At 49.7% G+C, this 144,179-nt stretch overlaps 1 protein-coding gene and 1 non-coding gene across 3 annotated transcripts; one reads left to right on the forward strand and one right to left on the reverse strand.

Moving 5' to 3' along the window:
* Nucleotides 1–2,332: 2,332 nt before the first annotated feature.
* lactb2 (lactamase, beta 2) lies at nucleotides 2,333–81,911 on the reverse strand. 2 transcript variants are annotated; one of them, XM_038809589.1, is made up of 7 exons: nucleotides 81,688–81,911; nucleotides 77,967–78,130; nucleotides 64,582–64,708; nucleotides 34,260–34,438; nucleotides 27,512–27,620; nucleotides 14,145–14,226; nucleotides 2,333–2,975 (listed from the first exon to the last, which is right to left on the reverse strand). In XM_038809589.1, the coding sequence occupies exons 1-6, from the start codon at nucleotides 81,807–81,809 to the stop codon at nucleotides 14,172–14,174; spliced, it is 756 nt and encodes a 251-aa protein (XP_038665517.1). In that variant the 5' UTR covers nucleotides 81,810–81,911; the 3' UTR covers nucleotides 2,333–2,975; nucleotides 14,145–14,171. The 2 variants fall into 2 exon arrangements, with proteins under 2 accessions (XP_038665517.1, XP_038665516.1); XM_038809588.1 differs by having other exon boundaries at nucleotides 27,472–27,620.
* Nucleotides 81,912–137,001: 55,090 nt separating this feature from the next.
* Nucleotides 137,002–137,090, forward strand: trnay-gua. Its single transcript is given in 2 exon segments — nucleotides 137,002–137,038; nucleotides 137,055–137,090. It is a non-coding gene; the product is annotated as a tRNA-Tyr (tRNA).
* The last annotated feature ends 7,089 nt before the right edge of the window (nucleotides 137,091–144,179 follow it).

The following is a 144,179-nucleotide window of genomic DNA, read 5'->3' on the forward strand; positions in this document are numbered from 1 at the left end:
TCTGTTTCTCTCTCTACATATGAGTATTTCCAGCATTCCCTGTGTTATTTCAGAATAAAAACTACCAAAAAAAAAGAAAACGTCAACTTTCAAAATAATGTAGATAAATAAGGGGACTTGATTCAAACTAAAATTGTAAAGGGCTTTTGGGTAAGATATAAATGATAACAGATGAGTCTAAGACAAAATAAGGAAAGAGGTTAACAGATAGCTAAAGGAAGCAAAGAGAACATATTAGGAGCAAATTTCAAAATATATTCTATAAGTATCAGTAAAAGGAGAATTGTGAAGTATGAGGTAGGAGCTCAGGCCAGGGAACACAGCCTTTTCCACCACAGGGCGCTCGAGTAGCAAGGTCCCAAGTAGGCCGAGTCTCAGGTAGCGTAAAGTGACAACTGCTGCCGAGGGCGGGATGTGGCTAAGACCTGGTTGGCTGGAATCTCCCTCTTCCTCCTCCCAGAGCCTGAAGTTGAGCAGCGGATTGTGTTTGGGTTGAGGCTGAGTTGCTCCATCAGTAACGGGGCCTAGGATGACAGCAGGTTGAGAAGGGCTGAGTGAAAGTTGACCTGGGCCAGGCAGAAGTTGGAATAAAATTAAAAGGGCACAATTCAGTGATCCAAAAGTTGGAATTCCGCTGAATGGCAGAAAGTTCCTATTTCTCAATAACAAAGAAGTGGCACTCTTCCAGTACTGGCAGTGTGGATACAATTGGAGACCAGACCTCCATTTCTCCAGCTGGTACAAATAATGTTTTCCTTCAATTTTCTTCTCGACTCCTCCCAGTCTCTTTCTCGTTTTTTTTTTCTGCTTCCATAAACTTCCTCTATCATGGTCTTCTCTCATTTTATTGTTTTTAAAAAAATAAGCTTAGAGTACCCAATTCTTTTTTTCCAATTAAGGGGCAATTTAGTGTGGCTGATCTACCTACCATGGACTCTTTGGGTTTTTTGGGAGCGAGACCCATACAGACATAGGGAGAATGTGCTAAATCCACATGGACAGTGACTTGACCCGGGACCAGGATCAAAGCCAGGTCCACATCGTCATGAGGTAGCAGTGCTAACCGCTGTACCACCATGCCACTCCCTTAATTTAATAGTTTATCTTTACCTTGTCTCCGTATCATATTTTTGTTGCACTGAATGATTTTTTTTCCATCCAGCAATCCAACTGGCTTCGGCCAGTGTGATATATATTTAGTCTTATTTTAGAGTTTAGGGTCTACAGCACAGAAAACGTCCTTTGGCCCTTCGCAGCTGCACCGGTCAAAAACTACCTCTGAAGTATTCTAATCTAATTTTCAAGGACTTGGCTCTATAGTCTTGTATGGCATCGGGAGTGCACATCTAAAAACTTCTAACATGTTATGAGGTTCTCTCGTCCACCTCCCTTTCAGACAGTGAGTTCCAGACTCCCACCAGCTTCTGGGTGAAAAGGTTTTCCTCACGTCCCCTCTAAACCTCCTGCCCCTTACCGTAAATCTATGCCCTGACGTCGCTGATCCATCCACCAAGAGGAAAAGTTTATTTCTGTCTACTTTATTTCTTCCATCTATACACCTCATAAATTTTATACATCTCAATCATGTCTCCCCTCAGTCTCCTCTTCCCCTCCTCAGTTTCCTCTGCTCCAAGTAAAGCAATCCCAGTTGATCCAATCTCGCTTCATAACCAAAAAATCCTGATGAATCTCCTTTGCACCCTTTCCCGTGCTATCACATCCCTCCTAGGATGTGAATTCCAGAACTGCACACAATCCTCTAAACTGTGGACTAACCAATGTTTTATGCAGTTCCAGCATAACCTCCGTGCTCTTAAACTCTGTGCCTCGGCTAATAAAGGCAAGTATACCATATGCCTTCTTAACCACTGTATCCACCTGCTCTGCTACCATAAGGGAGTGATGTACATGCACACCAAGGTCCCTCTGGTTCTCAGTGCTTCCCAGGGTCCTTCCATTCATCATATATTCCCTTGAATTGTTTGTCCTGCTCAAGTGCTTCACCTCTCACACTTATCAGATTGAATTCTATTTGCCACTGATCAGTCCGTCTGACCAACCTTCCTATCATAGTGCAAAGACCGTTTTGATTGTAATGCAATGAAAGACATTTTAAGTGTTGTATAAGTGCAAATTGATTGTTATTTTGATAATATATATTTGATACACATATATATCTCTTCAGCAAGGTCAGAAGTAAAATTACATTAATGTCTCTTTGAAATTTAAGTTCAATGCTTGACTGGTTGAACTTTGTACGAGTTTGACATTTCAGTAAGCCAGTACTCTAAATCGGTTAGCTGAGCAACTCAGAAATAAATGACATGTGATGTTATCTGCTACAGGTCCATTTAATGTGGCACCTACAGATTTAATGTATGTTGCATTATACAAAAGATTGTTAATTACACAGATGCTAGATTGAAAGTTTATAAGAATTATGTTCAATTAATATAATCACTTGTAAACAGGCATCTAATCAACTACAAAATTACAACATTGAAGGCATGACTAGAATTATCATTACAAAATCATGGTAGGGTGGAATTTCCAATTGGGTTCCCTTGATCCCCCAAATAACCCCTGTGAAAATCCTGAGAAACTAACAGTCATTTACTCTATTTCTATAGTTTAACTGCTAAAGCTTGGGTTGTTGATTGGCAGAATGCCTGTGGAAATTCTACATCAATGCTTTCTACGGTGTACTTATTTTCGATTCTCTGATACTAAACCCAGCAAACAGTATACAGTTTTGGCAAAAGGTCATTGATCTGAAATGTTAGCCCTGTTTTTCTCTCAACAGAGAGCACTTGCTGAGCATTTCCAGCACTTTGCTTTTAAACAAGAATATCATCTGTACTTCAAAATCTTTAAGAATTCACACTTTGGAAGATATACAAGTCCGCTTTACCCATTCAAAAGGATAGATAAACATTACAGATTGCTTTTCCATTTGTGTGTTGCACCATCTTGGACTGCAAGACAAAATAATTTGATTAGTGTTGTTTCCAAAACTGAAATGTACCCCAGTGAATCAATTTGAAAAGTACTGAATTTAATATTGTCAGTAGTTCCATGACAGCAAATCATTGCTTCATTAGAACATTAGAACAGTACAGCACAGAACAGGCCCTTCGGCCCTCGATGTTGTGCCGAGCAATGATCACCCTGCTCAAAACCACGTATCCACCCTATACCCGTAACCCAACAACCCCCCCTTAACCTTACTTTTTAAGACACTACGGGCAATTTAGCATGGCCAATCCACCTAACCCGCACATCTTTGGACTGTGGGAGGAAACCGGAGCACCCGGAGGAAACCCACGCACACACGGGGAGGACGTGCAGACTCCGCTCAGACAGTGACCCAGCCGGGAATCGAACCTGGGACCCTGGAGCTGTGAAGCATTTATGCTAACCACCATGCTACCGTTCTGCTTCCCTGCAGAATTTCTTGAAGCTGGTTACTGAGACCAGTCCACCAAAAGAGCAACCAATTCCTAAATTATTAATTGAAATTTTTTCTTTCTCTGCCAGTTTTCATTCCAGTCCCTTACCAAATCATTGACCCCTTTACTATGAAGAGCTCCATGGCAGCAGTCATGACTGTTCTTTATGAATAAGTTTACATAACAAGTCAATTTGATAATGTAGAGGCTAATCTAGCTTTCATCCGACATCTGTAGCACACACACCTGTAGCGGCAAATCAGAAGTGGGAACAATCCCAATTTTCTCCTCCCTTACAATGGCATAAAGATAAATTGTAGTAACAAAATTGCCATCCCAGCTCAGATCAGAGATTTAACATGGAATCAAATTAGTCTCTATGGGTCAGCTATTGTCTCAATCATAATCAACAAGACAAACTGTGATCCCAAAGAAAGTGATCAAGGTACTAACTATTAAATGAAAACAAAAATTGCCGAAAGTACTCAGCAGGTCAGGCAGCATTGTGGAGAGAAATAGAGTTAACCTTTTCAAGTTGGTGCCCTCTCATCAGAATTGTTCTGATAAAGGTCATCGACCTGAAATGTTGGCCGTGATTTAATGGCCGTGTTATGCTTAAGCAAGAGTGCAACAAGGCCATTAAATCACGGGAGAGGCCAAAATTGAGAATCACGCCAGGCTGTTTGTGATCTAACCGGCCCGCTCGTATTGGCAAAATCAGGATCCCGCCTTAGCGTGGTGAGAAACCAATAAACACCACTTAAGGCCAATCTCCATACAAATAACGGGAGCGACACCCTATCTAGCGGCCCCCTGTGATCTAATGGCCTCCCCAGCAAGTGGTCATGCAAGCGCAGATTAGTACTCCATTTTAAAAACTTGAAGCTGGTGAAAGGGCTGCTGCGGGGACCAGAGGAGGTGAATAATCTTCTTCGCTGCCATGCAATGAGCCCGGAGGCAATGGGATTGTTGCCCTGGTGCTCGACGGGGTGGGTGGAAAGCCCCCAGGGGGCCCACTTCGGTCGGGGTAGGCTGCCATCGGTGTGGGGGGGGGGGGGGGGGTGCGCATGGAGGAAGGGGGTGGCTGCCAATGGCCTGGACATGGGGGAGAGGTGGTGGTGGGAGATGGGTGTCTCATTGTTCGCGGGTCTGCCTTGCCAACCCCTGGATCGTGTGGTCCTGTTTTGAAGGCACCCCAGCTCCTGCCCCACGACCACCCGTAACTCAGTGGAGGCCTTTTGCCGTGCAGTTGAAGGCCATGGCTATTTGGCAATCGTAATTAAGTGAGTACTTCACACATCCCAAGTGGATCCCTGTGGGTAGGTGTGCCATGTAGCATGAGGGAGTTATTGCCCAGTATCCCAATCAGACCATGAATGCCTGGACACTGCGCCTGAACAGAGCAGGAGGGAATACCACGGACACAGTGAACAAGGACTTCTGCTGCAGCCAGAGGTATGTGGGTAGGGCTTGCTGGGGCGGGGGGAGCAATGGGGGGACTGGAGGGTCCCAGGGTGGAAGATACCACTGGTTGTCAGGCTCATGCCCTCTCCCAATTCCTTACAGATATTAAAAGGTATGGATGATATCGTGAACCCTATGGAAGCTGCCCTTGTGGTACTGTTGGCAGACCAGGTGGCCAGACGCCGGAGGAGACGGCAGTAGCGTAGATAGAGGCTAGAGATGGCAGCCCATGTGCAGGGCCTCACCACACACCCTGAGGAACTGGCTGCTCATCAGGCCAGAGAGGAACCCAAAGGGGGAGGCCTGCGACGGTCCAAGGAGTACAGGTATTGCTGATCTTTTGAACAGATGACGGAGTGTGCCGCAGGGTGAGCAAGGGTCAGTGCGGCACCTGTGCAATGTCCTTGTGGACTTGACACCATGTGGAGGAGGAGGAGGATACCCGCTCCAGATGGCTGTCAAGGTCAAAGCAGCCCTGAGCCTCTACGCCTCAGGATCATTCCAGGGCTCGAGCAGGGGCATATGTGGCATCTCACAAGCTACAGCCCGCAAGTGCATCTGTGAGGTCACAGATGCCCTGTATGCCCAAGCAGCAAACTATATAAACTTTAACATTACCCAAGCCCAACAAGATGCCCGGGCAGCAGGATTCTCCACAATCGACGGGATGCCCCAGGTCCAGGGACTATAGATGGCACGCGTGTAGCCTTGCGCTCACCGGGCTGTCTGGAAGTGCCCTACACTTCCTCCGGAACCTGGCACAGCAGTAGGGTGACGTGCTGGAGATGGAGGAACATGTGATCCCCTCTGACGAGGAGGAAGAGGACGAGGAGATGCCCTGAGAGGCCGAGTCTGGGGAGGACCTGCTGGAGAATGGAGGGCAGGCTGCCACAGCGAGGGTCCTGCAAGCTCGGAGGTCCAGGCAGGCCCTCATCCTCGCCCGCTTCACGTAGCACGTGACCACATCCGTCATTCCGCCTCTCCCCAACATCATATCTACTTCCTGCCACCCACCCAGGGTCTGTGTAACATCACTTTAGGATGCTGGCACTGACAGCTGGTCACTGTTGAGGTCATCACTGAGAGCTGAGCGCCAGTGTTCCTCATTCCATGCTAGAGTCTCACCCTGCCAGTTTGCTGAGTGCTCGTTTACACCCGTCACCTGTACCTGATGTGCCGGGGTGGGAAGGAGGGGGTGCGGGGAGATGGGGGATGGGATTGGTGCTCGGCTTGCATTGTGTAAGAAATTGCCAGAGGCGTCATATTGGTCGAGGTCAACGATTTTAAAATTAATTACCAAATGTGTCCCGAACTGCCCCAATTCCCTGATAGTGCTGCCCCTTTCCCCACCCCTCCCAGACCATCTCCCCAAAATGCACCCAACTCTCCTTTACTCCCTCCTCTCAGTGCCCTCTCAATGATCTGCGACTTACGTGCTCCAACACTGCGTCTAGGTGTGTCCCCAGGATGCACATCAGAGGCAGCCTGCTGCCTAACTTGTCCTGTGGCCTTCGATGCCCCTCGTGGGTGTTTTCTGGCCCCGATGCCCCACCAAGCCGACCTGTTCCAGGTGCTGACTCCGAAATGCGCCGTTGTCAGTGGGGTGGATCCCGGAGGAGTGGGTGGCCGTCGTCGCCACTCGTAGGTTGGCTTTGGGCTGGCATCCAGCATCCCCTCCTCCCAGTCGGTGCCCATAGGGCCCTGGGTTCACCTCAGGATGGAGGGGCAGCTGGTTCAAGCCCTGACTGCCCCACGTCATCTGGCTCTGCCAGCCCTGGCGGCAGCATGACGTTGACGCCCTTGGCCTTGCTCCTCAGTGACATGCTCTAGAGTTCCCCGGCAATGCCCACCCGCGACTGGGACACGTCCCTCAGCGACCAGGACATGTTCTGCAGTGCCTTGGCTATGCCCACCTGAGACTGGGAGCCCTCCCCTAGCGACTGGTATATGTTCTGGAGGGCCTCGGCAATGCCCAACTGAGACTAGGACATGCCCCACAGCGCTTCATCAAGGTCAGCCTGATACTGGGTTACATCCCTCAGCGAGGTGAACATTCTGTTGAGACACTCAGCCATGGCCATCACCGACTGAGCCACGTCTTGGGACACTTCCACTCATGCTGCCAATGTTGTGCACCAGGCTCTCCACTTCGGTCGCCACCCTAGCAGTGTTGGCCTCGGTCCCACGCATTGCTAGCGCCATCTCCTACACCCATAGCCTCTGGGATCCCTCCAATTGGATAGTCGCTGACATCCCCCTCTGAATATCACACCGGCACTCAGGTCTGGGTGCTAGGCATAGGCGGTGCCAGGCGCAAACTCGTCGGTGGGGGGGTGTCAGGTGCCAACTCACCCGTGAGGCCCGGTGGAGGTTGCTCATCTTCTTACGGCACACTCCCCGAGCTGATAGCTGCTCTTTCTCCCAGAGGGCACAGACTGCCTTGTGGCTGACCCTCCGAGATCCTCAGGGGTACAGGGCATCCCGTATGGCCTTGATCCCGTCCAATAATCTGCCCAGGTAGGCATCCCAGAATTGTGGGGTTAGTCTTCTCGGCGGCATGGCTGCGAGCTGTGTGGAGTTGACTGTGCAGGAGCGGTTTAAGTGCTGCTCTCTCACATTGGCATGATGTTGGTGAGCGTGGTCCTAGCGAATCAGTCAGCGGGACCATGATTTGCAGCCTGAAGCTCATGGGGCTTATGTGGACCAATTAACGTTTTATAGCGGTGACAGCCTCACCGGCCTGAGCGTCAGGAAAATCAAGGCAATTCCCGCTCGCTACCACACTTGGAAACCTTTTGGTTAAATTGTGCCCGTTAACTCTGTTTCCCTCCATCGTGCTACCTGACCTGCTGAGCACTTCCAGCACTTTTTGTTTCTGTTTAATATTTACAGAAACTGCAGTATTTTGCTTTTGTATTAGTAGTTAATACTAAATATTAACATTTTGTACTGTTTGGGACTGTGAACATTTAGTTTGGGATGATGATCGACTTGTTTTGGAATATTCAGAACTGTAAAACATAGATTATTGAGGTAAACATCTGGATGTCTCTTTAGATCAGCAAGTTCTATGCTGGTGAAGATTAAAGGGACAAATATACCAAATATTTTTTAGCAACATTGAATATTAGTAAACTGAAGAATCATTGTTTTCTCCAGTTCACTAGTGAAGGAGTGGTGGTGCTTTTTCATGGAAAGAACTTCAGTGACTAAGAGAGTAAAAATGGTAGGAAGTAGTAGGGAAGTTAGCATAAGTACAACCACTTCTTTGTTTTCGGGATGTAGGCTGTGCCACAGTCTGCATTTAGTTACTCTGTTAAGATGGAGGTGGGTCATGGGCAGCATGGTGTCGCAGTGGTTAGCACAGCTGCATCACGGCACCGAGGGTCGGGTTCGATCCCTGCCCCGGGTCACTGTGCGTGTGGAGTTTACACATTCTCCCTGTGTCTGCGTAGGTCTCATCCCCACAACCCAAAGATGTGCAGGGTAGGTGGATTGGTCACGCTAAATTGGCACTTAATTGGGGAAAAAAAGAATTGGAGACTTAAAAAAAAGGTGGAGGTGGGTCTTCTTGAATGGAACAATGATACTTTCACAACAGTATTAGGTATTGTGATTTAACCCAGTGACATTGAAGGAATGACAGTTTATACCTTGTCAGGATGTAAGTAGGTTGGAGGTTACGGTGTTGTCACAACATTGCTGCTCTCAGCTTTCTGAATGTGACATATCAATGGCTGGGAGGTGCTGTCAAAGTTTGGTGAGTTATTGCAGTGTATCATGCAAACATTGATTAATGCAACCAAGGTGTGCCAGTGGGAAGGTGAACAGATAACAAGTGCAGCTGCAGGGCTGATCAAGTGAACTGGTGTCCTACTTGTGGAAACTAAATGCTTCAAAATTAGCAATGACCTTAAAAGGGCAATCAAGTAAGAGTCAGCATGGGGCGGCACGGTGGTGCAGTGAGTAGGATTGCTGCCTCAGGGCGCTGAGGTCCCAGGTTCAATCCTGGCTCCGGGTCACTGTCTGTGTGGAGTTTGCACATTCTCCCTGTTTTTGCGTGGGTTTTTCCCCACAACCCAAAGATATGCAGGCTAGGTGTTTTGGCCACGCTAAATTGCCCCATAATTGTAAAAAATGAATTGGGCACTCTAAATTTATTTTTAAAAAGTATGAGTCAGCATCTTTTTTTATTACTTTATCAGTCACAAAGCCAGAGCTCAGAGTGTGGACAGGGGCAAACCCCTAAATCAGCTCCTTGCCTGCTCCAAAAACCAATTCAAATTGAATCCAATTCATGGTGGGGGCGGGGGAACATCACTGCTGCATCCTAAGGAGGGGGCCATCAGAGCCGGAGGCCCCATGACTTAGGGTGGGGGACCCCAGTAGCAAAATGTGTCTCTGTGGCCTCAACACCTGTGCAGGAGGGGCTACCCCTCTGATCACCGAGGTCTGCCTGACTGGCCCAGACATAGGGGTGAAAAACCTTCTTTCAAAGAACAGCAGTGACGAGACTACCCCGCTGTACACTATGGATTGTAAATAAAATTGTAGTTTTGTCTGCAGACCGTGGGCGGGATTCTCCAATTCCAAGGCTATGTCCCACGCCGGTGCGGGAATGGTGGCAGGCGTCAAACGGCCACTAGTCCTCCGTTTGGCTGGGGGCTAGCATCCCGGCAGTGGAGAGCACTCGGCTCTAGCTGCCGATACGGCCCGGAGAATTGCCGGTTCTATGGCAGCGCATGCGCACAGCGGCGGCCTGCAGTGGCCGCACTGTGCTACATGGAGGAGGCCGCTCGCGCCCCCTCCCCTTTGGCCGGCTCGAAATAGTGCCCCGGAACCCCCCCCCCCCCCCCCGCCCGCCACAACATTGCCCCCAGCCCCTGATAAAATCCCACCCTTCCCGCGGATTGGTCCCCTCCTCCTCCTCCTCCTCCTCCGACTGTGGCGGCGCTGGACTGAGTCCGCAACCACCACACCGAGTTCCCGATGGATGAGACCACACGCGACCAACGCCGTCGGGAACTCGGCCAGTCGGGGGCGGAACATCAGGAGGCGGCCATAGGACATTGCCTGAGGCCGTCGATATGTTGTGCGGCACATGCCGCTTTGGAGGGGGCAGAGCATCGCGAAAGTGGCCCCACTCCCGATTCGATTGGAAATTTTGATTCTCCGGCCAATGGCCGAACACGATTTCGGTATCGGCTACAGGAGAATCCAGCCCCTTGTATTTTGGCAAACATTTGAAGGTGGCAATGAATGCCACCTTCAAGCTTGCCATCCTCCCATTGACTCTGTAAACACCTCCCACTGACTCAGAAAGACAGACAGCATTATCAGAGACCCCTCACACCCAAGCTTTGCCCTCTTCCAGACCCTTCCATCAGGCAGAAGATACAGAAGTCTGAAGACTGCACATCTAGACATAGGAATAGCTTCTTTCCCCACAGCTGCCAGACTCGTCAAAGACTCTCCCTTGGACTGATCTGTTCCCTGTAAGAACACTATTCGCGATGCCCTATGCTGCTCTTGTTTGGCTCTTGTTTTGCACGGTAACCAATCACTATTTGTTGATGTGTCATTGTCAATGTACTCTGTTGATTGCTCTTTTGTCTACTATGTACGTACTGTGTATGTTCCCTTGGTTACAGGAAATTACTTTTCACTGTACTTCGGTCCATGTGACAATAAATATCAATCAATCAATCAATCGAATGGGAGGAACATGTACTGCTGCAGACAGAGAAGGGGAAGATGGAGACAGGACTATTACCAGTTGTGGAGCAGGTGTCCACTGGGACGTCAATTAAGCCATTTTTGTGTGCAATTAAAGGCCATTTCTTGCAATTTTGTCCTCTTTGGTTGGGATGGGAGGCATGGGGCTTGTTCCAGTGCGGGTAGACTGCTTCTTAACTTGGTGGTGTCTCAGTGAGCTTCTATCTGGCAGCAACAGTGGCACCACCAGTGCATCTCAAATGCCAGGGTTTGCCTGTCTGGTCCTAGTGTTCCCCCAATCTCCCTTCAAAGACAGTTGGCCATTGAAGTGCCCTCCCCATTGTGCTGTAGCCTCAGCACTAGTTGCTATCCTTAATTGTACATCTGCCTGTTGGTAGCCATTTAACTGGTCTTCCCGGGTCCCACTGCCGGCTACAGTTACCATAGTCGCCTCCTGCTTTCCCCATCAGCCCCGGCATTTGCACATCTGGTGGTTCAGGAAAATTGAGTCTACTGTCTCTTGCAGTTAGCAATGATTTGTCCTTTGAATCCTCTTCAGGCTGATTTGATTTTCAAATTATTCATGTGGAGGCATTTTTGTAAGGCAAAGTTATGCAGCAAGTAGCACTCAACCACAGTCTTCAGTCTATAATGCAGAGTAACTCTAAACTGACCGAAGCACCTGAGGAGAGTAGAAAAATGGTGCTCACTGCAAAGCTGCTTAACTGATGCGCTGGGATGCTATAAAGGTGGCATCAACCATGATAGAGGGTTAAGCCTGATCGCCCATGATCCATCCAGAGATTTGCCTTTCTGTGTAAAAGAGCAGGGCCGACTGCCTTAACATGAAGGCATCACTGCAAGTAAGACAAGCATTTACTTACAAGGCTGATCATAACTGAGCAGAACATTTAAAGAGTAGAATTTTTGGGGCAGCACGGTGGCAAAGTGGGTTAGCGCTGTGGTCTCGCGGCGCCAACGTCCCAGGTTCAATCCCGGCTCTGGGCCACTGTCTGTGTGGAGTTTTCACATTCTCCCCGTGTTTGCATGGGTTTCACCCCCACAACCCAAAGATGTGCAGGGTAGGTGGATTGGCCACGCTAAAATTACCCCTTAATTGAAAAAAAATGAATTGGGTATTCTAAATTTATGAAAAAAAAGGTAGAATTTTTTTCATTGATGCAGGTGGTGGCATTGGGCATGAGAAAACATGAATAATAATCTTCATTGTCACAATTAGGCTTAACACTGCAATTAAGTTACTGTGAAAAGCTCCTAGTCGTCAAATTCCGGCGCTTGTTCGGGTACACAGAGGGAGAATTCAGAATGCCCAAATTACCTAACAGCACATCTTTTGGGACTTGTGGGAGGAAACCGGAGCACCCAGAGGAAACTCATGCAGACACAGGGAGAATGTGCAGACAGCGACCCAAGCCGGGAATTGAGGTGTCGTCTCAGAATCCGTGGACATTGGAGAAATCTACCAACCTGCAAAACTGTACTGCCCTGCCATGATGCTATGGGCTGCTTATAGGAAAGTTAGGATACGTGATTTTATAGAAGGACTTTAAACAACTGTTTGAATAAATGACTGACCCTGGCAAGGTGCCAAAAAAAATAATTTAAGACCCCGGTGCACATTCTCCACTCTGTTTTCTGACAAACCCAGATCAAATGATATAATGAGATATTAAATTGACAAAGGTTACTGCTTCCACTGTTATTCCATCAAAGAACTATTAGATTTGTCAGACACAAATTGCCTTTTCTTCCACTGAATTAATATTAAATTATTGCCTGTGGCCACAAACTGAAATGTTTAATCCTGCTTGTGTCATATTAAAGCACTCAAGTGTATAGATGAGAACTACTAAGTTCAGCCAGCTCCTGTGATGGGAGGAAACTGATAAAATAATCCTGCCATTTAACATCTTACTGAAAGTTCTCCTGGTCTCCAAATGTACTGCATCATAATCCATTTGAGCAGCTCATTTTTCTTTTTACAAGGATTCGAAATATTCACTTAAAACTGCCTTTCATGTAACAGCTCTTTCTTCCCTTTACAGTTACCGTATCAGATTCTAGCCAGCCTTGGCACCAGTTTGTTTGTGATGTTACGAACCGGGATGGGAGAGTGCCCAGTCAATTCTAACCCACTTCTCCAAAGGCCGTAACAAAGGTTTAAACGCCTACCTCACCCACAAAACTGACCAACTGGTTACCTTTGATACTGTTTTCCCCAGCATAAACATACTTCAACCTGGCTTCTTTCAGTAAACACAAACAAATAAGTGAACCATTATAAAACAAACTATAAAACTGGTCAACATACAAGTTGTAGTTTAGAAGTGTAACACTTTCCCTTTTTTCTAAAAAACAGACATTCGAACACTCATACATATATGGGTTGTGGGGGTGAGACCCATGCAGGCACGGGGAGAATCTGCAAACTCCACATGGACAGTGTCCCGGAGCCGGGATTGAACGCAGGTCCTTGGCGATTGGACTGAATTCTGGCCACAATAGATTTGGTAGTTCTTTCAGATGGATCCTAGGTGAAACAGTCCTATAAGACTCTTACTTATAAGACTTTCAAAAATAAAGCTGAGTTATTCTGAAGAGATATTTCTGATGAAAGTTTCACTCGCTCTACACTGTATGTAACACAAAGGCGGGGCAGAGAGAATAGGCTTCTTTTTTGTAGCCTGCTTCTTAGGCACACACTTACATTCTCTCCCCCCGCGAGTTTCAAAGAAAGAAATGTTCAGAGAATACTTTTCTCAGATCCATTTCCATTTCCAGGTGTTTGTTAATCAACCATAAAACGTCTTTAGCATGGCAATAGCAGGGGCAGCATGGTGTCGCAGTGGTTAGCACTACAGCCTACGGCGCTGAGGACCCGGGTTCGATTTCGGCTCTGGGTCACTGTCTGTGTGGAGTTTGCACATTCTCCCCGTGGCTGCATGGGTTTCATCCCCACAACCCAAAGATATGCAGGTTAGGTGGATTGGCCACACTAAATTTCCCTTGAATTGGAATAAAAATAATTGGGTACTCTAAATTTTTTTTAAAACATGGCAATAGCAGCTATACAAAGTATCTCTTCCCTCTCCAGGTGTCCACTGCTGGACAACTATCTGTTGACATGTGGTTTCTTGAATAATGGCATATTCACAGCCCCAAATTAATCTTGCACACTTTTAAAAGGAGTAGAGGGAGATTGTCCAAAATTCAATGCCATTCACTTTTTTCAAACCGGTATCTCACAGTGACATTAACCAACTAAACAAAGTTCCTGACTTTTCATTTAGTTCACCCCAGCAGCCCTGACACAGATCTGCTGCTCCCAGGCTATATTTTGAATGAATGAGTGCCTTGGCCCAACTATCATTTGGCTTGGGAATAACCCTTTATCTTCATGGCTGAAATGTAAATGGGTCTCCATGCCCCACTCAAACATAGGTATTGCTATTACAAATTTCCAGTATTTTATTATTAATTGTTAAGAATACTCACTTAACTTTCCTTCCTTTCCCAACTTTTTCAAGTGGTGGGTAAGATTAACTTCAGCTGCTTGATGCAAGTTTGGTGGAGTATCCTATTGGAGAAGAAAACAATACATTATGCATTGCAGTCAGGGAAAAATAGACAACAATCTTGTTCAATTAAAAATATGGGTTAAAAATGATTCTGATTCTTGTATTTAATGTTTATGCAGAACTTATAAGGCTGACTTCAATTTGAAGTCATTGCCAACATTAATTAATTCATTCTAACTTGAAATGATCAGTCTGAGCAATCTCAACCCAGTTCCCCATAAAGGATGAATAAAAAAAGAGCTTGGGTGTGATTCATCGGCCTTGTTGCGCCTGACTTAGTGTCAGAACAAGGCCGCAGAATCTTGCGCGAGGCGTTCGTCGAGATTTGCGACGCTTGAAACGTCTTACAAGATTCAATGAGATTCTAATATCGCTGGCTCAATTCACCTGGGGCCCAGGGTTCACCGGCTTCGCCAGCGACACCTCAACCAGGCCTCATTTGGAACTGGTTCACCAGGTCGTAATGCCACCTTGCGGGAGGAGAGTCTCGCTGAGGATTTGAGGCCCCCGAGAGGTCGGGCACTGGGCAGGATGGTACCCTGGAACTTCCTCTGTCACTTGAGCACCGCTGGACTGGCACCACAGTACTGTCAAGCTATACAGCACTGCCAAGCTGGCAGTGCCAAGGTGCCCATGCCAGGAGTCTGGCCCGGGGCGTTGATGTCCATTGGAGATGGGTGGAAGGTTGTGGGGGAGGCTTGAGGAACCTGTAAGAGGTAAGTTGGGTGAAGTGGAGGTGCCGTCCCGAGGCCACAGAGGGGGGTCGAAAGATCGGGCCTGCCTTTACAAATGACGCCCCAAGTAGCATTCCTGCAATGATGCTCAGGATATGACATGGTAGCACAGTGGTTAGCACTGTTGCTTCAGAGCGCCAGGGTCCCAGATTCGTTTCCTGGCTTGGTTCACTGTCTGTGTGGAGTCAGCACATTCTCCCCATGTCTACGTGGGTTTCCTCCGGGTGCTCCGGTTTCCTCCCACAAGTCCCAAAAAATGTGATGTTAGATACTGTGGCCATTCTGAATTCTCCCTCTGTGCACCCGGACAGGCGATGGAATGTAGCACCTAGGGGCTTTTCGCAGTAACTTTGTTGCAGTGTTTTTTTTTTTATAAATTTAGATTACCCAATTATTTTTTCCAATTAAGGGGCAATTTAGCGTGGCCAATCCACCTACTCTGCACATTTTTGGGTTGTGGGGGCGAAACCCACGCAGACACGGGGAGAATGTACAAACTCCACACAGACAGTGACCCAGAGCCGGGATCGAACCTGGGACCTCAGCGCCGTGAGGCGGTTGTGCTAACCACTAGGCCACCGTGCTGCCCTCTTTGTTGCAGTGTTAATGTAAGCCTACTTGTGACAATAATGTGGTGATATGAGTGGGAGCACTGCCATTGGTGCAGAGCATTGGTTTCCCATTGGCTCTGGCTGGTCATGTGCCTCTCGTCTAATTGGCTGGGACTAGTCATGTGACTGCTCACCAATTGGTCGAGAGGCAAGTAGACCCCGCCTCCAAGGCGGGGTATAAGTACCCAGGTTTCCCGGGGTCTTTCCCTGCTTTAACTTTAGTCCGCTGAATCACACCCATTGCATTTAAAAAATAAATTTTTATTCACATTTATCAATTTTATACATAAGAATAAAAATAATAACAATGCCCCCCCCCCCAAAAGCTTCCCTCCTGAACAAAAGCCCCCAGCCCCCCTTTCCCTCTCCCCAGCAACTAATGGTGACCAGCTCTTTAAAGTAGAGAATAAACAGCTGCCATCTCCAGTAGAACCCCTCGATTACTCCCTCATTGTGTACTTAACTTTCTCGAAATATAAAAACTCCACACGTTTCCCCCCAGCTATACTGAGGCACTGGATAGAGAAGCTGAGCTCCATCCCATCAGCATCCGCCTTCGAGCAATCAGCTAGGTGAAGGTCAGAATATCGGCCCAGCCCCAGTCTGCTGCTCCATCAGGTCTAAAACCCCAAATATGGCCCCAAGGAGACAGGTCTGGAGTTCAATTTGTAGAATTGCTGACAAGGTGCTAATGGAGACCCAGAACCCCACAATCTTCGGACATGACCAGAACATGTGCACATGATTTGCCGGGCCCCTCCCACAATACTCATACTCATCTTCCACTCTCACAAATAAGATGCTCATCCTAGATTTGGTCAAATGGGCCCAATGCACAACCTTCAACTTTATCAACCCTAATCTTGCACGTGATGGCGTTTCATTGGCCCTACACAAAGCCTCGCACCACACCCCATCCTTCAGCTCCAACTACAACTCCTCCTCCCACTTAGCCTTAAACCCCTCCACAGACACTGCATCTTCTGCCATAATCCTGCCATAAATTCCGAAGGTACTCCACTCCTCCATCCCTGCCAGCGACAAAACCCTCACCAACAATGAGGATGGCAGCACTACAGGGAATGTCAGAAAGATATTTTTTGCGAAACTGCAAGCCTGTAGATACCTAAATGTATCCGCCTGTGAAAGCTCAAATTTCTTCGACACCTCCCCCAAGATCGTAAACCGCCCCTCCACAAACAAATCCCGAATCCCTTCTGCCCCCTTCTCCTCCCATCCCCCGAACCTGGCATCCAACCTCGCCAGCTCAAAGATATGGTTCACACAAATTGGAGCCAACTTCGATATTATCCCCAATTCAAAGTGCTGCCAAAATTGTCTCAGTATCTTCAGCGTGGAGACCACCACCAGATTCGCTGAATGGTTCCCTGGAGCAAATGGCAGTGAGGCTGTCACTAACACCCTTAATCCCGGCTCAAACCCAACTCCATCCACACCCATACTGCGTTAAGATACCCGCACAACCCTAGCACCTTCTCAGCATTCATCACCCAGTAATAATATATCAGGCTCGGCAACACCAAGCCCCCAGACTGCCGGTTCTTCTGAAGGACCGCCTTCCGAATACTAGTCACATTGCCCGTCCAAATAATGGACAAAATCAATCTCTTCACTCGTCAAAAAAAGTTTTGGCAGAAAGACCAGTAAACACTGGAACAGAAACTGTGGCAAAACATTCATCTTTACGACTGAATTCTGCCGGCCAAGGACAGGGCTAGACTATTCTGCTCTGTAAGTCCGCCTAAACCCTACTCACCAGGCAAGTAAAATTCAACTTCTGAAGTCTGGACCAATCCCGAGCTACCTGCACCCCCAGATATCTAAAATGTGAACCCATTAAATGGAACAGCAACATCCCCAAATTGACTCCCCTCCCTGGCGGAGTGACCGGGAAACACACTTTTTTCCCAATTCAACGTATAGCTGAAAAAGCCCCAGAATGCTTCAGCAGCACCATGATATCACCCATTGTGGGCATCGGATACTTCACGTACAAAAGAAGACTATCAGCGTGCAAGGACACCCTGTGTTCTAGCAACCCCCTGCCAAATTATGCCTCTCCACCTACTATCAGGACAATGGGCAAAGGATCAATCGCGAACGCAAACATAGGACACCCCTCCTTTATTCTCCTGTGCAGATGAATGTACCTCAAACTCACATTATTTGTAAAGACAAACAATAGCCTTAGGTACCTTGTCTAACAACAAACCCACAACACAAATTTAGGCCCTATCCCAAAGTGCTCCAACACCACAAACAAATACCCCCATTCTACCCCATTCTGGGCATCCAACGCCACAATAACCTCCTGCTCTCTACCATCTGCCAGGGACAATGCAACATTTAAAAGCCGCCTCACATTAGACACCAAACGCCTACCCTTCACAAACCTCGTCTGATTCTCCCCATCAACCTGAGGATGACACTCCTCCAATCTCAGTATTAAAACCTTGGCCAAAATCCTGGCATCCCCATTTAATAAGGAAATTGGACTCCACCTGCACTCTACCCCCTCCCCGTCCCAGAAACCCCCAGCAACTTCTTCTCGCACCACCTCTCTTCTCCATCCCTTTCCACAACCATTCACACTTTCTAGGCTCATGATAACCTGCCTAAACAGGTCTAGCATGCCGCAGCCCCTCCCCCCACCTCGCTCCCATTCACTAGTCAATCTCAGCCTGCTAGCAAGGTATCCACCCCCACCAGAGTCTGTATCATAAAATGATAATCATAATAATCTTTGCTGTCACAAGTAGGCTTACATTAACACTGCAATGAAGTTACTGTGAAAAGCCCCTAGTCGCCCATTCCAGCGTCTGTTCGGGTACACAGCGGGATAATTCAGAATGTCCAATTCACCTAACATCATGTCTTTCGGGACTTGTGAAAGTAAACCATCAAAGAAAAAAAAAGAACTCAAACCACCACACACAAGAACCAAAGCTCCCACACCCCCTCCGTCAACCCTGAATTTGTCCAACATCCTTCCCCTCCCCCAAGCCAAATATTCCCTCCAAACTACAAACACCCACTGAAAGAGAAAATACAAAAAAGAAAAAAACCCAAACAAAATGGGGGGAGTGCCTAATCCTCCTCCCATATCAACTTTGTAAACATCAACTCGAAATATTTAGTTGGCCTTGGATCCTCCCCCCCCTCAGCCAACCCCATGATCTTGAGGTTCTGCCACCTCAACCTATTCTCCATGTCATTGATCTCTCGACTCTCAGACCCTTATTCCTGTCCTCCGGGCAGCATGGCGCCGAGGTCCCAGGTTCGATCCCGGCTCTGGGTCACTGTCCGTGTGGAGTTTGCACATTCTCCCTGTGTTTGCGTGGGTTTCGCCCCACAACCCAAAAAGATGTGTAGGGTAGGTGGATTGGGTACGTTAAATTGCCCCTTAATTGGGAAAAAATTTGAATTGTATTCTTGTGGTGAATTCATACTGTATTGTAATTCACACTGTATTGCATTGCATTGTATTATGTCTTTGTGGGCTCTGTATGTGAGCCGTTGCGCGGCTCTTCCCATAGGGGGAGATGAGGAGCTTGTACAGGGCTCCACTCTTGGCTCCGCCCATGGCTCCTCCCACTACCAGAAGTATAAAGTGCTGCAGCCGTAAGCCTGCTCTCAGTTCCGCTGGTCGCAGGCAGGCTCAGTTGTAAGACTATTAAAACCACAGTTTACTTCCAATCGTGACTCTAGTGAATTGATGGTCACATCAATTTAATAGTCTTAGAAAAGTTGAAGAAAACTACTATGGAATCAGCCCTCAAACCTGATCGACTAGAACTCGACCCGCAGGCTGCAGAGGCGAAGGAAATCTTCCTACGCTGGCTTCGATGTTTCAAGGCCTACCTGGCTGAATCAAGCACATCCGAGACTACAGAGGAGCAGAAACCTCAGCCTACTGCACGCACGGGTTATCTCTACACAACTCAATTGTACCACCTCATATACTGAGGCCCTGGCTATGCTCGACCGATTGTACGTGCGGCCGATTAACGAGGTCTATGCGCGGCACATTTTTACGACCCGCTGCCAGCGCCCCACGGAGTCGCTGGAAGAATTCCTGCGCGATTTAAAAGCTTTAGCTCTGGACTGCAATTTTCAGGCTGTATCAGCTGCCCAACATATGGAGCTCGCTGTACGTGATGTATATGTTGCAGGGCTCAGATCTAACTATGTGCGCCAACGATTACTTGAAAAAGGGGCCCAGAACTTGGAGGACACGGTAGAGTTAGCTACGACCATGGAGGTCGCGTTCTGCAGTCTGAACTCATTCCCCACGGACCAAGCGACCCCATCGTGGGCCCCCGACCAGCGACTGCCCCAGGTCTGCGCCGCGTGGCCATCCACCCACTATGGAGCGCCAGCGTGCCATTTTTGTGGCCAGCCCCAACACCCACGGCAGCACTGCCCGGCCCGCAACGCGACCTGCAGCAGCTGCGGTCGCAAAGGACACTATGCCCGAGTATGCCTGGCAAAATCAAAACTTTCTAACTCCCCCGCAGTCCAGAGCACTCGCCTCCCAAACTCACAGGCCCGCAGACCCCGTAATGCTGCAGCGTGTCTGCCGACTCCGTCTCCACCCGACATGTGCGACTCATGGGGGCCGCCATCTTGGCAATCCTCCTCCATGTGGCCGGCCACGTGCGAGTCATGGGGGTGGCCATCTTGGACACCATCGTCCTCGCTGCCCGGCACGTGTGATCCACGGGGCAGCCATCTTGGACACCATCTTCTTCATCACCCGCCACGTGCGATCAACGGGGGCCGCCATCTTGGCCTTCAACACGGGGCCACTCCAGCACAGCTGATCGAGCCGCCGACTACCCGCAACTCAACGCAGCCACGTTGGACCAGTCGCATCCGAAGCAGGGACAGTCATCACGGGGCCACTCCAGCACAGCTGATCGAGCCGCCGACTACCCGCAACTCAACGCAGTCACGTTGGACCAGTCGCGTCCGAAGCACTTCCAGAGCTCGATGAGGTCCGTTAAAATCAACGGGTACAGGACACCGTGCCTCTTCGACTCCGGGAGCACCGAGAGCTTCGTACATCCTGACCTGGTAAGACGCTGTTCGCTCGCTATCGTCCCTGCACGGCAAACTATCTCCCTCGCCTCGGGCTCGCACTCAGTCCACGTACAAGGGCGCACCGTCGCGACCCTAACGATTCAGGGCGCCAGCTACTCTAATTTCCAGCTGTACGTACTCCCCGACCTCTGCGCCCCACTCTTACTCGGGCTCGATTTCCAATGTAATCTCGAGAGCCTCACAATCAGCTTCGGCAGACCCCTACCTCCACTCACTATCAGCAGTCTAGCGACACTAAAAATCAACCCCCCTCCACTCTTCGCTAATCTCACTGCTAACTGCAAACCCGTAGCCACTCGCAGCAGGCGGTATAGCCTCCAGGACAGGGTATTTATTTGAGCCGAAGTCCAGCGGCTCCTATGTGAGAGAGTCATAGAGGCCAGTAACAGCCCCTGGAGAGCTCAGGTGGTGGTCGTCAAGACCGGGGAAAAGTTCCGAATGGTGGTTGATTATAGCCAAACCATTAACCGGTTCACGCACCTCGATGCGTACCCCATCCCCAGAATTGCAAACATGGTTAATCAGATCGCCCAGTACCGCATATTCTCCACAGTGGATCTGAAGTCTGCATACCACCAGCTCCCAATCTGCCTGGAAGACCGCCACTACACGGCGTTCAAGGCAGGTGGCCGTCTCTTCCATTTCCTCCGGGTCCCCTTTGTCGTCACAAATGGGGTCTCGATGTTCCAACGAACAATGGACCGAATGGTGGACCAGTACAGGCTGCGGGCCACATTTCCGTACTTGGACAATGTCACCATCTGCGGCCATGATCAGCAGGACCACGACGCCAATCTCCACCGATTTCTCCAAACCGCCCAGAAACTCAACCTCACCTACAATACGGAGAAATGCGTTTTCCGCACTACCAGACTAGCCATCCTCGGCTATGTCATGGAAAACGGAGTCCTGGGCCCCGACCTCCCTCTCCCTCATTGTCCCAGGGCCCTCAAGAGGTGCCTGGGATTTTTCTCTTATTATGCCCAGTGGGTCCCCCAGTATGCGGACAAAGCCCGCCCACTATTTAAGACCACACTCTTCCCACTGTCAGCTGAGGCCTGCCAGGCCTTCAACTGCATTAAGGAGGACATCCCCAAAGCTGCCATGCGGGCGGTGGATGAATCCGTCCCCTTTCAAGGGGAGAGCGACGCCTCAAAGGTCGCTCTTGCCGCCACTCTGAATCAGGCAGGGAGACCAGTCGCCTTCTTTTCCCGAACCCTCTCCGCTTCGGAACTTCGACACTCCTCAGTCGAAAAGGAAGCTCAAGCCATTGTGGAAGCCTTGCGGCATTGGAGGCAGTACCTCGCAGGTAGGAGGTTTACCCTCATCACCGACCAAAGATCAGTTGCCTTCATGTTTGACAACTCGCAAAGGGGCAAAATTAAAAATGATAAAATCTTGCGGTGGAGGATCGAACTCTCCACCTATAATTATATCATATATCGACCGGGGAACCTCAAGGAACCCCCAGATGCCCTGTCCCGCGGCACGTGTGCCAGCGCGCAAGACGACCGCCTGAAGGCTATCCACAATGACCTCTGCCACCCGGGGGTCACCTAGCTCGCCCACTACGTCAAAGCCTGAAATCTGCCTTTCTCCACCGAGGAGGTAAAAGCCATCACCAGGGATTGCCCGATCTGCGCGGAGTGCAAATTGCACTTCTATAGACCAGACAAGGCCCACCTGGTAAAGGCTTCCCGGCCCTTTGAACGTCTGAGCATCGATTTCAAAGGGCCACTCCCCTCGACCAATCGAAATTTGTACTTTCTTAACGTCATCGATGAATTCTCCCGCTTCCCCTTTGCCATCCCGTGCCCCGATACGACCTCCCACACAGTCATCAGAGCCCTGCACAGTGTCTTCACTCTGTTCGGGTTCCCCAGCTACGTACACAGCGACAGGAGTTCGTCCTTCATGAGCGACGAGCTGCGTCAGTACCTGCTCGACAAGGGCATCACCTTGAGCAGGACTACCAACTACAACCCCAGGGGGAACAAGCAGGTGGAGAGGGAGAACGCGACGGTCTGGAAGACCGTCCTACTGACCTTCCGGTCCAGGAATCTCAAGACCTCCCCCATTGGCAGGAGGTCCTCCCCGACGCACTCCATGCAATTAGGTCCCTCCTGTGCACCGTAACCAACCAGACCCCTCACGAACGACTATTTGTTTTCTCTAGGGGCACTACCACGGGGGCTTCGCTCCCATCCTGGTTGAGGACACCGAGCCCGGTTCTCCTCCGGAAGCACGTCTGTACACACAAAACAGACCCGTTAATAGAGAGAGTGCTACTGCTTCATTCGAACCCCCAATTAGCCTTTATTGAATACCCCGACGGCCGTCAGGACACCGTTTCCCTCCGAGACCTGGCGCCTGCAGGATCCACCACCACCGAGGTACCCCTCACACTACACCCCACCCAATCCCCCACGCCTTGCGCCCCCGCGCCTCTAGGTTCCCTACCCACGCTCGGCGCCCCCGCGCCTATAGGTTTCCTGCGCCCCCCCGTCGCACCGGTCAGGAATGAAGCTTGGACTGAAACACCCCCGGAGTCCACCCTCATACCCACACCGATCGTCACCACCCAGCCACTCAAAGAGGCTGCAATCCAGGTGCTCCGCCGATCCCAAATGACGACTCGGCCACCAGACCGGCTCAACTTGTAGACCTGTCACCCCCGCCGGACTTGATTCTTTTTACAGGGGCTGAATGTGGTGAATTCATACTGTATTGTAATTCACACTGTATTGCATTGCATTGTATTATGTCCTTGTGGGCTTTGTATGTGAGCCGTTGCGCGGCTCTTCCCATAGGGGGAGATGAGGAGCTTGTACAGGGCTCCACCCTTGGCTCCGCCCATGGCCCCTCCCACTACCAGAAGTATAAAGTGCTGCAGCCGTAAACCTGTTCTCAGTTCCTCTGGTCGCAGGTAGGCTCAGTTGTAAGACTATTAAAACCACAGTTTACTTCCGATCGTATCTCTAGTGAATTGATGGTCACATCAGTTCTCTAAATTTATTTTAAAAAAATACAAATTCCTGTCCACCCTCTGTAGCTCAGCGACCAAAAAGGCCAACTGATCATTATGTCCGACACTGTCTCCTCCATCCCCTTCAACATCTCACCATGCCCCCGCACTGTCTCCGAGATCTTTTCCAATGTCACCTTTATCGGAACCAATGCGTCTTCCACCGACCTTTTGAGAGTCACCAGCATCTCCTTCCCTTGTCTTTCAAAATGCTTACCGAATTGCCGTTCAAGTTCGGCAGCCATTACCTCAAGCTTATCGACCCTAATATGTGCAGCCCCACCTGACGAGCTTGCCTCTACCATCTTCAATCCCACAAGACAGTGCACCTTACTCAACCCTTCAGAAGGGCCACTACTCATACCTTTTTCCCCAACATTCTTTCTTGTGCCTTTTGACATCCTTCACCAAAGGCTTTAAAATGGGATGAGTCCATCCACCAATCCCCCAGGAACTGGGTGAAAGGGACGAAAAACCAAGGACTCTAGCTGTAGCTACCTTACGTGCAACCTCCTTCTACATGTTGCCACCAGAAGTCTCCTCCTTGCATTTATATAGCACCTTCCACAACCTCCGGATGTCCCAAAGCACTTTACAGCCAATACATCCAATATGTGGTAATTGTAATGAAAGAACAATAGCAGCCAATTTGCGCATACAAGGCCCCACAAACAGCAATAACCAAATAATCCATTTTAATGGTATTGGTTGAGGTAAATATTGATAACCAGATAACGCATTTTAATGGTATTGGTTGAGGTAAATATTGACTAGGTCACTGTGGAGAATTTCCTGCATTTATAAGTGCAATAGGCTGCAATTAATTCTGCTTAATTTAACCTGGGATGAGTGCAAAGGTTGCAATTATTGCCCATTCTAATTTTACATGATTGAATCTGGAGATGTTGGCATCATTGACAAGGTTAATATTTACTGTCCACTCCAAGTTGCCTCTGAAAACTTGTTGGCGTATCTTCTTGAACTGTTGCAGATTGTGTGGTGAAGGTGCTTCAACAATTAACAATTCGGGAACTCCAGGATTCTGACCAAAGATGAAGAATGGACTTATTTCTCCATGTCAGGATGTTAAACAGCTTGGAGATGGTAGGCTTTCCATGTGGCTGCTGTCCTTATTCTTCTAGGCCGATTTGGAAAACGTAGTCAAAGATGCCTGAATGAGTTGCTTCTGGGTATACAATAGACAGTATATACTGCAAACCGTAAGATAAAGTGAGGGAATGGATGTTTAGCTTTGTGAATCAAGCGACAATTAAATAGACTCCTTTGCCTTGATGGAAACAAGCTTCCTGAGTATTACTGCAGCTGTACCCATCCAGCAAGTGGTGAGTATTCCATTACATTCCTGACTTGTACCTTGCAGGTGCTGGGTACACTTTAGGGAGTCCCTGTAGATTACCCAAGGGCAGCACGGTGGTGCAGTGGTTAGCACAGCTGCCTCATTGTGGTGAGGTCCCAGGTTCGATCCCAGCTCTGGATCACTGTCTGTGTGGAGTTCGCACATTCTCCCTGAGTTTGCGTGGGTTTCGCTCCCGTAACCCAAAGATGTGCAGGGAAGGTAGATTGGCCGCACTAAACTGAACTTTAATTGGAAAAAATTAATTGGGTACTCTGAAATTATAAAAATATAGATTACCCAGTGTCTGATGTGCTTTAGTAACCATAGCATTTGTGGCACTTCAACAAAAAGCTTTTCTCTTTCCTTCAGCTGTTAGGGAACACAATTCCCAACAACTCATGAATGTCAGTCTCCTGCCAGATCCTTCTCCCTTCCATTTCTCTCTGACCCCCATCCCTCCTTGAAACCCATCTCTTGCTGAGTATTCACACTATCCTCTGACCTTCCCCTCTCTAACATTGAATGATCTGCAATTAGCAAAGGACTTTGCTTTATCCCTTCACACCTCCACCTCAATGAATTTTGAGATTAGTATGACATTGACCTCATCTTCTGTCATCTTCACCTCCATGCTCACTTCTTTGGTGAGACGTCCTTACCACGCTCTGCCTCTCCCAACCGGTGAAGCCTTTCACACATCTCCAGTATTTTACCTCCAACTGGAGACCTCCCTTTGGCCTCTTACTTGCTCTTAATCTTTTCACTGAGAACTGACAGCATGACATCACCTGACATGCTCCCATCATTCTACCTGTTTACCTTACACTCTATTCTCTCAGGTCTAACCCCAACATTGTCTTTTTAAAATTTATTCTTTCTCATATTTGGACGTCATTAGCTGGACCAACATTTGTTTCCCATCCCTAATTGCCCTTGAGAAAGTGGTGGTGAGCCACAATTAGGTCAAGTCTAACCCTGACATTTAAAAAAAATCAAACCTGCTGACAAGGATGAAGCTATCATTGTCCGGGATACTGACCTCTAGCTTGCAGAGGTAGAGCGTCAACTCGGACACTTCTTCCTATCACCCTTGGACCATGATGCCACCACCGAACATCAAGCTATTATTTCCAGGACTGTCATTGACCTCATCTTCTCTGGAGTTATTTCCTCCACAGCTTCACACTTGGGTTCAACCCCAAACAGACCACTTCTAGCTCCTTCCCTAAATCCACAAATAGGTAGACCCATCATTTCAGCCGGTTCCTACTTCACTGAACTTATTTTTTTCCGACCTTGACTTTGTTGTTTTTCCCTCCCTTTCCAATCTCTTCTCACCTACACCTTTGACTTTTCTGACACCTTACATCATTTCAATAATTTCCAGTTTTCTGGCCCAAACTGACTCCTCTTTACAATGGATGCCCAATGTCTCCATCCCCCACCAGGATGGTCTAAGGGCTCTCTCCTCCTTCCTTGAAAAGAGGCCTAACCAGTCCCAATCCACCACCACCCTCCTTTGCCTGGCTGTTTTTCCGAGTGAACAATCTCTCCTTTAACATGTCCCACTTCCTCTAAATAAAAGTAGTTGGTATGGGGATCCATTTGCCTTCCTAATCACTTGTACCTGCATACTAACTTATGTGATTCATGTACCAGGACACCTAGACCCCCAACACAACCAAGTCCTGCAATGTTTATTCATTTAAGTAGTATACTGCTTTTCTATTCTTCCTGCCAAAGTGAACAAGTTCCCATTTACCCATGTTATACTTCAAATGCTAAATTTTATGCCCACACTTAACCTGTCTAAATTCCTTTGCAGACTCTCGAGCGCCTCTCTCAGGCGCCGGAATGTGGCGACTAGGGGCTTTTCACAGTAACTTCATTTGAAGCCTACTTGTGACAATAAGCTATTTTCATTTTTTTTTCATTTCTACCTCCTCTTGACAATTTACTTTCCCACATATCTTGGTCTCATTAGCAAATTTAGCGACCACATTCGCTTCCTTCATCCAAGTCATTGATGTAGATTGTAAATAGTTGAGAATTCAGCACCGATATCTGTGGCATTCCATCTGTTACAGCTCTCTAATCCAAAGAACTAAGCAGTTCTGGCAGCACCGTAACTAAGCAGGACATTGGTAAGTGCCACTTGATAGCACTGTTAACTTGGTTCAATGAATCACAGAACGGTTACAGCAGAGGAGGCCAGTCAGTCCATTGTATTAATGCCACTCAGCTAGTCCCCTTCCACTGCCTTTTTTTCCATAGTCGTGCAACTTTTCTCTCTTCAAGTGCTTATTCAATTCCCTTTTGAAAACCACAATTGAATCAGAGTTAACAACACTATCCTGTCATGATGTTCATTTATAAATAAAAATAAAGTTAACCTTATAAACACTTTTAACAAGTTCCATTGGGGTGAAATACTTCTCTGAATGCTCCTGAAAAACCTTCATAATCTGCTGTTCCCTCAAGTTTCGGTGTGCTACATACTCCCGAATTTTATCAGATGCATCTTGCACAACTGGGCCATGTCCTGGAATTCAAAAGAAATATATATATAGAAGATCAAGAGGGTAATTGTAAGGCAGCATTCTGATTGGTCATCCAGAAAACTTGAAGCCATTTTTGAAAGCCAGAATACCTGAGACTTGGATGACTAGTTATCTGTAACATTTAAACTGGTTGAGATTATTGTTCCACCTGGCTAGATATTGCAAGAGTCCTTTTTGTTATTTCCTTTGTTCCCATTTATTTTATTATTTTTGGGCCGTGGATCCATAATTGGAATGTGCCTTTAAGCAGGAGACTAAATTAAAACAGCCTGGCTGCCAGGACACTGTTTCCAGGTTTTGTATTTTGGAAAAGAGAAGCCAGACTCTTTGGTGCCGAGTGGATCTTAAGAACCAGTTTGGAGGGTCTTGGTTTGATTGGTTAACTGGTGGGTTGGCCAGGGACGCTGTTCTGTCTGACAACAGTCAGTAATTGGTTCCTGTAATGCTTTTTGAGAGAACTGAGTAGAAGCGTTTAGACCTTGGAAGGACGAGGAACACTCCCTTTCTCTCTCCTGAAGTGAAACAACTGCTCTATTGTTTTAAAACCAACGAGTGCTTGGCACATCTTTGCTGTGAACCTGATCCTAACCAAAGAAGAGACATCATTCCAAGTAAAATGGTCACCCGTGCATCTACAGAGCCTGAATGTCTAACCTACCACCGTTAAAGGAATTTCTTAATTCCCTGAAACCCTTCAAAACACCCCTGTAGAGAATGCAGAAACCAAGTGGGTCCACATTAGAGACGTCACCTATAACTCAGCAATGACTATCTTTCGCAGACGCGAGAAACATGGTTGGTTTCGAGCCCACTTTGAAGAGATGGAACCAGTCACCGTTGCCAAGTTCAGCAGTACTGCACTGCTGAACTACAAGCAAGCCCCCCGTGAGAAAACGGGTGTGATTCTCCATTAGCCGACGCCAAAATCAGGGCGTGTGATCAATGGAGAATAGCTTCCGAAGCCAAAATCGCAGCATGCGCCAGTTTGATGCCAAATTGAGATGTTCCGTCACCTCGAAAAAGGCGACAATGCGATTCACGCGACGCGTACTTTATTTTTTTTTTAAATTTAGAGTACCCAATTCATTTTTCCAATTAAGGGGCAATTTAGCGTGTTCAATCCACCTATCTTGCACATCTTTGGGTTGTGGGGGTGAAACACATGCAAACACAGGGAGAATGTACAAACTCCACACGGACAGTGACCCAGAGCCAGGATTGAACCTGGGACCTCGGCGCCGTGAGACTGCAGTGCTACCACTGCGCCACCGCGCTGCCCTCTGCGCGTACTTTAAACACCATTTAGAACATAGAACAGTACAGCACAGAACAGGCCCTTCGGCCCTCAATGTTGTGCCGAGCAATGATCACCCTACTCAAACCCACGTATCCACCCTATACCCGTAACCCAACAACCCCCCCCCCCTCCCTTAACCTTACTTTTTAGGACACTACGGGCAATTTAGCATGGCCAATCCACCTAACCCGCACATCTTTGGACTGTGGGAGGAAACCGGAGCACCCGGAGGAAACCCACGCACACATGGGGAGGACGTGCAGACTCCGCATATCATTCGTGGGCCCAGCTGCGATTCGTCGCCTCCGATGGTGCGGTCCATGTGTGCTCTCACAAATCGTGAACCTGGCGTGGTGGCTGATGAGAGATAGAGAGGCCGTACAGACAGTATCCAACACAGTCATACTTCGCCAACAGTCATGCCGCTGGCCGGGAGGCATCTGCCAGCGCCGGGGTTGTAGCGGGGGGGTGGTCAGGAAGTGGGCTGTTCGGTTGGCTGGACGGGTATGCAACACCATTACCGCAGCCGGCAAGGCAGCCATGCGGCTGCGCATGCTGCTGCCAGCCCGCTTTAAACCTGGTGACCTGGGTCGTATAAGTGACCCCCCCCCCCCCCCCCCCCCCCCCGGGGCACCCCCCTGGGTGCCCTCTGGTCCCAGTTGACCCATCAGCTGCAAGGGCACTCTAGCACAACCTGTCCCACCTTTTCGGCTTCGAGTGTGTATGTTTATGTGTGATTGTAGCTTGTCAGCCCTGTCAGTGTTCATTATGGACCCGGCGAAACCCACACCGTTTATCATGGGGTTCAATGGTATTCCATGCGGTGGCGGTGCCATCTCCTCACTGGTATTGGAATCGGTGCAGGTGCGGCACTGATTTTCCTGTCGTAGAAGTCCACGGATTCTCCGTTGGCATCAACCTTAGTCGCAGAAACAGAGAATCCAGCAAAACATGTTTAGCATTTAGAGCTGCCAGAAGCACCATGCAAAGAACAGCTAGGCACTGTGCAAATGACTACTGCAACATCTATGCAGTCCCATTCAGCTGGCCTCTGACACCGGAAACATTAGAGAAATGTATGACGGCATCATGAAAGCTTTTGGGCCAATCATTAAAAGGACAACCCCCGCATGTCCGGCTCTGGAGGGGTTTTGGAAGGGGGTGGCGGGGATTTTGTCGGAAGTGGTTGGGTCTAGGGTCAGGCCGGGCTGGGGGCTCGCAATCTTTGGGGTAGCTTCGGAGCCGGGAGTGCAGGAGGCGAGAGAGGCCGGCATTCTGGCCTTTGCGTCTCTAGTAGCCCGGCGCAGGATTCTGTTACAGTGGAGGGATACGCGGCCCCCGAGTTCGGAGACCTGGATCAACGGCATGGCTGGGTTTATCAAGTTGGAGAGGATGAAATTTGCCCTGAGGGGGTCGGTACAGGGGTTCCTCCGGCGGTGGCAGCCCTTTCTCGATTTCCTGGCGAAGGGGTAGAGAGTGGTCGGTCTCTGCAGCAACCCGGCGGGGGGGGGGGGGGTTTGGTGATGGTTAGGGGGTGTGTTTTTGCGGCGGTGGGTTTGTTATGTTACTTTCTTCTTTCTTGTATTGCTATTTGTTATTATTTATTTGGGGGGGGGAAGAGTTCTTTTCTTGTTTTGTTTTGGCGTGGAAACACGCCTTGTTTGTTTTAAATTGCGGGAAGAAAATTTGTTATTGCTATTATTAAAAAACTTGAATAAAAATTATTTAAAAAAAAAAGACAACCCCCCATACCCCCCTCAAGTTTAAATCAGATGAAACAATCACTGACCAAAGCAAGCAAATTAACCGTTGTGTGGAGCACTATGTACTCCAGGGCAAATGTTGTCATTGATGCTGCCCTTAATGGAGTCTGTCATGTCATGGACGAGCTAGATGAAGAGCCAACAGAACCTCAGCTCAGCAATGCCATTGATCCTCTAGCCAACAGAAAGGCACCTGGAAAGGACAGCACTACTCCTGAAATAATCAAGTGCACCAAGTCAGCTATATCTCAAAGCCCATAAACTGCTTTGCCAGTGCTAAGATAAGAGAGCAGTACCACTGGACATGTGCAATGCCAACATCATCAGCCTCTATAAGAACAAGGGTGTCTGTGGTGACTGCAACAGCTACCATGGAATCTCCCTGCTCAGCAGAGTAGGGAAAGCCTTGTCTCGAGTCATTTTAAAGACTTCAGTAGCTGGCTGATCGTGTCTAGCCTGAGGCACAGTGCGGCTTTCATGCAGAGAGGTCCACTATCGACATGTTGTTTTCCCTTCGCCAGCTACAGGAGAAATGCCGCGAACAACAGATGCTCTTCTACATCGCCTTCATAGATCTTACTAAAGCCTTTCGCCTTGTTAGTACACGTAATCTCTTGAATTTATTGGCAAAGATCGGATGTGCGCCAAAGCTACTAAACACGATTACTTTGTTCCATGAGAATATGAAAGGCGCAATCCTGTACAATGGTGCTGCATCAGCCCCCTTACCCACCTTGAGTGGTGTAAAAAAGGGGTCCTTGCACCCACGCTGTTTGGGATTTTCTTCTGACTGGTGTTCTCTCATACGTTTAAGTCTCCAGAAGAAGGAACTTTCCTTCACATAAGATCAGAGGCAGTCTGTTCAACTTGCCCGTTTTAGAGCGAAGACAAAAGTATGGAACGTTCTCATCGGGGAAACACCTTTATGCTGACGATGCTGCATTCACATCTCACATGGAAGAATGTCTGCAAAGACTCAGCGACAGGCTTACAGCTATTTCTAACAAATCTGGCTCAACCATTAGTCACAAGAAAATGAACATCATGACACAGGACGTTAGAAATGCTCCACCCGGCAAGGTGGCGCAGTGGTTAGCACTGCTGTCTTATGGCGCCAACGACCTGGGTTCGATCCTGACCCCGGGTCACTGTCCGTGGAGGTTGCACATTCTCCCCGTGGTCTTGTCCTCACAACCCAAAGATGTGCATGGTAGGTGGATTGGCCACGATAAATTTCCCCTTAATTGGAAAAAATAGAATTGGGTATTCTAAATTTATTTTAAAAAAGGAAAAAAAAGAAATGCTCCACCCGTCAACATTAGTGACCGCACTCTGCAAGTGGTCCAAGAGATTAACCACGCGGGCTCAACTGTTACCAACAACCTGTCTCTTGACGCAAAAATCAACAGGTGCATTGGAAAGGTGTCTGCTGCTATGTGCAGACTGACCTAGAGGGTGTAGGAAAATGGCACACTCACACAAAAATTAGAGTGTTTCAAGCTTACATCCTTAGTAAAATAAAAGCAAATTATTGCGGATACTAGGATCTGAAACAAAAATTGAAAATATAATGTTTTGAGTCCAGGTGACAAAGAGTTAGATAAAACATTAGCTCCCTTTTCTCTTCACAGATGCTGTCAGACCTGCTGAGATTGTCCAGTATTTTCTGTTTCCGTTTACATTCTTAATAACCTGCTTTATGGCAGTGAGGCCTGGACAATGTAAGCCAACTAAGAGCAATGCCTCAATACATTGCATCTTCGCTGCCTTTGACAAATCCTCTACATCAGGTGGCAGGGACGCATCTCCAACATCGAAGCCCTGCATGTACACCATACTGAGCCAGCGGCGCTTGAGATGGCTTGGACATGTGAGACACATGGATGAAGGATGGATCCCCAAGTACAGTGAGCTCGCCTCCGGCACCAGACCCACTTGCCGCCCATACCTTTGCTACAAAAACGTCTACCCGCCTGGTGGATTTCCCACTGTGGGGGTCAGAGTGGGAGGGGGAAATTGGGCTTCCAGCCGTTAATTGCATGCCGACACTCCATTCTCTACCCGATCGGGATTCCTGATCTTAGCGGCAGTGAATGGAGAATCCAGACCATTGTCTCTCATGACAGAGAGGCGAAGATACCGGCATGAATTGAGAATTGGTTAGCGGACAGGGAACAGAGAGTAGGAATATATGGGTCTTTTTTGGAGTGACAGGTGGTGTTCAGTGGGGTACCACAGGGATCTGTGCTTGGACCCCAGGTATTCACAATATATATCAATGGTTTGGATGAGGGAACCAAATGTAATATCTCCAAGTTTGCTCATGACAGGAAACTTGATGGGAATGTGAGTGGTGAGGAGGATGTTAAGAGGCTACAAGACAATATAGACAAGTTGAGTGAGTGGGTAAATACATTGTAGATGCAGTCTCTCCTGACAGGGAGAGAGATTGGCATGGATATTGGTAGGAAAAATAGAATGGCAGAATATTACTTAGATGGTGATAGATTGGGAAATGTGGATGTACAAAAGGACCTGGGTGTCCTTGTGCACCAATCACTGAAAGCTAGCATGCAGGTACAGCAAGCAATTAAGAAGGCAAATGGTACGTTGGCCTTCAATGAAAGAGTTCTTCAGTACAAGAGCAAGGATGTCTTACTGCAGCTGTACAAGTCCTTTGTGGAGCACTGTGTGCAGTTTTGGACCATTTACTTAAGAAAGGATATATTGCCATAGAGGGATTGCAGGTACAGCAAGCAATTAAGAAGGCAAATGGTACGTTGGCCATAGAGGGATTGCAGGTACAGCAAGCAATTAAGAAGGCAAATGGTACGTTGGCCTTCAATGAAAGAGTTCTTCAGTACAAGAGCAAGGATGTCTTACTGCAGCTGTACAAGTCCTTTGTGGAGCACTGTGTGCAGTTTTGGACCATTTACTTAAGAAAGGATATATTGCCATAGAGGGATTGCAGCAAAGGTTCACCAGACTGATTCCTGGGATCGCAGGATTGCCATATGAGGACAGACTAGCTTGAATTCACTGAAGTTTAGAAGAATGAGAGGGGATATTATTGATACGTATAACATTCTGACAGTGCTGGACAAACTAGATGCAAGGGGTGATGTTTCCTCTGTCTGAGGTGTCTAGAACAAGAGGTCACAGTCTCAGGATACAATGTAGGTCATTTAGGACTAAGACGAGGAGAAATTTCTGCACTCAGAGGTTGGTGAACCAGTAGACTTCTCTACCACAGGAGGCTGTGGAGGCCAAGTCACTGAATATATTTAAGAAGAAAATAAATGTCTAAACTCTAAAGGGCAAGGTGTATAGGGAGAGTGTAGGAGTGTGGCGTTGAGAGAGGATCAGCCATGGTCATATTAAACGACGGAGCAGGCTCGGAAGGCTGAATGACCTACTCCTGCTCCTGTTTTCTATGTTTCCAACTGGCAGTGTTAATTTACTTTGCAATGGAATTATAAACAAATATTCATAGATTGCTGTTCTATAATGAAAATAAAACAATTAATGATAAAGTTATGGATTAAACACCATGTACTTACCTGGATATATTAAGTCAGCTTTTAACGTCAGCAACTTTTCCAAGGAATGCATATAAGTATGCAAATCCTCAAAGACTGTTGTCCCTTCTCCCAGAATACAGTCTCCAGAAAAGATGACATTTTCCTCTTGCAGGAATAATGCCATATGATCAGTGGTGTGTCCTGGTGTGTAAATAACCCTAGAAGCAAAAGCAAAAATGGAATTCAGTACTTCATATTGAAGAGAACGTCATACACACTATTGTACAGAACATTGATTTGTCACAGGTACACTACATAATGCATGGATATATGATTACAAGGCAGAAACAGATTTGAAGTGACAACAAACCTTCATTTACAATAATAACTAATACTTAAGTAGCACCTTTAACATAATAAGACATTGCAAGGAACTTTACAGTAGCATTATGAAATAAGACATTGAGCCAGATAGGAGATATTACGTCAGACAAACAAAAACTTGGTCAAAGAAGTAGGTTATTAAAACAAAATTCAAATTAAGGGGCAATTTAGTGTGGCCAGTTCACCTACCCTGCACATCTTTGGGTTGAGGGGGCGAGGCCCACGCAGCCATGGGGAGAATGTACAAACTCCACATGGACAGTGACCCGGGGCCGGGGATCAAACCTGGGTCCTCTGCACCATGAGGCAGAAGTGCTAACCACTGCACCATTGTGCTGCCCCAAAGAAGTAGGTTTTCACGAGTATCTTAAAGGAGAGCGTGGTGAAGCTTAGGGTGGAGGCAAACTCAAGGTGCGGCCACCAATGCTGGATATCTTGGAGCTTTGTGGGGATGTTACATTACAGAGGCAGAAAGGAATGAGGCTATGGAGGGATTTGAACGCAAGGATGAGAATTTTAAAATCAAGATGCTCTTTCACTGGGAACCAATATAGGTAATATGTTTTGTGCAATCTGCAAATTTTGAGATTGTGTTCTCCACATCCAAGTTATTGATATATATCAAGAATAACGATGGTTCTAGTGTTGGGGGAATGGGACTTGGTGCAAGTTAACAGAATGGCAGTTAAATCTCGGATGACCTCAAGTTTACTTAAAGTTTCAAGTACATATATTTAATGTTAATCAGCCCTCACCTCCATCCAAACCCAAATTTTCTTTTTGACCTGAAGGCAATGGCCTAGAAATTTGATTTCGGTCAAAATGGGCACAGGAGCTGGGAATACACTCCTTACACATGTTGGTATTATTGTGGTGGCATGGCTCTCATTATAGGCCACCTCTGTGCCTGTATTTCTAATATGACTTAACACCATACCAGCGTGTCGAGTATGTATCGGTTCTCTACAAATTCAGCGAGTTTTATTCCACTGTCCTTTACTCCAACCTACATTTTCTTTTCTTCAGGTGGTTATCCAATTTCATTTTGAAAGCCACAATGGAATCTGCCTCCACCACTTCCTTTAAATTTTTTTCCCCCACGTCTCATGCATTGGTTCTTTAACAATCACCTTAAATCTATGTCCATTGGCTCCTAACCTCTGAAACAAAGGGAACAATTTCCCTCTATTTACTCTAACTACAGTCCCCATCAAATCTTCTCTCAAAACCTTTCCAATAGTAGCATGGTAGCTTCACAGCTCCAGGGTCCCAGGTTCGATTCCCGGCATGGGTCACTGTCTGTGCGGAGTCTGCACGTTCTCCCCTTTTCTGCATGGGGTTCCTCCCTCAGGAAACTAAGGAAATTTGGCATGTCTACATTAACCCTTACCAACTTTTACAGATGCACTATAGAGAGCATCCTCTCGGGCTGCATCACAGCCTGGTATGGCAACTGCTCGGCCCAGGACCGCAAGGAACTTCAGAGAGTCGTGAATACCGCCCAGTCCATCACACGAACCTGCCTCCCATCCATTGATTCCATCTACACCTCCCGCTGCCGGGGGAAAGCAGGCAGCATAATCAAGGATCCCTCCCACCCGGCTTACTCACTTTTCCAACTTCTTCCATCGGGCAGGAGATTCAGAAGTCTGAGAACACGGACGAACAGACTCAAAAACAGCTTCTTCCCCACTGTCACCAGACTCCTAAATGACCCTTTTATGGACTGTCCTCATTAACACTACACCCTGTCTGCTTCATCCGATGCCAATGCTTATGTAGTTACATTGTATATCTTGTGTTGCCCTATTATGTATTCTCATGTATTTTCTTGAATTCTGTTCAATTCCCTTTTCTTCCCATGTACTGAATGATCTGTTGAGCTGCTTGCAGAAAAATACTTTTCACTGTACCTCGGTACACGTGACAATAAACAAATCCAATCCAATCCAATCCACACTGTGTTGGAGGCTTATGCAGATGTTTAGTGTCGGATGGCATGGTTCATTGAATTACTAGGCTGATGATTTTTACTGTGGTGCAATTAACTTCATTCATGCAGGGGATATGGGCATCGCTAGCTGGGCCAGTATTTATTGCCCATCCCATGGAATGGGTGATTTGCTTGGCATTTCAGAGGGTGCTTAAGAGTCGACCGCATTGCTCTGGATCTGAAGATGCATGTAGGCCAGACCAGTTGAAGATGACAGATTTCTTTCCCTAAAGGACATTAGCAAGCCAAGTGGTTTTTACAACTATCGACAATGTAGCCCCACTGGCCATTCTAATTCTGCTATTGTACCTAATGTTTTGTATTTGTGTTGGTGCACAGTTAGTTTTGAATCGGTTTATAATTGAATGTGTAGTATTAGAGTTAGTCTAGTTTAATGCAGAAGTGAGGTGAGCGATAGAGTAATAAAATGAAAAGCAAGCGCAAGCTGTCCTAGACAGTAAATGCATACATACAGAAACAAGATAGTGAGTGACAAAATATATTTGGGCTAAAAATAGAAGCATACAGAATGATTGCCATCAAACACAGGGACGTCAAACCAAGACAAATTTTATCCTTGTCTGATTACCATTCACCACAATTTTCAATTAGAGTCAACAGTAATGATCAGAAGTGGGAATTGTTGGTGAATCGCCCCTCCTCAGGTCAGGCATTGAAACTATTGTCGCACATTTGGCAGCTACCTCAACTGAGGTTAATTCAACCAGAATTTTAATGTTCAAATATGTAGTGCATATACCATAGATCATTACAGAAGGTATGAATTAATGATTTCAGTTGCCTGTGACAGTAATTTCCAAGTTCACAATATAACCTTTGTAGTGTTGGAAAATGTATGCTTCTATTTTTAGCCCAAATATATTTTGTCACTCACTATCTTGTTTCTGTATGTATGCATTTACTGTCTAGGACAGCTTGCGCTTGCTTTTCATTTTATTACTCTATCGCTCACCTCACTTCTGCATTAAACTAGACTAACTCTAATACTACACATTCAATTATAAACCGATTCAAAACTAACTGTGCACCAACACAAATACAAAACATTAGGTACAATAGCAGAATTAGTGGGATGGAATTAATATGAAAAATTGTGTGCGTCAAGTTAAATATTTCCAGATATGCATTCCCAACAGACTCCACAACAGAATTCAGAAAACTGGCTCTTAGTATATCTTTGAATGCTCCTCCACGCACTAATTCTCTCCGCAGCAGCCGCTGGACCTCCAACCTGATGAAGGTCCTGTCCTGGGCGCTGTACCGACTGCTCCTGGTGGCGACAGGTTTGCAATCCGGGGTGAGGTTTGCAAACAGGGAAGGTGGGTCGACCTTAAGGGTCGTGAGGCCACATACAGTGAGGGATTGTAGGGGTCCGCCGAATTTTAGAGTTAGACTTTGGAGGTTGCACTGGAAGTCCAGGCCGAGCAGCGCAGAGGTTCGGGAGGACGTAGAGCTGGAAGTTGCTGAACTCTACGCCCTGGACGGTGAGGGTGGCGATGCATTACCACGGAATGGGATCCGGAGACCAGGGAGATTCTCTGGGTAACGGGGTGTACCGCGAGGGAGCAGCGCCTTACCGTAGAGGGGTGGATGAAGCTTTCCGTGCTCCCGGAGTCAAGAAGGCAGGATGTCTTGTGCCCATCGACTTTCACCGTCGTCGTTGCGGTTGCGAGGTTGTGCGGCCGGGACTGGTCGAGCGTGATGGGGGCGAGCTGCGGCTGGTGTTGGTAGGCCCCGGGCTGGCCGGCGACGGTGGCAGGCAATGAACGGCCAGATGATGTCCCCAACGAGCAGCAGTCCTGAGGCGCCACCCAAAATGGCGCCAGAGATGGCGGCACCCATGGCGGGCGGTGTTAAAGATGGCGGCGCCCACGGGTCGCACGTGCTCTGCTCGGAGGAAGATGGCGGCGCCCACGGGCCGCACGTAGTCTGCGGGACGAAAATGGCAGTGCCCACGGGTTGCACTTGGGTTGTGCAGGAAAACTGGGCCTATGTACAGCAGCGATCGACCGGGCCTGGCACACAGCGGCAAAATGTCCCTTCTTTCCGCAGGTCTTGCAGGTTGCACTTCGCGCCGGGCAGCGCTGCTGGGGGTGCTTTGTCTGCCCGCATAAATAGCATTTGGGCCCCCCGGGGTTGGCTGGCTGCCGCGCAGCGCCAGGATGTGCAGGGCACACCAGAAATCGTCTAATGGCTAACCGGGGAGTTGCTGCCTCGTGGACAGGAGGTGCCTGGCGTAGAGTTTGTTGATCGGCCTTCATAGCTTCAGGGTAAGTCGGCGCATCCCGGATAAGGGGAAAAATCTTGGAGCTCACCTGTCAGTATAGGATCTGGAGCTTCTAAGCTCCGAGGGCTGTTCAGTCGCTGATCCAAGGTAGCTTTCGAAGCAAGCTAGTCAGTGGTCGAAGGCCGACGTGGCGTTGGCTGCTTGAGGGTGCAGCTGCAGGCGATCTGGCTTGATGTGTAGTTCCATCGCTGTAATAACTCTGCTTAATAAATTGATGCACTATCAATTACGACGAGACGAGAGTAGAGGGTAATCGAGGCTTTATTAAGCAGAGATGTGTGGCCTCCTGCAGCTGCTAACAGAATGGGAGCAGCTCGGTGTGCACACATATTTATACTCCGCCTACTGGGCGGAGCCAGCAGGCAGGGATCTACCCCCGTACCTGTAGTACAGGAGCCTTACCGTATTACCTCTATTGTACAATCAGTGGTGACTACCACACCTCTCCCCCCCACAAAATAAAATGGATAAAAGGTATCAAAAGACCTTGCTGGGAGCCATTTCTTTGTGCATCTTTTTACATGACATCACCAAAAGTCTCCCCAAGGGCAATTATAACAACGACTTTCCTGTTTGACCAGTTTGTTATTTTCTCACCTTGAGATGACAGTAATTAGCAAATATGAAACAAGAGTTTTATCATTACAAATTGCCAGACAAACTGTCTCTACCTTTTCTCCTTCCCTTTCAGCTATTATAGGTTATGTAGACCGATAACATTTGTAAACAAAGCATTTATATTTGCTGGAAAAGTAAACATGTGACGTTCAAAGTTAAAATGTCACCATAATGGAATTAGGTTCTCGTCACAAGGTTAAAGGTTCATATCCCACTTAAGCACAGAATTTAAGCTGACACTTCAGCGCAGTATTGAGCGAGTGCTTCAGCTTTGGAGGTACTGCCAAACAGAAGCCCATCTGCCCAATCAGAAGGATCTCATGATATTATTTAAAGTAGATAACATTTATCCCTTTCAATTGTGAGAGACTAAGACCTCACCCTGTATGTTTTAGTAACATATACAGAGATATGCTCATTGCTATCACTAAAACTTTCAAACTGGGCAGCACAGTAGCATAGTTGTTAACACAATTGCTTCACAGCTCCAGGGTCCCAGGTTCGATTCCCGGCTTGGGTCACTGTCTGTGTGGAGTCAGCACGTTCTCTCCGTGTGTGCGTGGGGTTTCTCCGAGTGTTCCGGTTTCCTCCCACAGTCCAAAGATGTGCAGGTTAGGTGGATTGGCCATGATAAATTGCCCTTAGTGTCCATAATTGCCCTTAGTATCCAAAATTGCACTTAGTGTTGGGTGGGTTACTGGATTACGGGGAAAGGGTGGAGGTGTGGGCTTTGGTAGGGTGCTCTTTCAAAGAGCCGGTGCAGACTCGATGGGCCGAATGGCCTCCTTCTGCACTGTAAATTCTATGAAATCTATGGAAAAAGACTAAATTGGCGGAATCTGTCTGTGATCCTTGAACAAAAGGAACTAACTTGCAGTATTCGAGAAATGTACTCGCATTATCTCTGAAGAGCCATTCAAGTCTGCGATTCTGTGACACATTATGGGCTACAGGAATGAAATTCAAAGATAGAATGCAAAGGCCCAGGCTGGTCAAAAGAGTCTGTTCATCTGCTAAGACAAAGGGCCATACTTAATGATGTGGAGATACCTGCGTTGGACTGGGGTGGGCACAGTAAGAAGTCTTACAACACCAGGTTAAAGTCCAACAGGTTTATTTGGAATCATGAACTTTCGGAGCATAGCTCCTTCATAGGCAACTTTAACCTGGTGTAAAACTCAATATTTAATGGTTGAGATATTGAACAATCTCTGGGGGAACCAGTTATATTGCATTGCTTTACTGCTCAGTCTGCCATTTTACCACCTAACTAGCAGAATCACAGATGAGGAGCTTTGGCCCAGGTTGGTCACCTGGCCCCATCTACACTGTTCCCACTGGAAATTCTGCACCATTTCCTAAAAGGTTGAGTCATCTCCACATGCCCATGAAGTCAAAATCACAGAAAAATAAAAAAAACCTGCATCAGTTTGCAACTCGCCAATCTCAGTGGACTTTGATTCTCGATTCTGAACCCACATGAAACTGAATGCGAAGGAGGCAATGTTGTTACCCTCCTCCTACCTTTTGAACTTGTGCAAATAAACAAACCCTTTGAGTTCATCTTATCTCGAGTTGGCTGTGGGTTTTTTATTGGTTTGCATTTATAGTAACATTTTACAGTAATGATGTGGAGATGTCGGCGTTGGACTGAGGAAGGAGCAGTGCTCCGAAGGCTAATGTTTGAAACAAACCTGTTGGACTTTAACCTGGTGTTGGAAGACTTCTTATTTTACAGTAAATAGAGATATCTACAGAATGCATATATATACAATAGCAAAGAAAGAAAAACACAAAGTCACATAGGAACACACACAGGTATGTATATAAGGGTAGCGTGTGTATAGATACAGATATGGAGAGCCCGGCTTCGGGTCTCCCATCGTCGGCCACCCTCTCCGTGTTGGACGTACCTTGTATGTGTCACCTCCTGATATTAAAACATACCAGAGGGTGTGTTTGGCACTTCTGGGGCGAAATTCTCCGACCCCACGCAGGGTCGGAGAATAGGCGGGAAGCGGCGTTATTTCCGCTCCCGCAGGTTTTTCAATTCTCCCGCCGGTCATAAACCGGCGTTGTGCAAATCCCGCCGGCAGCCTGTGAAAACAGCTGGTGCCGGCGGGATTTCATTTTTTTAAAAACTTACCTCAAATCTCGGGCCCGGATGGGCCGAAGTCCCGCCGCTGGGAGGCCTTCTCCCGCCGCCGAGGTTTAAACCACCTTGGTGGCGGCGGGCTCAGCGGCGCGAGCAGGCCCCCGGGGTCCTGGGGGGGCGTTCGGACCCGGGGGGGTGCCCCCACGGAGGCCTGGCCCGCGATTGGGGCCCCCCGCTCACTCTGCGGGGCAGTGCCGTGGGGGCACTCTTTCTCCTTCCGCTCCGCCACGGCCTCCGCCATGGCGGACGCGGAGGAGAACCCCGCATCGCGCATGCGCCGGCGGTGACGTCAGCGGCCAGCTGCCGCTGATGTCACTGCCGGCGCATGCGCCGACCGCCGAAAGCCTTTCGGCCAGCCCCGCTTCCGACGGCGCCGGGTGTTTGCGCCAGTCTTCTGGTGCAAACTGCTCCGGCGCGGGGCTGGCCCCCAAAGGTGGGGAGAATTCCCCACCTTTGGGGAGGCGCGACCCCTGAGTGGTTGGCGCCACTCCCCTACGCCGGCACCCTCCGTCACGCCGGGTAGGGGAGAATCCAGCCCCTGGTGTCACCGTCAGGAAAAAATTCACCTACTCACTACATTGGGCTTGGGCACGGAACACCCCCCCCCACCAAAACAAAATTGATAAAAGGGATCAAAGACCTTGCTGGGAGCCTTTGGCACACTGGTCGCACCAATGTATCTCCTCGTCTTTGGTCCCCTCTGGCTCCTCTGCCTTGCTCACCCTGCATCCTGGTTGGTGTCTCTCCCAGCCCCCTTCTCCTGGATCCCCCAGTATCGGAATTTGGTTTGGACCTGCTTGAACGGCTCTGATTTTCCCGTCCCCGTCCCCTCCCCTGCCATGGGTTCGTGGGGAATATTTTGTTCCTGCTCAGGTTGAGTTTGTAACGTGAGAAGGCTCCAAACTCCCCTGGGGGTTCCATTATTCCTCCCATCTGGCTCGGGGGTTCGAGAAGTAGAGGAGCAGGTCATCCACACAAAGTGAGACTGTGCTCTCATTCTCCCCGCTGGATGTCTCTCCACCCCTTCGCTGATCTGAGATGGCCAGTGGCTTGATTGCCAGGGCAAATAACAGCAGGAACAAGGGCATCCCTGCCTTGTGCGCCTGTCCAGTTGGAAGTATTCAGAACTGATGGCGTTCGTCCGTACGCTCGCCATGGGAGCACTGTATAGTACCACAAGAGGAACACTGTTCCAAACCCAAACTGTTCCAGTACCTCCATGAGGTACCTCCATTGGCTGTTGGGTTATTAATTTAAAAAAGTGGATTATACCAAAACATTACTCCAGGATGATGGGACTGTGTCTGCACTGTCAGCGGGTCACTGTTGAAGGCAGGGGGCTGATGATAACCTGCTGAGAGCTGGTGCTCCTCAATCTATGTCATAGTCTGACTCCTTCCTGTCTGCTGAGTGCTCGCTCACACCCATCACCTGCACAAGGGGTGCCGGGAAATTCACGATCTCTATCCTGGGAAGTGGGGGGGTGCTGGGTCATGGGATGGGTGGCCGGCTTGCATTGCGGAAGAAAGTGCCAGAGGTGTCATATTTCTTGGGTGCAACATTTTTTAATACTGTACCTATGTGTCGCCAACTGCCCCTAGCCCTCGAGGGAGCTGCCCCATCTTCCCCACCCACCCCTCTTCTCTCCCTCAGCCCCCCCTCCCCCCTTACCCCCAGTGCCCTCTCAGTGATCCTCAACCTGAGGTAGAAGTAGAGCCTTGCGTGCTCTACTGCTGCATCTAGGTGTGTCCCCAGGATGCACATCAGAGGTGGAGCAGCCTGCTGCTGCTTACCGTATACCGTGGCCTTCAATGCACCTGGCGGGCTTCCTCTAGGGACCCTGGAGCTGGAGAACCCTGGCCCACTTGCCAGCAGCACATGCCCTGCCGTGCCACCCTGTTCCGGGTGCTGACTCAGACGTGCTGTAGTCAGTGGGGTGGAATTAGGGGGAGCTGGTGGCTGCAGTCGCCACTCTGTAGGGTGGCTCCGGGTTGGCACCCAGAACTCCCTTCTTCTGGGTGGTGCCCATAGGGCCCTGGGGTTCACCTCAGGATGGAGGGGCAGCTGGATCGAACCGTAGCTGCCCATCCATCATGGCTCAGCCAGCTTTGGAGCATGGTGTCAACGCCGTTGGCGATGCTCCTCAGTGAGTCTTGGCAGTGACTGCTCAGGGTGGCATTGCCAAAGGTCTCCATACAATTAACTGGAGCGACCCCCAATGTAACGGCCTTCCCGTCAAGTGGTCATGCGGACGTCGATTACTATACTTCTTAAAAACATGAAGCTGGTGGAAGGGCCGCTGTGGGGATTCACGGAGGTGAATAGCCACCCATAACTCCCACTGACCATGGAGACCTCTGAATGCTATTGCTAATCGGAAATTGGCAGTTAAGTGAGCACTTCACAGCTCCCAAGGGGATTCCCGTGGGTAGTCAGGCCATGGAGCAAGTGGGAGTTATTGCCTAGCATCCCAATTAGACCTTCGAAGGCGTGGGGGGGGGGGGGGGGGGGGGGGTGATAATAACCTGCTGAGAGCTGAGCACTGGTGCTCCTCAATCAATGCCATTGTCTGACTTCTGTCCACTGAGCGCTCGATCACAGCCATTGCCAGCACGTGCATGGGGGGATGCATCCAGACCTTCATGGCAGGGGATGTGGGGCAGGGGATTGGCGTCGGCCTACATTGCGGAAAAATTTGCCAGAGACACATTTTGAACAAAGAACAAGAACAAAGAAAAGTACAGCACAGGAACAGGCCCTTCAGCCCTCCAGCCTGTGCTGAACATTTTGCCCGTCTAAACTAAAATCTTCTACACTTCCTGGGTCCGTATCCATCTATTCCCACCCTATTCATGTAAATGTCACTATCGTCCCTGCTTCCACCACATCCTCCGGCAGCGAGTTCCAGACGCCCACTACCCTCTGTGTAAAAAATTTGCCTCGTACATCTCCTCTGAACTTTGCCCCTCGCACCTTAAACCTATGCCCCCTAGTAATTGACCCCTCTACCCTGGGAAAAAGCCTCTGACTATCCACTCTGTCTATGCCCCTCATAATTTTGTAGACCTCTATCAGGTCGCCCCTCAACCTCCGTCGATCCAGTGAGAACAAACCGAGTTTGAGTGCAACTTTTTTTTAACGCTTAGATGTGTGTCCCCAACTGTCCCAATCCCTGATGGTGCCGAACCACCCTCCTCACGTCTACCAATCCCTTCCCCGACCCCGCCCCCTCCTCATCGCAACCCTCCCCCTTACCTCGAACCTTCTCCCCTGCCAAGCCCTCAGTGCTCCTCAACCGTCTTAGCCTTCCATGCTCTACCGCTGCGCCTAGGTGTGTCCCCAGGATGCACATCAGAAGTAGAGGCAGGCTGCTGGAGGCCCTGGGGCCCTAGCTCATTTGCCAGCAGCATATGCCTTGCCATGCCACGCTGTTCCAGTTGCTGACTCCGAGATACGCTGTTGTCAGAGGGTAGAACCCGGGGGAGCTGGTCACCATTCCGTAGGGTGGATCCAGGTTGGCACCCAGCCCTATGGTTTACCTCGGAACGGAAGGGCAGCTGGATCGTGCCCGGCTGCCCATGCGTCATCTGTCTCAGCCAACTCTGTGGCTCTCCAATGCCTGCAGCATGGTGCCGACGCCCTCGGCGATGATCCTCAGTGACTGGGACATGCTCTGAAACACCCCGGCTATGTCCACCTGAGACTGTGACATGCTCCGCAGCACTTTGGCTATGCCCACCCGAGACTGCGACATGCTCCGCTGCGCCTCATCAAAGTCCACGTGGGACAGAGACAGGTATCCCAGCAACTGGGACATGACGTCGAGGCGCTCAGCCATGGCCATCAACTACTGAGCCACGTCTTGGACCAGGCTCTCCACTGCGGTCGCCACTCTAGCAGTTTTGGCCTCTGTGCCACGCATTGACAGCAATATCTCTTGTGCATGTATACTCTGAGACTCCCCGAATCAGCTATGGATGTGCAGGAGTGTAGCCGACATCCCCCTCTAAATATCACGACCGCACCGTAGCTTCTGCATCAGGTTCGGGTAATCCTGGTCCAGAAGCTCAAGCATCTGACTGCGATCCAGCTGGGTCCTGGGGTCCAGCAGGGAGGTGGGGGTGGGGCGGGCGGGGTCGGTGCGAACCCATCTGTGCGAACCCATCTGTGCAGCCCAGTGGAAGGCGTTAATCTTCTTACGGCACTGGATGCTGGTCTCCTGGTGGCTCTCCTTGAGCTGACGGCCGCTGTCACTTCCTCTCAGGCGGCACTGGCTACCCTGTCGCTGACCCTCCGAGACCCGCGAAGGAACAGGGCATCCCGTCTGATTTCAACCGCATCCAACAGTCTGGCTAGGTCAGCATCCCCGAATCATGGGGCTGGTTTCCTCGATGGCATGGCTGCGCGCTGTGTGGGGCTGACTGTGCAGGATTGAAGTGCTGCTCTCCCTGGTTAGCGGGGGTGCTGGTGAGAGCTGTCCTGGAAAATCAGATGGCCGGACTGTCATTTGCGGTGTGAAGCCCATGGGGTCTCGTTAAGTGGACCAATTAACATTTTATAGTGGAGATGGCATCACTGGGCCGAGCCTCGGGAAGCTCATGGCAGTTTCCACTTGCTACCACACTTACAAACTTTCCATTAAATCACGCACTACATGTCAGAAATATTTAATTGGGTGTGTAATGTTTGAGATGAAATGACTTTATGAAATATTCTACATAAATGCAGGTTTATTCTTTCTTTCTAAGACTACTGAGAATGTAAATGTATGCTATTTGCTAAATGGTTAAGGCTCTCAGGCAGCACCTATCAGATATAATTTTAAAATCTATACACTTTCTTGACAGTATTTAGACTCAATATTTGGCTGTCTTTGTTCCATCTGTTTTTCAAAGAAAATTATGTCAAATGATATTCCACCACAATGCTATCATATAGTCGTAATAATTATTGTGGCAATGAATTTTCACCCCCCATCATGAAAAGATATGAATATCACAATCTGCCACACTGCCTTAATCACAGTTTAGTTTTATTCATACTTCCTGACTTCCAAGCTACCTGTTAGCATAAAGTAAAACTATATCAAGGACCAGGCAACACGGTGGCTCAGTGGTTAGCACTGCTGTGTCACAGCTCCAGGATCCCAGGTTCAATTCCAGGGTGACTGTCTGTGTGGAGTTTGCATTTTTTCCCTTGTCTGCGTGGGTTTCCTCCGGGTGCTCCGGTTTCCTCCCACAGTCCAAGGATGTGAAGGTTAGGTGGATTGGCCATGATAAATTGCCCCTTAGCGTCTAAAAGGTTAGGTCGGGTTACTGGGATAGGGTGGAAGCCTGGGCTTAAGTAGGGTGTTCTTTCCAAGGGCCGGTGCAGACTCGATGGGACGAATGGCCTCCTTCTGTACTGTAAATTTTATGATTTCTCTGACCTTTTGTTTTAATGAATTTAGAGCACACAATTACTTTTTCCAATTAAGGAGCAATTTAGCATGGCCAATCCATCTAACCCGCACATCTTTGGGTCGTTGGGGTGAAACTCACGCAGACACGAGGAGAATGTGGAAACTCCACACGGACAGTGACCCGGGGCCGGGATTGAATATATCAAGGGCCTTAACACAACACCTGTATATGCTCTAATGGGTCAGGTTATACATGTGTAATTAAGCAACCTTGGTCATGGATAGAGATCAGAGGCAGTACAGAACTAAAAGAAAAAACCTACACAATGCAAAGAATAGTGGCGATGTCACGTCTGAGAGAGAACAGAACAGCAAAGGGATATTAAGATGGTAGTAAAGGAAAAGCAAATGAGAAAAAACTTGACAAGATATTAAGGATAGTTCTATAGCCTTTAGAGAAAGAGGGTGGCGAAGGTAATATAGACCCTTAATGACACTGGAAGGAAAAACGTAATTGAAAATAAGCAAGGAGCAGATTTGTTAACTGATTACATTCTAGCAGTTTTTCAGGAGAGGAAGAAGACAAACTACCAGAGATAACAACCATTGATTTAATAAAAGCTAACATGAAAAAAGGTAATGGAAAATATAATGAGACTGACGATATACAGTTGTCTAGGACCAGATGGCTATAATACATTAAAAAAGTAAATTATAGCTGCTCGAGTTATGAGCTTCCCTCTTATTTCAGGAATCGTACTCTCGTACCCAAACTACCAATGTCACTCCATTGTTTCAGGAGGGTGGGATAGTAAAGACAGGAAATTATAGACCTATTCAGTTTAACATCTGTTGTGGGAAAGTTACTGTGATATGGATTTAAGCAGGGAACGATCGAGCATTTGGACAAATATGAACTGGTCAGCATACCAGCTGGTAACAAAGGTAACGGTCAAACCAAATAAAACAAAAAAAATAATCGGAACAAAAGTAGGAAGGCAGTTAAAGAGTGAAATGGAACCAGGAACCCCTATTACTAATCTACCCCCGACTAACTCATCCCTCCGAACCCTTTAATGTGTCCAGATCCTTAAGGAAAAAATGAATGGCCGCTGTCTCTGGTGGAACCTCCCTACCCAGCCTGATGGTACACTTGACTTTCTCCAGATCTAAAAACGCTATCAAATCTTCCATCCAGGCCGATGCCTTGGGTGGTGAGGGAGATCTCCAGTTGAGTAATATTCACTTCCAAGAACATCCGCCTTCACTCTCGAGTAGAAAGACGGGGAGTCTGAAACACCAAATATTTCAACCAGCAGGCAAGGTTCTACGGTTGTCAGCAAAATCTTGGATATTGTGTCAAAAAAAAGGAGGCCAATATCCAGCAAGCTTAGGACAAGACCAAAAAGCATGTGTGTGGTTAGCCAGTGTAAATGAACAGCAGTCACCGTTGTTCTCCACACCTTGAAAGAATCCACTCATCCATGTCTTAGACTTAGTTTTGTGTAGCACATTAAACTGAACCAAACTCAGTCTGGACCGGGATGAAGTGGAGTTCACCCTATAGAGGGTTTCTCTCCAAACCTCCTCAGTAAGAAGAGAGCCGAGTTTCTCCATTCATTTCTCATATACTCGATCCAAAGGAGCAGAATCTGGAGATAGAATGAAGCTTTACAGATTTGAAATTGACCCTCTCTCCTGCTGTGCCAAGGCCAATACCTTTTCTAGCAGGGAAGGAGGGGCCCAGGGGAAGAGAAAATAACCTACTTGAGAAATCTCAAATTTGAAAAAAAGAAAAAGGTTGGGACCAGTCAGATTGTATCTGTCTGAAAGTTTTTCAAGGCTGGCTAGGAATAAATCTCCAAAGTGGACCAGACCTCCCGTTCTCCAGGACCTGAACGATGGGTCCAAGCTCGAAGACCACGAAGATGTGGTTGTCAGATACTCAAGCAAGTGAGAGAGACTGAAGTGTTGCTGAAAATGCTTCCGAATCCTGAGGGAGAAAATCACCACTGGGCTCGAGGAAGGGGAAAAAGGCAGCAGTGCAGTAATTATGGTGTGTAGGGAGGAGGCTGCAGTACAAGACCATGCCTCCAATCTGCTCCTGTTAGCCATTGTGGGATTTTCTATATATTGGCAGCCCAGTACATTTGGGAAGGTTAAACCTCCTGATCCTCTGTCTCTCTGAAGCAGAGCGCTGCGGACTCTGGGACTCTTACCTGCCCAGATGAACACTGATATTAATTAGTTGACTGTAACAAAAAATGCTTTGGGTAAAAAAATGGGATACATTTAAATAAGAATCAAAACCTTGGTGACACATTCATCTTAACATTTTGGATGCTAGAGTCAGGAGGAGATCATTCTACCTCTGCAAGTCCATCTTAATTTTACCGATGAGGCTTGAAAAGGTCAGTTTGTGGAGTAAGGCCCAGTTATGGGCCACGCGGATCCCCAGATATCGGAAATTAGAGGAGAAGCGAAACGGCAGCAAACCAAGCTGAGTCCCTCTGGCTGTCTAGTTCACTGGAAACCACTCACTTTTATTCACATTTAATTTATAACCTGAAAATGTGCCACGTTTTGTGAGTATCTTCATGATGCTTTCTATTGAGGAGACTGGATCCGTAATATATGAGTAGGTCATCTGCCTATAGTAAGCTCTCGGTGTATTCCCCTCCATCCCTCTTACACCTTCAACTCCATCACGAGAGGTTCAATGGCTATTGCAAAGAACAATGGAGAAAGGGGGCAACCCTGTCTAGTGCCCCTGCCTGGTGGAAAGTATTCAGAGGACGTCATATTTGTGCGGATGTTGGCTTTCGGAGAATTGTACATTAAATGAACCCACGTGGAGAATTTGGGGTAAAATCAAATCTATCCAAAATCTCAAAAAGGTAGTTCCACTCCACTTTATCAAATGCGTTTTCTGCATCCAAAGATACCATAACTGCAGGCGCCAGAGCAGATGAGAAGGATAGGACAACGTTCAAGAGACGTCAAACATTGGCCGATAACTGTCTATCTTTGATAAAGCCTGCCTGATCCTCCGATATTATATCTGGAAGATAGAGCTCCAGCCAGGTTGCTAGGATGTTTGCCAGTATCTTAACATCATTGTTAAGGAGTATGAAATGGGTCAGTAAGACCCACACTACACTGAGTACTTACCCTCAGGAGCACCGAGATTGCGGCTTGGTCCTGGGATTATCATAGAATTTACAGTGAAGGAGGCCAATCGGCCCATCGAGTCTGCATCGGCTCTTGGAAAGAGCACCCTAACCGAGGTCAACACCTCCACCCTATCCCAGTAACCCCACCCGACACGAAGGGCAATTTTGGACCCTAAGGGCAATTTAGCATGGCCAATCCACCTCACCTGCACATCTTTGGACTGTGGGAGGAACCGGAGCACCCGGAGGAAACCCACGCACACACAGGGAGGATGTGCAGACTCCGCACAGACAGTGACCCAAGCCGGGAATCGAACCTGGGACCCTGGAGCTGTGAAGCAATTGTGCTATCCACAATGCTACCGTGCTGCCCTGGGTTGGGGCTAGTCATCCCACAGATATTGGGCACGATCTTCCGGCCTCGTTACGCTCTCGCTCAAGCAAAACAAGGCCGCTAAATAGCGGGACAGGCCAAAAACGAGAACCGCGCCAGGCGCCAAACAGATAACGATGTAACTGGCCCGCTCCTGTAGGCAAAATCTGGATCTCGCTGTAGTGAGGCGAGAAACCAATTATCCACTTAAGCCCCATTTCCATATATTTAACGAGAGCCACCCCATATCCAATGGCTTCCTATCATTCAGCGGCCTCCCCAGTAAGTGCGCTCGCTGGCATGGATTAGTGCTCCTTTTGAAAAATGTGAATCTGACGGAAGGGTTCTGTGGGGAACCGGGGAGGGAAGTAGCCATCTTTGCCCACAGCCAAAGAGCCCAGGGGTGCTGGACTTGCCGCCCCAGTGCTTAGCGAGGGGGGGGGGGGGGTCTCTCAGCTGGGGGTGGGGGACCCTCTGCAGTGGTGGGCCTCCAGAGGAGGTTGTGGGAGGAGCCACTCGGGAGGCAACCGCATGCGGCACCCCCATGCCAACCCGTGGATCATTTACCCATTTTGGGGCAACCCTTGTCCCTGCCAGTCTGCCCCACCGATCACCCATAACCCCCAACAAATGCCGAGGCCTCTGGCGATGTGGCTGAAGGCTATTGCTGATGGGGAATTGGCAATCGCGGTTAAGTGAGCACTTCACACATCCCAAGTGGATTCCCGTGGGTGGGAGGGCCATGTAGCATGTGGGATCATTGCCTAACATCCGAATCACACCTTGATGCCTGGACACTGTGCTTGGACACGGCAGGAGGCAACACCACATACGCAGCAGCCAACATCCGAACACCCAGGGAATAGGACACAGCTCTGGGGACATGTCTATGGCCAGAGGGTGGGTGGGTGCCACGGGGAGGGGGAGATGCCTGGAGAGATGGGCCAAGGGTTCAGATTATGGAGGAAAGTGACAGAGGCATCATATGGGTTGTGCACAAATCTGATTAATGTGTTTTACAATTCTCCACTCTCCTGATGGTGCCGACCCTCACTCCCCCCCCCCCTCCCCCATCCATACCCACCTTCCCTGGTGCCCTCAATGATCCTCAACGTGCTTTGCCCTCCTAGCTCTACTGCTACGTCTAAAACATGATGGCACAGTAGCACAGTGGTTGGCACTGTTGCTTCACAGCTCCAGGGTCCTAGGTTCAATTCCTGGTTTGGGTCACTCCGGGTGCTCCGGTTTCCTTCCACAAGTGCCAAAAGAAGTGGTGTTAGGTAATTTGGGCATTCTGAATTCTCCCTCTGTGTACACGAACAGGCGCTGGAATGTGGTGACTGGGGGATTTTCACAGTAACTTCATTGTAGTGCTAATGTAAGCCTACTTGTGACAATAAAGGTTATTATTATTAAGTGGTTCCCCAGGGTGCCCTTTAAGAGGTGGAGGCAGCCAACTGCCTATCTCGTCCCGTGGCCTTCGATGCCCCTTGTGGGAGTCCTCTGGGGGCTCGGAGGCCGGAGGGCACCAACTCACTTGTCGATGGCACATGTACAGCTGTGCTGCACTGTCCCGTGTGCTGACTTTGAGACGTGGCCTCATCAGAAGGGTGGAACTCGGGGGAGTTGGTTGCCACCATCCCCATTCCATTGGATGGTCTGGGTTGACACCCAGCCCCCCCCCCCCCCCCCCCCTCCCGCTTGGTGCCCATCGTGCCCTGGGGTTCACTTTAGGATGGAAGGACAGCTCGTTCAAGCCGCGGCTGCCCCTGCATCATTCGGTTCTGCCAGCCCTGGCGGTTCTCCATGGTCTGCACCATTGTGTCGACGCCCTCGGCAATGCTCCTCAGTGACTGGGACATGCTCTCTAGTGCCTCGGCAATGCCCACCTGCGAATGGGACAAGCTCTGCAGCGCCTCACCATTCCCATTTGAGAGCGGAACTTGTCCTGCAGAACCTCGTCAAGGTCAGCCTGGTACTGGGTCACATCCCCCAATGAGGCGGACATTCTGTTGAGACCCTCAGCCATTACTGTCACCGACTGAGCCACGCCTTGGACACCTTCACTAATGGTGTCGACGTCGTGCACCGGGCTCTCCACTGCAGTCGTGACCCGAACAATTTTGGCCTCGGTGCCATGATCGGCGCTGGAGACATATCCTGCGCCTGTAACCTCTGGGATTCTTCCAGTCGGCTTTAGATCTGCTGGAATGACGCAAACATCACCCTCTGAATGTCCTGGCTACACCCTATCATCTCAATCAGCTCCGGGTACCTCTGTACCACAGGCTAAGCATTAGGTCCTGGGATCCAGCTGACCTTCGACTGCTGTCCCGCCTGGGGATCCTGCCTCCACCTGATGTGCATCAGCAGCAGTGTGGTGCTCACCAGATGGTGCTCCCGAAGCCTGACCACTAACATGTCCCACTGAGGTGGATGATCTGCTCTGGTGCAGGGTGGGGATGACAGATGTGCCACGACTATAACGGTTGCATCCTCGGAGCTGTCCTCCAAGGTATTCTCCCGGGAGTCAGGACACCCCCCCCCCCCCCCCCAAAACTCGGGATGGACAGGCACTGTCGGTGGACCTGCGGGAGAATGGACATGTGGTTAGTGTCAGGCTGGGTTAGTCAGCAAGACAACAACTCACGTTTGACAGGTCCTCTGGATGGAACCCAGTGGTTCCTCACCTCTGCGGCATCCACCAGCCTCTGCGTGGGTGACCGTTCTGTCCTTGGCCACCCCTGTCACCTCCAGGACTCACGCCTCAAATGATCTGCTCTTTTGTTTTAAAGTTATGGAACTTCAAGTTCATCGCTCGAGGGGGTTCCTCTGCACGAGGTCTTGGTTGCAATGTGTGATGAGCACGATCTAGCTCCGGGGAGGATTTGAGCACCTTCTCGGCCAACATTTTAAATAACATGCCGGCTATTTTTCTGATGTGAGTGCTGCCTTCCATTCCCTCTGGCAGACCCATGAGGCAACAGTTTTGCCTTTGAGACCTGTTTTCCAGGTCACTTCCTTCATTTTTCAAAAATGTTTACTTTTATTTTTATAAATTTAGAGCACCCAATTATTATTATTATTATTCCAATTAAGGAGCAATTTAGCATGACCAATCCACCTAATCTGCACATCTTTGGGTTGTGGGAGTGAAACCCATGCAGACACGGGGAGAATGTGCAAACTCCACACAAGACAGTGACCCGGGGCCAGAATCGAACCTGGAACCTCGGCGCCATAGGCAGAAGTGCTAACCACTGCACCACGTGCCGCCCTCAAAAAGTATTGAAAACCAGGACTGCAGACAATTTTTTTTTTCCAAGCGCCGTGATCCACTCACTGTGATAAGAGAGGACTACCTCCATCTTTTTGACCATGTCACCCCACACTTCCATTTATTTGTCCATCCCTTCCAATTGGCTTGGAATTTGGCTTAGGGGCTCATCCAATGACCTTTTTACTTCTCTGGCCAGCCTCCGTTGGTATTTTCTCAGCCCAGCCACCACGATGCAGCTAATGTCCTCAGCTGATGGCCATGCAGTCGCCTGGGGAGAGGAGTACATGCCACCGCCATTTTGTCTCCTGCCAACTCCATGGAAGCTTCTGAATCGGAGGAGCACACTTGGCTCGCCACCTCTTTTGTTTCTGTTGCTTTCTGGAATTTTTTAACAGTTATGTTGTCCCCTCAGTATTTGCTTTGGTTTTTAGCGCTTTACAGGTCAGGTTCAGATTGGAGCGCCTCCCGGTGCGTGCCATCCACTCACATCCGGCGCTGGAAGTCAACTTTTAGCAAAAATATATGTGTCTGGAATTGGACACAATCTATTGAGACAATAGGAAGTTGGCCAGGTGTAGGGTTGGAATAATAGATATGTACTCCAATTGGTGTGGTCCCATCCAACCACCACCACTACGGCCAGCTCCCTCTGCTCCCCCCATCCAGCCCCAGATCTGTATTGGAGCCTTAGCGTTCACTATATCTATCAATGACTCAAATTAAACAGTAGAAGTAGATAGGAGCAGAAAGTATCAAGGGACATTGATAGATTAAATGAGGAAAATTGTGGCAGGTGAGGTTCAGTGTGGGGAAACTTAAGTTCTTGATTTTTTTGGAAAAATTGTCTTGAGTGTCTACCCTACTGAACCCCTTCATAATTAAAAAATTTTTTTTTTTTTTTTAGAGTACCCAATTCATTTTTTTCCAATTAAGGGGCACTTTTACGTGACCAATTCACCTAGCCTGCACATCTTTGGGTTGTGGGGGCGAAACCCACGCAGACACGGGAAGAATGTGCAAACTCCACACAGACGGTGACCCAGAGCTAGGATCAAACCTGGGACCTTGGCGCCGTGAGGCAGCAGTGCTAACCACTGCGCCACCGTGCTGCCCATCTCCTTCATAATTTCAAAGACCTCTTTCAGGCTATATTTTCTGGAGAAGAAAAAGATTCAGCCTAATCAGTATTTCCTCAGTTCAGGTACCACCCTTGTGCTTTTGTTGCACTTTCTCCAGTGCCTTTATATCCTCTTTGTAAATGGAGGGTTTGTAAATGGACGGCAGAACTGTGACCTGTACTTCTTGCTTTTTGAATTCTATTGAAAACTTTTTTTTTGTATTTGTCATAGCGTCATTAATCTGCATAACTATTTTAAAAATGATTTATGTATCTCCAACTGTATATTTTTGTTAAAAAACGGTATTAATCAAGGGAACTGAGGCAGGTAAAACAAATTAAGATACACATCAGTCATGATCTAATTGAACAGGACAAAAGGGTCAGAGGACTGAATAAGACCATAAGATTTAGGAGCAGAATTAGGTCACTCGGCCCATCGAGTCTGCTCTGCCATTCAATCATGGCTGATATTTTTCTCATCCCCATTCTCCTGCCTTCTCCCCATAACCCCTGATCCCCTTATTGATCAAAAAACGAACTATCTCTGTTTTAAAGACACTCTGATTTGGCCTCCACAGCCTTCTGTGAGAAAGAGTTGCACAGATTCACCACCCTCTGGCTGAAGAAATTCCTCCTCATCTCTGTTTTAAAGGATCGTCCCTTTAGTCTGAGATGGTGTCCTTTGGTTCTAGTTTCTCCTACAAGTGGAAACATCCTCTCCACGTCCATTCTATCCAGGCCTCGCAGTATCCTGTAAGTTTCAATAAGATCCCCCCTCAACCTTCTAAACTCCAGCGAGTACAGACCCAGCATCCTCAACTGTTCCTCATACGACAAGCTCTTCATTCCAGGGATCATTCTTGTGAACCTCCTCTGGACCCTTTCCAAGGCCAGCACATCCTTCCTTAGATACGGGGCCAAAAACTGCTCACAATACTACAAATGGGGTCTGACCAGAGCCTTATATAGCCTCAGAAGTACATCTCTGGTTTTGTATTCCAGCCCTCAACATGAATGCTAACATTGCATTTGCCTTCCTAACTGCCGATTGAACTTGCACGTTAACGTTAAGAGAATCGTGAACAAGGACTCCCAAGTCCCTTTGTGCTTCTGATTTCCTAAGCATCTTCCCATTTAGAAAATAGTCTATGCCTCCATTTCTCCTTCCAAAGTGCATAACCTCACACTTTTCCACATTGTATTCTGCCACTTCTTTGCCCACTCTCCTAGCCTGTCCAAGTTCTTCTGAAGCTCGCCTGCTTCCTTAATATGCCCTCTACAGATCTTTGTATCATCTGCAAACTTAGCAACCGTGCCTTCAGTTCCTTCCTCCAGATCATTAATGTATATTGTGAAAAGTCGTGGTCCCAGCACAGACCCCTGAGGCACACCACTAGTCACCGGCTGCCATCCTGAAAAGACCCCTTTATCCCCATTCTCTGCCTCCTGCCAGTCAGCCAATCCTCTATCCATGCCAGGATCTTACCCTGAACACTATGGGCTCTTAACTTATTTAACAGTCTCCTATGCGGCACCTATGAATGCCTATCTATGTTCCTATGGTGGGTAAAGTTGACCAATAGGTGGATTGATTATCAAAATGCAGCTCTCCAACAAAGAAAGGAACACCTGACATTCCCATTAAAATACCATACTATGCAATAGCAATCGCGGCAGATTCTCAAGTACAAGCAATAGCGGCAGTTGTACAGAACCTTAGTTAGGCCTTGTACTTGTCCAAAGTTACTGAGAAGCTATTGTAATATCTCAATCCCAATATTCTGCTATCTGATCATGAATTTGGCTCCCCAAAATAAATTAATTTATGATCCATAACTGCAGCGATGTTTCAGTACATGACATACAAAGAACAGTGCAGCACAGGAACAGACCCTTCGGCCCTCCAAGCCTGCACCGATCATGATGCGAGTCTAAACTAAAACCTTCTACACTTCCGGGGTCCCTCTATTCCCATCCTATTCATGTATTTGTTAAGATGCCTCTTAAACGTCGCTATCGTACCTGCTTTCACCACCTCCCCCGGCAGCGAGTTCCAGGCACTCAACAAAAGTTTGCCTTACACATCTCTAAACTTTGCCCCTCGCACCTTAAACCTATTAATGACTAGTTAATTACTTTTTCACCCTGGGAAAAGCTTCTGACTATCCACTCTGTCCATGCCACTTTTATCAGGTTGCCCCTCAACCTCTGTCGTTCCTGTGAAAACAATCCGGGTTTATCCAACCGCTCCTCATAGCTAATACACTCCAGGCCAGGCAACACCCTGGTAAACCTCTTCTGTACTCTCTCTAAAGCCTGCACATCCTTCTGGTAGTGTGGCGACCAGAATTATACACAATGTTCCAAGTGTGACCCAACTAAGGTTCTGTACAACTGCCGCATGACTTGCCAATTTTTATACTCAATGCCCCGACCGATGAAAGCAAGCATGCCATGTGCTTCTCGACTACCTTATCCACTTGCATTGCCACTTTCATAGATCTGAGGACCTGCATGCCCAGCTCTCTGTCTGTCAATACTCATGAGGGTTCTGTATTTGCTGTATACTTCCCACCTGTATTAGACCTTCCAAGATGCATCACCTAACATTTGTCCGGATTAAACTTCATCTGCCATTTCTCCACCCGTTTCTTCAACCAATCCACTCGTGCTGTATCCTCTGGCAATCCTCATCACTTTCTGCAACTCCACCAACCTTTGTGTCATCCGCAAACTTATTAATCAGACCAAATTATTTATATGTACTACAAACAGCAACTGTTTGCATCAACAGCAAACCAGCACTGATCCCGACTGAATACCACTAGTCATAGCCCTCCATTCAGAAATGCACCCTTCCACTTCTACCCTCTGTCTTCCATGACCGAGCCAGTGCTGTATCCATCTTGCCAGCTCACCTCTGATCCAATGTGAATCACCTTTTGTACCAGTGTGCCATGAGGGACCTTGTCAAAAGCTTTACTGAAGTCCATGTAGACAATACCCACTGCCCTTCCTTCATCAATCATCTTCGTCACTTCCTCAAAAACATAATTAATTTAGTGAGACACGATCTCCCCTTCATAAAACCATGCTGTCTCTCGCTAATAGGTCCATTTGTTTCCAAATGAGAGTAAATCCTGACCAGAAGAATTCTCTCCAATAATTTCCCTGCCACTGATATAAGGCTACCGGACTGTAATTTCCTGGGCTATCCTTGCCACCCTTCTTCAACAAAGGAACAGCATTGGTTATTCTCCAGTCCTCTGGGCCCCCACCTGGAGCCAATTAGGATACAAAGATTTCTGTCAAGGCCCAAGCAATTTCCTCCCTTGTCTCCCTCAATATTCTGGGGTAGATCCCATCAGGCCCTGGGGACTTATCTCCCTTAATGTTTTTCAAGATGCCCTGCATTTCCTTCTTTTTGATATCGACATGACCCAGACTAACTACACACGCTTCCCTAGATTCATTGTCCACCAAGTCCTTCTCTTTGGTGAATACTGATGCAAATTACTCATTTGGTACCTTGCCTTACATCATATTTAAAAAGAAAAAAGGGGTCCATTATCACAGATAAACGCACAAGCAGAATTAGTTGATCACATTTGAGATGTTTCGAAGTTCACACATAATATGGGACCAACAAATATATCACAAATTGAAAAGAAAAGTTTGTTTTCTTTAAAAATAAAAAACTTTCTCTAAATTAATTGCATTTATAAATCAGATTAAATGTCAGGGAAAATGCTTTTCTTAAAAACATAAGAAATAGGGGCAGCACGGTGGCACAGTGGTTTACTGATTCCTCACAGCTCAGTCCCAGGTTCGATCCTGGCCCCGGGTCACTGTCCGACTGAAGTTTGAACATTCTCCCAGTGTCTGCGTGGGTCTCACCCCCACAACCCAAAGATGTGCAGGGTAGGTGGATTGATCACCCTAAATTGCTCCTTAATTGGAAAAAAAAATAATTGGGTACCCTAAATTATAAAAAAAACAAACATAAAAAATAGGAGAAGACCATATGACCCGTCAATCTGCTTTACTATGATCATGACTGGTCGTGGGCTTCAATGCCACCTTCCTGCCCGCTCCCCATAGAACCATAGAATAGAACCATAGAATTCCTGCAGTGCAGAAAGAGGCCAATCAGCCCATCGAGTCTGCACCAACCGTCTGAAAAAGGACCCGACCCATTCCACTCTCCCGCCCTATGCCTGTAACCCCACAACCCCACCTAACTTGCACATCTTTGGACACAAAGGGGCAATATAGCATGGCCAATCCATCTAACTTTGGACTGTGGGTGGAAACCAGGAAACCCGGAGGAAGCCCATGCAGACAGACGGAGAAAGTGCAAATTCCACACAGTCACCCAAGGCCAGAATTGAACCTGTGTCCTGGCACCGTGAGGCAGCAGGCCACCGTGCCGCCATATCCCTTGGTTCCCTGAGACACCAAAAGTCTAACAGTCTTAAATATATTGAATGATGGCTCATCCACAACTCTCTAGGGTAGAAAATTCCAAAGATTCACAACACTGGAGTGAAGCAATTTCTCCTCATCTCAGTCCTAACGATCAGTCCCATATCATTAAAGTGTGCCCCCTTGTTCAAGATTCCCCAGCCAGGTGAAACAACATTTCAGTATCAACCCTGTCAAGCCCCTTCATGACCGTGAATATTTCAATGAGATCTTGGTTCATTTTTCTGAACTCCAGAAAACATGGATGAAATGTCTTTCATTATAAGACGTACATGCTCACAAGATGATTACAGATGGGGAAAGGTCATTCAGTCTATCTTAAGTCCATCCATCCAGGCTGATCCTAAAGTCCTCCCACTGCACAATGCAATTAATTATAATTATTTCAAGGTTTTCATTTGTACTATGCTACAATTCATGTAGTGGTCACTCTTTATGTGAAGAATAGTTTCCTCATATCAGTCTTATATTCACTTTTTAACAGTTTGAACTCATGTCCACTTGCACTGCTCTAGCAATTTTGATTAATATTCCAGATTTAGTTGTATTACATTAAATATTTTATATGCTCTACAAGATCACCACGCAGCCAATTTCTTTCCCATCTTTGCTCACACCTTGTCACTTGCGTCAAGCTTTGTGGTTTCCTACACCTCTGCCAGGGCTTGAATGTCTCCCTGGTGTATTAGTGATCAGATCTGAATATGGGCGGTACGGTGGAATAGTGGTTAGCACTGCTGCATTACAGCACCAGGGGCCCGGGTTCAATTCCATCTGTGTGGAGTTTGCACTTTCTCCCAGTGTCTGCATGGGTTTCCCCCGAATGCTCCGGTTTCCTCCTACAGTCCAACGATGTGCAGGTTAGGTGGATTGGCCAAGATAAAATTGCCCCTCAAGTGTCCAGGGATTTGCAGGTTAGGTGGGGTTATGATGATAGGGCGAGAGAGTGGGGCTAGGTCATGCTCTGTTTCAGAAGGTCGGTCCAGACCCGATGGGCCAAATGGCCTCCTTCTATACTGTAAGAATTCTATGGTTCTATTGTATGGTATTTAAAGTGAGAAGTTTAATCATGATTTCCCAAAGCCGTGTTATTTTAAAGCTTGTATGGTTGCTGCTCTACATTGGTAAGTGTCAATTTTGACATTTTGGTGGTCAACTGAAAGAACACATCGGCTGGCCACCCATTTGATAGCGATGGGGCGGTTGTGATTTTGAGGTCCTAGTCTCATTTGAATTTAGCTATTGAGAGGCAAATGTCAAACTCTTGCAAATTGTTGCTCTTCAGTGTAAGGAATTTCAGCTGCCTAAAATACTGGGGCCCACAAGTAGGGCTTGGAAAGGATGAATGTGATATTAGTCTGGCAAAGGCCTGCATTTTTAAAAATAAAGCTTATTTGTGGGCTGTGGGTCTTGTTGGCAAGGAAAACATTTGCAGCCCATTCCTAATTGCCCTCGAGAAGGTGGTGCTCAGCCCCGTCTTCAATCACTGCAGTGAAGGTACTCCTACAGTGTTGCTAGGTAGAGATTTCCAGAACTTTGATCCTGTGTCTGTGATGAAGGAATAGTCAAGATAGTGCAGTTCTCTGCTGCCTACGGTGCTGAAGGCCTGGGTTCGATCCTGGCCCTGGGTCACTGTCTGTGCAAGTTTGCACATTCTCCCCGTGTATGCATGGGTTTCACTCCCACAACCCAAAGATGTGCAGGTTAGGTTGATTAGCCACACTAAATTGTCCCTTAATTGGAAAAGGAATAATTGGGTACTCTAAATTTATTTTTTAAAAGTGTGCTATTTGAAGGCAGTTGTGTTCTCAAACACCCGTTCACCTTCGTTCTTCTCAACGGGAGAGGTCATAGATTTGAGGGTGAGGGGTGCACTAACTACAGCATACCTAGCCTGTGATCCACTGTTGTACAGTAGTCCCCCTTTATAACGCGGGTGTTGGGGTCCAAGACCCCAACACCCGCGTTGTATCCGAGCCGTGGATATCCATGATGGGGGTTTAAATTTATTTAAAAATCTATGCTAGCGCTTCCCATTGTGAGTCTACGGGGGGGCGGGGGGAGAGGTCAGACCCCCGTAGACTCACAATGGGAAGCGCATGCATAGATTTTTAAATAAATTTAAAACCCCCATCGTGGATCCAATTAAGATTTCAGCGGCCGGCTCACTTTGATCCGGAGAAGGAAGCTGCTCTCACTGAAATCAGCCGGCCGCTGAAATTGACACTGCCCGCTGCTCTCTCCCTCCAATCCAACTTTTAAGTTTTAATGTTTCTGATTGGAGGGAGAGAGCAGCCGGCAGTGTCAATTTCTTTTTTTTTTTCCTCCGGCTCGCCCCCTCTCCCCCCACATCCTCCAACTAGACCCCTCTCCCCAACACCCTCCGACTCACCCCCTCTCCCCCCACACCCTCCGGCTCGCCCCCTCTCCCCCCCCAACACCCTCCGGCTCGCCCCCTCTCCCCCCACACCCTCCGGTTCGCCCCCTCTCCCCCCACATCCTCCAACTAGACCCCTCTCCCCCCCACACCCTCCGGCTTGCCCCCTCTCCCCCAACACCCACTGGGCTCTGTCTCCTCCTCTCCCCCAAAACCCCCTGGGTTCTGTCTCCTCCTTCCCCTCCCCCCCCCCCCCCCACCCCCCCCACCTCACACCCTCCGGTTCGCCCCCTCTCCCCCCACAATCTCCAACTAGCCCCCTCTCCCCCCACACCCTCCGGCTCGCCCCCTCTCCCCCCCCCCCCCACACCCTCCGGCTCGCCCCCTCTCCCCCCCCCCCCCACACCCTCCGGCTCGCCCCCTCTCCCCCACACCCTCCTGCTCTCCCCCACAGCGTCCAGCTCGCCCCCTCTCCCCCCACACCCTCCGGCTCGCCCCCTCCCCACACCCTCCGGCTCGCCCGCGTCCCCCCCCTCTCCTCCCCCGTCCCCCAACACCCGCAGGGCCCTCCTCTCTCCCCCAACACCCGCAGGGGGGTCTCCCCCAACACCCGCAGGGGGGTCTCCCCCACACCCGCAGGGGGGTCCCCCCCCCACCCGCCCACCCTACTCGCCCCCCTCCTCTCCCCCCACACCCGCCCCCCTCCTCTCCCACCCACACCCGCCCCCCCTCCTCTCCCCACCCCCGCCCCCCCTCCTCTCCCCCCCCACCCCCGCCCCCCCCCCTCTCCCCCCCCACACCCGCCCCCCCCCTCCTCTCCCCCCCACACCCGCCCCCCCTCCTCTCCCCCCCACACCCGCCCCCCCTCCTCTCCCCCCCCACACCCGCCCCCCCTCCTCTCCCCCACACCCGCCCCCCCTCCTCTCCCCCCCACACCCGCCCCCCTCCTCTCCCCCCCCACACCCGCCCCCCCGCCCCTCCCCCCCACACCCGCCCCCCCTCCTCTCCCCCCCAACACCCGCCCCCCCTCCTCTCCCCCCCCAACACCCCCCCGCTTCCCCCCCCAACAACCCCCCTCTTCTCCCCCCCAACACCCGCCCCCCCTCTTCTCCCCCAACACCCGCCCCCCCCCTCTTCTCCCCCCAACACCCGCCCCCCCCCTCTTCTCCCCCCAACCCCCGCCCCCCCCTCTTCTCCCCCCCAACACCCGCCCCCCCTCTTCTCCCCCCCAACACCCGCCCCCACTCTTCTCCCCCCAACACCCGCCCCCCTCTTCTCCCCCCCACCACCCCCCTCTTCTCCCCCCAACACCCCCCTCTTCTCCCCCCCACACCCGCCCCCCCTCCTCTCCCCCCACACCCGCCCTCCCTCTTCTCCCCCCAACACCCTCCCCCCTCTTCTCCCCCCCAACACCCGCCCCCCCTTCTCCCCCCCAACACCCGCCCCCCTCTTCTCCCCCCAACACCCGCCCCCCCTCTTCTCCCCCCCCAACACCCGCCCCCCCTCTTCTCCCCCCCAACACCCGCCCCCCCCCCCTCCTCCCCCCCCCCCCCCAACACCCGCCCCCCCCTCTTCTCCCCCCCCCCCCCAACACCCGCCCCCCCTCGGCAGTGTCAATTTCAGCGGCCAGCTGATTGTTTCAGTGAGAGCAGCTTCCCTCTCCGGATCAAAGTGAGCCGGCCGCTGAAATTGACACTGCCGGCTGCTCTCTCCCTCCAATCAGAAACATTAAAACTTAAAAGTTGGATTGGAGGGAGAGAGCAGCGGGCAGTGTCAATTTCAGCGGCCGGCTGATTTCAGTGAGAGCAGCTTCCTTCTCCGGATCAAAGTGAGCCGGCCGCTGAAATTGACACAACTGACAGTCGGGGTCCATAATCCCCCCCGCGGTATATCGCGAACCGCGGTATTGCGGAGCGCGGTATAACGGGGGACTACTGTAGTCACAATATTTGGGTGTTGGGTCCAATAGCAATCCCAGGATGTCGATGGTGGAGGATTCATTGATGGTAATGCCATTAAGTGTCAAGGGTAAGTGGTTAAGAGAAATTTACTGGAGTCAGTTTAATGTTCTCCAGGTCTTTCTGCAAATTGGCAAGGATTACTTCATTATCCAAGGGCCTGTGAATGGAATTGAACCTGATTCACCTGAGGAAGGAGCAGTGCTCCGAAAGCTAGTGTTTGAAACAAACATGTTGGACTTTAACCTGGTGTTGTAAGACTTCTTACTATGCTCACCCCAGTCCAAAGCCGGCATCTCCACATCATGGCTAGCATCGACACCTTTTGGTTCCAAAAGAAACATTCAATAGTTTTGAAAATGTCAGCCGTTTCCTGATTAGAATATTACTACGCATGGGCGGAATAATCTTGTTGCAAGTAGTCCTCTGTGCAAAGTTAGAGTGGGCCGATTGCCAAGATGAATGAGGCAATAATTGTAAGGAGCCTAGTTCAAGGCCCTGAATGCCCGTTAACTGATTTTTTTCCCGCCAGACCCTGCATAGCTTAGAGTTTATTAACACCCATAGGTTCTTTCAATTTCATCCTTTTAAGCAGTTCACCCATTATGCAGTTAATTCTGACTCAAATAGTTCCATTTGGTTTCTATCAGATGCAATTATACACACATTTACGAATATAGAACAAAAAAAATCACAAACTTGCTCACTGAAAAGGCAATATTCTATCCAAGAATACCTCAGTGTGGCTCCCTCAGTTTTTAACACATCTCCATCCTTTAGATACGTGTACTGATTGTCACCTTTTCCGATTGTCTCTTTCTGCGGTGGTTTGTGTGAAAGTTTGCTAATTTGAACGTCGCCACCTTATAAAATTCAAACAGACACATTTAAAAACAGCACTGGTCTAACTTATTTAGAATCTTAAGAGGATATCTTAGACCTAGTTAAGATAAATGTAGTTTACAAAGCTGGAAACACACAAGGAATTCAATCAATTACAGCAACACTGTAGGAGTATACAAATGATGGGTTCCGAAGAGTCATATTGGACTCAAAACTTTAACGCTGCTTCTCTCTCCACAGATGCTGCTAGACTTGCAGAGTGTTTCCAGCATTTTCCGTTTTTGTTTCAAATTTTCAGTAGCTGCAGTATTTTGTCTAATTTCTATGTATATAGAGAGAAAAGCAACATATTTATTGTTCTTTTGAGTAAAAGAGCATTATTTACTAAGATTCACTAATAGTACTTAAATAAAGTTTGGGCTTGTTTAAAAAATATATTTTTATTGGGATTTTTAACATATCGTAACAATTGACAGAGCCATTGGCAAAAACACAAAAGAAGGAATCAAGCACCAGCAACATCATAAACAAGTCTTCTTATACTCGTGCAACTAAACCTTGATTGCCCAGACAGAAACAAACATATTGGTAATTTACAGTTGGCTTGGGTTTCAATTACCAGTACTGTACAATTTGTTACCTCTACACTCTCAATCTTATTCTCGAATTAATATAGAAAACGCAACATCATTCACCTCTACTTGAAATGAATGAAATGAAAATCACTTATTGTCACGAGTAGGCTTCAGTGAAGTTACTGTGAAAAGCCCCTAGTCGCCACATTCCGGCGCCTGTCCGGGGAGGCTGGTACGGGAATCGAACCATGCTGCTGGCCTGCTTTAAAAGCCAGCGATTTAGCTGAGTGAGCTAAACCAGCCCCTATTGACACCACTTTTATTTAGATAGTAACTTTAATGGAAAAACATCCCAAGACATACACTGAGGCTTAATCCACAGATGGTGATGAACTAAAGGAGGAGGAAAGTTAGCTGGCACGAACTCAATGGGCGGAATTCTCCGCTCCTCACGCCAGGTGGGAGAATCACGGGAGGTCCGCTCTCGCACCTCCCGCGATTCTCCCACCCCACCCCCAAAATGGCGTGCTGCGTTTTGAGACACGCCGCTCGGAGAATCGCGGCCGCCCTTTTTCACGGCGACCCGCGATTCTCCGACCCGGATGGGCCAAGCGGCCGGCCGTTCGCGACGGTGGCAACCACACCTGGTCGCTGCTGTCGTGAACATGGCGCGAGATGCCCGTTTGGGGCTTGTGGAGGGCCTAGAGGGGACTGAGCACCACGACCGTGCTCGGGAGGGGACAGGCCCGCGATCGGTGCCACCGATCATCGGGTCGGCGTCTCAATGGGACGCACTCTTTCCCCTCCGCCGCCACGCAAGATCAAGCTGCCACGTCTTCCGGGGCGGCTGAGGGGAAGACGGCAACCGCGCATGCGCGGGTTGGCGCTGGCCAACCTGCGCATGCGCGGCTGACGTCATTAGGCGACCCAGCGGCAAGGCCCGGCAGCCGAGTTTCCCGGCACGGCTCTCCTAGCCCCCTAGCGGGGGGAGAATAGGGGGCCAGGAGAGGCCTCCGACGCCGTTGTGAACCTCTCCGGGTTTCACGACGGCGTCGGGCCTTTGGGAGAATTCCGGCCAATGGGTCAAATGGTCTCCTTCTGTGCCATAAATGACTCTATGGGTGAATTGGGGTCGAGGATGTATGGATTTGACTGGTGGGAAGGGAAATCAGCAAAGGCTGCTGGACAAAATGGTCTCAATCTGAGTAGTCCTGGAGATTCTCATACTTGATTTTGGACTAAAGGCAGATGGGGCCACCAAATTGGGATTAAGGAGCTGATTTGTGGTGGTGGAATGTGATGATTAATTTGACTTCAGCAGCAACTTGTCTTGAAGGAAGTGACTCAGGGCCGGGATTCGAACGCAGGTCCTCAGCGCCGCTGTCCCAGTGCTAAATACTGCGCCGCATGCCGCCCTTTGGCAACTGTAGTAATGTGAGCACTTCACAGCCCCCAATTGGCTTCCCGTGGGTACATTTGCCATGTCACAGGTGTGAGTTACTGCCTCGTACCCCAACCAGGTTGTGAGACCTGGACACTGCCTGAACACCGGTGGCATCAACACCACAGACGCAGAAGGCAACATCCAAAAACCCAAGAGCTGGCCCTCAGCACTGGGGACATGCCCACAACTAGAGGGTGGTGTGTGCACTGGAGAGGGAATTAGCACTTAATCCAGGTAACGTTACCAGGGGGTGCCTGTGCTAGTACCAGTGGAGAGGGTCCGCCATGTCCGGGGGGCCAAGAAGGCCCTCATCCTCACCCGCTTCACACAGGACGTGGTTAAGTCTGTCATTCCACATTCTTTCCCCCTTACCACCCACCCGCCACACCTTTCCCCCCACCTGGCTCACCTCACCTTCCTGCCACTCCCCACCCCAATTGCCCTGTTTCACCCTCCCAGGTTCTGTGTTACGTCACTCCAGGATGATGGACCTATGTCAGCACTGTCAGGCTCTGGTGCCCGGGGGGGTCCCGCTGCAGCTGGAGGTACGTGTGCAGGGTGTGTTAGACAGCACCCTGGGGAATGGCAGGTGATTTGAGTGTGGGGGGGAGGGGTGTCCAAGGGGGAACCAGTGTGTACCGGGCTGGAGGACACTGCTGGTTGACTGTCCCTCACCCTCATCAATTCCTTACAAATATTACACAGGATGAATTATATCGTGGACCCTCCGGGGGCTGCCTTCGCAGTGCTTCTGGCAGAGCAGGCAGCGGCAGCAGCGTCGACAGAAGTTCGAGCGACAGCTCATGTGCAGGACCCCGTCCCACACCCTGAGGACCCTGCTGCCCATCAGGCCAGGAGGTACCCAGAAGGGGTGGCCGGCGGTGGCCCAAACTGTACATACATTCCTGGCCGTTCAAACAGATGTAGGATAGCATGTGCCGCAGGAGGCTCTGCTTCAAGAAGGGAATGGTGCGGCACCTATGCCATGGCCTTGTGGACCTGGCACCACGTGGAGGATATCCACTCCCCGTGGCTGTCAAAGTCACACCAGTCCTGAACCTTCATGCCTCGGCAGCCCTGAAGCTTTACGCCTCTGGATCATTCCAGGGCTCAAGCGGGGACTTGAGCGACATATCCCAACCAACAACCCACAAGTGCATCTGTGAAGTCACAGATCCAATGTTTGCCCGGGCAGCAAACTATATAAATTTTGACATGGACAAAGCCCAACAGGACTCTGCCATCGCCAGGTTGCCCCAAATCCTGGGGGTAATAGATAGCGTGCATGTCGCCTTGAGTGCACAGGGCGTTAGGGAGCGACCTACATCAACAGGAAGGGGTTCCACTCCCCGAACGTCCAACTTGTGTGGGACCACCACAAGAAGATCATGCATGGGTGTGCACACTTCCCAGGGAATGTGCGTGGCAGCTACAGCCTGGGAAATCCTGAGATCCCTGGCATCTTCGAGGGACCCCCAAGATGGCCAGATGGAACCCAGGATGGTCGGACCTGGCTAATGAAACCAGTACGGAGGCCAGTGGCCGATGCAGAGACCCGATATAATGAGGCCACCCACTAAAAATATGGTTCACTGCAATACACCCCCAGAAGGCCTGCCTTGCCGTGGTGCTGTGCCCTCCATAACCTGGCACATCAGCGGGGCGACGTGCAGGAGGAGGCGGAACATACAGCCCCTCCGAGGAGGACAAGGAGGTGGTGCCGGACCAGGTGGGGCTGGAGAATGAGACTGGCGAGGACCTGCAGGACCAGCTGGAGGATGGAAGACAAGTACCAGTGGAGAGGGTCCGCCATGTCCGGGGGGCCAAGAAGGCCCTCATCCTCACCCGCTTCACACAGGACGTGGTTAAGTCTGTCATTCCACATTCTTTCCCCCTTACCACCCACCCGCCACACCTTTCCCCCCACCTGGCTCACCTCACCTTCCTGCCACTCCCCACCCCAATTGCCCTGTTTCACCCTCCCAGGTTCTGTGTTACGTCACTCCAGGATGATGGACCTATGTCAGCACTGTCAGCAGGTCCATGCCGAGGGCAAGTGGGTGATGATAACCCGCTGTAAGCGGAGCACCAGTTCTCCTCGCTATGCCATAGTCTGAGTCCTGTCTGTCTGCAAGTGTACATTCACGCCCCTCATCTATATGTGGTATGCCTGGGGAAGGGGGGCAGATCCAGGACCACCATGCTTGGGGGGGGGGGGGGGGGGGGGGGGGGGGGCTGGAGCAGGAGTTCGGCCTGCGTTGCGGATAACATGCAAGAGGCTTAATGTGTCTTGGGTGCAATGTGCTTATTATTGTACCATAGTGACCTCAACTGACTCCAGAGCCAGATGATGCTGCCCCCTTCCACCCCCTCCCCCTTCCGCTACCCCCCCCTCCCAACCCTTTCCCTCTCCTGTGCCGTCTCAGTGATCTTCTATCTGTTTAGCACGTCATGCTCTGCCACTACATCTCGGTGTTTCCAGAGTGCACATCAGCGGTGGAGTCAGCATGCTGCTTACCACAGTAGGGGGTGGTTCAGGGGTATTGGTGGCCGCCAACGCCACCCCATAGGGAGGCTGCAGTTGGTGCCCGTAGGGCCCTAGGGGTCACCTTGGGATGGAGGGGCAGCTGGACTGAGCTTTGGATGCCTCTGCGTCATCTGGCTCTGCCAGCCCTGGCAGCTCCACAATGTCTGCACCATGGTGTTGACGCCCTCAGCAATGCCACTCTGTAAGCGGGCCATGCTCTGGAGCGCCTTGCCTATGTTCACCTGCGTCTGGACATGCACCAGCACCTTGGAAAGGTCCACCTGCTTCATTGACACGGACCAGTGACTGGGACATGGGGCCGAGGTACTCAGCCATGGCTGTCACTAAATGGACAAGGCCTTGGACACCACCACTCATGGTGCTGATGTCATGCACCAGGCTCTCCAGTGCAGTGTTGGCTTTGGTACCACACATTGCAGGCGCTATCACCTGCGCCCTCTGCCTTTTGGATTCCTCAAATCGGCTGTGGACCTGCCAGAATGTTGCTGACATCCCCTCCCTGAATGTCTCGGACATACCCTATCGACTGCTTCAGCTCTGGTAAACCTGATCCAGAGGCTCAGTATTTGACTGGTATCCAGCAGACCTCTGACTGCTGTCTCGCCTGGGTGATTCTGCCTCCATCTGATGTGCATCAGCAACTGTGTGGTGCTCATCAGAATGTGCCCCAAAAGCTCCCCTATGGGCATGGGGGATGGTTCGAGACAACTCTGGATGGGCGGGCTCCATTGGATGGAGATCCTGTAGGAGAATGGATACGTGGTCAGGAGGGGACAGGATCAACATGCCGGCATATGCAACTCACATGTGACCAGTCCTCTGGTGGGACCAGTGGTTACACATCTCTTCAGCGCAGGCCTATCTCGGCATCGGTGACTGATCTGTCCACAGTGGCCACCCCCGGAACCTCCAGGATCTGTTCCTCATAGGGGGTTAGAGCTCTGATGACCGGCACCCTGCTATCTGTTTGGGCTCTGTCCTGTCTTTTATGGGCCAGCGTCTCCCGTGTGATACAGAGAAGGCATCGTGAGCCGCATGTTGGGGGGTGTCAGGCGGGACCAGCGCTAGGGGCCAATGTCAACTCACCCATGTGGTCCGATGGAGGTCATTTAGCTTTTTGCAGCACTGTGTGGCGGTCCTCCGAGTCGCACTCCCCGTGCTGACGGCTACTGCCACTTCGGCCCAGGAAGTACTGGCTGCCTTGTGGCTGACCCGCCAAGCCCCTCGGTATCCCGTTGTGACTCCACCACATCCAGCAGGCGGGCCAGGTCGGCATCCCGGAATCATGAAGCTGGTCTCCAGCACACAGCTGCATGCTGTGTGAGCTTACCTCTGCGGGATCGGTTAAAGTGCTACTCCTGATAACCGAATGACAAAAGGAGATTGTTGTCAGGAATAAATGGGTGAGTCTCACATTTGTTAGTTGGGCACTTCTGACACTCCAGAGGCTGAAATTCCAAACATGCTTGTATTGCAGGTGCAGCTGACAAATTTTATTTTGCAAAATCCATTTTGAATTTTGTGTATTGCTGGTTAAATATATCTTCCAATTCACCAGTTTGACTGAGGGCATCAAGGAGGTAGTGCAAAACACTTGGTGGGTAGGCAAAAAGAAAATGACTCGCATATTGCTGTTTTACAATGTGTTTTATACGACTCATTTTAAAAGGAGATTCTGAAAGTCCAAATATATCACTTCCACTGCATTTTCTTTTGTTGAGAAATTTAGTGCTCTCCTTGAAAAACATCATTAAGGGCACCATGGTAGCGCAGTGATTAGCATGGTTGCCTCATGGCACTGAGAACCTGAGCTCAATCCCGGCCCTGGTCACTGTCCCTGTAGCATTAGCACATTCTGCCGTGTCTGCATGGATCTCACCCCCAAGACCCAAAGATGTGCAGGGTAGATTGATTGCCATGGTAAATTACTCCTTAATTTGAGTAATTGGGTGCTCTAAATTTATTTTAAAAAAATACTTGAACAATCTACCCTTTAGAAACCAGTTTTAACAAATAAAAAAATGACTGTTGGCTTGTCCACACACTGCAAGCTGTACACAAAAAATGTTTTGCCATGTTATAATGGAACAAATCCAGACAGAAACATAGGTTAATTCACTAATAAACTATAATTTTGACTTTAAAATCAGCTTTCTGATTGACGATAGAAATGATTGAAGGTTTCTCATCATCATAAGCGTACCTAAATTTTGAAGTTTCATGATTAAAAGTTACCAATGATATTTGAGAATTGGGAATTTGAGAATTGGGAATTTGAGAATTGGGGAGAAGTTGGAGAAAATTTCTGAATTCAGAATTGTTTCACTTGAATCTCTTCCTAGTATATAGAAGATATTTCCGAAAACATAAAGTTTCATGGTAAAAATTAACACACTGGAGAATGCTGCTCCAATTTCTTCCTGCATTCAGCCTGCACACAACTTGTTTATACCATTTAGATCCAACCTTTGTGAAGGTGGTGGTGAGCACCCCCCACAGTTCAAATGGTGTAGGTACACCCACAGTATTGTTAAGGAGAGTGCACCAAGATTTTGTTTGATCCAGTGACAATGAAGAATTGTGTGACTTAGGGCAGTGTGACTGAGAGGGGAACTTGCAGATTGTGTTGTTTGCACACTTCTGCCACGTGTTTGGAAGGTGCTGTCGAAGGAGCCCTGGCTGCAATGCATCTTGTAGATGCTACTTACTGCTGCCACTGTGTGGTTCAGGGAGTGAATTTTTAAGATGATAATTGAGTACTCATTAAACAAGCTGCTTTGTCTTCAACTATGCGCTTCTTGAATGCTGTTGCACCTGGACTTCACCCAGGCAAGTGGAGGTATTCCTTCTCACTTCTAACTTGTTCCTTGCAGATGCTGAACAGGCTTTGAGGAGTCAGGAGGTGTTTTACTCACTGCAGATTTCCCAGCCTCTGACCTGTTCTTGTAGCCACTCTATTTATATGTCTGGTCGAGTTACTTTTCTGACCACGGCAAGCCCCCCAGATAGTGATGGTAATACCACTGGACATCAAGGGGGGACATTAATTGCCTGGTAAAAACAAATCTAAAACAAAAACAGAAAATACTGGACACTTTCAGCAGGTCTGACAGCATCTGTGGAGAAAAAAGGGAGTTAATGTTTCGAGTCTGGATGACTCTTTGTCCAAAGCTAGAGAGAACTGATGTCCATCCTTGACCTGTTGTAATGATCCAATGAAGCCCAGTGCAAACTGGAGGAACACCACCTCATCCTGCGATTAAGCATGTTACAGCCTTCCGGATTTAGCACGGAGTTCAACAACTTCAGACTGTGAAGTCTCTCCACCATCACCCCATTTTTATTTCGATCAATTTATTTTCATTTCTTCCATTGATCTGTTTTCTCCTCAACATTGTTCCACCCCGTCCCCACTCCATTTGGGTCAACTGTTCCTAGTTGCTCTCTACTTATTTTTTTTAGAAAATATTTTATTGAGGCATTTATAATTTTAACAATTTTAAACATCAAATTTCAACAAGAACAAAAACACAACAATATAACAAAAAACCAACAATAAACAAAAACACAACAATCTCTCTCTCTAAGGGGCAGCACGGTAGCATTGTGGATAGCACAATCACTTCACAGCTCCAGGGTCCCAGGTTTGATTCCGGCTTGGGTCACTGTCTGTGCGGAGTCTGCACATCCTCCCCGTGTGTGCGTGGGTTTCCTCCGGGTGCTCTGGTTTCCTCCCACAGTCCAAAGATGTGCAGGTTAGGTGGATTGGCCATGATAAATTGCCCCTAGTGTCCAAAATTGCCCTTAGTGTTGGGTGGGGTTACTGGGTTTGGGGATAGGGTGGAGGTGTTAACCTTGGGTAGGGTGCTCTTTCCAGGAGCCGGTGCAGACTCGATGGGCCGAATGGCCTCCTTCTGCACTGTAAATTCTATGTAAACAAAAATAACCAGCAAACCCACCGATAACAAACACATGGCTTACACAAACAGTGGCACCTTCCCAGCTCTTCATCCATAGGTTCTCCTGCCCTTACTCGTCTCCCCCATGTCTCCTCTTCCCCCCTCTCCCCTGCTGACAGCTTAATTTTTCTCGAAGAAGTCGATGAACGGCTGCCACCTCCGAGCAAACCCCTGCAACAAACCCCTCAAGGCGAATTTAATTTTCTTGAGACTGAGAAACCCCGCCATGTTGCTAACCCATACCCCCGACTTCGGGGGCTCCAAGTCCCTCCATCCTAATAGGATCCATCTCCGGGCCACCAGGGAGGCAAAGGCCAGGACATCGGCCTCTGTCACACCCTGGCTCCCGATCTTAAAACACGCCAAAGATTGTCACCTCTGGACTAGGCACCACCCGTACTTTTAATACCTTTGACAGGATGTCCGCAAACCTCTGCCAATATACCCTAAGCCTCGGACATGCCCAAAACATATAGACATGGTTCGCTGGACCCTCGCACAGGCCCACACCTATCCTCCACCCACTCAAAGTGAGAATGTGAAGCAAGGGTTAATAGCTAGAACAAGCCAGAATTAATGGGACACATTAGTGGAAAGTTACTAAGGAGGGAGTTATTATTGAATTTGTGAGCCGATTCATGACTGTAAGCCAAATAGCCTTGAGAAACAAGGAAGATGGCTGGATGACGGAATATGAAATGTAAGAGCCATTGATAAATCATGGCTAGACATCTGGTGTTTTGCTAAAATTGCTATACGCTCATGTGCCAATAGATAACCTCAATGTCTGTAAAATTATGTATTGAAAATATGACAATAACAAATTAATCATATACTAAACATTTGGTAAAAACAAGCTGTAACCTGTACTGGAGGCAAGTTCAAGTGAATGTAAGGGACAGCCCCTTAAAAAAATATATAAAGATAGGATGCTTTGGGCAAAACTTTGGCACACTCAGAGGTGTTTCTTTGGAATACCTAGAGGGCTGCCCAATAAAGAATATTCTAAAGTACGAACGTGTTCAAGACCGTTTCTTCCGGACTGAGAGACAAGTGAATTAGAGACACATTCACAAAAGAACCTCTCATCTGGGCCACTATCATATATGCCCTGTGGACCACCTTAAATTGTATCAGGCTGAGCCTGGCATACAACGCGGATGCATTAAATAGCCTCAGGGCCTACTCCCATAATCCAGCAGTTGCCCTTCTAACACACTGCTCATCTTTATTTTGCTCAACTTTGTTCTGCTATTCATACATACTAACCTCTTCATGTGCCACCATCAGCACCTTTCTTAACCTAAATCGCCCCCATTTACATTCCTTTTGTCTTCAATCCACGACATCTTTGTCAATCTCCACCTATCGCTGGCCCTTATCCAGTCCCACAGCTCCATGCGCACCCCACTACAGTATAAATCTGACCCCTTTTCCAGTTCTCCCTAGCTTTGAGAGATATCCAGGCCCGAAACATTAGCTGCCTTTTCTCTCCACAAATGTGGGGTAGCACGGTAGCATAGTGGTTAGCACTGTTGCTTAACAGCACCACGGTCCCAGGTTCGATTCCCTGCTGGGTCACTGTCTTTGCAGACGGAGTCTGCACATTCTCCCCATGTCTGCGTGGGTTTTCTCCGGGTACTCCGGTTTCCTCCCACAGTCCAAAGACGTGCAAGTTAGGTGGATTGGCCATGCTAAATTGCCCTTAGTGTCCAAAAAGATTAAGAGGGGTTATTGGGCTTAAGTGGGTCGGTGCAGACTCGATGGGCTGAATGGCCTCCTTCTGCACTGTATGTTCTATGTTCTATTACAGATACTGTCAGACTTGCTGAGATTGATCTGTGTTTTCTCTGTCAGTAATTGCCTCACACTTGTATGAGTGGTACTTATGAGCGTGAGCCTGAATATTGTCCAGTTCATGCTGCAAGTAGACTTGGATTACTTCAGCAACTGAGGAGTTGGGAATTGTATTAAACATTGTGTAATCATCAACAAACTTCTGACCTCAGGATGGAGGACTGACTGAAAGAGGTGGGCTTTAGGAGTGACTTAAATGAAGAAAGGGAAGTAGAGAGGTGACGAGGTTTAGGAAGGGAATTCCAGAGTTTAGAGCCTTGTCAGATCAAGGCACAGCCATCAATGACAAAGAAATTAATATAGGGGATGTTCAAAAGGCCAGCATTTGAGGAGTTCTGAAGACTTGACAGATTCTAAGGCTGACAGACTAAAAAGATAGTAAGGATGAGAGACAGTGGTGAATTTTGACAACAAGGATGAGAACTTTAAAATGGAGGCATTGCTTACAGAGAAGTCAATGTGGCCAGTGAGCACAGGGTGCCGGACTTGGTGCAAGATAGCTTGAGGATAGTTTTGGATGATTTCAAGTTTAAAAGAGGGTAAAAAGAGGGAGGCTGATCAGGCATGTATTTGAATAGTTAAATCTAGAGGTTAGTAAAGCATGGATGAAGGTTTCAGCCACAGATGAATTGAGACAGGGGAGGAATTGACAATGTTACGGGGTTTGAAAAAGATGGTCTCAATGATCACACAGATACGTACTTGGAAGCTCAACTCATAGTGGAATATGATACCAATGTTGTGAATGTGTAGTTCAGCATCAGACTTTTCCCAGGGAGAGAAATTTGTGATTATGGCAGGGCCCATGTTTAACGGACTCAGTCTTCCCAACATTTGTTGGAGGAAATTTCTATTTATCCAGTTCTGGATGTCAGTTGGACACATTAGAGACAGTAAGAAATTGAGAGGTGGTGGTGAGATTAGAACTGATATCTAAGATCACGTGGAAATTGACACTTGGATGGGATTTCAGGGGACCATGTAGAAAAGGGAAGGTGGAAGTGGGCCCTGATGGCTCCCTCGTTCCAACTACCGTTCCTGTGAAAGAAATGTGCCAGCAAGCCAATTACCAGCCAGAAGACTGAATATGTCAAGGTTAGAGGTGGCTTTGCAGGGGTACAGATGCATCTGACATCCGGAAGGAGGGGGTTACAGTATGTCATTGGTGCCTCAGGTGCTACTGGAGCTGAGGGAGCTATGTTCTGGTGCATGCCCAAATAATGGACGAGAAACTTATCCTGAACTCTCGTGGTCATTGTGAGCAATTGCTGCGTGAGAAAGTGTGCACCATTGTACCATGTTTTCATGGCTTTATCTTTCTCTCCCCTGATCTCTGGTGGTGTGTATAGAGGAACCAAATTGAGTCTAACGATTGCACTGTGCCAATTATATTGCTATTCTCCTGTTCCTCATTGTACCCATATATGTTGAGACTTTTATTTTGTGCTGAGCTGTACCATTCCTGTGGTTTTGTTGCATTATTTGTTAAAATAAAAACACTTAAAAAAAAAAACTGGAAGCAGGAGTAGGTCATTTGGCCTCTCGAGTTGCTCAACCATTAAATAAGATAATGCCTGATCTGATTGTGGCCAATGCCACTTTCCTGCCTGAGCCCATAAACCCTGGACTCCCTTGTAGATCACAAATCTGTCTAACTCAGCCTCAAATGTCTTCAATGCCCCAGCCTCCATTGCTTTCTGGGAAATTTCAAAGACTAACGAGCCTCTGAGAGAAAATAAACTTTCTCATCTCAGTCTTAAAATGGGAGAGCCCTTACTTTCAATTGTGTCTCCGTGTTCTAGATTCCCACAGGAAACAAAACACCTTCTCAGCATCGACAGAATCCTAGATGTTTCAATAAATCAACTCTCATTCTTCAAAACTCCAAAGAGTATAGGTCCAAACTGCTAAACGTTTCCTCATGTGACAACCCCTCCATCCTAAGAGTAACCTAGCAAATCTTTTCGGAGCTGTTTTCAAAGCAAGTAAGGAGTAGGTCATTTGGTAAGGAGACCATAACTGTATACAGTACTCCAGGTGTGTTCTCACCAATATCCTGTACAGTTGTAATAAGACTTCCCTACTTTTATACTTCACGCCCCTTGCAATAAGGGCAACATTCCAATTGTCTTCCTAATTACTTGCTGTATCTACATAGTAACCTTTTGTAGTCCATTTACAAAGATACCCTGATTCCTCTGTATGTCTTTTTTTTTAATTTAGAGGACCCAATTTTTTCCCCCCCCAATTAAGGGGCAATTTAGCACAGCCAATCCACCTAACTTTTTCTTCCCTATTGGTATGCCTAAAATGACACACACGTAAAGCAAGGGCATGTGAAGTGAGGTGCGTGCTGATTGCACACAACATTGACTGTAAGAGCTGTGTGCTCCCTCTGTGTCCAATTGAAATGTAAATATTTCTTTTGTTTTACCATTTGAAGGTGATAATTCTATTAATATATAAATGCTTAAGCATTTTCTATAACTCGTTATGAAATATTCAGCCTATATTAATAGTATGCAAACTTATTCATGGGGTCACAGTTAGGGAACATGCCCGGTCTCAATCTTGCAGCCCACTGAGATGACAGAGAGCCACTCATGTGGCCCACTCGCCAGTCAGGGTTGTATATCACTGACTTAACCTTATCTAAATCCCTTTGCAGACACATAGCGAGCTTCTCAGGAAGAAGTTAAGCACAATCTAGTACCACAGGCAAATGTTTAGTGGCACCATCTACCCTACCCATTAAAAGTACAAAGCAATATAGCTCCCATTTACAATTTGGCATTTATTTCAACATGAAAGGTCATATTGCACAAAGCTTTAAATACATATGACTATATTTTTAATTACTGGGGACTGTGAGATCATTTGCCTCAGCATACTCACCATCAACAACATTCTCCAATATATCTGGTATACCTCCAACATGATCGATATGCCAGTGGGTCACCAGAATTTCTTGAATACTGGCATTCAACTGGATCAAAGTTTCTTTTAAACAGCTGATGTATTCAGGCACACCTGGCTCACCAGTGTCAATCAAGAATCGTCTGTCAGAAAAATGTAAGGATATTCAGTATCAACGTAATCATTTTCAACAATATTACTTGGTTAACTTCCTCAACAGGACTATTTCCGAAAACAATGTTGCAATATAAACACAACACAAATAGTTAAAAAGTAGGACGGAATTATTAATTATATTATGCCTCAAGCTGCATCTTACACACATTGCTGGTGTTGAATCAGGACTGGATCACCTCCCAAGATACGCCTGTATCTTGACGTTTGTAAAAGATCGAAGATCTCACACTATGGGCTTGATTCTCTGGCCGCATTGCGATCGAGCGAGAGCATAACATGGCTGGTAAATCTCTGGCAGAGGCCTTCCGTGGGCCTCCCGGCAGCCTCCGCACCTCGCGGGACCCACCAAAGTCCCACGAGGCGTTGCAATCGGAACTCCGCCCAAAACGGGCAGGACCAAATGACGCTAGCTGAAGTAGAGCTAAAACCCACTCAAGGCCTACCTACCCGGGATCTACTGGCCTCCCTCGATTCACTGACCTCCCCAGGGTGGCTGTGGCTGGGCACCAATCAGTCCTGGCACACAAGAATGTGGACTAGGTGGAATGGCGCCCGGGGAGTCTCCGGGGTCATTAGATGCCCGAGTGGTTAAGGATAGTGCGGGCTGGCCCCCTGGCCCTCCCTCTGGAACGTGGACACCTTGCACTGCTACCCTGGCACTGCCAAGCTGGCTGGAGAGCAGCCTGAGTGCCAAGGTGGCAGTGCAAGGGTGCCTGGGTGGCACTGCCAAGGATCAGGGCCCAAGGGGTGCCATGCCCATGAAAGGAGTGTGGAGGGGGGGTTTGAAGGGTGGGATGTAGAGGGGAGGTAGGTAGGGCCTCTGGGAGTTTTGGGTGATGGATGGGGGTCCTGGAAGGGGGTTGCTATAAGGGGGCTTGGGGATGCTGGAAGAGGGGGGCCCCGAGGCACCCCAAAGCGAGCTGTCCTCACTTGGGGGGTTGTGGGGTTATGCCCATGTGTGTGGCGGGGACCCACATGCTCACTTGGGGCATCCTTTCAAAATGATCTGGCCCTATCTTAGAGTTCAGTTCCCCTGTGCTGAAAACAATTCTAAGGGTGGGCTAAACCGATGAGAAACTCCTCAGGGCCAAAAAATGTCACTAAGTGTCATTGGATAGCGGTGGAGAACTCTTTGGAAAACCTGCCACAAATGAACTTTGAAAATTTCTACTTCCCCTAATTCTTTTTTAAAATTGGACAAAGGTTGAAACTATACCTGCCTGTAACCCTGAACAAAAGGAACAGGCAATATCAGAGAAGCTGGCACTTAATTGTATGGGCAGCATGGTAGTACAGTGGTTAGCACTGTTGCTTCACGGTGCCAGGGACCCTGGTTCAATTCCCGGCTTGGGTCACTGTCTGTGCGGAGTCTGCATGTTTGCCCAGTGTCTGAGTGGGTTTCCTCCGGGTGCTCTGGTTTCCTCCCACAAGTCCCAAATGAAGTGTTTGTTCGGTGAATTGGACATTCTGAATTCTCCCTCAGTGTACTGAACAGGTGCATAGTGTGGCGACTAGGGAATTTTCACAGTAACTTCATTGCAGTGTTAATGTAAGCCAACTTGTGAGACAAATAAAGATTATTATCAATGGATCCTGTGGCTACAGAGATCAAATTCTACGAAGATCACTTATATTTCATAATCCGCCGCAGTAGAATCAAACAATAGAATCATAGAATCCCTACAGTGCAGAAGATCATTCGGCCCATCGAGTCTGCACCAACCCTCTCAATGAGCTACTCATTTACACTCCCCCTTCCACTCCACCCTAACTCTGTAACCCCCATAACCTAACCCACACATCTCTGGACACTAAGGGGCAATTTAGCATGGCCAATCCACCTAACCTAGTCTACCAGTTTGCTCAAAGGACCATGTCATCATCTTTGACCTTCTTAATGGTTAGAACAATTTCAAGAATCCAGACAAAGGAATATACATCCATTTGTCAAGGCCAAAGTGGACAAGTACGACTCATGTGACATCACCATCTAACTGTAATATTGCCTTGCGGAGCTGCAAAGCAGTCTGCCATCTTTCACCTAGCAAGCAGATGAACAATTCAGACCAAGGGCCCAGTTCAGGTGATTGCCTGCCCCCATCTACTCCATTTCTACTGGAACTTATGAAGTTCTATACCATCGCCTGCAAGACTAATTAATCTTTACGTGCCTATCCCATCATCCGCATCATTCTCCAGCCTGCCGGCTTCTGTGAAAGAAAAAACAATACTTTGCTTCTGGATTTGTTTGAAACAATAATTCTTTATTGTGGTCTCTGCCCTGTAACTTTTTTTCTCTCTTCCCCCCTCTTGTATTATGACTGAAAAAGGAGGCTATATTACAACCCTTGTCTGATATTTGAATGTGTGTGAGTAAACTAATTCTGAGTTAACCCTATCTTGATTTTGCTGTGGGGTAACAGAAATTGGGTCACAACAAAACTAAGGGATTGGGAAATATGCCACTGTTTACATTCCCTTAGTTAATGCTGGTTCTAACTTTCTTCAGTCATCCTTTTCACTGCCACCCACTCCTCTTTCTGCTCTCGGTACCTCCCATTTCCACGATGACTATATTATGCACTCTATATAATTTAGGCAATAAATGCGAGAACCTCAACCAACAGTTATGGATAGCAATCAACATGGCTTGAGGAACTGGGGGGGGGGGGGGGGGGGCATTTTCAAAAGGACTGGGCCACAGCCCAAACAGGCCACAGTGGGCCATTCTCTGAGCAGACTCTCAATTCAACTTGGAGAACAAGATGAACATCAAACAAACACAATTCATGTCCCAGAGTGCTGCAATGTATGTCACTGGGTTGAAAACTTTGGTTAGCAGTGAAAGCCACATGATTACAGAACGTGTATGAAAGATCAGCTTTAAAAGAAATGTGGAAAAATAGATAGATGGATTAAGGCATGACATGTGAAGTTCAATAAGGTTTAGTAGAGGAGGTTGCGAGGAGATTAAGTGAATAAAATTATGAGGGACCTGGACAGATTGGGTAGCAATGACCTATTTTCTTTGGCAGAATCAATAAACAGATGGTACATATTTAAAACAATTGACAGAAAAAATAGATGAGGGATTTTTTTCATGGCAGGGTAGTAGTATCTGGAGCTCAGCTTGAAAGTAGAGGCAGAAATCCTCACTGAATTTAAAGAACACTTGGATATGAAGCTAAGGTGTTGCAATTCACAGTGCGATGGGTCAAGAGTGGGGCTAGACTGGATCCCGATGGGCCGAATGGCCGCCAGTGCTGTTAAATTTTCTATGGACATCATCATTTTGCAGAGGCACATCGGGAGTAAAACAAAAACAGAAAATGCTGGACAATCTCAGCAGGCCGGACAGCATCTGTGGAGATAGAAGGGAGCTAACACTCCCGAGTCTGGGATGGATGACACTTTGTCAAAGGTGAGTCACATTAGGAGTTCCTGGATCAATCCCTCCTGGGAGATCCGGAGCAGGCCCCGCTTTCCGGCTCTGTCCCTCCGGGATTCCTCACTCTTTACTCACCGGGGCCCAGTCCCCACCAGGTAGGTGTTGGTTCCCTGCAGAGTCATCGGGCCCGGGTTACAGCCCAACACCCGCACCACCCGGGCCGACAAATGCTGCACTTTGGGCAGAACCGCTGCCATCCTGCTCCGCGCGCGTTACTGACGCGAGGCGCGTCCCCGACCGAGTGAGTGACGGAGAGCGCCGCGCGCCCTCGACCGAGCGAGCGGGTGCGCGTGCTGAGCGGCCCGCTCCCAGGGCAGCGAGAGCACAAGCGCTCACGCGGGGGCGCGTTCCCGCTGGCGGGTCCAGTGCTTGTCCAGAGATGGAGCCACGATATCAAATAACAGCATCAAAAACTGGGGCTTGGCCAGAATGGCAGCAGTTGTGGAGGTCGGGGTCTGGCCATAGCGGGACAATCTGAGTGTGGTTTTGAGATCATAGTTTAAGTGGCTTGAGTCGGACATCTAACAAGGGGGAAATGAAATGAGCAAATGTTTCTGATCAAAAACTATCAAGCTAGTTGACAAACATGTGGGAATTTTAACCCGGATACAAATTCACATCAGTAAGAATGAGATAATTTTAATTAAATAGGGTTGATTGGAATTTGGGATATATGAAATGATTATGATTTATCCCAAAGGTAGAGGAGTCTAGAACTAGAAGGCATAGGTTTAAGATGAGAGGAGAGAGATAGGAAAGAGACCAGAGGGGAAATTTCTTCACACAGAGGGTGGTGAGCATCTGGAATGGGCTGCCAAAGGCAGTGGGAGAGGCCGGCACAATTTTGTCCTTTAAAAAGCAGTTAGACAGTTACATGGACAGGATGGGTCTAAACGGATATGCAGGCAAGTGGGACGAGTGTAGTGATAGAAACTGGGCGGCATGGACCAACTGGGCCGATGTTTCCAAGCTGTAAACATCTACGACTCTAATCCTGGGTTGGATTGATCTTAAATTAACACATCTTGTCAGGTTCATAAAACATACAGTGCAGAAGGAGGCCATTCGGCCCATTGCGTCTGCATCAACCTACTTAAGCTCTCACTTCCACCCTATCCCCGTAACCCAATAACCCCTCCTAACCTTTTGGGACACTAAGGCAATTTAGCATGGCCAATCCACCTAACCTGCACGTCTTTGGACTGTGGGAGGAAACTGGAGCACCCGGAGGAAACCCACGCAGACACGGGGAGAACGTGCAGACTCCGCACAGACAGTGACCCAGCAGGGAATTGAACCTGGGACACTGGCGCTGTTAAGCCACAGTGCTAACCACTATACTACCCCAAATGATTATTCAAATGATTATTCCTGACGCAACTGACACAACGTGAAAAAAGGAAATAATTCTGAGATCTAGAGGTTAAAAACGGTGTAGAGGTTATTAAATAGTGTTCCTAGTTAGGTTGAAACAAAGAGGGGTGGTGACATAATGACGTCCAGTTGAAAACTTTTACTCCACCCTTTTCCAAACTCGCAGAGAATTAATCCTTGCCTGTTACCAGTTGAAGATTATATTTTTACAGGCATTGGGAATTACAAACATCTAGGTTTGCATTGTCAGATATGTTCAGATTAATTAACCCACTTTACCCCAGAATAGATCTATTGGGCGGGATTCTCCGTTGGCTGACGTCAAAATCACAAATCACGATTGGGCGAAGAATCGGTTCCAACGCCACAATTGCAGCAGATGCTGATTTGACGCCAAATTGCAATTCTCCGTCTCCTCAACAGCAGTGTCTATGCATTCTGGAACACAGACGTACAGTTAACACCATTTACATGTCATTAGTGGGCCTGACCTGATATTCTCCTTTTCCGATGGGCCGAGTTCCCGACGGCGCGGTTCACTTGTGCTTTTAAAAGTTGTGAAACCAACATTGTGGCTGATGAGGGAGAGAGAGACACAGAGAGGCGTGTCTGTGGGCTGCCAGGCCAGTCACTGGCCAGGCTGGCTGGAGTGGGAGTGGGGAAGGAGGGAGGGAAGGGCCTACTAGGGCCGGGGGAGAGGGGCGTGGTGAAGAGGGAGCGGGGTGAGTGGTGACCCACCACGGGCCAGGGTGAGTGTCGAGTCACGGACTGCCATTACCGTGGCCTGCAAGGCAGCCATTTTGCTGCGCACCCTACTGACTACCTGCCTTGGCCCTGGTTCTGCAGAGTGACACCAGCAGTATGGGTGCCCCCAACCTCCCCTCCGACATAACCCCACGCTCCAACTGGCTGCCGGCCCAAGGTAACGGCCATAGTAGCCCCAATGGGGGCACTAGGCGGGGACCATGAAGCGTACTGCTGGCAAGGGCAGTGCCAGCCGATGGTACCCCTGGAATCAGGGACAGGCAACAGGGCCAGAGGCCTCAACAGTGCCGGGCATTGACGGGGCCAGGGGTGCTGGGATGAGGTTAGGGGAACATGCGGACCGGGGGTACGCACCATTCTAACATGTCAGCCTTTCACCCCCTGCAGACAATGGATATTGGAATTCAACCAGCAATGGTGGCCTTCCTGCTAGTCTCCACAGCCCTGGGGCCAGCAGCAGAGCGTACAGCAGCTGAGTGTGCAGCAGCATGGCATGCCACAGAGGAACAGGTAGCAGCTGCCCAGTATGGAGAGCCGGCACCCAACAGGCCGAGGAAGAGGTGCCAAGGAGACGTTGCATGAGGCCTCATGTGTACCAACAGTGCGAGGACCTGCCGGACCAGGCATGCCGTTGAAGACTCCAGCTCAGCAGGGAGACAGCGCAATATATCTGCCAGATTATGGCACACCTGGCACTGCGGGGTTATGGGGAGGACACCTGCAGCCGGTGCCACCAGGGTGAAGGTCGCCCTGAACTTTAACGCAACGGGCTCCTTCCAGGCGCCAAGTGGGGACCTGTCCGGGATCTCACAGACCTCGGTGCAGAGATGCATCCACGCCGTCATAGAGGCCCAATTCCCGGGATGTGTGCACAACGCCTTCATCCTGGCACACTCAGCGATTCCTGATGCCCCCCCGGATAGAGGGTTGGCTCCTGGGTGCCAGGGGTTATCCACTGAGGTCATGGCTGATGACACCGATTCGGAGGCCACAGACCAACGCGGAGACCCGCTACAACGACGCCCATACAGCAACCAGGTCCATGATTGAGCGTTGCTTCAGCGTCCTGAAGATGCGGTTCAGTGCCTGGTCTGCTCTGGAGGGGCCCTCCAGTATGACGCTGAGAGGTCACCTGCATCGTAGTGGCCTGCTGCGTCCTCCGCAACATTGCGCAGCAGAGCTGGAGGAAGAGGAGAATGCGGGGAAAGTGAAAATGGACATGACATAGGGCCCAGGCAGGCAAGGGAGGCCGCACGGCGTGTGTGCCAAAGCCATCGCGCATGGGGCGCTCTGATCACCTCCAGGTTCACCAATTGAGGGTTAGGGGGGTGGAATCTGGCCAGGGGCATAGAAGCTGCATCCCAACCCCTCACTCCCCTCCCCTCCCCCCCTCTCCCAGTCCTGGCTACACCACCCCCCCCCCCCCCCAGCTTGCACCTCCCTCCGTGATACATGACTGCCGCTCTACCGGTGTGAGCCTTGGGTTGACAGTAACAGCGGGTATGTTCCATGGGATGGAGGATGATGACAACCCACTCTGCGATGAGCTTTGGTGCTTCGCATTGTGTGACGAAGTTTGACCCCTTTTCCACGGTAGCATTTTTCATCGTCCACCTGGGTGATCCCTGCATGCGAGTTCCATCGCACAGTCCCATCGAATCCTTGGGATGAATGGTGGCCCAGGTCACCCACACCGACCAACCATTCCCTCCCCAACTTAACTAGAGTCTAACGTTCTGCCGTTAAAAGCTCTAACACTACGTCAAGGTGGGTCCCCAGATGGTTAAGCAGGAGTGGAGGCGGCCTGCTGTGATTCCCGCCCTGCGACCGGGGTCTCCATTGGCTGGCATCTTATAGATCATAGAATTTACAGTGCAGAAGGAGGCCATTCGGCCCATCGGGTCTGCACCAGCTCAAAAGAGCACCCTACACAAGCCCACACCCTACCCAAGGCCACACCTCCACCTCATAACCCAGTAACCGCACCCAACACTGAGGGCAATTTTGGACACTAACTCCAATTTAGCATGGCCAATCCACCTAACCTGCACATCTTTGGACTGTGGGAGGAAACCGGAGCACCCGGAGGAAACACATGCATACACGGGGAGAACGTGCAGACTCCGCACAGATAGTGATCCAAGCTGGGAATCGAATCTGGGACACTGGAGCTGTGAAGCAAGTATGCTAACCACTATGCTGCCGCGCTGCCCCTTCTGGGGCAACCGGGCCTGGATGGGCCCAGCTGCTGCTCGGGTGTCCCAGGTGGCGTGCCACCTTGCTGCCTACCAGATTCCAGGGACAGGAGGTGTGGGGGGGGGGGGGGGAGAGAGTCCGGGGTGCTGCGGTGTTCCGGCATCTCCCCTGCGGGAGTCACAAGCACGATCTCCATCACTCCCTCCTTCCTCGGAGTGCCCGATGGCCCCCGGGCTACTCCATGGGATGGGGGTGTGATCGCAGCTCTCCCCCGTGACTCCCCTGCCACCTGGCACTGCCAGTCCTGGAGGCCCACCCTGATCTCCGCAGGGTCCACACGCTCGTGGCCAAGGAGCACAGGGAGTAGACCATCTCCGCCTGGGACTGTGTCACATCACGCTGTGACTGTGCCACCACCTTCTGGGTTTATGTCACATCAGCCAGTGACTGCGCCATCTCCCTCTGGGACTGGGCCACCTCCCTTTGTGCCTGCGTCATGTCGGCAGCACCTGGGCAATGCCGTCCACGTTCCCAGTCATGGGTGTTGTGACTGGGCCACGCTCAGGAACGCCGCTGCGATTTCCAGGTGGCTCTGGCACATGGTTGCCTGTGAGGCGGCAACCCTATTCTGGGCCTTGGCCAGTACCTGCACAGAATGCCCAGGCCTTAGACATGCTGATCCATAGCCAAAACCATCACCCTCCAATGGCTTCACCACGGACGCCACCCATGCAGAGTTGGCTTGGGTGGCACGCATGGTCGGCACCACCTTCTGCTGCACGCGTTTGGACTCTTCTAACTGCACCTGCAAGTTCTGGATGCTCGCCTCATAGTCCCTGGCTCTGTGACTGCATCTCCACTATAGATTGGACTGTCCGTTCCAGAAGCCCGAAACCCATCAGAATGGCAGCTAGTTGCTGGGGTTGACCTGCCCTCTGACTGCCACCCCTTCGGGAGTTCCTACCGCCACCTGCTGTACCGGGTCAGCTGTATGGCGCGCACTAGATAGTGTTCCAGGAGCTTCCTCACTAAAGTGCCCAACCAAGGTGAGTGTCTCTGCTCTAGTGGAGGGTGTTGGAGATAGCTGTGATGGGAAATCTATGTCATCCTCTGACTCAAGCTCAGGGGTATCCTGAGTCTCGGGGGGAGAGCTGCCATCTGAGCTGCTCTTGTAGCTCCTCGACTCACAGGGTGGGGGTGCGCCAGATGGACCCGCTCATCTCCAGCAGCTCCTGCAAGGCACATGATTAGGCCCCGGGCCGGGAGGTGGTGGGGGTGTTGAGGGTGGGGGGGATGGAGGTGGTGTAGGATGGTGTGATGTTGGGGTGGGGGTTGACATACATGTCACAGGGAACCACAACTAAGTGGGGTCGCACTTCCTTGACCATGGCCGACTTCAACCTCGGTGACCTCCCTTTCTTCGGGCCCTCTGCTCTGTGGCACCCGGAGGAAACCCACGCAGACACGTGGAGAACGTGCAGACTCCGCATAGACAGTGACCCAGTGGGGAATCGAACCTGGAACCCTGACGCTGTGAAGCCACAGTGCTATCCACTTGTACTACCATGCTGCCCCAGTGCTACCGTGCTGCCCCATGCTTCCTCGACATATTGGTTGAGAAAACCATCCCATATATATTCCAGGAAATCCTCTTCCATTGCATTGTTATCAGTTTGATTAGCCTAACCAGTATGCAGATTGAAGTCACCCATAATAACTGATGAACACTTACTGCACGCACCTCTAATTTCCTGTTTGATGCTATCCCCAACCTCACAACTACTGTTTGGTGGTCTGTACACAACTCCCACTAATATTTTTTGCCTTTTGATGTTCCGCAGCTCCACCCATACAGATTCCACATCGTCCAGGCTAATGTCCTTCCTTACTATTGCGTTAATCTCCTCTTTAACTAGCAACGCTACACCACCTCCCGTTCCTTCTATCTTTCCTGAATATTGAATATTCCTGTTGAGTTCCCATCCTTGGTCACCCTAGAGCCAAGTCTCCGTGATCCCTATCAACCTTATTACAAATGCTCCTTGCATTGAGACATAGAGCCTTCTGGTTTGTACTGGCCCCACCTCACCCAGAACTGAGGAAAACACTAATATTGTGTTCTGGGTGTTGAGACCATCAATTCACGTGACACGTGGTTAGAAGTGAACAGTGGTTTTAATTGTCTTACGCCAGAGCCTGCCTGTGACGAGATGAACTCAGGCTCACAGCAACTGATCTTTATACTTCCGGTTAGGAGGAGGAGCCATGGGCGGAGCCAAGGGCGGAGCCCAGTACAAACTCCTCATCTCCCCCTATGGGCAGGGCCGCGCGATTACACACAATCCAGTACAGAGTACAGGCTCAATACATGTGGTACAATATAGTGTGAATTACTGAGGTTCATAATTCACCACATTCACACCCTGTGAAAAAAATCAAGTCCGGCGGGGGTGATGGGTCTACAAATTGAGTCTGTCCGGTGGCCGAGTTGCCCTTTGTGATCGGTGGAGCACCGGAGTTGCAGCCTCTTCCGGTGGCTGGACTATGACGGTTCGTTGGGGTACGATGGCGGACTCCGGGGGTGATTCTGTCCGAGCTTCGTACCTGACTGGTTCGACTGGTGACGGGGAGCACTGGAAGCTTGTGGGCGCAGGTGCGCGGAACATGGGCAGCGAACCGGTAGGTGCGGGGGCGTAGGGCACGGCGGGTTGGGTGCGTGAGGGGTACCTCGACGGTGGTAGTGGTGGGATTAGATCCTGCAGGCGCTAGGTCCCGGAGGTATACAGTGTTCTGACGGCCGTCAAGGTACTCTATGAAGGCGTATTGGGGGTTTGAGTGGAGTAGGAGCACTCTTTCTATTAGTGGGTCAATTTTGTGTGCCCTGACGTGCTTCCGGAGGAGTACTGGGCCCGGTGTCTTCAACCATGCTGGGAGCGAAGCCCCCGTGGTATTACCCCTGGAAAAAACAAAGTCGCTCGTGAGGGGTCTGCTTGGTGGCCGTACATAGGAGGGACCTAATAGCATGGAGCGTGTTGGGGAGGACCTCCTGCCAATGGGAGACTGGGAGATTCCTGGACCGGAGGGTCAGTAGGACGGTCTTCCAGACCATCGCATTCTCCCTCTCCACCTGCCCGTTCCCTCTGGGCTTGTAGCTGGTAGTCCTGCTCGAGGCGATGCCCTTGTCGAGCAGGTACTGACGCAGCTCGTCGCTCATGAAGGACGAACCCCGGTCGCTGTGTACGTAGCTGGGGAAACCAAACAGGGTGAAGATACTATGCAGGGCCCTAATGACTGTGTGGGAGGTCATATCAGGGCACGGGATAGCAAAGGGGATGCGGGAGAACTCGTCTATAACGTTTAGGAAGTAAACGTTCCTGTTAGTTGAGGGGAGTGGCCCTTTGAAATCGATCACGAGGCGTTCAAAGGGCCTAGAAGCCTTGACCAGATGGGCCTTGTTTGGTCTATAGAATTGCGGTTTGCACTCCGCACAGATCGGGCAGTCTCTGGTGACAGCTTTTACCTCCTCAGTGGAGAAAGGCAGATTTCGGGCTTTGATGTAATGGGCGAGCTGGGTGACCCCCGGGTGGCAGAGGTCGCTGTGGATGACTTTTAGGCGGTCGCTCTGTGCGCTGGCGCACGTCCCGCAGGATAGGGCATCTGGGGGCTCGTTGAGCTTCCCCGGTCGATACTTAATATCGTAGCTTTAGGTGGAGAGTTTGATCCTCCACCGCAGAATTTCATCATTTTTAATTTTGCCCCTTTGCGAGTTGTCAAACATGAAGGCAACCGACCTTTGGTCAGTGATGAGGGTGAACCTCCTACCTGCGAGGTAGTGCCTCCAGTGACGAATAGCCTCTACAATGGCTTGTGCTTCCTTTTTGACTGCCGAGTGTCGGAGTTCCGAAGCAGAGAGGGTTTGGGAGAAGAATGCGACTGGTCTCCCTGCCTGATTTAATGTGGATGCAGGAGCTACCTCTGAGGCGTAGCTCTCTACCTGAAAGGGGGTGGATTCATCCACCGCCCACAGGGCCACTTTGGCGATGTCCTCCTTGATGCAGTTGAAGGCCTGGCGCGCCTCAGCTGACAGGGGAAATAGTGTGGCCTTAAAGAGTGGGCGGGCTTTGTCCGCATATTGAGGGACCCACTGGGCGTAGTAGGAAAAGAAACCCAAGCACCGTTTGAGGGCCTTGGGACAATGAGGGAGAGGGAGTTCTAAGCATACGGTCCAGGTCGGGGCCCAGGACTCCGTTTTCCATGACATAGCCGAGGATGGCTAGTCTGGTCGTGCGGAAAACGCATTTCTCCTTGTTATAGGTTAGATTTAGTTTCTGAGCCGTCTTGGGAAAACGGTAGAGGTTGGTGTCGTGGTCCTGCTGGTCATAGCCGCAGATGGTAACGTTATCCAAGTACGGGAACGTGGTCCGCAGCCCGTACTGGTCCACCATTCGGTCCATTGCTCGTTGGAACACCAAAACCCCATTAGTGACGCCGAAGGGAACCCGGAGGAAATGGAAGAGGTGGCCATCGGCCTCGAATGCCGTGTAGTGGCGGTCCTCCGGGCGGATTGGGAGCTGGTGGTATGCAGGCTTCAGATCCACCGTGGAAAAAATCCGATACTGGGTGATCTGGTTAACCATGTCTGCAATCCTGGGGAGGGAGTACGCGTCGAGGAGCGTAAACCTATTTATGGTCTGACTATAGTCTACGACCATGCGGAATTTTTCCCCGGTCTTGACGACCACCACCTGAGCTCTCCAGGGGCTGTTGCTGGCCTCTATGTGGCTAGGCTGCAGATAGTGAGTGGGGGTAGGAGTCCGCCGAAACTGAGGGTCAGACTCTTGAGATTACAATGGAAATCAAGGCCTAATAAGAGTGGGGCGCAGAGTTCGGGCAGCACGTAGAGCTGGAATTTGGCATAGATAGCGCCTTGTATTGTGAGCGTTGCGGCGGTGCGTACTTGGATCTGGACAGAGTGGGAGCCCAAAGCGAGGGAGATAGTTTGCCATGCAGGGAAAACGGGGAGCGAACAGCGTCTTACCAAATCTGGGTGTACAAAGCTCTCAGTGCTCCCGGAGTCGAAAAGGCACAACGTGCTGTACCCGTTGATTTGGACTGTCGCCATCGAGTTGCGGAGATGCTTCGGGCGCGATTGGTCCAGTGTGACTGCGCTGAGTTGAGGGTAGTCAGCGGCTCGATCAGCTTGCTGGAGTGGCCCCGTGATGACTGCCCTCTGAGTTCGTAGTTGTCGAGGTGAATTTCAGAGTTCGAAGGGGATGGATCCCAAGATGACTGCCCCCATGAGTCACACATGGCCGGCCGCATGGAGGAGGATTGCCAAGATGGCTGCCCCCATGAATCGCACATGGCCGGCCGCATGGAGGAGGATTGCCAAGATGGCTGCCCCCATGAGTCGCACATGTCGGATGGGGACGGAGTCGGCATACAGGCTGCAGCATTTCGGGGCCTGCGGGCCTGTGAATTCAGGGAACGAGTGCTTTGAGCCATGGGAGGGTTAGAGGCTGGGGCTTTCTTCGGCAGACACACTCTGCCATTGTGTTCTTTTCGCCCGCAGCTGCTGCAGGTTGCATTGCGGGCCGGGCAGTGCTGCCGTGAGTGCTGATTCTGGCCGCAAAAGTGGCAGGCTGGGGCAGCATTGTGGCTGGGCGGCCGCGCGGCGCAGGCCTGGGGGAGTCGCTGGTCGGGGGCCCATGACGGGGTCGCGGGGTCCGCAGGGAACGAGGTGAGAATGCGGAAGGAGACCTCCATAGTTGTAGCAAGTTCAACAGTCGCTTCAAGATTTAGGGCCCCCTTTTCCAGCAGTCGCTGGCGCACGTAATTCGATCTAAGGCATCGCGTACAGCAAGTTCTCTATGTTCTGCCACGGTTACCAGCTGGTAATTACAGTCACTAGATAAAGTTTTTAACTCTCTCAGGAATTCTGCTAGCGATTCCGTAGGCCGCTGGCAGCGAGTAGTAAACACGTGTCGTGCATAGACCTCATTAACAGGCCTCACATACATTTTGTCGAGTAGCGCTAGGGCTTCAGTATAGGAGCGGGTACAGTTTAGTTGAGTAGAAATTCTGTGGCTCACCCTCGCGTGCAGTAGGCTCAGTTTCTGTTCCTCCGTTGTTTCGGCTGTGCTTGCTTCCGCCAGGTAGGCTTTAAAACACCGGAGCCAATGAGAAAAAATTTCTTTTGCCGCTGTATCCTGTGGGTCGAGTTCCAGTCGCTCAGGCTTGAGGGCTGATTCCATGATTGATCCTGACTGTTTCTTAAGTAGATTAAATTGATGAGACCATCAATTCACGAGACACGTGCTTTAAGATATGAACAGTGGTTTTAATCTACTTACTACAGAGCCAGCCTGTAACACGATGAACCCTGGATTAACTGGTCGGCTGGCTCTGGGCATCGAACTTTATACAGCAGTCCAGCTGTGGGCGGAGCCATGGGTGAAGCCCTGTACAAACTCCTATGCATTCCCAGTGCTACTCTCCCGAGTGGTCGGGCAACACAACTGCGCTTACAATAATATGGTATCATATATATTACAGTGTGAATTACATTCACCACAGATGGTCCCACGAGTAATTGATACCCCAGAAGGCCTGTCAAGGACTGATGCATGATCAATTACACAAAGACAAGAGTTGGATGAAATCGAGGCTTTATTACACTAAGATGTGTAGCCTCCTACAGCAGCTGGCGAAATGGCTGCTGTATGGGGAGCACACATATTTATACTCCGCCTACTGGGCAGAATCAGCAGGCAGGGAACTACCCCCGCACCTGTAGTACAGGGGCCTTACCATAAAGCACCTACATCGACATCCTCTATATACAATATATACATCAGTGGTGACTACCACATGCATCCCCTGTTAAAAAAAATGAGTCGGGCAGCACGGTGGCCTAGTGGTTAGCACAACCGCCTCACGGCGCTGAGGTCCCAGGTTCGATCCCGGCTCTGGGTCACTGTCCGTGTGGAGTTTGCACATTCTCCCCGTGTCTGTGTGGGTTTCGCCCCCACAACCCAAAAATGTGCAGAGTAGGTGGATTGGCCACACTAAATTGCCCCTTAATAGAAAAAATAATTGGGTAATCTAAATTTAAAAAAAAAAAATGAGTCCAGCGGGGGTGGTGGAGAACTATATACAGAAAGATGTGTTTTAAAAGTACAGATAATATTACAAATTCAGGCGGTTCGGAGCCATGATCTGTCGTTGAGAGCGCCGCAGTGCTGGCGGCAACTCCGGCGTCGGTTTGGTTTTCGGTGACTCCAGGAACGTGTCAACATCCTCTTCATCCCCGGGTGTGAGCAGGGGGAGGACGGATTGTCCTGGAGCGGGGGCTGCAGTGGGGTGCGCCAGGGGGAGGGGAGGGTGGCGCCGGGTCAGGGGTGTGTGTGTGGAACCAGCTGGTGCCAGGTCCCTGGGGGAGACTGTGTCTGGGCGCCGTTAGGCTTACTGCGGGTTGGCGTGAAGTAGTTGTACCCTCTCAACCAATGGGTCCGCCCTGTGGAGTCGAACGTGTCTACGGAGGAGAACAGGTCCTGGAGCTGCCAGCCATGTCAGGAGCAAAACCCCAGAGGTGGACTTCCTAGGGAAGGCAAAGAGACGTTCATGGGGGGTTTCATTAGTCGCGGTGCACAGGAGCGACCTAATGGAGTGAAGGGCAATGGGGAGGACCTCCTGCCAACGGAAGGCCGGGAGATTTCTGCACCATAGGGCCAGTTGGACGGCCTTCCACACTGTCCCATTCTCCCAATTCACCTGCCCATTTCCCCTGGGGTTGTAGCTGGTCGACCTGCTCGAGGCAATGCCCCTGTTGAGCAGGAACTGGCGCAGCTCATAACTCATGAATGAGGATCCCCTGTCGCTGTGGACGTTGGCGGGGAAGCCGAACAGAGCGAAGATGGTGTTGAGGGCTTTGATGACGGTGGCAGACATCATATCGGGGCATGGGATGGCGAAGGGGAATCTGGAATATTCATAGACCACACTGAGGAAGTATGCGTTGTGGACGGTGGAGGGGAGGGGCGCTTTGAAGTCCATGCTGAGGCATTCAAAGGGGCGGGAGGCCTTCACCAGGTGCGCACGGTCTGGCCGGTAGCAGTGGGGTTTACACTCTGCGCAGACCTGGCTGTCTCTGGTGATTGCCCTGACTTCCTCGATGGAGTAGGGCAGGTTGCGGGCCTTGATGAAATGGTAAAAACATGTGACCCCCGGGTGACAGAGGTTGTTGTGCAGAGCCCGGAGTCGGTCCACCTGTGCACCTGGGCGCTGTACTGTCTGCTCCTGGTGGCGACGGGTTTGCAATCTGGGGTTAGGTTTGCAAATAGGGAAGGTGGGTCAAACTTTAGGGTCGCGAGGCTACACACAGTAAGGGATGGTCGGGGCCCGCCGAATTTCAGTGTTAGGCTCTGGAGGTTGCACTGGAAGTTCAGGCCGAGTAGCAGGACAGCGCAGGGGTTGGGAAGGACTTAGAGGCGCAACCCGCTGAACTCCACGCCTTGGACAGTGAGAGTGGCGATGCAGTACCCCCGGATCGCCACGGAGTGGGACCCGGTGGCCAGGGAGATTCTCTGGTTGGCGGGGTGTACCGCGAGGGAGCAGCACCTTACCGTATTGGGGTGAATGAAGCTCTCGGTGCTCCCGGAGTCCAGCAGGCAGGAGACCTCGAGCCCATCGACCTTTACTTTGGTTGAAGCAGTTGTAAGGTTGTGTGGACGAGACTGGTCAATCGTGACCGAGGCAAGACGCGGCTGGTCATCGACGCATGCAGGCGACGAGCGGCCGGGTGAGGTGCCCGGGGGGCATGAGTCCTGGGCCGGGTAAGATGGCGGTGCCCACTGGCTGCACGTGTCGTGGGGAAAACAAGATGGCGGCGCCCGTTGGTCCTGGGGGGAACAAGATGGCGGAGCCCACAGTCCGCAAGCGTCGCAGGCCGAGCAAGATGGCGGCGCCCATTGGCCGCTCATGGTCGGAGGAGGGGAAGATGGTGGCGCCCACGGACCGCACATGGTCCGAGGAGGGGAAGATGGCGGCGCCACTGGCCGCACGTGGGAGGTGCCGGAACAATAGTGGCAACTGAGCGGGCCTGGCACACCGCAGCAAAGTGTCCCTTCTTGCCACAGGCCTTGCAGAGTGCACTCCGGGCCGGACAGCGCTGTCGGGAGTGTTTGGACTGCCCACAGAAGTAACATTTGGGTCCCCCAGGGTTGGTTGACTGCCGCCCAGCACAGGTGTGGGTTGGCTGAGGGCGGTCGCTGATGGGGTCCATGATGGGGCGGTCTTTGCGGAGTCCACAATGCACACGGGGGGGGGGGGGGGGGGGGGGGGGGGGGGGGGGTGGGGGGGTGGGCCGTGCGGTCGGGGGCTGATGCACGACCAATTGTACAAAGACTAAGGTTGCAAACAACTGTGCCTTTATTGCAGTAAGATGTGTGGCCTCCCACAGCAACTGGCAAAATGGCTGCTGAGTAGAGGACATGCTCCTCCTACTGGGCGGAGCCAGCAGGCAGGGGCTACCGGCGGACCTGCAGTACAGGTTCTACCTTACATCACCTAATACAGGTGTAACAGTGGTTTACCACATTCACCCCCTGTTAAAAATGAGTCCGGCGGGGGTGGTGGAGAACTATATACAGTAGTGAATTTATGTACAGTGTTTTATCAGGGAAAAGTAAAAAAAAAATGTCCCTTGAAAGTCCGGTGCCAGTTAGAGATTCAACCGGTCTGGTTTGAAACCTTGACGTTTCGCTGGGAGTGACGTAGCGGTGGCGGCGATGTCGATGCTGGCGATATCGATGCTGGCTTGACGTTGGATCACTCCGGGAGTGTGCCGAAATCCTCTTCATCCTCTGACGTGGGCAGGGGAAGGAGGGTTGGTCCTCGTGGGGTTAATGTTGGGAGCGCTGGGAGAGGGGAGGGTGGCGCTGGGCCGGAGAAGTGTGTATGGGTGGAACCTGCTGGTGCCAGGTTCCTGAGGGAGACAGTATCTTGGCAGCCGTCGGGGTACGCCACATAGGCATACTGGGGGTTGGCATGGAGGAAGTGCACCCTATCCACCAAAGGGTCCGCCTTGTGGGGTCGGACGTGCCTACGGAGCAGGACCGGTCGTGCAAGCCAAGTGGGGAGCGACACCCCGGATGTGGACTTCCTGGGGAAGGCAAAAACACGTTAATGGGGTGTGTTATTCGAAGCGGTGCACAGTAGTGACAGGATGGAGTGTAGTGCATCAGGGAGGACCTCTTGCCAGCGAGAGGCTGGGAGGTTCCTGGACTGTAGGGCCAGTTGGACGGCCCTCCATACCGTCCCGTTCTCCCTCTCTACCTGCCCGTTTCCCCAGGATTATAGCTGGTCGTCCTGCTGGAGGCGATACCCCTGCTGAGCAGGAACTGACGCAGCTCATCACTCATGAATGAGGATCCCCTGTCACTATGGATGTAGGGGGAGAAACCGAAAATAGCGAAGATTGTGTTTAGGGCTTTGATGACGGTGGCAGACGTCATATCGGGGCATAGGATGGCGAAGGAGAATCTGGAGTACTCATTGACCACACTGAGAAGATACGTGTTTCGGTCGGTGGAGGGGAGGGGCCTTTGAAATCTACGCAGAGGCGTTCAAAGGGGCAGGAGGCCTTCACCAGGCACGCACGGTCGGCTGGTAGAAGTGCGGCTTGTACTTCACACAGACCTGGCAGTCCCTGGTGACTGTCTGTACTTCCTCGATGGAGTAGGGCAGATTGCGAGCCTTGACAAGATGGTACAATCGTGTGACCCCCGGGTGACAAAGGCTGTCGTGTAGGGCCCAGAGTCGGTCTACTTGTGCGCTGGGACATGTACCTTGGGATAGAGCGTCTGGGGGCTCGTTGAATTTGCCGGGGCGATACAAAATCTTGTAATTATGGGTGGAGAGCTCGATTCTCCACTGCAAGATTTTATCGTTTTTGATCTTGCCCTGCTGCGTGTTGTTAAACATGAAGGCTACCGACCGTTGGTTAGTGAGGAGAGTGAATCTCCTGCCGGCCAGGTAATGCGTCCAATGCCGCACAGCTTCAACGATAGCTTGGGCCTCTTTTTCGACGGACGAGTGCCGAGTTTCTGAGGCATGAAGGGTGTGGGAAAAGAATGCCACGGGTCTGCCTGTCTGATTGAGGGTGGCGGCAAGTGCAACGTCTGATGCGTCGCTTTCTACTTGGAAGGGAAGAGTCTCGTCCACTGCGTGCATACCGGCCTTGGCTATATCGGCTCTGATATGGGCGAAGGCCTGTTGTGCCTTGGCCGTAAGGGGAAAGTGGATGGACTGAATGAGTGGGCGAGCCTTGTCCGCATAGTTTGGGTACCACTGGGCGTAGTTGGAGAAGAACCCCAAGCTGCGTTTGAGGGCCTTGGGGCAGTGGGGGGAGGAGAAGCTCCATGAGGGGGCTTATGCGGTTGGGATTGGGCCCCAGAACTCTGTTCTGGACCACATAGCCGAGGATGGCTAAGCAAGTTGTGCTGAACACGCACTTCTCCTTGTTGTAGATGAGGTTGAGGAGAGTGGCAGTGTGGAGGAATTTGGCAAGGTTGACATCGTGGTCCTGCTGATCGTGGCCGCAGATGGTGACGTTGTCTAGGTACGGGAAGGTGGCCCGCAAACCGTACCGGTCGACCATTCGGCCCATCTCTCTTTGTAAGCCGAGACCCCGTTAGTGACGCCAAAGGGAACCCTGAGGAAGTGATAGAGACGACTGTCCGCCTCAAAAGCAGTGTATGGACGGTCCGATTTACAAATGGGGAGCTGGTGGTAGGCGGATTTGAGGTCTATCATTGAGAAGACCCGGCACTGCACAATCTGATTGACCAAATCAGTATGCGTGGGAGGGTGTACGCGTTGAGCTGCGTGTACCGATTGATGGACTGACTGTAGTCCATGACCATTCTGTGTTTCTCCCCAGTTTTAACGACTACCACTTGGGCTCTCCAGGGGCTGTTGCTGGCCTCGATGATGCTTTCCAAAAGTAACCACTGGACCTCGGACCTGATGAAGGTCTTGTCCTGGGTGCTGTACCGTCTGCTCCTGGTGGCAACGGGTTTGCAATCCGGAGTTAGATTGGCAAAGAGGGAGGGTGGGCCGAATTTAGGGTCGCGAGGCCGCACACAGTGAGGGGTGGTAGGGGCCCGCCGAATTTGAGGGTAAGGCTCTGGAGATTGCACTGGAAGTCCAGGCCTAGTAGTAGTGCAGCGCAGAGATTAGGAAGGACGTAGAATTCTACACCCTGGACCGTGAGAGTGACCGTGCAGAACCCATGGATTGCGACGGAATGGGATCCAGAGGCCAGGGAGATTCTTTGATTGGCGGGGTGGACCGCGAGGGAGCAGCACCTTACCATATCCGGGTGGAAGATGCTTTCGGTGCTCTCGGAGTCCAGCAGGCAAGAGATCACGTGACCGTTGATTCTCACACTGGTCGAAGCGGTGGCCAGGTTGTGCGGAGGAGACTGGTCGATCGTGACTGAGGCGAGCTGCGGTCAGTCGTCGCTGGCGTCAGAAGATGGAAAGTGTGGGGGTCCGAGGTCGTGGAATGCTGTCGGCGTCCATGCCCCGTGGGGAAGACAGGATGGTGCGGCTGAAGATCCTGCGGGGGACAAAATGGCGGTGCCCATGGGCCGTACGTTGCGGGAGCTGGACAAGATGGCGGCGCCCATGGGCCGCAAGTGGACTGAGGGGGGGAAGATGGGGGTGCCCACTGGCCGCACGTGGTCCCGGGAGGTGAAGTTGGCGGCGCCCACTGGCCGCGCGTGGCCCCGGGATGTGAAGATGGCGGCGCCCACTGGCTGTGCGTGGGCCGGGACGAAGGTGGCGCCGCCCATTGTGTGTAGGTCTGGGGGGAGGGGGCGATAGTGGCGACTACGCGGGCCTGGCACACCGCGGCGAAGTGCCCCTTTCTGCCACAAGCCTTGCAAATGGCAGTGCGGGCCGGGCAGCATTGGCGAAGATGCTTCTTCTGATCGCAGAAGTAACATCGGGGACCCCTGGGGTGCGCAAGTTGGTGTGTGGCACAGGCGTACTGGCTTGGTGAAGCCCAGGCCGAGGCGGCCGTCTGTGGAGTCCACGAGGGATAGGAGGGGTGGGCTGCGTGGCCGGAGGGGTAGGCCTGAGCATTACGTGAGGAGATCGTCATGGAGGGTGCTAGCATTTTAGTCTCAGCTAGGTCGAGCGTGGCCCCTTCTAGCAGTCTTTGGCGTATGAGGTCCGACCCAATCCCCGTTACAACCGCATCGCGCATAAGGTTTCGCGCCTCGGCCTGGGCTTCACCAAGCCAGTACGCCTGTGCCACACACCAACTTGCGCACCCCAGGGGTCCCCGATGTTACTTCTGCGATCAGAAGAAGCATCTTCGCCAATGCTGCCCGGCCCGCACTGCCATTTGCAAGGCTTGTGGCAGAAAGGGGCACTTCGCCGCGGTGTGCCAGGCCCGCGTAGTCGCCACTATCGCCCCCTCCCCCCAGACCTACACACAATGGGCGGCGCCACCTTCGTCCCGGCCCACGCACAGCCAGGGGCCTCACGGTAGCATGGTGGTTAGCATCAATGCTTCACAGCTCCAGGGTCCCAGGTTCGATTCCCGGCTGGGTCACTGTCTGTGTGGAGTCTGCACGTCCTTCCCGTGTGTGCGTGGGTTTCCTCCGGGTGCTCCGGTTTCCTCCCACAGTCCAAAGATGTGCGGGTTAGGTAGATTGGCCATGCTAAATTGCCCGTAGTGTAAGGTTAATGGGGGGATTGTTGGGTTACGGGTATACGGGTTACGTGGGTTTAAGTAGGGTGATCATTGCTCGGCACAACATCGAGGGCCGAAGGGCCTGTTCTGTGCTGTACTGTTCTATGTTCTAAGGTTGGAATGTTCGGTGGCCGTAACGTCCTGACAGTCACAGTTCTGGACGAGTGGGATTAGGGCCCGCCAGAAGTCTTCTATGGACTCACCAGGGAGTTGAGAGCGAGTGGCGAGTACGTGCCTGGCGAAGAGTATGTTCGTTTTCTGTGCATAGTTTTCTTTGAGGAGTGCCATGGCGTCTGCATATGTCGGGGCGTCCTGGATCAGCGGAAACATGCTGAAGCTCAACCTTGAGTACAGGGTCTGTATCTTCTGAGCCTCCGTCGGAGGGGTGGTCGCTGAGTAGATATAGGCCTCGAAGCAAGCTAGCCAGTGATTAAAGTCCTTTTTGGCGTTGCTTGATTGCGGATCCAGCTGCAGGCGATGTGGTTTGATTCGGAGGTCCATCTTTTAGAAAATCTTACTGCAATAAATTGACGCACGATCAATTGTACAAAGACTAAGGTTGGAAACAACTGTGGCTTTATTGCAGTAAGATGTGTGGCCTCCCACAGCAGCTGGCAAAATGGCTGCTGAGTAGAGGATACGCTCCTCCTACTGGGTGGAGCCAGCAGGCAGGGGCTACCGGTGAACCTGTAGACAGGTCCTACCTTACATCACCTAATACAGGTGTGACAGTGGTTTACCACAGGGGCGTAGGCCTGGATGTTGCGTGAAGCGACCGTGAGTGAGAGTGCTAACTTTTTGGGTTTCCGCAAGGTCGAGCATGGCCCCTTCTAAGAGGCACTGGTGGATGTAATCGGACCCTATGCCCGTGACAAATGCGTCTCTAATGAGCAGATTCGAGTGTTTCTTGGCCGAAATGGCCTGGCAGTCACAGTCTCTAACTAGGGGAACCAGGGCACGCCAGAAATCTTCCACTGACTCACCGGGAAGTTGATGATGCGTGGAGAGGAGGTGCCTGGCGTAAAGTGTGTTAGGCCGCTGAGCGTAGTTTTCCTTCAGTAGCGCCATGGCTTCTGCATAGGTCGGTGCATCCTGGATAAGTGGAAAGACGTTGGAGCTCAGCCACTTGTAAAGGATCTGGATCTTCTGAGCTTCTGTGGTTGGGTCTGGCGCAGATCCGATGTATGCTTCGAAACAGGCTAGCCAATGTTCAAAGTTCTTTTTGGCGTTGTCTGCTTGCGGGTGCAGGCGATCCGGCTTGATGCGGAGGTCCGTTTTCTGAAAACTTAATGTAATAAATTGATGCACGATCAATTACACAAAGACGAGAGTTGTATGCAATCGAGGCTTTATTACACTAAGATGTGTGGCCTCCTACAGCAGCTGGCGAAATGGGAGCACACATATTTATACTCCGCCTACTGGGTGGAGCCAGCAGGCAGGGAACTACCCCTGTACCTGTAGTACAGGACCTTACCATAAACCACCTACATCGACATCCTCTATATACAATATATACATCAGTGGTGACTACCACAGGGACTATGGGAAATAATTTCAATAGATCATCTGTTAGACCAATCACATAGGAGTTAGTCCCACCTGGGTTGGGATTAGTTAATAAACAGCATCTTGCATTGACCAAATTGTGTATTGAGTATAGGACTGAGGCTTTTTAGTGCCTCTGTTCGCAAGGAAGATGTTGGGGAAGAGGATATGGGTTATATTAAGGTTGATAACCAAACAGGCACAAGCACGTCAGGTTTGGGTTCAAGCGCACCTTGAGGAAATAGAAATTATAGGATAGCAAACTACGAGAACAACGAACAACTGAATAACAGGACATGTTTGATACAGAAGGCATGTTATGTGGGCAAATCTTAACACCTGGTGACGGCTTTTCAGTTGAAGACTGAGATGGGCACAGTGACTATAGGGATTCATGTGGCTATCCAGAGCTCTGGGATATTGCCAGTGGCGGACTGGCCAGGGTGTCAGCTTGCCCGATGGCAAGTGGGCCCCTGATGAAGTGGACCCCCTATATCAAATAAAAATGCAATAAAGAAACAAACACAGACAACTGTTTTAGTAATAAAAAGGAATAAGAAACAAAAGAGAACAGGACACAAATAAGCAGTGCATGAAAAGGAACGAAGCAGGGGAGGTAGTGGAAGGATGTGGAATAGGGGGGCCCGGGTCGGGCATAATTAAGGAAATTCCATGTTTTCAGCAAGAGTGTGTGAATTTAAAGATAAAGTTACAATTCGTGATTTGAGATGGTCGGCAACTTCAAAGGATATCAAGCAGTAGTCTTGGTTCAGCCGGTACATCGGTCCGGGGCCCGGAGAGCCAAGAAGGGGCCCGTGAATCTCTGAAGGGCCCTTAAAAATTATAATTAATTAGATAAATAAATCTCCAACTTCTTTCCTGAGATTTGTATTCTAACTTAATAAAATATAATTGTTTTTAAAAAGACCAATACCAAATAAAAATGCAATAAAGAAACAAACAAATAATCACTCAGTGTATGAAGGAAGGAAGCAGCGTTAAACGTAGGTGAAAAGGAGTGGGGGGGGGGGGGGGGGGGAAGCATAAATCTTGGTCACTAAAACGCAAAGAACAAAAATAAGCAGAAAGGAAGGAATCAGCCAAGCGATGCAGGCCTATTACAGAGTTTATAATACCACAAGCACAATCCACATCAATATCCAGTTCTGCAACAAATAATCAAGAAGCAAGAAACAATGCTCATGGTGATGATGCAATGACATGCGAGTTGCAAGAACAGAGAAGAGCTACTTTGAATGTAGAGACAAATACAAGTGCATCCATTACTAATCAACCCAGGCCCAATATTTCTTCTGGCTTCCTTGTTCCAGTATCTGTACTGCCTGTAGTTGCAACATCTGAACACATAGCTTCAACTAGTGACAGGGAATCAGATATTCCTTCAAGCATAAATGACTTGGTTTCTGAAGCACATCCTGTAAATGAACCAACGCAAGAAAATGAAAGATCATTTACTGGAATCTTCCAATATCCATCACGAGCAAAGCTAAAACAGTTTTTTGCTAAACATCCACTTCGGCCACTTTGCTGAACATCCACTTCAGCCTACACTTTAGATAATGAGGTTCTGAATCATGGCAATTTTTTAGGTACAGTGCAGTTGATGGCAAAATATGACCCCATTATGGCAGCTCACGTTTCTGCAGTCATTTGATCATTTGATGCTCGTTTGTATGAGAGGAAAATTATGAATGACTCAGTCCCAAGAAAATGGCTAACATATAACAAAGAAAATAGATGCTTATATTGTTCATACTGCTTAGCCTTTGAGTTTCCCAACACTTGTAATCCATCACCCTTTGTATGTGGCTTTAGTGACTACAGCCGTATTAGCCAGAGCTTGACTTTACATGAATCAACAACAACACATGTCAGAAATGCTCAGCAATATATCAGTGTGGTTAATGATGGCACCTCAGATAAATTTTTTGCAGCATCACTAATTAAAAGGAAATAAGAAGTATTGAAGCAGAGAAGTATTGTCATGAGGATTATAGACATCATAAAGATGTTAGGCAAGCAAGCACTTCCTTTTCGAGGTCACAGAACTGAATCGGCCTACAATCTAGATAATGAGGTTCTGAATCATGGCAGTTTTTTAGCTACAGTGCAGTTGATGGCAAAATATGACCCCATTATGGCAGCTCATGTTTCTGCAGTGCAAAACAAGTCTAAACAAAGAATCAAACGATTAGAGCAACAAGGAAAGGCTCAAAGTAAAGGCCGTGGTGGACTTGTTACATACCTGAGTAAAACAACTATAAACATGTTAATCAAAATTATGAAGAATATGATACAAGAAAGAATTAGTCATGAAGTTTCTCAAGCAAAATATTATTCTATTCAGGTTGATTCAACACAAGATAATTCATCCATCGATCAGTTTAGCATTATTATTTGGTATGTGCTTAAAGGTATTATTGTGAGCGACTACTTTCAGTTGTGCCAAGCAATGATGGTACAGGCCAGGAACTTTTTGATCTATTGATTGAAACATTACAGCATCTTAAAATTGACTCCCAAAAATGTTTATCTGATAGCACAGATTGCGCTGCAAGCTACCATGGCCAGTATAATGGTTTACAAAGTAAAATTGCTGATGTGGCTGATCAACATGTTCATATATGGTGCTATGCCCATGTCTTGAATTTGGTGATAACTGAAACAACAAAATGTTGTGTGCCTGCAGTTTCTTTTTTCAATTTGCTCCAGAATATAGCAACTTTTGGGAATGCATCATACAAGAGAATAGCTGTATGGATAGAAGTTGTTGGAAAACATCTAGGACAAGAAAAAATGAAGCGATTAAAGCTAATTGGTGAGACCAGATGGTCAGGAAAATCAAATGCAGCAACAACTATATTTGGACGTTTTGATGATGCCGCTGCCAGTACTTTCGTATATCTATTGACATGCTTATCAATGATACAAGATTCAGAAAAGTTTGATGCAAAAACAAAACATGAAGCAAATGTTTTACTTCAAAGTCTTCTAAAGTTTGAAACCATATTGACAGCATTTACTTACTTGTATATGTTTGAAACTACAACCCCGTTATCAAGTTATCTACAGACAAGTGGTTTAGATATGTTTACTGCATGGAGTTTGGTAGATTCAGCTACAACAAAGTTGAAGGAACAGACAAGAACATTTGATAACGTTCACAGCAAGGCTTTGGAATTTGTAAATAAATGTAATGACAGGATTTCACAGATGAATATGGGTGAAAATCAAACATTGGAAATCAATGCGTTGGAAACAGCATTGCCAGTTAAGAGGGAGAGGAAGAAGAAAAGAATGGCAGATGAGCTTATTGATAATGAAAGAAATTCCTCATATTCTCTAGCTGATTTTCGAGTAAATGTGTTTAACCTAATAATGGATCGCATTGTCCGGTCTCTAGAATCACGCTTTGTACAACACAAACAGTTGTATAAAGATTTGTCCTGCTTGGACCCAGCAAAGTTGAAAACTATTGCAGAGAAGGGCCTTGAAGATGAAGCATTGGAAGGTATTATTAAGCTGTTTCAAGTAATATTGGAATTATTTTCTTTTGCTTCAAACTTTGATGTATTAAAGTATTGCTTAATGATGGTAAGAATATGGATTCCAGTTGCAACAATTGTAAAATTTGCAGCACTTGCCCATCGTGTGTACTAAAAATTCTGGCATCCAACAGACTTCATGACAAGGCATATGATAACCTTTATGAACTTTATAAAGTCATCTGCACACTATCAGTTACTCAAGTCCAATGTGAGAGGACATTTTCAAAGCTAAAGATCATAAAGACAAGGTTAAGAAATTCGCTGTCTGAGGAGAATTTGGAATCATACATGTTGCTATCTGTGGTATTGTGTGAAGCAAATAATGGCATGATGGGAAAACTAGTCAAGTCTTCTTGGTACAATTGAATTTAACCTAAGACACAGATTCAGAATACACATAGACAGCATGTCCTGAGAGTCTAGATAAGGCTTGGAACTAGAAGTAGTCTCAATACATAACAAGCTGAACAACTGTCTCTTCCTGTATGTAAACAACTTCTTCCCTTTCTTAAAACAAAGACAAGATAATGATATGAAACTCAAGTCCCCTAAAGGTCAGAAGGTGACGCCATTGTAACGATTATTACTTATGTTTTACTTTCAATCAAATTCCTGACCAAGCTGTATTCATGTTATCTTGATCCTATAATGTATAAGAATCGCCTTCTTTTCTGTACTATCGCAGACTTGGGACGGACTCCGCAGTTTGTAATTGACTGCCTTCCGACTCCAAGTATCAGCCATTTTCTGCTAGCAGTTCTAATTAGTGAATAAAGTTCAGTTTTGCTTATCTAATGAATGCTGTTTGAATTTCTCTATCACAGTCAAGACGCGGGGAAAATATAAAATACAACATTTGGCGCTGCGAGAAAAAATCCAATATCCTGAAGTGAGCTTCCATGAGGGACTGAGAAAAAGTGATCAAAGCCATGACCGGAGTAAAGAGACAGACGCCGGCACAAGGTAAGATTGACCTTGGTCTCTCTCTCTCTCGGATCTGTGCTGCGACCCCTCATCCCTGACGGAAGTAACTAAACAGGTGACGGTTCTCGAATCTAAATTTGACTGTGAGTACATCTTTTTGTGTAATTAGCCACAGGTCAGGGACCTTGTTGATCTCGTTTTTCATTCGCATCAGATTTATACAGGCTGTCAATAAATTTGGGTCCGGGACCCTTTGATTAAGTTTTGGGGTCAGGGACCCTGTCAATAAGTTTTGGGGTCAGGGGCCCTGTCAATAAGTTTTGGGGTCAGGGACCCTGTCAATAATTTTTTCGGGTCAGGGACCCTGTCAGTAATTTTTTGGGGTCAAGGACCCTCCAATTTGATTTGGTACCAGAAATTTTGTTTGAGCGTTTTTTTGCCTGGGGCACATTTTACTGACATTATGCGACAAACTTTAGACAAAACTAGCAGCAATTCCCCTCTATTTTTCATGTGTTTAGAAACCCCTTCTCAAGAACGTAATATTCGAAGATTGGCTGCAGCGCTGCTTTAAACAATAAATTAGGTAACGATATCTGGCCAGTAGGTAACACAGGGAACTTGGAACTTTGACAATAGCATTGATGCAGGAAAAAAAAGCAATCTGGAGAAAAAAATGCCGGTTTCAAATTGTTTAATTTTACAGTCCACTTAACGCAACGAACAATCACAATGAGTTGAAGAGATAACGCCCGCAAAAGAGATATTAATGAGTGTGTGAACGGTAGAGCGAAAAATTGGGAGACTTTAAAATTGTAATCTGAACTTTGGGATAGAAAACAGTCAAAATGATAAAAAGCAATCTGGCAATAACAAATCTCCTGCCAGCAGAAAAGTAGGACTGGCCAATCAGATTATAGGAAAGGAGGATCCTCCCAGTTGCTCTGGCATGCCGATGTTCCCACATTCAAGAGATACGGAAGACAAGGAGGATTTAAACCCTGGACCCCACCCTCATTTTGCGCTCCCCGATCTTGCAATTCCACTGTCCTAAGTCCTGACTCTCACTTCTGATCCCATTACCAATGAAACTCCTGCTAACGTATCCCCCTTAGCGACACGCACTCGGTCACAGACGCAAGCCGTAAATATCGAACAACCCTTCTCTACGGAAAACATGATAATTGACTAAAAGGTGTTGATTAAAAGATCCACAATAAGGAAATTATAGAAGTGAAGTTAATAAGTTACCGATTTAGAAGCATGCTGGGAATAATGACTGGATTTTAACATTTCTTTTGCATGAAATTTAGATGATCAGATGATGTTAACTAACTACTGCTTGGAATGTTGTACTGGCCTTATTATGATAACAAGTGGTTCTTCTAAAGGACAACAATATGCATATTCGAATTGTTTTTAAACTAATGGCAAAACATTCATAATTCCTCTTGCAAATGTTCCCAAAGTTGTTCAGTTCACACTATATCAGTTTAAAAGAAAGTAACTTTACGAATAAGAGTAATTGAAATATGAATAAGTTTTTAGATTGCGTGAAAAGACGTAAATGGCATCACGCCAAGTTCTCCGCCCCTTAGATTCTGCAGGAAACATTAACCATTTCAACAAACAGTTGGTCTTTTCTGAATTGACAAAGAAAAAATACTTCTCAAAGAATAGCTAATACCTCTAAAATTAATCAGTGCAAATTGACTTAAATGGAATAACACAGATAAAGTTTTCGAAAGAGAATGAAAATTTTTTGTTCATAATTTGTCCGCAAGGACAAGGGCTGAATCCAAGAGAGAGAAAGAGAGACACAGGAAGAGATTGAAGGAGAGAGAGAGAGCCAGCGACAGAGACAGGAACTGTTAGAGAGCGAAAGAGAGCGAGTCAGGGAGAGGCAGAGATGGAGAGGTAGGCAGATAAAGAGAAAGAGCAACAAGAGTTCCAAAGACAGACAGAGTTATGTAGAGAGGGAGAGAGATAGATAAGAGAGAGATGGAAAGAATTCATATTTCATTTTTCAGACTTTGATTTTAAAAATTATGTTTCAAGCTGTGATTATTTGAAAGAGGTAAAGAGATATCGATGCCAACATGGTCCTTGTTATTACCTGAAACCTTCGCGATAAAAGGTTCCCGTTAACTTTGTAAGGCGGGTTACATAGAATCTTTACGGTGTCACCTTCGAGCTGTTAATTGGTTTGCATGGTGCGCGATTACTCCGTGATTTAAATTATAATCTCCTGCAGATGCGGATAACTCTGCTTAATAACACATAAACAGGGCAAAAAGCGTGCAGACCCTGACATAAAACATCACACACGTAATTTCCTTAATCAATTGTTAAAATTGTAATCGGAAGGACCATCTGGCATCAGACAAAGTGTGCAATGGGTAAAACTTTAGACACAACTTTTTAAAATGGCAGCGTACTGCAAACGCTGTGTGAACAACTAAAGACCTATCAACAGTAATAGAAGCTCAACAAGTGATTTAGGAAAATAATAGGGCGTCAACTGCTAAAAAGTGAGTTGCTCTATGGAGGGAATATTGTCCAAAATTGAAGGATGCTTCCTTGTTAGCCAGCTGGCAGGATAAAGAATAAAAATTGAGTATAGAATTGACAGGTCTTGAAAACGGAATGCGCATATGGAAAAGAACCAAGTTAGGCTATCCACCTTGATTAGAAAGTTGCTGATTAGACACTGCAAATTCGGAGCGGTAATACAGTGCATTGATAATGGTATGTTTATAGAACTGTCTCAAATACGAGGTCACCAGCTGCAGAATTTAATAACTTCTGTGCCTGCGCCTGATTGCTGTGTTCTATGCTGGCAGCTAACATTAACCCTGAGTGCCACTGTTTAAAACACCCGATAGAGTCCAGATGAGAGAATATAGTGACCCAAGCCTTGATAACCGCATTACTATATCACCTATCCCGCAGGCCCAGCTTCGAAACTTTCCCCTATTCACTACTCCACAGTGGTGGTCGACTGATTTTGATCCCTCACATTTTTCACCTCCCTTAGATATTCCCAAACCACATGTCACTCTTTGCTACGATCATACAGTAACCTCGCCCGATTTGGAGAGCATTTACCAAGACAAAAGAAGGGTCTGCCTTTCTTGTCGATTTACCCCACAGCCTATGGCGTCAGTTGAGACTTGTATCACCCCACGTGACCCTTTCTGTCAACGAAGGCTACAGTGCCAAGTCCTTGGGATTTCTGGCAGCTGCACTAAGAGGACAAGCTGATCCTTTCCTTAATGATAGTCAAACCCTACCCGCAGGCACTTTAGAATATTTTAAAAGCCCATTTGTCCACATTGGCACACTGCACCATCATCATTCAGCCCAATCTACGACTCCTGAACTACCCGCAGATTTATGGGCAGCCTCCAAACACGAAGTTGGTCTCACTAATGTCCCTCCCGTTGTTATTAGAATCAAACCTGATATGCCCTTGCCCTCTATTTCACAGTACCCTTTGCGTCCCGAGGTTGAAGAAGGAGTCTCGGTCATGATTCAATCGTTCCTTCAACAGGGAATTTTGATACCATGCCAATCGCCCTGTAATACCCCGATTCTTCCAGTTCCTAAGATAGATAGACCATCCGAATGGCGTTTGCTCACTCCCAGTTAGCGACATTAGCACCTCCTGGTGGCTCCACCATCATTCAATATGTTGATGACTTACTCCTTGCCAGCCCTGATTTCATCGCTAACCAGCGTGACACCTTTTACCTGCTCATCCGTCTCCATTCATGGGGATATGTGATCCCGCCCGCTAAAGTTCATAAAGGCCAACGACAAGTCAAATTTTTGGATGTCCTAATTAGATAGAGAAATACAGCACAGAACAGGCCCTTCGGCCCACGATGTTGCGCCGAACTTTTGTCCTAGGTTAATCATAGAATTTTGGACAATTTTTCATGACCAATCCACCCAACCTGCACATCTTTGGACTGTGGGAGGAAACCGGAGTACCCGGAGGAAACCCACGCAGTCACGGGGAGGATGTGCAGACTCCACACAGACAATGACCCAAGTCGAAATCGAACTTGGGACCCTGGAGCTGTAAAGCAATTGTGCTATCCACAATGCTACCGTGCTGCCCTTAAGAAGTTAACCTACACTCCATTATTCTACCCTAATCCAAGTACCTATCCAATAGCCGCTTGAAGGTCCCTAACTTTTCCGACTCAACTACTACCACAGGCAATGCATTCCATGCCCCCACTACTCTCTGGGTAAAGAACCTACCTCTGACATCCCCTCTATATCTTCCACCATTTATCTTAAATTTATGTCCCCTTGTAATGGTGTGTTCCACCCGGGGAAAAAGTCTCTGACTGTCTACTCTATCTATTCCCCTGATCATCTTATAAACCTCTATCAAGTCGCCCCTCATCCTTCTCCGTTCTAATGAGAAAAGGCCTAGCACCCTCAACCTTTCCTCGTATGACCTACTCTCCATTCCAGGCAACATCCTGGTAAATCTCCTTTGCACCTTTTCCAAAGCTTCCACATCCTTCCTAAAATGAGGTGACCAGAACTGCACACAGTACTCCAAATGTGGCCTGACCAAGGTTTTGTACAGCTGCATCATCACCTCACGGCTCTTAAATTCAATCCCTCTGCTAATGAACGCTAGCACACCATAGGCCTTCTTCACAGCTCTATCCACTTGAGTGGCAACTTTCAAAGAACTATGAACATAGACCCCAAGATCTCTCTGCTCCTCCACATTGCCAAGAACCCTACCATTAACCCTGTATTCCGCATTCATATTTGTCCTTCCAAAATGGACAACCTCACACTTGTCAGGGTTAAACTCCATCTGCCACTTCTCAGCCCAGCTCTGCATTCTATCTATGTCTCTTTGAAGCCGACAACAGCCCTCCTCACTATCCACAACTCCACCAATCTTCGTATCATCTGCAAATTTACTGACCCACCCTTCAACTCCCTCATCCAAGTCGTTAATGAAAATCACAAACAGCAGAGGACCCAGAACTGATCCCTGCGGTACGCCACTGATAACTGGGCTCCAGGCTGAATATTTGCCATCCACCACCACTCTCTGTTTTCTATCGGTTAGCCAGTTTGTTATCCAACTGGCCAAATTTCCCACTATCCCATGCCTCCTTACTTTCTGCATAAGCCTACCATGGGGAACCTTATCAAATGCCTTACTAAAATCCATGTACACTACATCCACTGCTTTACCTTCATCCACATGCTTGGTCACCTCCTCAAAGAATTCAATAAGACTTGTAAGGCAAGACCTACCCCTCACAAATCCGTGCTGACTATCCCTAATCAAGCAATGCCTTTCCAGATGCTCAGAAATCCTATCCCTCAGTACCCTTTCCATTACTTTGCCTACCACCGAAGTAAGACTAACTGGTCTGTAATTCCCAGGGTTATCCCTATTCCCTTTTTTGAACAGGGGCACGACATTCGACACTCTCCAATCCTCTGGTACCACCCCTGTTGACAGCGAGGACGAAAAGATCATTGCCAACGGCTCTGCAATTTCATTTCTTGCTTCCCATAGAATCCTTGGATATATCCCGTCAGGCCCGGGGGACTTGTCTATCCTCAAGTTTTTCAAAACGCGCAACACATCTTCCTTCCTGACAAGTATCTCCTCAAGCTTATCAGTCTGCTTCACGCTGTCCTCTCCAACAATATGGCCCCTCTTGTTTGTAAATACTGAAGAAAAATACTTGTTCAAGACCTCTCCTATCTCTTCAGACTCAATACACAATCTCCCGCTACTGTCCTTAATCTGACCTACCCTCGCTCTAGTCATTCTCATATTTCTCACATATGTGTAAAAGGCCTTGGGGTTTTCCTTGATCCTACCCGCCAAAGATTTTTCATGCCCTCTCTTAGCTCTCCTAATCCCTTTCTTCAGTTCCCTCCTGGCTATCTTGTATCCCTCCAGCGCCCTGTCTGAACCTTGTTTCTTCAGCCTTACATAAGTCTCCTTCTTCCTCTTAACAAGACATTCAACCTCTCTTGTCAACCATGGTTCCCTCACTCGACCATCTCTTCCCTGCCTGACAGGGACATACATATCAAAGACACGCAGTACCTGTTCCTTGAACAAGTTCCACATTTCACTTGTGTCCTTCCCTGACAGCCTATGTTCCCAACTGCTGCACTTCAATTCTTGTCTGACAGCATTGTATTTACCCTTCCCCCAATTATAAACCTTGCCCTGTTGCTCACACCTATCCCTCTCCATTACTAAAGTGAAAGTCACAGAATTGTGGTCACTACCTCCAAAATGCTCCCCCACTAACAAATCTATCACCTGCCCTGGTTCATTACCAAGTACTAAATCCAATATGGCCTCCCCTCTGGTCGGACAATCTACATACTGTGTTAGAAAAGCTTCCTGGACACACTGCACAAACACTACCCCATCCAAACTATTTGATCTAAAGAGTTTCCACTCAATGTTTGGGAAGTTGAAGTCGCCCATGACTACTACCCTGTGACTTCTGCACCTTTCCAAAATCTGTTTCCCAATCTGTTCCTCCACATCTCTGCTGCTATTGGGGGGCCTATAGAAAACTCCCAACAAGGTGACTGCTCCTTTCCTATTTCTAACTTCAACCCACATTACCTCAGTAGGCAGATCCCCCTCGAACTGCCTTTCTGCAGCTGTTATACTATCTCTAATTAACAATGCCACCCCCCCACCTCTTTTACCATCCTCCCTAATCTTGTTGAAACATCTATAACCAGGGACCTCCAACAACCATTTCTGCCCCTCTTCTATCCAAGTTTCCGTGATGGCCACCACATCGTAGTCCCAAGTACAGATCCATGCCTTAAGTTCACCCACCTTATTCCTGATGCTTCTTGCATTAAAGTATACACACTTCAACCCATCTCCTTGCCTGCAAGTACTCTCCTTTGTCATTGTTACCTTCCCCACTGCATCACTACGTGCTTTGGCGTCCTGACTATCGTCTACCTTAGTTGCTGGACTACAGATCCGGTTCCCATTCCCCTGCCAAATTAGTTTAAACCCTCCCGAAGAGTACTAGAAAACCTCCCTCCCAGGATATTGGTGCCCCTCTGGTTCAGATGCAACCCGTCCTGCTTGTACAGGTCCCACCTTCCCCAGAATGCGCTCCAATTATCCAAATACCTGAAGCCCTCCCTCCTACACCATTCCTGCAGCCACGTGTTCAACTGCACTCTCTCCCTATTCCTAGCCTCGCTATCACGTGGCACCGGCAACAAACCAGAGATGACAACTCTGTCTGTCCTGGCCTTTAACTTCCAGCCTAACTCCCTAAACTTGTTTATTACCTCCACACCCTTTTTCCTACCTACATCGTTGCTACCAATGTGCACCACGACTTCTGGCTGCTCACCCTCCCCCTTCAGGATCCTGAAGACACAATCAGAGACATCCCTGGCCCTGGCACCCGGGAGGCAACATACCTTTCGGGAGTCTCGCTCGCGACCACAGAATCTCCTATCTATTCCCCTAACCATTGAATCTCCTATTACTATTGCTTTTCTATGCTCCCCCCTTCCCTTCTGATCCCCAGAGCCAGACTCAGTGCCAGAGACCTGGCCGCTGGGGCCTTCCCCCGGTAGGTCATCCCCCCAACAGCATCCAAAACGGTATACTTGTTTTGAAGGGGAACGGCCACGAGGGATCCCTGCACTGTCTGCCTGTTAGTTTTCTTTCCCCTGACTGTAACCCAGCTACTCTTGTCCAGTACCTTTGGTGTGGCTACCTCCCTGTAACTCTTCTCTATGACCCCCTCTGCCTCCCGGATGATCCGAAGTTCATCCAGCTCCAGCTCCAGTACCTTAACACGGTCTCTGAGGAGCTGGAGTTGGGTGCACTTCCCGCAGGTATAGTCAGCGGGGGACACCAGTGGTATCCCTCACCACCCACATCCTACAGGAGGAGCATGCAACTGCCCTAGCCTCCATCCCCTCTTACTTTACAGAATTAGCTGCCCCTTGGACCAACTGGACCTCCGCCCTCCGACTCTACTTCCAGTCAGCTGTACTCTAAACTCCTGGCTCTCTTCACGCTCTTTGATAAATATAGGAAATGAAATGTCAGGAGCACCTTACTCCCTCCTCACCTAACTCCCTCAGTCACCAAACTCTCACTGTAGCACTCCAATGCCACAAGCTCAGCACTCTAGTGCAAACAAAGTCTGCACTGTAACTAGCTCCTATTTATACTGTGACTCTAGCTTCTGAAAACTGGCCTAATGCAATTAACTAATTAACAAGCTCCAGCTGCAAGTAAGTCCAAGTAGAACCTTGTTTAAAGCTGATTCAAAATTCACCTTCTTATAGACCAAACAGCAACTTTTAAATTAATTAACTAAATAAAAGAAATACTAGACTTTAAATAAAAATGAACCCTTATACTCCCTCAGTCACCAAACTCTCACTGTAGCACTCAAATGCCACAAGCTCAGCACTCTAGTGCAAAACCACACCTAATTAGTGCTACTGATCGCTCCCTTACTCAAGAACGCATTACTCCTATACTGCAGACCCCATTTCCTACATCGCCCAAGCAGGTGCGAGCCTTTTTAGGATTAGTGAACTTTTGCAGACAATGGATTCCTAATGTTACTGTGCATTCTAAAGAATTAACTCCGTACTCCTCTCAAAATGCTCCTCTTAAGTTTGAACTACCTGATTCAGCAAAGCTATCTTTTATTACTCTGAAAAATGCCCTGGCTATCGCCCCAGCACACAACCTATGTATGACAGACCTTTTCACCCAAATTCTTACTGCTGTCCATTTGTTAGTCCAGGCAGCCTCTAATCTAACCCTTCACCAGCAAGTACAAGTGCATACTTCACACTCTATCGTGGCTCTCCTAACGTCTTAGCAAACCCAGCATCTGACTCAAGCGCGATTGAGCCGCTATGAGGTTTCACTATTGCAAAACCCCTACCTCTCTTTTCATTATTGTTCAACCTTAAATCCTGCTGTGTTCCTCGAACAGCCCCCCGATAACCTTGAAGACCCACCACACGATTGTTTGCTTTGGAATCACTTCCTTTCCACACCTTGCCCGGATTTAACAGACAGGCCTATTGATAATCCAGATCTAATTTTTTATGTTGATGGCAGTTCTTCCATTTCCCCATTTGGCGACCCACAGTCGGGATATGCTGTGGTAACCGACACTGACGTGCAAGAAGCAGCAGCCTTCCAGACCCCTGTCTCTGCACAAAAAGCCGAGCTATTCGCCCTTACTCAAGCATGTATTTTAGCCACAGATAAAAGTACTAATGTTTACATTGATTCTAGATATGCCTTTGGCGTGACCCATGATTTCGGTCGCCTCTGGCAACAACGAGGTTTTCTCACCTCTGTGGGAACTCCCATTCAAAATGCTCTTTGGGTTAAAAATCTCCTCGATGCTATTCAGCTTCCCCGTCAATTGGCAGTTATTAAATGTGTTGCGCACACGAAGGGTGACACTCCTGTTCAATTAGGAAATGCCCGTGCTGATTCAGCTGCTAAAACTGCAGCTTCATCAACCTCTTTAATTGTTCCCAGTGGGGCTAATCAGGCTCTAAACCAGGTACCTACATTACGGACGAAGGGCATGCCAGAGATAGCTGAAGTTCAAAATTTACAGAGGGACGCCTCTGATTCTGAGTGAACACTATGGAAGTCAATGAGGTGTTCGCACTCCTTGACACGAGACCTCTGGCTGACTCCAGTTGGTCAAGTTTGTATTCCGAATTCTTTATTGCCGGTACTTGTTGATTATTTGCATTCTTGTTCCCATCTTGGCAAGGAGGGAGTGGTACAGCTACTCCTAAAAACTTGGTGGTACCCAGATTTGAATACAGCAGCGCAAACGCGGCTGGATCGATGCGTCATTTGCATGAAACATAATAAGAGTAAAGGTATTAAAGGTCCTCCGGGAACCACCCCCTTGCCAGATGGTCCTTTTGCTTGTATACAGCTTGATTTTATCGAATTGCCAAAAACACAGTGCTATAAATATTGTTTAGTAATAATTGATGTGTTTAGTAAATGGATTGAAGCCTTCCCCACCACTAATTGTACGGCACATACAGTAGTGAAGTTGTTGTTAACGGAAGTCATTCCTCGTTTTGGGGTACCCAAAATGGTGAGCTCAGACAATGGACCACATTTTGTAGCTCGGATCAATACTGAATTGTGCAAAGCACTTGTAATTAAACAGCAACTGCACTGCGCGTATCACCCGCAGGCAGCAGGAACTCTGGAAAGAGCCAACGGGACTTTAAAAGAAAAATTATCTAAATTAACTGAAGAAACTGGGTTAAATTGGCTAAAAGTATTACCCTTGGCACTGTTTCACATGCAAGTGACTCCCCATTCGCGGACCGGACTGTCAGCTGCAGAGATAGTCTATGGTCGGCCAATGAGGACTCCCTGGGATGCCCATGAAAAACCCCTAGAGGGAGTAGACCTCCATGCGACGGGGGAACAAATGCAGAACTATTTGATGCAATTAACACTTTCTTTGAAGTTTCTTCACTCACAGGTAAAACAGGTACATCTCCCAGTAACGACAGGGACAGCCGTCCGTCGATATCCAGTGGTCAAACCTGGAGACCTCGTGTTGGTAAAAAACTGGGACAGAAAGAAACTAGGACAACGCTGGAGCGGACCCTTCCTCGTATTACTGACGACGCCAACTTCGGTCAAACTTGAAGGACGTTCAAGTTGGATACATCTATCCGATTGCAAGACGATAGTCTCCAACCCAGACGAGAACACAGGATGAAGATCTTCAGTATAATTTTTGGACTTTCTGGACTACTTAGCCTTAATGGCCACTCGGTAGTAAAAAAACGAACTAAACGAGACCTGCCTTCCAATACCTATTTACATATGTCATATCTTTACGCCGAAAAATTGAATATTAGCAAGTGTTGGGTTTGTACCCACATCCCCGTCCAGTCAAGGGAAGGAATACCTCTCCTATCTCTCCCCTTTCATACCACAGAAACAGTTGAATGGATTGTACGACAAAATCAAACAGGAATCAGGGGAGATAGGGGGAATATGAAAATATGGAGATCTGCTGGCTATGACATGACTAAATTTTCAGCTTCGTATCAACCTACCTGTAATCATGCCTTAACTCCACCCTCCCTCACTGTCCACTCATATAATGTTCAAGGTTCCATATGTTTTAATAAATCAGGGAAAGGAAAGTTAATGGGGCAAAGTAGGTGCAACCTACCAATATAATCCCCTGGATGACATCAGCTGATGATTTTACAGCCTACAATGGAACCTATTTCATATGCAGCACTAAAGCATATCCGTGTCTCCCCATTGATTGGACAGGATCCTGCTTTTTGGGATATGTCATACCCCAAATGCATCACCGACCCATCCTTAAGCACTCCCCCTCGCGAGCAAAAAGAACAATTTCTAAAACGGAACGGGCAAGGCATGAACGAACTGATCTACATGGCCTCAGCATTGGAACATCTGGCAAACGTAACGGCAACAGAAGCCAGGGACACTGGACAGGCACTGGCCGAGGTCTCAGCTGAGCTAGTGACTGTCCGGACCGTGGCATTGCAAAATCGACTGGCTTTGGATTATCTGTTAGCCTTGCAGGGAGGAACGTGCGCTATCATAGGCCAAGAGTGCTGTACTTAGATTCCAGATGGCTCTGAAAATAACACTAACCTGGCCGACCATATTAAGAGACAGGCTGCTCAAATTCAAGAAATTGGCAGTGAATTTCACGACTATAACCCGCCGGGTTGGCTAGGGTGGTTGGGTCATGGATTATTTGACTGGATCTTTAAGGCCTTTATTCTACTTCTACTAATGCTATTAGGGATAGGATTGCTTTCCTGCTTGTGTAAATGCATTTTCAAACGAATCATGGATATACCTATTTAGCTGGTTGTCATGATATGACAAAAGGGGGGAGTGTGGTATTGTGTGAAGCAAATAATGGCATGATGGGAAAACTAGTCAAGTCTTCTTGGTACAATTGAATTTAACCTAAGACACAGATTCAGAATACACATAGACAGCATGTCCTGAGAGTCTAGATAAGGCTTGGAACTAGAAGTAGTCTCAATACATAACAAGCTGAACAACTGTCTCTTCCTGTATGTAAACAACTTCTTCCCTTTCTTAAAACAAAGACAAGATAATGACAAGATAATGATATGACAAGATAATGATATGAAACTCAAGTCCCCTAAAGGTCAGAAGGTGACGCCATTGTAACGATTATTACTTATGTTTTACTTTCAATCAAATTCCTGACCAAGCTGTATTCATGTTATCTTGATCCTATAATGTATAAGAATCGCCTTCTTTTCTGTACTATCGCAGACTTGGGACGGACTCCGCAGTTTGTAATTGACTGCCTTCCGACTCCAAGTATCAGCCATTTTCTGCTAGCAGTTCTAATTAGTGAATAAAGTTCAGTTTTGCTTATCTAATGAATGCTGTTTGAATTTCTCTATCACAGTCAAGACGCGGGGAAAATATAAAATACAACATTGAGAAGGAATTGTTAGATGAATTGGATGCAGAAGCAATTATTGGCAGATTTGCACAATCATCTAACGAACACAAACGATTGCTCTTAATATAGTGGACTGCATGCAATGCTCTATTGTGCTTTTGAACTATCTGTTAATGTGTAAATTGTGCAGTAAACTATTAAAAAATATCAACCAATTACTTACAATAAAAAATTCAATGATAACACTCTGTATTTACATTTGGTATCTACTGCCAGTAATATGTACAGTACATGTACACTGTAATTACTAAGAAATACACATTTTTTCCACAAAAAGTTTAATTGTCCCCTTTTTTCCATATGTATTTTTGGAAAATTTTATTTATTCGTTATGAAAATTAAATGATAGCATTGTAGTTGTGGGTGGGCCCCCTTTGTCTCCTGGCAACCAATATTTTTAGACCCAGTCCGCCACTGGATATTGTGGATCCCCAAGAATAAAGATCTGCCATTAGAGTTACAATAAACGCAGAAAAAACATAATTACATGAACTATGGGGCTTGCTATACATAGAAACATACATAGAGAATAGAAGCAGGGGGAGGCCATTCGGCTCTTCAAGCCTGCTCCGCCATTCATTATGATCCTGGCTGATCATCAATTTCAATAACCTGAACCCGCCTTCCCCTCATATCCCTTAAGCCCCAAGGGCTATATCTAATTCCTTTTTGAAATACACAATATTGTCGCTGATGTGACCATCAATTCACTAGAGACACAATTGGAAGTAAACTGTGGTTTTAATAGTCTTACAATGAAATGAAATGAAAATCGCTTATTGTCACGAGTAGGCTTCAATGAAGTTACTGTGAAAAGCCCCTAGTCGCCACATTCCGGCGCCTGGAGCCCTGTACAAGCTCCTCATCTCCCCCTATGGGCAGAGCCGCGCAACGGCTCACATACAGAACCCACAAGGACATAATACAATGCAATGCAATACAGTGTGAATTACAATGCAGTATGATTCAGCACAGTCGCCTCAACTGCTTTCTGTGGTAGTGAATTCCACAGATTCACCACTCTTTGAGTGAAGAAATTTCATCTCACCTCAGTCCTAAAAGGTTTACCTCTTATCCTTAGATCTGGACTCCCCCACCATCGGGAACGTTCTTTCTTACCCTGTCTAATCCTGTTAAATTTTATTATTTTCTATGAGATCCCCTCTCAGTCTTCTAAACTGCAGTGAACATAATCCTAACCGGTTTAGTTTCTCCTCATATGAGAGACTCGTCATCCCAGAATCAGCCTGGTAAACCTTCGCTGCATTCCCTCCATAGCAAGAACATCCTTCCTCAGATAAGGACACCAAATCTGCACACAATATTCCAGATGTGCCCTATACAGTAAAACATCTCTATTCCTATACTCAAATCCTGTCGCTATGAAGACCAACATACCATTTGCCTTCTTTACTGCCGGCTGTACCTACGCACTTACTTTCAGCGACTGATGCACGAGGACACCAAGGTCTCACTGAGTATCCACCTCTCTCAATTTACACCCATTCTGCCTTCTATTTTTGCGAGTGGATAACCTCACATTTATCATGTTGCACTGCATCTGCCATGCATATGCCCACTCATTCAGCCTGCCCAAATCCCACTGGAAAAATCTCTGCATCCTCCTCACAGTTCACCACCCAACCCAACTTTGTATTCACTGCAAATTTGGAAATACTAGATTTAGTTCTCTCGTCCAAATCATTAATATATAGAACAGTACAGCACAGAACAGGCCCTTTGGCCCTCGATGTTGTGCCGAGCAATGATCACCCTACTCAAACCCACGTATCCACCCTATACCCGTAACCCAACAACCCCCCCCTTAACCTTACTTTTTTTTTAGGACTACGGGCAATTTAGCATGGCCAATCCACCTAACCCGCACATCTTTGGACTGTGGGAGGAAACCGGAGCACCCGGAGGAAACCCACGCACACACGGGGAGGACGTGCAGACTCCGCACAGACAGTGACCCAGCCGGGAATCGAACCTGGGACCCTGGAGCTGTGAAACATTTATGCTAACCACCATGCTACCGTGCTGCCCCTAATGTGAATATAATGCGAACAGTTGGGGTGCTAGCACAGATCCCTGCGGTACCCCACTAGGCACTGCCTGCCGATCAGAATAAGACCCATTTATTACAACTTTTTGCTTCCTTTCTGCTAACCAGCTTTCTATCCATCTCAAGACACTACCCATAATCCCATGCGCTTTAACTTTACATAGTAATCTGCTATGTGAGACCTTGTCGAAAGCTTTCTGGAAGTCTAAATAAACCACATCCACCATGTCTCCCTAGTCAACTTTACTAGTTACAACTTCAAAGAATTCTGGTAGATTTGTCAAGCATGATTTTCCTTTTGTAAATCCATGCTGACTTTGTCTGATTACATAACTGCTTTCCAAATGCTGTGCTATGAAATCCTTAATAATTGACTCCAGCAGCTTTTCTACTACCGACTTTAAGCTCACTGGTGTATAGTTCACTGTTTTCTTTTTCTACTTCCCTTTTGAATACGGGGTTATATTAGCTACCCTCAAATCTGCAGGAACCATTCCAGAGTCCAAAGAATTTTGGAAAATGACCACCAATGGATCTACTATTTCTAGGACCACTTCATTAAGTATTCTGGGATGAAATTCGTCCGCCTCCAATCCCATTAATTTACCCAAAACCATTTCTTTACCAATACTAATTTCATTCAGCTCCTCACTAAAACTTGTGTTTCTCAGAACTCCTGATACATTATTCATGTCTTCCTTTGCAAAGAACGAATTTAGTTCCTCAGCTATTTCCTTATTGCTTATTATGAATTCCCCCGTTTCTGACTGTAATTAGTAAATTAGCTTTTATCAATCTTTTTCTCTTTACATACCTATAGAAACTTTTACAGTCAGTTTTTATGTTCCACACTAGCTTACTTTCAAATTGTATTTTGCCCTTCTTAATCAATCCCTTGGTCCGTCTTTGCTGAATTTTAAACTGTTCCCAAACCTCAGGGTACTTTGCTTTTTCTTGCTAATTTGTATGCCGCTTCTTTGAATCTAATACTGTCTCTAATTTCCCTTATAAGCCATAGTTTGCCCATAGTTCCCTTTCATCTCTTGCACCAAAAAGGAATAAAAAACTTTTGGAGTTCACCTATTCGTTTCTTGAATGCCTGCCATTGCCTGTCCAGTGCCCTTCCTTTCAGTAATGTTTCCCAGTCCGTCATTGCAAGCTCATGCCTCATACCATCATAGTTATCTTTATTGAGGATCAGGACCCTGGTCTCAGAATAAATTAACTCACCATCCACCTTGATAAAAAATTCTATCATATTATGGTCACTCATCCCCAAGGGTTCTCTCGCAATTAGATTGCTCTAGTTTCTCATTACACAACATCCAGACCAAGATGGCCTGTTTCCTTGTTGGTTCCTGGCTGGTTTAGCACACTTGGCTAAATCGCTGGCTTTGAAAGCAGACCAAGGCAGGCCAGCAGCATGGTTCGATTCCCGTACCAGCCTTCCCGAACAGGTGCCGGAATGTGGGGACTAGGAGCTTTTCACAGTAACTTCATTTGAAGCCTACTCGTGACAATAAGCAATTATCATTTCATTTCATTTCAACACATTGGTCCAGAAAATCATCCCGTATACACTCCAGAAATTCCTCCTCTATTGCACTGTGACTAATTTGAGTCACCCAATCCATATGCAGATTAAAGTCACCCATCATCACAGATGTTCCTTTATATATATTTATATATAATTTAACCGATGGAATATGTATACCTGCACCGAAAGACTAAAGAAAGGACAGGGCTTATTATATCCCTGGGTACACTCAGGAAAAGACAGGATGTGCGTGCAGTGCACTACTGATACAAGGATCAACTGTGGCAGTCAAAGGGAAGCACAAAAAACTGATGGATGTACATTTGGGATAATCCGTGCAGCGCCTGCAGGACCCCAACCAGTACTCACTTATAAAAAGGGAGTGGGATTATGTGGATATTATGAAGAGATGGAAACACCTTTATATCTGCTATTCCCCTCTCCAGACACCACAACCCATGATAACAACCACCTGACCTAAGCGGTCCCCCAAACATTAAAGGACCAGAAAATGGGATTGTATTATTTTTTTTTGGAAATACTTTTTATTGAAAAATTTTGAATTTATACAACAATAACGCACCTTAGTAAAATACCAAAAATAACAATAATATTAACAATCATAAACATTCGCCCCACCTCCATGAACAACACAGCATTTTAACAACAACGCAAATTAACACAATATAACGTTACAGAATAGACACTACAATAAGGTTGCTGCTGCTATTGACCAAGATACCTATCTTTGAGCTAGGAAGTCCAGAAAAGGCTTCCATCGTTTATAGAACCCTTGTATTGATCCTCTCAGGGCAAATTTGACCCTTTCCAGTTTTATAAATCCCGTATGTCACTGATCCAGGTCTCCACACTTGGGGGCCTTGCATCCTTCCACTGTAGCAGAATCCTTCGACGGGCTACTAGGGACGCAAAGGCCAGGACACCGGCCTCTTTCGCCTCCTGCACTCCGGGCTCTACCGCAACTCCAAAAATCGCGAGTCCCCACCCTGGTTGGACCCTGGATCCAACCACCCTCGACACCGTCCCCGCCACCCCCTTCCAGAATTCTTCCAGTGCTGGGCATGCCCAGAACATATGGGCGTGGTTCGCTGGACTCCCCGAACATCTGGTGCACCTATCCTCACCCCCAAAGAACCTACTCATCCTAGTCCCGGGCATGTGGGCCCGGTGCAGCACCTTAAATTGGATGAGACGAAGCCTCGCACATGAGGAGGAAGAGTTGACTCTCTCCAAGGCATCCGCCCAAGTCCCGTCCTCTATCTGCTCCCCGAGTTCCTCCTCCCATTTAGCCTTCAGCTCCTCCACTGACGACTCCTCCACCTCCTGCATTATCTTAGAGATGTCAGACACCTTCCCCTCTCCGACCCACACCCCCGAAAGCACTCTGTCCATCGTCCCCTGCGAGGGCAGCAAAGGGAATCCCTCTACCTGTCGCCTAGCAAACGCCTTTACCTGCAAGTATCTGAACATGTTCCCTTGGGGAAGGCCAAATTTATCTTCCAGTTCCCCCAGGCCCGCAAACCTCCCGCCAATAAACAGGTCCCTCAATTTGCTGGTGCCCGCCCTTTGCCACCCCCTAAATCCCCCATCCTTGTTCCCCGGGATGAACCGATGATGCCACCCAGTGGAGCATCCATCGAGCCCCCTGTTTCCCCCCTATGCCGCCTCCACTGTCCCCAGATTCTTAGGGTCGCCGCCACCACCGGGCTCGTGGTAAACCTCTTAGGGGAGAGCGGCAACGGCACCGTTACCATGGCACCCAGGCTCGTACCTCTACATGATGCCATCTCCATTCTTTTCCACGCCGCCCCTCCCCCCTCTATCACCCATTTACGCACCATTGACACATTGGCCGCCTAATAGTACCCCAGAAGGTTGGGCAGCGCCAGCCCACCTCTATCCCTCCCTCGCTCCAGGAACACCCTCTTCACTCTCGGAGTCCCATGCGCCCACACAAAGCTCAAAATACTGCTAGTCACTCTCCTAAAGGCCCTGGGGATAAAGATGGGCAGGCACTGAAAGAGGAACAAGAACCTCGGAAGCACCGTCATTTTGACGGACTGTACCCTCCCCGCCAACGATAATGGCAGCATGTCCCACCTTTTGAACTCCTCCTCCATCTGATCTACAAGTCTGGTGAAATTATGCTTGTGAAGAGTCCCCCAGTCCCTGGCCACCTGCACCCCCAGGTACCTAAAGCTCTCCTCCCCTGCCCGCCTAAGCGGGAGCCTACCAATTCCATCCTCCTGGTCTCCAGGGTGCACCACAAATACCTCACTCTTGCCTAAATTTAATTTATAACCTGAAAAGGTCCCGAACTCAGCTAGCAACTCCATCACCCCCGGCATCCCTCCCACCGGGTCCGCCACATACAGTAACAGGTCATCGACATACAACGACACCCTGTGTTCCTCCCCACCTCGCACCAAGCCTCTCCACCTCTCTGAATCCCTCAACGCCATCGCCAGCGGCTCGATTACCAGTGCAAACAAGAAGGGGGAGAGGGGGCAAACCTGCCTGGTCCCTCGGTAAAGACGGAAGTACTCCGACCTCCTCCCATTCGTGGCCACGCACGCCATTGGGGCCTCATATAGCAGCCTCACCCATCTAATAAACCCTTCACCAAATCCAAACCTCCCCAACACCTCCCATAGGTACCCCCACTCCACTCTATCGAAGGCCTTCTCCGCATCCAGCGCCACCACCATCTCTGCCTCCCCCTCAATCGGCGGCATCATGATGACATTCAACAATCTCCGCACTTTCGTGTTCAACTGCCTTCCCTTCACAAAACCTGTCTGGTCCTCGTGCACAACCCCTGGCACACAGTCCTCTATCCTGGTGGCCAGGATTTTTGCCAGCACCTTAGCATCCACGTTGAGGAGAGATATGGGCCTGTATGAACCACACTGCTGGGGGTCCTTGTTTCTCTTTAAAATTAATGAGATCAGTGCCCGCGACATCGTCGGGGGCAAAGTCCCCCCTTCCCACGCTTCGTTGAGTGTCCGCACCAGCAAGGGGCCCACTAGGTCCACAAACTTTTTATAAAATTCCACCGGGAACCCATCCGGCCCCGGTGCCTTCCCTGACTGCATCTGCCCGATCCCCTTAACTAGCTCCTCCAGCTCAATCGGCGCACCCAACCCCTCCACCTTCTCCTCCTGCACCTTCGGGAAAGAAAGCCCGTCAAGGAACCTCTCCATTCCCCTCCTCTCCCCCGTTGGCTCCGACCGGTACAGTTCCCCGTAAAAGTCCTTGAAGACCTCATTCACCTCTACCCCCTTCCGCACCACATTCCCACTCTTATCTCTCACTCCAGCAATTTCCTTAGCCGCATCCCGCTTACGCAGCTGATGAGCCAGCATCCTACTCGCATTTTCACCATGTTCGTACACTGCCCCTTGTGCCTTCCTCCACTGTGCCTCCACCTTTCTAGTGGTCAGCAAATCAAATTTAGCCTGCAGGCTGCGTCTCTCCCCCAACAGTCCTTCCTCTGGTGCCTCTGCATACCTCCTGTCCACCTCCAGCATCTTTCCCACCAGTCTATCCCTCTCACTCCTCTCGCTCCTCTCCCTGTGTGCCCGGATGGATATCAGCTCCCCACGAATCACTGCCTTCAGGGCTTCCCAGACCATCCCCACCTGAACCTCCCCCGTATCATTCACCTCGAGGTAGCCCTCAATACTTTCCCGGACCCTCCTACACACCTCCTCCTCCGCCAACAACCCCACATCCAACCGCCACAACGGGCGCTGGTCCCGCACCTCCCCCATCTCCAACTCTATCCAATGCGGAGCGTGGTCGGAGATTGCAATGGCCAAATACTCGGCCTCCTCCACTCTCGGAATCAGTCCCCTACTCACCACGAAGAAATCTATCCGAGAGTAGACCCTATGTACGTGGGAGAAGAAAGAGTACTCGCGTGCCCTCGGCCTCACAAACCTCCATGGATCCACCCCACCCATCTGGTCCATAAACCCTCTCAGTACCTTGGCCGCCGCCGGCCTCCTACCCGTCCTAGAGCTGGACCGATCCAGTGAAGGATCCAACACCGTATTAAAGTCCCCCCCCCATGATCAGACCCCCCGCCTCCAGATCCGGGACCTGTCCCAACATACGCCTCATAAAGCCCGCATCGTCCCAATTTGGGGCATACACACTAGCCAGTACCACCTTCTCTCCTTGCAGCCTGCCCCTAACCATGACATACCTACCCCCCTTATCCGCCACCACCTCCGATGCCTCAAACAACACATTTTTCTCCACCAGAATCGCCATTCCCCGGTTCTTCACATCCAACCCAGAGTGGAAAACCTGCCCCACCCATCCCTTCCTCAGGCGGACCTGGTCCGCCACCTTCAGGTGGGTCTCCTGAAGCATTGCCACATCTGTCTTTAGCCCCTTCAGATGAGCCAGTACCCTCGACCGCTTCACTGGCCCATTCAACCCTCTCGCATTCCAGGTGACCAACCGGATCAGAGGGCGTCCCGACCCCCTCCCCCGTCGACTAGCCATAGCCCGTCGACTGCCCGCCCCAGGCCAGCACACCCTGCCTGACCCAGTCCCCACAGCGACAACACTTCACCTCTGTCCCCCAGCCCCCACCAGCTCCTTCTTGACCCTACCACCAGCAACCCGGTATTCCCCTTTTCCCCCCCTCCCTTCCCCCCCCAGGCTAGGAACCCTCCCAGCCGCGAACCGTCCCCAATTGTACTTCCGTGGGTCAGCTAACTTCTGCTGACCCCGGAAACTCCTGCCAATAACCCGACCCTTCCCAAAGTGGGATCATCCCCCAATCTATCCCTCCTCCAGGCGCCGCTCCAGCGCGGGGAAGAACCAGTTAAGGCCCCGCCTCCCCCCGCCACCGTCTCCGCCCCCCAGCCCCGCAGCACGGGAAACCAGAGGAAAGCCCGCGCTTTTGCACTGCCCCACCACACCCTCCTGACGCAGCTCCCAAATATCAGCCCCACTCCATACCCCCAACCCGACATAGAATACAACAAACCCCACCACCCTCCCCGCAGGATACACAACTCAAACAATGCCCCACAGCAAAAAAAACATAGCAGAACAACACCCCCGTAAATAACCATATCAAAATTGCAAAAGTACAAAAAAAAAAGAGAACACAGCAACAGCAGAATCCAGCACTAAAATATTACAACCGACTCCGCAACCCCCAACCCCTAGTTCAAGTCCAGTTTCTCCGTCCGCACGAAGGCCCACGCCTCCTCCGGGGAATCAAAATAATAATGCCTGTCCGAATAAGTTACCCACAGACGCGCGGGCTGCAACATTCAGAACTATTTCTTTTGCCTGTAAAGCACCTCTTTCGTCCGATTAAATCCGGACCGCCGCTTAGCCACCTCCGCACTCCAATCCTGGTAGATCCGTACTACCCCATTCTCCCAGTTGCTGCTCTTCACCTTCTTGGCCCAGCGCGGCACACACTCCCGATCACTGAACCGGTGGAACCTCACCAGCACCGCACGCGGGGGTTCCTTCTCCTTAGGCCTCCTGGCCATCACCCTGTGCGCTCCCTCCAGCTCCAAGGGCAGATGGAAAGACCCGGCCCCCACTGGCGAGTTCAGCATTATAGCCACGTAGGTTGTCAGGTCCGACCCCTCCAGCCCCTCCGCAAGGCCCAAGATCCGCAGATTTTTCCGCCTCATGCGGTGATCAAGCTCCTCGAAGCGTTCCTGCCACTTCCTGTGGAGTGCCTCGTGCCCCTCCACCTTACTCACGAGGACCACGGCCTCCTCCTCTCGTTCAGTGGCCTGCGTCTGCAACTCCTTGATGACAGCACCCTGGGTGGTCTGAATCTCCGACAGCCTTCTGTTTGTTTCCTGCAGAGAGCTCAGTACCTCAGCCTTGAAGTCTGTGAAGCAGCGCAGGAGAGCAGCTTGTTGCTCCAGGGCCCACAGCCTCCACTCCTCTGGAGCTCCTCCGGCTGCCATCTTGGATTCCTTCCCCCGTTTTTTCTGGGGAGCTGCTGCCGTTTTTTCCCCCTTTCCACTCCGAGTTCGAGTCATGGACTGCGGGGAAAGTCATTCAGCACACCTTCCCCCACTGGGAGACGTCGAAAAATTTCCGTTTTGGGCTCTAAAAAGAGCCGAAAAGTCAGTTTAAAACGGGAGCTCCCAAATGTGTGGCTTCCTACTTCATCACAGCCACCGGAAGTCGGGGATTGTATTATTTAATGAAAGTGAACTATTGTACAAAAATATTGATATGTAATTGTGCCTGTTCTGGTTAATATCTCAGGGAATCAAATACTGGAATGTTGCACAGATCAGACAACAAGTATGTATAATGTGTTGAGTAATGTTGCCATGCAGCAGGCCACCGATGCCATGAGTGCCACTGGATTCCGAGGGCACAAAGAGCTCGATAGGACAACAAGGGGCATAATTAATGATACCACCACTGGATTTAATGCAGGGACTTCCATAGTTAACAGGGGTTAAATGACAGAGTGGAACGATTTAGAGGGGTGATGAAGGAGCTCTTAAAGCGAGCACAGAAAAATCCGGAAGATCAAGCCAATCTAGAGTAGGGCATGGGAATACAATTAGATGGAATCTCAACATTAGAGGCTCATGTCAAAACAATCACCTCATTGATAGAGGAAAGGAGGATGCTAGGAGGTTCAGGCAGGGACAGCCCTGTCATGCCTGTGGTTTATGGATGGCAGGACAGATAAGACACAACCTCGATCAGATCCAAAGCGGAGAAGGCACCAGATTGGATAGACAGTCCACATCTGGCCCGGCTAGCCAACCAAATGAGGCACTAGATAACTGCATCCAACTATGATATAGGCAAAACCATGGGAGTAGGAATGGTGCTAGTGATTCCAATAGTCAAACAGGACTCGGGGACCATTTCTCCACTACCAACTGGGGAACATTGGAGGATAACACCTCCCTCCAATATTATTTGACGAGGTCTCTGCCGTATGAAGGAATAACACGTTCTATGAGATCTCCCTCACTGGATGTAAACAGCAGGTAGCATTAGGGTGTTCCCTCACCCAGTGGGGCAGGGAGAGGAAGATGAATGTGGGTTCAATCAAACCAATGGTTGTGAATCATGCCGGCTCCCAACAATTTTGTCAGAACAGGTTATGGGAGCAGGAGGAAATATCACTGTTCCAACACCGAAAGGCCACCTTGTTACAGCAATTTACATTCTCCAACCTTTGCTTTGCCTCTATGGCCAGTCACCGTAGGACAAGCTCACATAGTTGTGTTAGATGCAGAGAAACAAAATTCCTCATCATCACTGCTCAGCTGCATGACCAGCTACAGGATTATGAAGAGTCAGAACAGGCTCCCATCCTGCATTTAGCTGAGGTATTTTTAAAATATTTTTATTCAAGGCTTTTTACAGATATACATGAAAATATCAGAAGACCAACACATCAACATGAACAGAAACCACAAATCCCCAACCTGCCATGATACCAACACCCTACCACATCCCACCTTTCTACTTTTACCCTCTTAACAGCCCCCTTCCCTCCCCGCTGCCCCATCAATCCACCTTGAAGGAATCAATGAATGGTTTCCAGCTGCAACCCCAGCAAAGGGTACTTGACCTTCTCCAGCCGCAGGAATTCTGCAAGGTCACGCACCCATACCCCTGCCGTTGGCGGCTCTGAGTCCCGCCAACACAACAGAATCTGTCTCCTTGCTATCAGGAAGGCAAAGGCCAATACATCGGCATTTCTCCCCACCAGAACTCCTGGATCTTTCGACGCACCAGATATCGCCACCTCCAGACGAGGGGCCACCCCCACACCAAGAACCTCAGACATCATTGAATCATAGAATTTACAGATTGGCCCATTGAGTCTGCACCGGCTCTTGGAAAGAGCACTCATGCCTCCACCCTATCCTCATAACCCAGAAACCCCACCTAATCTTTTCGACACTAAGGGCAATTTAGCATGGCCAATCCACCTAATCTGCACATCTTTGGACTGTGGGAGGAAAGAGGAGCATCCAGAGGAAACCCACTTGACACTGGGAGAACGTGCAAATTCCATACAGTCACCCAAGATCGGAATTGAACCCGGGACCTTGGAGCTGTGAGGCAGCAGTGTTGACCTCTGTGCCACCCAGAACATCCGAGAACACCTGCCAGAACCTCCTCAGATTTGGACATGTCCAAAACATGTGGACGTGATTCGCGGGCCCCCCCCGCACACCGGCCACAACTGCTTTCCACCCTTGAAAAGAGCCAGCTCATCCTCACAACCGTCACATGGGCTTCTGCACCACCTTGAACTGGATGAGACCTAACCTCGCACATCACAAAGACACATTAACCCACCGCAAGGCCTTCTCCTATGTCCCGGCCCGTACCTACCCTCCCAACTCCTCCCATTTGTGCTTAATCTCCTCCATTTAGCTGAGGTATTAAGGGAACTAGGAATCTGGATAGGGCAGTCATTCAATTTCTACCACCAGCTACAAACAAAGATTAAGATCCTGGAGCAAGATACTGACTCGGAGACTTCCGGTGGCGGCGATGACGTAGGAAGCCGCACATTTGGGAGCTCCCGTTTCAAACAAACTTTTCGGCTCTTTTTAGAGCCCAAAACGGATTTTGTTCGACGTCTCCCGGTGGGAGAAGGTGTGCTGATCGACTTTCTCCGCATTTCATGACTCGATCTCGGAGTGGAAAGGGGGAAAAAACGGCAGCAGCTCCCCAGGAAAAACGGGGGAAGGAATCCAAGATGGCGGCCGGCGGAGCACCAGAGGAGTGGAGGCTGTGGGCGCAGGAGCAACAAGCTGCTCTCCTGCGCTGTTTTGCAGATTTCAAGGCTGAGGTACTGAGCTCTCTGCTGGAAACGAACAAAAGGCTCTCGGAGATTCAGATGACCCAGGGTGCTGCCATCAAGGCGTTGCAGACGCAGGCCACTGAATGAGAGGAGGAGGCCGTGGTCCTCATGAGTAAGGTGGAGGGGCACGAGGCACTCCACAAGAAGTGGCAGGACCGCTTCCAGGAGCTTGATCACCGCATGAGGCGGATAAATCTGCGGATCTTGGGCCTTGCGGAGGGGCTGGAGGGGTCGGATCTGACAACCTACGTGGCTACGATGCTGAACTCGCTAGTGGGGGCCGGATCTTTCCATCTGCCCCTGGAGCTGGAGGGAGCACACAGAGTACTGGCCAGGAGAATGAACCCCCGCGTGCGGTGCTGGTGAGGTTCCACCGGTTCAGTGATCGGGAGTGTGTGCCGCGCTGGGCCAAGAAGGTGAAGAGCAGCAACTGGGAGAATGGGGTAGTACGGATCTACCAGGATTGGAGTGCGGAGGTGGCTAAGCGGCGGTCCGGTTTAATCGGATGAAAGAGGTGCTCTACAAGAAGAAGATAAAGTTCGGAATGTTGCAGTCTGCACACTTGCAGGTAACTTATTTGGACCGGCATTATTATTTTGATTCCACGGAGGAGGCATGGGCCTTCGTGCGGACGGAGAAAATGGACTCGAACTAGGGGTTGGGGGTTGCGGGGTCGGTTGTAATACTTTATTGCTGGATTCTGCTGTTGCTGTGTTCTCTTTTTCTGTACTTTTGTAATTTTGATATGGTTATTTATTGGGGTGTTGTGCTGTTTTTTGTTATGGGGCATTGTTTGAGTTTTGTATCTTGCGGGTAGGGTTGGGGGGATTTGTTGTATTCTATATCGGGTTGGGGGTATGGAGTGGGGCTGGTATTTGGGAGCTGCGTCAGAAGGGTGTGGTGGGGCAGTGCGAAAGCGCGGGCTTTCCTCTGGTTTCCCGCGCTGCGGGGCTGGGGGGTGGAGATGATGACGGGGGGGAGGGGGGGCCTTAACTGGTTCTTCCCCGCGCTGGAGCGGTGCCTGGAGGAGGGATAGGATGGGGGATGATCCTACTTTGGGAGGGGTCGGGTTTTTGGCGGGGGTTTCCGGGGTCAGCAGAAGTTAGCTGACCCACGGAAGTACAATGGAGGACGGTTCGTGGCTAGGAGGATTCCTAGCCTGGGGGGGGAGGGAGGGGGTGAAAGGGGAATACCGGGTTGCTGCTGGCAGGGTCAGGAAGGAGCTGGTGGGGGCCGGGGGGACAGAGGTGAGGTGTTGTCGCTGTGGGGACTGGGTCGGGCGGGGGGTGCTGGCCTGGGGCAGGCAGTCGACGGGCTATGGCTAGTCGATGGGGGAGGGGGGCGGGACGCCCTCTGATCCGGTTGGTCACCTGGAATGTGAGAGGATTGAATGGGCCGGTGAAGCCGTCGAGGGTACTTGCTCATCTGAGGGGGCTAAAGGCAGATGTGACAATGCTTCAGGAGTCCTACCTGAAGGTGGCGGACCAGGTCCGTCTGAGTAAGGGGTGGATGGGGCAGGTTTTCCACTCTGGGTTGGATGTGAAGAACCGGGGAGTGGCGATTCTGGTGGGGAAAAATGTGTCGTTTGAGGCATCTGAGGTGGTGGCGGATAAGGGGGGTAGGTATGTGATGGTTAGGGGCAGGCTACAAGGAGAGAACGTGGTACTTGCTAGTGTGCATGCCCCAAATTGGGACGATGCGGGCTTTATGAGGCGTATGCTGGGACGGGTCCCGGATCTAGAGGCGGGAGGTCTGATTATGGGGGGAGGGGGGACTTCAATACGGTGTTGGATCCTTCACTGGATCGGTCCAGCTCTAGGACGGGTAGGAGGCTGGCGGCGGCCAAGGTACTGAGAGGGTTTATGGACCAGATGGGAGGGGTGGAACCATGGAGGTTTGTGAGGCCGAGGGCACGCGAGTACTCTTTCTTCTCCCACGTATATAGGGTCTAGTCTCGGATAGACTTCTTCATGGTGAGTAGGGGACTGATTCCGAAAGTGGAGAAGGCCGAATATTCGGCCATTGCAATCTCCGACCACGTTCCGCATTGGATAGAGTTGGAGATGGGGGAGGTGCGAGACCAACGCCCGTTGTGGCGGTTGGATGTGGGGTTGTTGGCGGAGGAGGAGGTGTGTAGGAGGGTCCGGGCAAGTATTGAGGGGTACCTTGAGGTGAATGATACGGGGGAGGTCCAGGTGGGGATGGTCTGGGAAGCCCTGAAGGCAGTGATTCGTGGGGAGCTGATATCCATCCGGGCACACAGGGAGAGGAGCGAGAGGAGTGAGAGGGATAGACTCGTGGGAAAGATGCTGGAGGTGGACAGGAGGTATGCAGAGAAACCAGAGGAGGGACTGTTGGGGGATAGGCGCAGCCTACAGGCTAAATTTGATTTGCTGACCACTAGAAAGGTGGAGGCACAGTGGAGGAAGGCACAAGGGGCAGTGTACGAACATGGTGAAAAGGCGAGTAGGATGCTGGCTTATCAGCTCCGCAAGCGAGATGCGGCTAAGGAAATTGCTGGAGTGAGACACAAGAGTGGGAATGTGGTGCGGAAGGGGGTAGAGGTGAATGAGGTCTTCAAGGACTTTTACGGGGAACTGTACCAGTCGCAGCCAACAGGGGAGAGGAGGGGAATAGAGAGGTTCCTCGACGGGCTTTCTTTCCCGAAGGTGCAGGAGGAGCAGGTGGAGGGGTTGGGTGCGCCGATTGAGCTGGAGGAACTAGTTAAGGGGATCGGGCAGATGCAGTCAGGGAAGGCGCCGGGGCCAGATGGGTTCCCGGTGGAATTTTATAAAAAGTTTGTGGACCTAGTGGGTCCCTTGCTGGTGCGGACACTCAATGAGGCGTGGGAAGGGGGAACTTTGCCCCCGACGATGTCGCGGGCACTGATTTTGTTAATCTTAAAGAGGGACAAGGACCCCCAGCAGTGTGGTTCATACAGGCCCATATCTCTCTTCAACGTAGATGCCAAGGTGCTGGCAAAAATCCTGGCCACCAGGATAGAGGACTGTGTGCCAGGGGTTGTACACGAGGACCAGAGAGGGTCTGTGAAGGGAAGGCAGCTGAACACGAATGTGCGGAGATTGTTGAATGTCATCATGATTCCGGCGATTGAGGGGGAGGCAGAGATAGTGGTGGCGCTGGATGCAGAGAAGGCCTTCGATAGAGTGGAGTGGGGGTACTTATTGGAGGTGTTGGGGAGGTTTGGATTTGGTGAATGGTTCATTAGATGGGTAAGGCTGCTATATGAGGCCCCGATGGTGTGTGTGGCCACGAATGGGAGGAGGTTGGAGTACTTCCGTCTTTACCAAGGGACCAGGCAGGGTTGCCCCCTGTCCCCCTTGTTGTTTGCATTGGCAATCGAGCCGTTGGCGATGGCATTGAGGGATTCAGGAAGGTGGAGAGGTTTGGTGCGAGGTGGGGAGGAACATAGGGTGTCGTTGTATGCCGATGACCTGTCACTGTATGTGGCGGATCCGGTGGGAGGGAAGCCGGGGGTGATGGAGCTGCTAGCTGAGTTTGGGACCTTTTCAGGCTATAAACTAAATTTAGGCAAGAGTGAGGTGTTTGTGGTGCACCCTGGAGACCAGGAGGAAGGAATTGGTAGGCTCCCGCTTAGGAGGGCAGGGGAGAGTTTTAGGTACCTGGGGGTGCGGGTGGCCAGGGACTGGGGGACTCTTCACAAGCATAATTTCACCAGACTTGTAGATCAGAAGGAGGAGGAGTTCAGGAGGTGGGACATGCTGCCATTGTCGTTGGCGGGGAGGGTGCAGTCCGCCAAAATGACGGTGCTTCCGAGGTTCTTGTTCCTTTTTCAGTGCCTGCCCATCTTCATCCCCAGGGCCTTCTTAAGGAGAGTGACTAGCAGTATTTTTAGCTTTGTGTGGGCACATGGGACTCCGAGTGTGAAGAGGGTTTTCCTGGAGCGAGGGAGGGATGGAGGCGGGCTGGCGCTGCCCAACCTTTTGGGGTACTATTGGGCGGCCAATGTGTCAATGGTGCGTAAATGGGTGATGGGGGGGGGGGCGGCGTGGAAAAGAATGGAGATGGCGTCATGTAGAGGTACGAGCCTGGGTGCCTTGGCAACGGCGCCATTGCCGCTCTCTCCTAAGAGGTATACCACGAGCCCGGTGGTGGCGATGACCCTAAGAATCTGGGGACAGTGGAGACGGCATAGGGGGAAAACAGGGGGCTCGATGGAGGCTCCATTGGGTGGAAATCATTGGTTCATCCCGGGGAACAATGATGGGGGATTTAGGGGGTGGCAAAGGGTGGGCATCAGTAAATTGAGGGACCTGTTTATTGGTGGGAGGTTTGCGGGCCTGGGGGAACTGGAAGATAAATTTGGGCTCCCCCAAGGGAACATGTCCAGATCCTTGCAGGTAAAGGCGTTGCTAGGCGACAGGTAGAGGAGTTCCCTTTGCTGCCCTCGCGGGGGGCGATGGACAGAGTGCTTTCGGGGGTGTGGGTCGGAGAGGGAAAGGTGTCTGACATTTATAAGATAATGCAGGAGGTGGAGGAGTCGTCAGTGGAGTAGCTGAAGGCTAAATAGGAGGGGGAACTAGGGGAGCAGATAGAGGACGGGACTTGGGCGGATGCCTTGGAGAGAGTCAACTCTTCCTCTTCATGTGCGAGGCTTAGTCTCATCCAATTTAAGGTGCTGCACCGGGCCCACATGTCCGGGACTAGGATGAGTAGGTTCTTTGGGGGTGAGGACAGGTGCACCAGGTGTTCGGGGAGTCCAGCGAATCATACCCATATGTTCTGGGCATGCCCGGCACTGGAAGAATTCTGGAAGTGGGTGGCGGGGACGGTGTCGAGGGTGGTTGGATCCAGGGTCAAACCAGGGTGGGGACTCGCGATTTTTGGAGTTGCGGTGGAGCCGGGAGTGCAGGAGGCGAAAGAGGCCGGTGTCCTGGCCTTTACGTCCCTAGTAGCCCGGCGGAGGATCTTGCTGCAGTGGAAGGATGCGAGGCCCCCAAGTGGGGAGACCTGGATCAGTGACTTGGCCGGATTTATAACATTGAAGAAGGTCAAATTTGCCCTGAGAGGATCAATACAAGGGATCTATAAATGGTGGCAGCCTTTTCTGGACTTCCTGGCTCAAAGATAGGTACCTTGGTCAATAGCAGCAGCAACCCGGGGGTGGGGGGGAGGAGGGGGGGGGGGGGGGGGGGGTAAGGGGGGGGGGGGTGTTCCTTATTATAGTTTCTATTTTTTTTCTCTCTATGGTTATGCAACTTAACATTGTGTTAATTTAAGTTGTTAATATGTTGTGTTCATTGAGGAGGGGCGAATGTTTATGATTGCTATCATTATTTTTATTGTTGGTATTTTATTATGGTTCGATGTTGTTGTATAAATTCAAAATTTTTCAATAAAAATTATTTTAAAAAAAGATACTGACTAGGAACTGCAAGATCAAAGCTGGTGAGAAAGAGTCTGGGACTGTGGGATGAATATGAACATCCATCCCTGGAGTCAGATAGTATCACATACTGGTACGGTTAGTTAATCTTGGCACTAGCATGAGATATAACAGCTTGCCAGTCATGGAGACAATATGTGCAGCGACAGACAATGGGAATACCGGGCGACATAAACGGGACTTAGAACATAGAACATACAGTGCAGACGGAGGCCATTCGGCCCATCAAGTCTGCACCGACCCACTTAAGCCCTTACTTCCACCCTATCCCTGTAACCCAATAACCCCTCCTAACCTTTGTTTTGGTCACTAAGCCCAATTTAACATGGCCAATCCAGCTAACCTGCACGTCTTTGGATTGTGGGAGGAAACTGGAGCACCCAGAGACATGGGGAGAACGTGCAAACTCTGCACAGCCAGTGACCCAGCGGGGAATCAAACCTGGGACCCTGGTTCTGTGAAGCCACAGTGCTATCCACTTGTGCTACCATGTGCCCCACTGCTTAGCAACATATAGTGTTGGTTAAAGGGACTAGGGCTAGTCCCTTACCGAAAGGGGGTTTATAGGCATGGTACCTGGGGCAGAGGCACCTGCAATATATGTATGTGTGTTGAATGCCTATCAAACGCACAATCTATAGCCACAAAACTAATCACAAATACACAGTTATAATGCATACATACTAACTATAATTATACACACTTACTAACACATATACCATAATACACACTAACAATCCTATATAATCCTATAGTTCCGTCGATAGCTCAGTTGGTAGAGCAGAGGACTGTAGTGGTTATTCGCAGGAAATCCTTAGGTCGCTGGTTCAATTCCAGCTTGAAGGATACTTTGGGCGGCACGGTAGCACAGTGGTTAGCATTGTCACTTCACAGCTCCAAGGTCCCTGTTGGTGCGGAGTCTGCATGTTCTCCCCGTGTCTGTATGGGTTTCCTCTGGGAGCTCCAGTTTCCTCCCACAGTCCAAAGACGTGCAGGTTAGGTGAATTGGCCATGCTAAATTACCCTTAGTGCCCAAAAGGGGTTGGGTGGGGTTGCTGGGTTGCGGGTGTGCGGCGGAGTTGTGGGCTTAAGTGGGGTGCTCTTTCCAAGGGCCAGTGCAGGCTCGATGGGCCAAATGGCCTCCTTCTGCACTGTAAATTCTATGTTATATGTAAAACCTGCTTCCAAATGGAGCATAACAGGTTGTGAGGCACATTGGACTCACACTGAACAGGCTCATTCTGTTAGACAATCTTTATCAGCAGCTACCCTTACCGGAATGCTGCTTGTAACACAGATAAGGTAGTCCAAGTCTATAGGTATCCAGCGAACCCAAGGACAGCTGAGATTCCATCTGTTCTGGAGCAGCCCAGCGCTGCCTAGTATCTAATGTTTGTTATGGCAGAACAGAAAGGGTCTGGCAGCATTGGGACAGCCTGGGTCTGGCAGCAATGGGACTGTCTGAGTCTGGCAGCAATGGGACAGTCTGAGTCTGGCAGCAATGGGACAGTCTGGGTCTGGCAGCAATGGGACAGTCTGAGTCTGGCAGCAATGGGACAGTCTGGGTCTGGCAGCAATGGGACAGTCTGAGTCTGGCAGCAATGGGACAGTCTGAGTCTGGCAGCAATGGGACAGTCTGGGTCTGGCAGCAATGGGACAGTCTGAGTCTGGCAGCAATGGGACAGTCTGAGTCTGGCAGCAATGGGACAGTCTGAGTCTGGCAGCAATGGGACAGCCTGAGTCTGGCAGCAATGGGACAGTCTGAGTCTGGCAGACTGTCTGGGTCTGGCAACAATGGGACAGTCTGCGTCTGGCAGCAATGGGACAGTCTGAGTCTGGCAGCAGTAGGACAGTCTGAGTCTGGCAGCAATGGGACAGTCTGAGTCTGGCAGCAATGGGACAGTCTGGGTCTGGCAGCAATGGGACAGTCTGAGTCTGGCAGCAATGGGACAGTCTGAGTCTGGCAGCAATGGGACTGTCTGGGTCTGGCAGCAATGGGACAGTCTGAGTCTGGCAGCAATGGGACAGTCTGCGTCTGGCAGCAATGGGACAGTCTGGGTCTGGCAGCAATGGGACAGTCTGAGTCTGGCAGCAATGGGACAGTCTGAGTCTGGCAGCAATGGGACAGTCTGAGTCTGGCAGACTGTCTGGGTCTGGCAGCAATGGGACAGTCTGAGTCTGGCAGCAATGGGACAGTCTGAGTCTGGCAGCAATGGGACAGTCTGAGTCTGGCAGCAATGGGACAGTCTGAGTCTGGCAGCAATGGGACAGTCTGGGTCTGGCAGCAATGGGACAGTCTGAGTCTGGCAGCAATGGGACAGTCTGGGTCTGGCAGCAATGGGACCACCTGAGTCTGGCAGCAACGGGACTGTCTGGGTCTGGCAGCAGTGGGACAGTCTGAGTCTGGCAGCAATGGGACAGTCTGGGTCTGGCAGCAATGGGACAGTCTGGGTCTAGCAGCAATGGGACAGTCTGAGTCTGGCAGCAATGGGACAGTCTGAGTCTGGCAGCAATGGGACAGTCTGAGTCTGGTAGCAATGGGACAGTCTGAGTCTGGCAGCAATGGGACAGTCTGAGTTTGGCAGCAATGGGACAGTCTGAGTCTGGCAGCAATGGGACAGTCTGAGTCTGGCAGCAATGGGACAGTCTGGGTCTAGCAGCAATGGGACAGTCTGAGTCTGGCAGCAATGGGACAGTCTGGGTCTGGCAGCAATGGGACAGTCTGGGTCTGGCAGCAGTGGGACAGTCTGGGTCTGGCAGCAATGAGACAGTCTGAGTCTGGCAGCAATGGGACAGTCTGAGTCTGGCAGCAATGGGACAGTCTGAGTCTGGCAGCAATGGGACAGTCTGAGTCTGGCAGCAATGGGACAGTCTGAGTCTGGCAGCAATGGGACAGTCTGAGTCTGGCAGCATTGGGACAGTCTGAGTCTGGCAGCAATGGGACAGTCTGAGTCTGGCAGCAATGGGACAGTCTGGGTCTGGCAGCAATGGGACAGTCTGAGTCTGGCAGCAATGGGACAGTCTGGGTCTGGCAGCAATGGGACAGTCTGAGTCTGGCAGCAATGGGACAGTCTGAGTCTGGCAGCAATGGGACAGTCTGGGTCTGGCAGCAATGGGACAGTCTGAGTCTGGCAGCAATGGGACAGTCTGGGTCTGGCAGCAATGGGACAGTCTGGGTCTGGCAGCATTGGGACAGTCTGGGTCTGGCAGCAATGGGACAGTCTGAGTCTGGCAGCAATGGGACAGTCTGAGTCTGGCAGCAATGGGACAGTCTGAGTCTGGCAGCAATGGGACAGTCTGAGTCTGGCAGCAATGGGACTGTCTGGGTCTGGCAGCAATGGGACTGTCTGGGTCTGGCAGCAATGGGACAGTCTGGGTCTGGCAACAATGGGACAGACTGAGTCTGGCAGCAGTGGGACAGTCTGAGTCTGGCAGACTGTCTGGGTCTGGCAGCAATGGGACAGTCTGGGTCTGGCAGCAATGGGACAGTCTGAGTCTGGCAGCAATGGGACAGTCTGGGTCTGGCAGCAATGGGACAGTCTGGGTCTGGCAGCAATGGGACAGTCTGGGTCTGGCAGCAATGGGACAGTCTGAGTCTGGCAGCAATGGGACAGTCTGGGTCTGGCAGCAATGGGACAGTCTGAGTCTGGCAGCAATGGGACAGTCTGGGTCTGGCAGCAATGGGACAGTCTGAGTCTGGCAGCAATGGGACAGTCTGAGTCTGGCAGCAATGGGACAGTCTGGGTCTGGCAGCAATGGGACAGTCTGGGTCTGGCAGCAATGGGACAGTCTGGGTCTGGCAGCAATGGGACAGTCTGGGTCTGGCAGCAATGGGACAGCCTGAGTCTGGCAGCAATGGGACAGTCTGGGTCTGGCAGCAATGGGACAGTCTGAGTCTGGCAGCAATGGGACAGTCTGAGTCTGGCAGCAATGGGACAGTCTGAGTCTGGCAGCAATGGGACAGACTGAGTCTGGCAGGAATGGGACAGTCTGGGTCTGGCGGCAATGGGACAGTCTGGGTCTGGCAGCAATGGGACAGTCTGAGTCTGGCAGCAATGGGACAGTCTGAGTCTGGCAGCAATGGGACAGTCTGAGTCTGGCAGCAATGGGACAGTCTGAGTCTGGCAGCAATGGGACAGTCTGGGTCTGGCAGCAATGGGACAGTCTGGGTCTGGCAGCAATTGGACAGTCTGGGTCTGGCAGCAATGGGACAGTCTGAGTCTGGCAGCATTGGGACAGTCTGGGTCTGGCAGCAATGGGACAGTCTGAGTCTGGCAGCAATGGGACAGTCTGAGTCTGGCAGCAATGGGACTGTCTGGGTCTGGCAGCAATGGGACAGTCTGGGTCTGGCAGCAATGGGACAGTCTGAGTCTGGCAGCAATGGGACAGTCTGGGTCTGGCGGCAATGGGACAGTCTGAGTCTGGCAGCAATGGGACAGTCTGAGTCTGGCAGCAATGGGACAGTCTGAGTCTGGCGGCAATGGGACAGTCTGAGTCTGGCAGCAATGGGACAGTCTGGGTCTGGCGGCAATGGGACAGTCTGAGTCTGGCAGCAATGGGACAGTCTGAGTCTGGCGGCAATGGGACAGTCTGAGTCTGGCAGCAATGGGACAGTCTGGGTCTGGCGGCAATGGGACAGTCTGGGTCTGGCAGCAATGGGACTGTCTGAGTCTGGCAGCAATGGGACAGTCTGCGTCTGGCAGCAATGGGACAGTCTGGGTCTGGCAGCAATGGGACAGTCTGAGTCTGGCAGCAATGGGACAGACTGAGTCTGGCAGCAATGGGACAGTCTGGGTCTGGCAGACTGTCTGGGTCTGGCATCATTGGGACAGTCTGGGTCTGGCAGCAATGGGACAGTCTGGGTCTGGCAGCAATGGGACAGTCTGAGTCTGGCAGCAATGGGACAGTCTGGGTCTGGCAGCAATGGGACAGTCTGGGTCTGGCAGCAATGGGACAGTCTGGGTCTGGCAGCAATGGGACAGTCTGGGTCTGGCAGCAATGGGACAGTCTGGGTCTGGCAGCAATGGGACAGTCTGAGTCTGGCAGCAATGGGACAGTCTGGGTCTGGCAGCAATGGGACAGACTGAGTCTGGCAGCAATGGGACAGTCTGGGTCTGGCAGCATTGGGACAGTCTGGGTCTGGCAGCAATGGGACAGTCTGAGTCTGGCAGCAATGGGACAGTCTGAGTCTGGCAGCAATGGGACAGTCTGAGTCTGGCAGCAATGGGACAGTCTGGGTCTGGCAGCAATGGGACAGTCTGGGTCTGGCAGCAATGGGACAGTCTGGGTCTGGCAGCAATGGGACAGTCTGGGTCTGGCAGCAATGGGACAGTCTGAGTCTGGCAGCAATGGGACAGTCTGAGTCTGGCAGCAATGGGACAGTCTGAGTCTGGCAGCAATGGGACAGTCTGAGTCTGGCAGCAATGGGACAGTCTGAGTCTGGCAGCAATGGGACAGTCTGGGTCTGGCAGCAATGGGACAGTCTGAGTCTGGCAGCAATGGGACAGTCTGGGTCTGGCAGCAATGGGACAGTCTGGGTCTGGCAGCAATGGGACAGTCTGAGTCTGGCAGCAATGGGACAGTCTGAGTCTGGCAGCAATGGGACAGTCTGGGTCTGGCAGCAATGGGACAGTCTGGGTCTGGCAGCAATGGGACAGTCTGGGTCTGGCAGCAATGGGACAGTCTGGGTCTGGCAGCAATGGGACAGTCTGGGTCTGGCAGCAATGGGACAGTCTGGGTCTGGCAGCAATGGGACAGTCTGGGTCTGGCAGCAATGGGACAGTCTGGGTCTGGCAGCAATGGGACAGTCTGGGTCTGGCAGCAATGGGACAGTCTGGGTCTGGCAGCAATGGGACAGTCTGGGTCTGGCAGCAATGGGACAGTCTGAGTCTGGCAGACTGTCTGAGTCTGGCAGCAATGGGACAGTCTGAGTCTGGCAGCAATGGGACAGTCTGAGTCTGGCAGCAATGGGACAGTGTGAGTCTGGCAGCAATGGGACAGTCTGAGTCTGGCAGCAATGGGACAGTCTGAGTCTGGCAGCAATGGGACAGTCTGAGTCTGGCAGACTGTCTGAGTCTGGCAGCAATGGGACAGTCTGAGTCTGGCAGCATTGGGACAGTCTGAGTCTGGCAGCAATGGGACAGTCTGAGTCTGGCAGCAATGGGACAGTCTGGGTCTGGCAGCAATGGGATAGTCTGAGTCTGGCAGCAATGGGACAGTCTGAGTCTGGCAGCAATGGGACAGACTGAGTCTGGCAGGAATGGGACAGTCTGGGTCTGGCAGCAATGGGACAGTCTGAGTCTGGCTGCAATGGGACAGTCTGAGTCTGGCAGCAATGGGACAGTCTGAGTCTGGCAGCAATGGGACAGTCTGAGTCTGGCAGCAATGGGACAGTCTGAGTCTGGCAGCAGTGGGACAGTCTGAGTCTGGCAGCAATGGGACAGTCTGAGTCTGGCAGCAATGGGACAGTCTGGGTCTGGCAGCAATGGGACAGTCTGGGTCTGGCAGCAATGGGACAGTCTGAGTCTGGCAGCAATGGGACAGTCTGGGTCTGGCAGCAATGGGACAGTCTGGGTCTGGCAGCAATGGGACGGTCTGAGTCTGGCGGCAATGGGACAGTCTGAGTCTGGCACCAATGGGACAGTCTGAGTCTGGCAGCAATGGGACAGTCTGGGTCTGGCAGCAATGGGACAGTCTGAGTCTGGCAGCAATGGGACAGTCTGGGTCTGGCAGCAATGGGACAGTCTGGGTCTGGCAGCAATGGGACAGTCTGGGTTTGGCAGCAATGGGACAGCCTGGGTCTGGCAGCAATGGGACAGTCTGGGTCTGGCAGCAATGGGACAGTCTGAGTCTGGCAGCAATGGGACAGTCTGAGTCTGGCAGCAATGGGACAGTCTGGGTCTGGCAGCAATGGGACAGTCTGAGTCTGGCAGCAATGGGACAGTCTGGGTCTGGCAGCAATGGGACAGTCTGGGTCTGGCAGCAATGGGACAGTCTGAGTCTGGCAGCAATGGGACAGTCTGGGTCTGGCAGCAATGGGACAGACTGAGTCTGGCAGCAATGGGACAATCTGAGTCTGGCAGCAATGGGACTGTCTGGGTCTGGCGGCAATGGGACAGTCTGGGTCTGGCAGCAATGGGACAATCTGAGTCTGGCAGCAATGGGACAATCTGAGTCTGGCAGCAATGGGACTGTCTGGGTCTGGCGGCAATGGGACAGTCTGAGTCTGGCAGCAATGGGACGGTCTGAGTCTGGCAGCAATGGGACAGTCTGGGTCTGGCAGCAATGGGACAATCTGAGTCTGGCAGCAATGGGACTGTCTGGGTCTGGCAGCAGTGGAGAATCTGGGTCTCGCAGTAATTGGGGAGGTTTTATTTGGGTCTGACATTAGAAGGCACGGGCAATTATTAACGTTGTTAGTGTGGACCGGCTTCTTGACTTTCTATTCCAGATCTGCTAATTTCGTGGAAGACTTGCTGAGCAGCACTTGCTCAGCTAACCCCAGCCAGCTCGCAATACTGGCGCTCAGGAGACTGGCCCCAAGAATCAGGAATGCAGACTTCGGGAGACTCCTAGACGCAGTGGAGGCCATGAGGGATGCCCTGTCCCTCCGAGGGTCCCAGTGGGTCAGCCACAGCCATTGGGCAGCTGATGCGACCTTGGGTGAGGTGGCAGCAGCTTTGAGTGCCGGGAGTGTGACCAGGAGGACTGGCTTCCTGTGCCGGAAAAAGGTCAATGACGTACACCGTGCAGCACGAGTGAGTAGACACAACCCCTCCCCCATCCCTCCATCACGAGATCTTTTCGCCCCCACATGAGCATCCACACCCCAACTCTCCATGCGACCCCCAATCCTTCCTTCACTCCCCCTTCTCCCTCCCTGTTGGGAAGGTTGCAGAGCCATCGGTCGAGGCCTTCCCGATTGAAGGAGGTAGT

The sequence above is a fragment of the Scyliorhinus canicula genome, chromosome 10 (assembly GCF_902713615.1).
Source record: "Scyliorhinus canicula chromosome 10, sScyCan1.1, whole genome shotgun sequence".
Lineage (NCBI taxonomy): Eukaryota > Metazoa > Chordata > Chondrichthyes > Carcharhiniformes > Scyliorhinidae > Scyliorhinus > Scyliorhinus canicula.

Bases quoted from the DNA above. Each gene is read 5' to 3' on its own strand.
- lactb2 (XM_038809588.1), bottom strand. From the start codon at position 81,809: ATGGCAGCGGTTCTGCCCAAAGTGCAGCATTTGTCGGCCCGGGTGGTG. The intron at 27,621-34,259 runs GTAAGTACATGG...TTTGAATTCCAG, and splicing joins AGCTGACTTAATATATCCAG to GACATGGCCCAGTTGTGCAA. The intron at 14,227-27,471 runs GTTAACTTTATT...CTTCTCCAATAG, and splicing joins TTGTTAAAAGTGTTTATAAG to GATACTCCACCAAACTTGCA.